Raw genomic sequence first — 144,179 nt, 5'->3', positions numbered from 1 at the left:
ATGGTGAAGGTGATGCCTGCTACACGGCGAAGGCGATGCCTGCTACAGGGCGAAGGCGATGCTTGCTATACGGTGATGCTTGCTACAGGGCGAAGGCGATGCTTGCTACAGGGCGAAGGCGATGCTTGCTATATGGTGATGCTTGCTATACGGTGATGCTTGCTGAAGGTGATGCTTGCTATATGGTGATGCTTGCTATATGGTGATGCTTGCTATATGGTGATGCTTGCTATATGGTGACGCTTGCTATATGGTGATGCTTGCTATATGGTGATGCTTGCTATAAGGTGATGCTTGCTATATGGTGATGCTTGCTATATGGTGATGCTTACTACATGGTGATGCTTGCTACATGGTGATGCTTGCTACATGGTGAAGGTGGTGCTTGCTACTTGCTGAAGGTGATGCTTGCTACATGGTGAAGGTGATGCTTGCTACATGGTGAAGGTGATGCTTGCTACATGGCGAAGGTGATGCTTGCTACATGGTGAAGGTGATGCTTGCTACATGGCGAAGGTGATGCTTGCTACATGGCGAAGGTGATGCTTGCTACATGGTGAAGGTGATGCTTGCTACATGGCGAAGGTGATGCTTGCTACATGGTGAAGGTGATGCTTGCTACATGGTGAAGGTGATGCTTGCTACATGGTGAAGGTGATGCTTGCTACATGGTGAAGGCGATGCTTGCTACATGGTGAAGGCGATGCTTGCTACATGGTGAAGGTGATGCTTGCTACATGGTGAAGGTGGTGCTTGCTACATGGTGAAGGTGGTGCTTGCTACATGGTGAAGGTGGTGCTTGCTACATGGTGAAGGTGGTGCTTGCTACATGGTGAAGGTGGTGCTTGCTACATGGTGAAGGTGGTGCTTGCTACATGGTGAAGGTGGTGCTTGCTACATGGTGAAGGTGGTGCTTGCTACATAGTGAAAGTGGTGCTTGCTACATGGTGAAGGTGGTGCTTGCTACATGCTGAAGGTGGTGCTTGCTACATGGTTAAGGTGGTGCTTGCTACATGGTGAAGGTAGTGCGTGCTACATGGTGAAGGTGGTGCTTGCTACATGGTGAAGGTGGTGCTTGCTACATGGTGAAGGTGGTGCTTTCTACATGGTGAAGGTGGTGCTTGCTACATGGTGAAGGTGGTGCTTGCTACATGGTGAAGGTGATGCTTGCTACATGGTGAAGGTGATGCTTGCTACATGGTGAAGGTGATGCTTGCTACATGGTGAAGGTGATGCTTGCTACATGGTGAAGGTGATGCTTGCTACATGGTGAAGGTGATGCTTGCTACATGGTGAAGGTGATGCTTGCTACATGGTGAAGGTGATGCTTGCTACATGGTGAAGGTGATGCTTGCTACATGGCGAAGGTGATGCTTGCTACATGGTGAAGGTGATGCTTGCTACATGGCGAAGGTGATGCTTGCTACATGGCGAAGGTGATGCTTGCTACATGGCGAAGGTGATGCTTGCTACATGGTGAAGGTGATGCTTGCTACATGGTGAAGGTGATGCTTGCTACATGGTGAAGGTGATGCTTGCTACATGGTGAAGGTGATGCTTGCTACATGGTGAAGGTGATGCTTGCTACATGGTGAAGGTGATGCTTGCTACATGGTGAAGGTGATGCTTGCTATGGTGAAGGTGATGCTTGCTATGGTGAAGGTGATGCTTGCTATGGTGAAGGTGATGCTTGCTATGGTGGAGGTGATGCTTGCTATGGTGGAGGTGATGCTTGCTATGGTGAAGGTGATGCTTGCTATGGTGAAGGTGATGCTTGCTATGGTGGAGGTGATGCTTGCTGTGCTGGAGGTGATGCTTGCTATGGTGAAGGTGATGCTTGCTATGGTGAAGGTGATGCTTGCTATGGTGAAGGTGATGCTTGCTATGGTGAAGGTGATGCTTGCTATGGTGAAGGTGATGCTTGCTATGGTGGAGGTGATGCTTGCTATGGTGAAGGTGATGCTTGCTATGGTGAAGGTGATGCTTGCTATGGTGAAGGTGATGCATGCTATGGTGAAGGTGATGCTTGCTATGGTGAAGGTGATGCTTGCTATGGTGAAGGTGATGCTTGCTATGGTGAAGGTGATGCTTGGTATGGTGAAGGTGATGCTTGCTATGGTGAAGGTGATGCTTGGTATGGTGAAGGTGATGCTTGGTATGGTGAAGGTGATGCTTGCTATGGTGAAGGTGATGCTTGCTATGGTGAAGGTGATGCTTGCTATGGTGAAGGTGATGCTTGCTATGGTGAAGGTGATGCTTGCTATGGTGAAGGTGATGCATGCTATGGTGAAGGTGATGCTTGCTATGGTGAAGGTGATGCTTGCTATGGTGAAGGTGATGCTTGCTATGGTGAAGGTGATGCTTGCTATGGTGAAGGTGATGCCTGCTATGGTGAAGGTGATGCTTGCTATGGTGAAGGTGATGCTTGCTATGGTGGAGGTGATGCTTGCTATGGTGGAGGTGATGCTTGCTATGGTGGAGGTGGTGCTTGCTATGGTGGAGGTGATGCTTGCTATGGTGAAGGCGATGCTTGCTACATGGTGAAGGCGATGCTTGCTACATGGTGAAGGCGATGCTTGCTACATGGTGAAGGCGATGCTTGCTACATGGTGAAGGCGATGCTTGCTACATGGTGAAGGTGATGCTTGCTACATGGTGAAGGTGATGCTTGCTACATGGTGAAGGTGGTGCTTGCTACATGGTGAAGGTGATGCTTGCTACATGGTGAAGGCGATGCCTGCTACATGGTGAAGGCGATGCTTGCTACATGGTGAAGGCGATGCTTGCTACATGGTGAAGGCGATGCTTGCTACATGGTGAAGGCGATGCTTGCTACATGGTGAAGGCGATGCTTGCTACATGGTGAAGGTGATGCTTGCTACATGGTGAAGGTGATGCTTGCTACATGGTGAAGGTGGTGCTTGCTACATGGTGAAGGTGGTGCTTGCTACATGGTGAAGGTGGTGCTTGCTACATGGTGAAGCTGGTGCTTGCTACATGGTGAAGGTGGTGCTTGCTACATGGTGAAGGTGGTGCTTGCTACATGGTGAAAGTGGTGCTTGCTACATGGTGAAGGTGGTGCTTGCTACATGGTGAAGGTGGTGCTTGCTACATGGTGAAGGTGGTGCTTGCTACATGGTGAAGGTGGTGCTTGCTACATGGTGAAGGTAGTGCGTGCTACATGGTGAAGGTGGTGCTTGCTACATGGTGAAGGTAGTGCGTGCTACATGGTGAAGGTGATGCTTGCTACATGGTGAAGGTGATGCTTGCTACATGGTGAAGGTGATGCTTGCTACATGGTGAAGGTGATGCTTGCTACATGGTGAAGGTGATGCCTGCTACATGGTGAAGGTGATGCCTGCTACATGGTGAAGGTGATGCCTGCTACATGGTGAAGGTGATGCCTGCTACACGGCGAAGGCGATGCCTGCTACAGGGCGAAGGCAATGCCTGCTACAGGGCGAAGGCGATGCCTGCTACAGGGCGAAGGCGATGCTTGCTATATAGTGATGCTTGCTACAGGGCGAAGGCGATGCTTGCTACAGGGCGAAGGCGATGCTTGCTATATGGTGATGCTTGCTATACGGTGATGCTTGCTGAAGGTGATGCTTGCTATATGGTGATGCTTGCTATATGGTGATGCTTGCTATATGGTGATGCTTGCTATATGGTGATGCTTGCTACATGGTGATGCTTGCTACATGGTGAAGGTGGTGCTTGCTACTTGGTGAAGGTGGTGCTTGCTACATGGTGAAGGTGGTGCTTGCTACATGGTGAAGGTGGTGCTTGCTACATGGTGAAGGTGGTGCTTGCTACATGGTGAAGGTGGTGCTTGCTACATGGTGAAGGTGGTGCTTGCTACATGGTGAAGGTGGTGCTTGCTACATGGTGAAGGTGGTGCTTGCTACATGGTGAAGGTGATGCTTGCTACATGGTGAAGGTGATGCTTGCTACATGGTGAAGGTGATGCTTGGTACAGGTGAAGGTGATGCTTGCTACATGGTGAAGGTGATGCTTGCTACATGGTGAAGGTGATGCTTGCTACATGGTGAAGGTGATGCTTGCTACATGGTGAAGGTGATGCTTGCTACATGGTGAAGGTGATGCTTGCTACATGGCGAAGGTGATGCTTGCTACATGGTGAAGGTGATGCTTGCTACATGGCGAAGGTGATGCTTGCTACATGGCGAAGGTGATGCTTGCTACATGGTGAAGGTGATGCTTGCTACATGGCGAAGGTGATGCTTGCTACATGGTGAAGGTGATGCTTGCTACATGGTGAAGGTGATGCTTGCTACATGGTGAAGGTGATGCTTGCTACATGGTGAAGGTGATGCTTGCTACATGGTGAAGGTGATGCTTGCTACATGGTGAAGGTGATGCTTGCTACATGGTGAAGGTGATGCTTGCTACATGGTGAAGGTGATGCTTGCTACATGGTGAAGGTGATGCTTGCTACATGGTGAAGGTGATGCTTGCTACATGGTGAAGGTGATGCTTGCTACATGGTGAAGGTGATGCTTGCTACATGGTGAAGGTGATGCTTGCTACATGGTGAAGGTGATGCTTGCTACATGGTGAAGGTGATGCTTGCTACATGGTGAAGGTGATGCTTGCTACATGGTGAAGGTGATGCTTGCTACATGGTGAAGGTGATGCTTGCTACATGGTGAAGGTGGTGCTTGCTACATGGTGAAGGTGATGCTTGCTACATGGTGAAGGCGATGCTTGCTACATGGTGAAGGCGATGCTTGCTACATGGTGAAGGCGATGCATGCTACATGGTGAAGGCGATGCTTGCTACATGGTGAAGGCGATGCTTGCTACATGGTGAAGGCGATGCTTGCTACATGGAGAAGGCGATGCTTGCTACATGGTGAAGGCGATGCTTGCTACATGGTGAAGGCGATGCTTGCTACATGGTGAAGGCGATGCTTGCTACATGGTGAAGGCGAAGCTTGCTACATGGTGAAGGCGATGCTTGCTACATGGTGAAGGTGATGCTTGCTACATGGTGAAGGTGGTGCTTGCTACATGGTGAAGGTGATGCTTGCTACATGGTGAAGGTGGTGCTTGCTACATGGTGAAGGTGGTGCTTGCTACATGGTGAAGGTGGTGCTTGCTACATGGTGAAGGTGGTGCTTGCTACATGGTGAAGGTGGTGCTTGCTACATGGTGAAGGTGGTGCTTGCTACATGGTGAAGGTGGTGCTTGCTACATGGTGAAGGTGGTGCTTGCTTCATGGTGAAGGTAGTGCGTGCTACTTGGTGAAGGTGGTGCTTGCTACATGGTGAAGGTGATGCTTGCTACATGGTGAAGGTGATGCTTGCTACATGGTGAAGGTGATGCTTGCTACATGGTGAAGGTGATGCTTGCTACATGGTGAAGGTGATGCTTGCTACATGGTGAAGGTATTGCTTGCTACATGGTGAAGGTGATGCCTGCTACATGGAGAAGGTGATGCCTGCTACATGGTGAAGGTGATGCCTGCTACACGGCGAAGGCGATGCCTGCTACAGGGCGAAGGCAATGCCTGCTACAGGGCGAAGGCGATGCCTGCTACAGGGCGAAGGCGATGCTTGCTATACGGTGATGCTTGCTACAGGGCGAAGGCGATGCTTGCTACAGGGCGAAGGCGATGCTTGCTATATGGTGATGCTTGCTATACGGTGATGCTTGCTGAAGGTGATGCTTGCTATATGGTGATGCTTGCTATATGGTGATGCTTGCTATATGGTGACGCTTGCTATATGGTGATGCTTGCTATATGGTGATGCTTGCTATATGGTGATGCTTGCTATATGGTGATGCTTACTACATGGTGATGCTTGCTACATGGTGATGCTTGCTACATGGTGAAGGTGGTGCTTGCTACTTGGTGAAGGTGGTGCATGCTACATGGTGAAGGTGGTGCTTGCTACATGGTGAAGGTGGTGCTTGCTACATGGTGAAGGTGGTGCTTGCTACATGGTGAAGGTGATGCTTGCTACATGGTGAAGGTGATGCTTGCTACATGGTGAAGGTGATGCTTGCTACATGGTGAAGGTGATGCTTGCTACATGGTGAAGGTGATGCTTGCTACATGGTGAAGGTGATGCTTGCTACATGGTGAAGGTGATGCTTGCTACATGGTGAAGGTGATGCTTGCTACATGGTGAAGGTGATGCTTGCTACATGGTGAAGGTGGTGCTTGCTACACGGTGAAGGTGGTGCTTGCTACATGGTGAAGGTGGTGCTTGCTACATGGTGAAGGTGGTGCTTGCTACATGGTGAAGGTGATGCTTGCTACATGGTGAAGGTGATGCTTGCTACATGGTGAAGGTGATGCTTGCTACATGGTGAAGGTGATGCTTGCTACATGGTGAAGGCGATGCTTGCTACATGGTGAAGGCAATGGAGTGCATATTGCAACCGCGCTAAAACGACGCAGGACAAGAAATTAAAGCACAGGACAAGACGCGGAAGGCGATGCTTGCTACATGGTGAAGGCGATGCTTGCTACATGGTGAAGGCGATGCTTGCTACATGGTGAAGGCGATGCTTGCTACATGGTGAAGGCGATGCTTGCTACATGGTGAAGGCGATGCTTGCTACATGGTGAAGGCGATGCTTGCTACATGGTGAAGGCGATGCTTGCTACATGGTGAAGGCGATGCTTGCTACATGGTGAAGGCGATGCTTGCTACATGGTGAAGGCGATGCTTGCTACATGGTGAAGGCGATGCTTGCTACATGGTGAAGGCGATGCTTGCTACATGGTGAAGGCGATGCTTGCTACATGGTGAAGGCGATGCATGCTACATGGTGAAGGCGATGCTTGCTACATGGTGAAGGCGATGCTTGCTACATGGTGAAGGCGATGCTTGCTACATGGTGAAGGCGATGCTTGCTACATGGTGAAGGCGATGCTTGCTACATGGTGAAGGCGATGCTTGCTACATGGTGAAGGCGATGCTTGCTACATGGTGAAGGTGATGCTTGCTACATGGTGAAGGGGATGCTTGCTACATGGTGAAGGTGATGCTTGCTACATGGTGAAGGCGATGCTTGCTACATGGTGAAGGCGATGCTTGCTACATGGTGAAGGCGATGCTTGCTACATGGTGAAGGCGATGCTTGCTACATGGTGAAGGCGATGCTTGCTACATGGTGAAGGCGATGCTTGCTACATGGTGAAGGCGATGCTTGCTACATGGTGAAGGCGATGCTTGCTACATTGTGAAGGCGATGCTTGCTACATGGCGAAGGCGATGCTTGCTACATGGCGAAGGTGGTGCTTGCTACATGGCGAAGGTGGTGCTTGCTGCATGGCGAAGGTGGTGCTTGCTACATGGTGAAGGTGGTGCTTGCTACATGGTGAAGGTGATGCTTGCTACATGGTGAAGGTGATGCTTGCTACATGGTGAAGGTGATGCTTGCTACATGGTGAAGGTGATGCTTGCTACATGGTGAAGGTGATGCTTGCTACATGGTGAAGGTGATGCTTGCTACATGGTGAAGGTGATGCTTGCTACATGGTGAAGGTGATGCTTGCTACATGGTGAAGGTGATGCTTGCTACATGGTGAAGGCGATGCTTGCTATATGGTGAAGGCGATGCTTGCTACATGGTGAAGGCGATGCTTGCTACATGGTGAAGGCGATGCTTGCTACATGGTGAAGGCGATGCTTGCTACATGGTGAAGGCGATGCTTGCTACATGGTGAAGGCGATGCTTGCTACATGGTGAAGGCGATGCTTGCTACATGGTGAAGGCGATGCTTGCTACGTGGTGAAGGCGATGCTTGCTACGTGGTGAAGGCGATGCTTGCTACATGGTGAAGGCGATGCTTGCTACATGCTGAAGGCGACGCTTGCTACATGGTGAAGGCGATGCTTGCTACATGGTGAAGGCGATGCTTGCTACATGGTGAAGGCGATGCTTGCTACATGGTGAAGGCGATGCTTGCTACATGGTGAAGGCGATGCTTGCTACATGGTGAAGGTGAAGCTTGCTACATGGTGAAGGTGATGCTTGCTACATGGTGAAGGTGATGCTTGCTACATGGTGAAGGTGATGCTTGCTACATGGTGAATTTGGTGCTTGCTACATGGTGAAGGTGGTGCTTGCTACATGGTGGTGCTTGCTACATGGTGGTGCTTGCTACATGGTGGTGCTTGCTACATGGTGGTGCTTGCTACATGGTGAAGGTGGTGCTTGCTACATGGTGAAGGTGATGCTTGCTACATGGTGAAGGTGATGCTTGCTACATGGTGAAGGTGATGCTTGCTACTTGGTGAAGGTGATGCTTGCTACATGGTGAAGGTGATGCTTGCTACATGGTGAAGGTGATGCTTTCTACATGGTGAAGGCGATGCTTGCTACATGGTGAAGGTGATGCTTGCTACATGGTGAAGGTGATGCTTGCTACATGGTGAAGGTGATGCTTGCTACATGGTGAAGGTGGTGCTTGCTACATGGTGAAGGTGATGCTTGCTACATGGTGAAGGTGATGCTTGCTACATGGTGAAGGCGATGCTTGCTACATGGTGAAGGCGATGCTTGCTACATGGTGAAGGCGATGCTTGCTACATGGTGAAGGCGATGCTTGCTACATGGTGAAGGCGATGCTTGCTACATGGTGAAGGCGATGCTTGCTACATGGTGAAGGCGATGCTTGCTACATGGTGAAGGCGATGCTTGCTACATGGTGAAGGCGATGCTTGCTACGTGGTGAAGGTGATGCTTGCTACATGGTGAAGGTGATGCTTGCTACATGGTGAAGGTGATGCTTGCTACATGGTGAAGGTGATGCTTGCTACATGGTGAAGGTGATGCTTGCTACATGGTGAAGGTGGTGCTTGCTACATGGTGAAGGTGGTGCTTGCTACATGGTGAAGGTGGTGTTTGCTACATGGTGAAGGTAATGCTTGCTACGTGGTGAAGGTGGTGCTTGCTACGTGGTGAAGGTGATGCTTGCTACATGGTGAAGGTGATGCTTGCTACATGGTGAAGGCGATGCTTGCTACATGGTGAAGGCGATGCTTGCTACATGGTGAAGGCGATGCTTGCTACATGGTGAAGGCGATGCTTGCTACATGGTGAAGGCGATGCTTGCTACATGGTGAAGGCGATGCTTGCTACATGGTGAAGGCGATGCTTGCTACATGGTGAAGGCGATGCTTGCTACATGGTGAAGGCGATGCTTGCTACATGGTGAAGGCGTTGCTTGCTACATGGTGAAGGCGATGCTTGCTACATGGTGAAGGCGATGCTTGCTACATGGTGAAGGCGATGCTTGCTACATGGTGAAGGTGATGCTTGCTACATGGTGAAGGTGATGCTTGCTACATGGTGAAGGTGATGCTTGCTACATGGTGAAGGTGATGCTTGCTACATGGTGAAGGTGGTGCTTGCTACATGATGAAGGTGATGCTTGCTACATGGTGAAGGTGGTGCTTGCTACATGGTGAAGGTGGTGCTTCCTACTTGGTGAAGGTGGTGCTTGCTACATGGTGAAGGTGGTGCTTCCTACATGGTGAAGGTGGTGCTTGCTACATGGTGAAGGTGGTGCTTGCTACATGGTGAAGGTGGTGCTTGCTACATGGTGAAGGTGGTGCTTGCTACATGGTGAAGGTGGTGCTTGCTACATGGTGAAGGTGGTGCTTGCTACATGGTGAAGGTGGTGCTTGCTACATGGTGAAGGTGGTGCTTGCTACATGGTGAAGGTGGTTGTTGCTACATGGTGAAGGTGATGCTTGCTACATGGTGAAGGTGATGCTTGCTACACGGTGAAGGTGATGCTTGCTACAGGGTGAAGGTGATGCTTGCTGCATGGTGAAGGTGATGCTTGCTACATGGTGAAGGTGATGCTTGCTACATGGTGAAGGCGATGCTTGCTACATGGTGAAGGCGATGCTTGCTACATGGTGAAGGCGATGCTTGCTACATGGTGAAGGCGATGCTTGCTACATGGTGAAGGCGATGCTTGCTACATGGTGAAGGCGATGCTTGCTACATGGTGAAGGTGGTGCTTGCTACATGGTGAAGGTGGTGCTTGCTACATGGTGAAGGTGGTGCTTGCTACATGGTGAAGGTGGTGCTTGCTACATGGTGAAGGTGGTGCTTGCTACATGGTGAAGGTGGTGCTTGCTACATGGTGAAGGTGGTGCTTGCTACAAGGTGAAGGTGGTGCTTCCTACATGGTGAAGGTGGTGCTTGCTACATGGTGAAGGTGGTGCTTGCTACATGGTGAAGGTGGTGCTTGCTACATGGTGAAGGTGGTGCTTGCTACATGGTGAAGGTGGTGCTTGCTACATGGTGAAGGTGGTGCTTCCTACATGGTGAAGGTGGTGCTTGCTACATGGTGAAGGTGGTGCTTGCTACATGGTGAAGGTGGTGCTTGCTACATGGTGAAGGCGGTGCTTGCTACATGGTGAAGGTGGTGCTTGCTACATGGTGAAGGTGGTGCTTGCTACATGGTGAAGGTGGTGCTTGCTACATGGTGAAGGTGATGCTTGCTACATGGTGAAGGTGATGCTTGCTACACGGTGAAGGTGATGCTTGCTACACGGTGAAGGTGATGCTTGCTACACGGTGAAGGTGATGCTTGCTACACGGTGAAGGTGATGCTTGCTACATGGTGAAGGTGGTGCTTGCTACATGGTGAAGGTGGTGCTTGCTACATGGTGAAGGTGGTGCTTGCTACATGGTGAAGGTGGTGCTTGCTACATGGTGAAGGTGGTGCTTGCTACATGGTGAAGGTGGTGCTTGCTACATGGTGAAGGCGATGCTTGCTACATGATGAAGGCGATGCTTGCTACATGGTGAAGGTTGTGCTTGCTACATGGTGAAGGTGGTGCTTGCTACATGGTGAAGGTGGTGCTTGCTACATGGTGAAGGTGGTGCTTCCTACATGGTGAAGGTGGTGCTTGCTACATGGTGAAGGTGGTGCTTGCTACATGGTGAAGGTGGTGCTTGCTACATGGTGAAGGTGGTGCTTGCTACATGGTGAAGGTGGTGCTTGCTACATAGTGAAGGCGATGCTTGCTACATGGTGAAGGTGGTGCTTGCTACATGGTGAAGGTGGTGCTTGCTACATGGTGAAGGTGGTGCTTGCTACATGGTGAAGGTGGTGCTTCCTACATGGTGAAGGTGGTGCTTGCTACATGGTGAAGGTGGTGCTTGCTACATGGTGAAGGTGGTGCTTGCTACATGGTGAAGGTGGTGCTTGCTACATGGTGAAGGTGGTGCTTGCTACATGGTGAAGGTGGTGCTTGCTACATGGTAGAGGTGGTGCTTGCTACATGGTGAAGGTGGTGCTTGCTACATGGTGAAGGTGGTGCTTGCTACATGGTAGAGGTGGTGCTTGCTACATGGTGAAGGTGGTGCTTGCTACATGGTGAAGGTGGTGCTTGCTACATGGTGAAGGTGGTGCTTGCTACATGGTGAAGGTGATGCTTGCTACATGGTGAAGGTGATGCTTGCTACACGGTGAAGGTGATGCTTGCTACAGGGTGAAGGTGATGCTTGCTGCATGGTGAAGGTGATGCTTGCTACATGGTGAAGGTGATGCTTGCTACATGGTGAAGGCGATGCTTGCTACATGGTGAAGGCGATGCTTGCTACATGGTGAAGGCGATGCTTGCTACATGGTGAAGGCGATGCTTGCTACATGGTGAAGGCGATGCTTGCTACATGGTGAAGGCGATGCTTGCTACATGGTGAAGGCGATGCTTGCTACATGGTGAAGGCGGTGCTTGCTACATGGTGAAGGTGGTGCTTGCTACATGGTGAAGGTGGTGCTTGCTACATGGTGAAGGTGGTGCTTGCTACATGGTGAAGGTGGTGCTTGCTACATGGTGAAGGTGGTGCTTCCTACATGGTGAAGGTGGTGCTTGCTACATGGTGAAGGTGGTGCTTGCTACATGGTGAAGGTGGTGCTTGCTACATGGTGAAGGTGATGCTTGCTACATGGTGAAGGCGATGCTTGCTACATGGTGAAGGCGACGCTTGCTACATGGTGAAGGCGACGCTAGCTACATGGTGAAGGCGATGCTTGCTACATGGTGAAGGCGATGCTTGCTACATGGTGAACGCGATGCTTGCTACATGGTGAAGGCGATGCTTGCTACATGGTGAAGGCGATGCTTGCTACATGGTGAAGGTGAAGCTTGCTACATGGTGAAGGTGATGCTTGCTACATGGTGAAGGTGATGCTTGCTACATGGTGAAGGTGGTGCTTGCTACATGGTGGTGCTTGCTACATGGTGAAGGTGGTGCTTGCTACATGGTGGTGCTTGCTACATGGTGGTGCTTGCTACATGGTGAAGGTGATGCTTGCTACATGGTGAAGGTGATGCTTGCTACATGGTGAAGGTGATGCTTGCTACATGGTGAAGGTGATGCTTGCTACATGGTGAAGGTGATGCTTGCTACATGGTGAAGGTGATGCTTGCTACATGGTGAAGGTGATGCTTGCTACATGGTGAAGGTGATGCTTGCTACATGGTGAAGGTGGTGCTTGCTACATGGTGAAGGTGGTGCTTGCTACATGGTGAAGGTGGTGCTTGCTACATGGTGAAGGTGGTGCTTGCTACATGGTGAAGGTGATGCTTGCTACATGGTGAAGGTGATGCTTGCTACGTGGTGAAGGGGATGCTTGCTACATGGTGAAGGTGATGCTTGCTACATGGTGAAGGTGATGCTTGCTACATGGTGAAGGTGATGCTTGCTACATGGTGAAGGTGATGCTTGCTACATGGTGAAGGTGATGCTTGCTACATGGTGAAGGTGATGCTTGCTACATGGTGAAGGTGATGCTTGCTACATGGTGAAGGTTATGCTTGCTACATGGTGAAGGCGATGCTTGCTACATGGTGAAGGCGACGCTTGCCACATGGTGAAGGCGATGCTTGCTACATGGTGAAGGCGATGCTTGCTACATGGTGAAGGCGATGCTTGCTACATGGTGAAGGCGATGCTTGCTACATGGTGAAGGTGATGCTTGCTACATGGTGAAGGTGATGCTTGCTACATGGTGAAGGTGATGCTTGCTACATGGTGAAGGCGATGCTTGCTACATGGTGAAGGCGATGCTTGCTACATGGTGAAGGCGATGCTTGCTACGTGGTGAAGGCGATGCTTGCTACATGGTGAAGGCGACGCTTGCTACATGGTGAAGGCGACGCTAGCTACATGGTGAAGGCGATGCTTGCTACATGGTGAAGGCGATGCTTGCTACATGGTGAAGGCGATGCTTGCTACATGGTGAAGGCGATGCTTGCTACATGGTGAAGGCGATGCTTGCTACATGGTGAAGGTGAAGCTTGCTACATGGTGAAGGTGATGCTTGCTACATGGTGAAGGCGATGCTTGCTACATGGTGAAGGTGATGCTTGCTACATGGTGAAGGTGATGCTTGCTACATGGCGAAGGTGATGCTTGCTACATGGCGAAGGTGGTGCTTGCTACATGGTGAAGGTGGTGCTTGCTACATGGTGAAGGTGGTGCTTGCTACATGGTGAAGGTGATGCTTGCTACATGGTGAAGGTGATGCTTGCTACATGGTGAAGGTGGTGCTTGCTACATGGTGAAGGTGGTGCTTGCTACATGGTGAAGGTGATGCTTGCTACATGGTGAAGGTGATGCTTGCTACATGGTGAAGGTGATGCTTGCTACATGGTGAAGGTGATGCTTGCTACATGGTGAAGGCGATGCTTGCTACATGCTGAAGGCGACGCTTGCTACATGGTGAAGGCGATGCTTGCTACATGGTGAAGGCGATGCTTGCTACATGGTGAAGGCGATGCTTGCTACATGGTGAAGGCGATGCTTGCTACATGGTGAAGGCGATGCTTGCTACATGGTGAAGGCGATGCTTGCTACATGGTGAAGGTGAAGCTTGCTACATGGTGAAGGTGATGCTTGCTACATGGTGAAGGTGATGCTTGCTACATGGTGAAGGTGATGCTTGCTACATGGTGAAGGTGGTGCTTGCTACATGGTGGTGCTTGCTACATGGTGGTGCTTGCTACATGGTGGTGCTTGCTACATGGTGAAGGTGGTGCTTGCTACATGGTGAAGGTGATGCTTGCTGCATGTGAAGGTGATGCTTGCTACATGGTGAAGGTGATGCTTGCTACTTGGTGAAGGTGATGCTTGCTACATGGTGAAGGTGATGCTTGCTACATGGTGAAGGTGATGCTTTCTACATGGTGAAGGCGATGCTTGCTACATGGTGAAGGTGATGCTTGCTACATGGTGAAGGTGATGCTTGCTACATGGTGAAGGTGATGCTTGCTACATGGTGAAGGTGATGCTTGCTACATGGTGAAGGTGATGCTTGCTACATGGTGAAGGTGGTGCTTGCTACATGGTGAAGGTGGTGCTTGCTACATGGTGAAGGTGGTGCTTGCTACATGGTGAAGGTGATGCTTGCTACATGGTGAAGGTGATGCTTGCTACATGGTGAAGGTGATGCTTGCTACATGGTGAAGGTGATGCTTGCTACATGGTGAAGGTGATGCTTGCTACATGGTGAAGGCGATGCTTGCTACATGGTGAAGGCGATGCTTGCTACATGGTGAAGGCGATGCTTGCTACATGGTGAAGGCGATGCTTGCTACATGGTGAAGGCGATGCTTGCTACATGGTGAAGGCGATGCTTGCTACATGGTGAAGGCGATGCTTGCTACATGGTGAAGGCGATGCTTGCTACATGGTGAAGGCGATGCTTGCTACATGGTGAAGGCGATGCTTGCTACATGGTGAAGGTGATGCTTGCTACATGGTGAAGGTGATGCTTGCTACATGGTGAAGGTGATGCTTGCTACATGGTGAAGGTGGTGTTTGCTACATGGTGAAGGTGGTGCTTGCTACATGGTGAAGGTGGTGCTTGCTACATGGTGAAGGTAATGCTTGCTACATGGTGAAGGTGGTGCTTGCTACGTGGTGAAGGTGATGCTTGCTACATGGTGAAGGCGATGCTTGCTACATGGTGAAGGCGATGCTTGCTACATGGTGAAGGTGATGCTTGCTACATGGTGAAGGTGATGCTTGGTACATGGTGAAGGTGGTGCTTGCTACATGGTGAAGGTGGTGCTTGCTACATGGTGAAGGTGGTGCTTGCTACATGGTGAAGGTAATGCTTGCTACATGGTGAAGGTGGTGCTTGCTACGTGGTGAAGGTGATGCTTGCTACATGGTGAAGGTGATGCTTGCTACATGGTGAAGGCGATGCTTGCTACATGGTGAAGGCGATGCTTGCTACATGGTGAAGGTGATGCTTGCTACATGGTGAAGGTGATGCTTGCTACATGGTGAAGGTGATGCTTGCTACATGGTGAAGGTGATGCTTGCTACATGGTGAAGGCGATGCTTCCTACATGGTGAAGGCGATGCTTGCTACATGGTGAAGGCGATGCTTGCTACATGGTGAAGGCGATGCTTGCTACATGGTGAAGGCGATGCTTGCTACATGGTGAAGGCGATGCTTGCTACATGGTGAAGGCGATGCTTGCTACATGGTGAAGGTGATGCTTGCTACATGGCGAAGGTGATGCTTGCTACATGGCGAAGGTGGTGCTTGCTACATGGCGAAGGTGGTGCTTGCTACATGGTGAAGGTGGTGCTTGCTACATGGTGAAGGTGATGCTTGCTACATGGTGAAGGTGATGCTTGCTACATGGTGAAGGTGATGCTTGCTACATGGTGAAGGTGATGCTTGCTACATGGTGAAGGTGATGCTTGCTACATGGTGAAGGTGATGCTTGCTACATGGTGAAGGTGATGCTTGCTACATGGTGAAGGTGATGCTTGCTACATGGTGAAGGTGATGCTTGCTACATGGTGAAGGTGATGCTTGCTACATGGTGAAGGTGATGCTTGCTACATGGTGAAGGTGATGCTTGCTACATGGTGAAGGTGATGCTTGCTACATGGTGAAGGTGATGCTTGCTACATGGTGAAAGTGATGCTTGCTACATGGTGAAGGTGGTGCTTGCTACATGGTGAAGGTGGTGCTTGCTACATGGTGAAGGTGATGCTTGCTACATGGTGAAGGTGATGCTTGCTACATGGTGAAGGTGATGCTTGCTACATGGTGAAGGTGATGCTTGCTACATGGTGAAGGTGATGCTTGCTACATGGTGAAGGTGATGCTTGCTACATGGTGAAGGTGATGCTTGCTACATGGTGAAGGTGATGCTTGCTACATGGTGAAGGTGGTGCTTGCTACATGGTGAAGGTGATGCTTGCTACATGGTGAAGGTGATGCTTGCTACATGGTGAAGGTGATGCTTGCTACATGGTGAAGGTGATGCTTGCTACATGGTGAAGGTGATGCTTGCTACATGGTGAAGGTGGTGCTTGCTACATGGTGAAGGCGATGCTTGCTACATGGTGAAGGCGATGCTTGCTACATGGTGAAGGCGATGCTTGCTACATGGTGAAGGCGATGCTTGCTACGTGGTGAAGGCGATGCTTGCTACGTGGTGAAGGCGATGCTTGCTACGTGGTGAAGGCGATGCTTGCTACATGGTGAAGGCGAGGCTTGCTACATGCTGAAGGCGACGCTTGCTACATGGTGAAGGCGATGCTTGCTACATGGTGAAGGCGATGCTTGCTACATGGTGAAGGCGATGCTTGCTACATGGTGAAGGCGATGCTTGCTACATGGTGAAGGCGATGCTTGCTACATGGTGAAGGCGATGCTTGCTACATGGTGAAGGTGATGCTTGCTACATGGTGAAGGTGATGCTTGCTACATGGTGAAGGTGATGCTTGCTACATGGTGAAGGTGGTGCTTGCTACATGGTGGTGCTTGCTACATGGTGGTGCTTGCTACATGGTGGCGCTTGCTACATGGTGGTGCTTGCTACATGGTGGTGCTTGCTACATGGTGAAGGTGATGCTTGCTACTTGGTGAAGGTGATGCTTGCTACATGGTGAAGGTGATGCTTGCTACATGGTGAAGGTGATGCTTTCTACATGGTGAAGGCGATGCTTGCTACATGGTGAAGGTGATGCTTGCTACATGGTGAAGGTGATGCTTGCTACATGGTAAAGGTGATGCTTGCTACATGGTGAAGGTGATGCTTGCTACATGGTGAAGGTGGTGCTTGCTACATGGTGAAGGCGATGCTTGCTACATGGTGAAGGCGATGCTTGCTACATGGTGAAGGCGATGCTTGCTACATGGTGAAGGCGATGCTTGCTACATGGTGAAGGCGATGCTTGCTACATGGTGAAGGCGATGCTTGCTACATGGTGAAGGCGATGCTTGCTACGTGGTGAAGGCGATGCTTGCTACATGGTGAAGGCGATGCTTGCTACATGCTGAAGGCGACGCTTGCTACATGGTGAAGGCGATGCTTGCTACATGGTGAAGGCGATGCTTGCTACATGGTGAAGGCGATGCTTGCTACATGGTGAAGGCGATGCTTGCTACATGGTGAAGGCGATGCTTGCTACATGGTGAAGGCGATGCTTGCTACATGGTGAAAGTGAAGCTTGCTACATGGTGAAGGTGATGCTTGCTACATGGTGAAGGTGATGCTTGCTACATGGTGAAGGTGATGCTTGCTACATGGTGAAGGTGGTGCTTGCTACATGGTGAAGGTGGTGCTTGCTACATGGTGGTGCTTGCTACATGGTGGTGCTTGCTACATGGTGAAGGTGGTGCTTGCTACATGGTGAAGGTGGTGCTTGCTACATGGTGAAGGTGATGCTTGCTACATGGTGAAGGTGATGCTTGCTACATGGTGAAGGTGATGCTTGCTACTTGGTGAAGGTGATGCTTGCTACATGGTGAAGGTGATGCTTGCTACATGGTGAAGGTGATGCTTGCTACATGGTGAAGGTGATGCTTGCTACATGGTGAAGGCGATGCTTGCTACATGGTGAAGGCGATGCTTGCTACATGGTGAAGGCGATGCTTGCTACATGGTTAAGGCGATGCTTGCTACATGGTGAAGGCGATGCTTGCTACATGGTGAAGGCGATGCTTGCTACATGGTGAAGGCGATGCTTGCTACATGGTGAAGGCGATGCTTGCTACGTGGTGAAGGCGATGCTTGCTACATGGTGAAGGCGACGCTTGCTACATGGTGAAGGCGACGCTAGCTACATGGAGAAGGCGATGCTTGCTACATGGTGAAGGCGATGCTTGCTACATGGTGAAGGCGATGCTTGCTACATGGTGAAGGCGATGCTTGCTACATGGTGAAGGCGATGCTTGCTACATGGTGAAGGCGATGCTTGCTACATGGTGAAGGTGAAGCTTGCTACATGGTGAAGGTGATGCTTGCTACATGGTGAAGGTGATGCTTGCTACATGGTGAAGGTGGTGCTTGCTACATGGTGAAGGTGGTGCTTGCTACATGGTGGTGCTTGCTACATGGTGAAGGTGATGCTTGCTACATGGTGAAGGTGATGCTTGCTACATGGTGAAGGTGATGCTTGCTACATGGTGAAGGTGATGCTTGCTACATGGTGAAGGTGATGCTTGCTACATGGTGAAGGTGATGCTTGCTACATGGTGAAGGTGATGCTTTCTACATGGTGAAGGCGATGCTTGCTACATGGTGAAGGTGATGCTTGCTACATGGTGAAGGTGATGCTTGCTACATGGTGAAGGTGATGCTTGCTACATGGTGAAGGTGATGCTTGCTACATGGTGAAGGTGATGCTTGCTCCATGGTGAAGGTGATGCTTGCTACATGGTGAAGGTGGTGCTTGCTACATGGTGGTGCTTGCTACATGGTGGTGCTTGCTACATGGTGGTGCTTGCTACATGGTGGTGCTTGCTACATGGTGAAGGTGATGCTTGCTACTTGGTGAAGATGATGCTTGCTACATGGTGAAGGTGATGCTTGCTACATGGTGAAGGTGTCTTTCTACATGGTGAAGGCGATGCTTGCTACATGGTGAAGGTGATGCTTGCTACATGGTGAAGGTGACCCTTGCTACATGGTAAAGGTGATGCTTGCTACATGGTGAAGGTGATGCTTGCTACATGGTGAAGGTGGTGCTTGCTACATGGTGAAGGCGATGCTTGCTACATGGTGAAGGCGATGCTTGCTACATGGTGAAGGCGATGCTTGCTACATGGTGAAGGCGATGCTTGCTACATGGTGAAGGCGATGCTTGCTACATGGTGAAGGCGATGCTTGCTACATGGTGAAGGCGATGCTTGCTACGTGGTGAAGGCGATGCTTGCTACATGGTGAAGGCGATGCTTGCTACATGCTGAAGGCGACGCTTGCTACATGGTGAAGGCGATGCTTGCTACATGGTGAAGGCGATGCTTGCTACATGGTGAAGGCGATGCTTGCTACATGGTGAAGGCGATGCTTGCTACATGGTGAAGGCGATGCTTGCTACATGGTGAAGGCGATGCTTGCTACATGGTGAAAGTGAAGCTTGCTACATGGTGAAGGTGATGCTTGCTACATGGTGAAGGTGATGCTTGCTACATGGTGAAGGTGATGCTTGCTACATGGTGAAGGTGGTGCTTGCTACATGGTGAAGGTGGTGCTTGCTACATGGTGGTGCTTGCTACATGGTGGTGCTTGCTACATGGTGGTGCTTGCTACATGGTGAAGGTGGTGCTTGCTACATGGTGAAGGTGGTGCTTGCTACATGGTGAAGGTGATGCTTGCTACATGGTGAAGGTGATGCTTGCTACATGGTGAAGGTGATGCTTGCTACTTGGTGAAGGTGATGCTTGCTACATGGTGAAGGTGATGCTTGCTACATGGTGAAGGTGATGCTTGCTACATGGTGAAGGTGATGCTTGCTACATGGTGAAGGCGATGCTTGCTACATGGTGAAGGCGATGCTTGCTACATGGTGAAGGCGATGCTTGCTACATGGTTAAGGCGATGCTTGCTACATGGTGAAGGCGATGCTTGCTACATGGTGAAGGCGATGCTTGCTACATGGTGAAGGCGATGCTTGCTACGTGGTGAAGGCGATGCTTGCTACGTGGTGAAGGCGATGCTTGCTACATGGTGAAGGCGACGCTTGCTACATGGTGAAGGCGACGCTTGCTACATGGTGAAGGCGATGCTTGCTACATGGTGAAGGCGATGCTTGCTACATGGTGAAGGCGATGCTTGCTACATGGTGAAGGCGATGCTTGCTACATGGTGAAGGCGATGCTTGCTACATGGTGAAGGCGATGCTTGCTACATGGTGAAGGTGAAGCTTGCTACATGGTGAAGGTGATGCTTGCTACATGGTGAAGGTGATGCTTGCTACATGGTGAAGGTGGTGCTTGCTACATGGTGGTGCTTGCTACATGGTGGTGCTTGCTACATGGTGGTGCTTGCTACATGGTGAAGGTGATGCTTGCTACATGGTGAAGGTGATGCTTGCTACATGGTGAAGGTGATGCTTGCTACATGGTGAAGGTGATGCTTGCTACATGGTGAAGGTGATGCTTGCTACATGGTGAAGGTGATGCTTGCTACATGGTGAAGGTGATGCTTGCTACATGGTGAAGGTGATGCTTTCTACATGGTGAAGGCGATGCTTGCTACATGGTGAAGGTGATGCTTGCTACATGGTGAAGGTGATGCTTGCTACATGGTGAAGGTGATGCTTGCTACATGGTGAAGGTGATGCTTGCTACATGGTGAAGGTGATGCTTGCTACATGGTGAAGGTGGTGCTTGCTACATGGTGAAGGTGGTGCTTGCTGCATGGTGAAGGTGATGCTTGCTACATGGTGAAGGTGGTGCTTGCTACATGGTGAAGGTGGTGCTTGCTGCATGGTGAAGGTGGTGCTTGCTACATGGTGAAGGTGGTGCTTGCTACATGGTGAAGGTGGTGCTTGCTACATGGTGAAGGTGATGCTTGCTACATGGTGAAGGTGATGCTTGCTACATGGTGAAGTGATGCTTGCTACATGGTGAAGGTGATGCTTGCTACATGGTGAAGGTGATGCTTGCTACATGGTGAAGGTGATGCTTGCTACATGGTGAAGGTGATGCTTGCTACATGGTGAAGGTGATGCTTGCTACATGGTGAAGGCGATGCTTGCTACATGGTGAAGGCGATGCTTGCTACATGGTGAAGGCGATGCTTGCTACATGGTGAAGGCGATGCTTGCTACATGGTGAAGGCGATGCTTGCTACATGGTGAAGGCGATGCTTGCTACATGGTGAAGGCGATGCTTGCTACATGGTGAAGGCGATGCTTGCTACATGGTGAAGGTGATGCTTGCTACATGGTGAAGGCGATGCTTGCTACATGGTGAAGGCGATGCTTGCTACATGGTGAAGGCGATGCTTGCTACATGGTGAAGGCGATGCTTGCTACATGGTGAAGGCGATGCTTGCTACATGGTGAAGGCGATGCTTGCTACATGGTGAAAGTGAAGCTTGCTACATGGTAAAGGTGATGCTTGCTACATGGTGAAGGTGATGCTTGCTACATGGTGAAGGTGATGCTTGCTACATGGTGAAGGTGGTGCTTGCTACATGGTGAAGGTGGTGCTTGCTACATGGTGGTGCTTGCTACATGGTGGTGCTTGCTACATGGTGAAGGTGGTGCTTGCTACATGGTGAAGGTGGTGCTTGCTACATGGTGAAGGTGATGCTTGCTACATGGTGAAGGTGATGCTTGCTACATGGTGAAGGTGATGCTTTCTACATGGTGAAGGCGATGATTGCTACATGGTGAAGGTGATGCTTGCTACATGGTGAAGGTGATGCTTGCTACATGGTGAAGGTGATGCTTGCTACATGGTGAAGGTGATGCTTGCTACATGGTGAAGGTGATGCTTGCTACATGGTGAAGGTGATGCTTGCTACATGGTGAAGGTGGTGCTTGCTACATGGTGGTGCTTGCTACATGGTGGTGCTTGCTACATGGTGGTGCTTGCTACATGGTGGTGCTTGCTACATGGTGAAGGTGATGCTTTCTACATGGTGAAGGTGATGCTTTCTACATGGTGAAGGCGATGCTTGCTACATGGTGAAGGTGATGCTTGCTACATGGTGAAGGTGATGCTTGCTACATGGTGAAGGTGATGCTTGCTACATGGTGAAGGTGATGCTTGCTACATGGTGAAGGTGATGCTTGCTACATGGTGAAGGTGGTGCTTGCTACATGGTGAAGGTGGTGCTTGCTGCATGGTGAAGGTGATGCTTGCTACATGGTGAAGGTGGTGCTTGCTACATGGTGAAGGTGGTGCTTGCTGCATGGTGAAGGTGGTGCTTGCTACATGGTGAAGGTGGTGCTTGCTACATGGTGAAGGTGGTGCTTGCTACATGGTGAAGGTGATGCTTGCTACATGGTGAAGGTGATGCTTGCTACATGGTGAAGTGATGCTTGCTACATGGTGAAGGTGATGCTTGCTACATGGTGAAGGTGATGCTTGCTACATGGTGAAGGTGATGCTTGCTACATGGTGAAGGTGATGCTTGCTACATGGTGAAGGTGATGCTTGCTACATGGTGAAGGCGATGCTTGCTACATGGTGAAGGCGATGCTTGCTACATGGTGAAGGCGATGCTTGCTACATGGTGAAGGCGATGCTTGCTACATGGTGAAGGCGATGCTTGCTACATGGTGAAGGCGATGCTTGCTACATGGTGAAGGCGATGCTTGCTACATGGTGAAGGCGATGCTTGCTACATGGTGAAGGTGATGCTTGCTACATGGTGAAGGCGATGCTTGCTACATGGTGAAGGCGATGCTTGCTACATGGTGAAGGCGATGCTTGCTACATGGTGAAGGCGATGCTTGCTACATGGTGAAGGCGATGCTTGCTACATGGTGAAGGCGATGCTTGCTACATGGTGAAAGTGAAGCTTGCTACATGGTAAAGGTGATGCTTGCTACATGGTGAAGGTGATGCTTGCTACATGGTGAAGGTGATGCTTGCTACATGGTGAAGGTGGTGCTTGCTACATGGTGAAGGTGGTGCTTGCTACATGGTGGTGCTTGCTACATGGTGAAGGTGGTGCTTGCTACATGGTGAAGGTGGTGCTTGCTACATGGTGAAGGTGATGCTTGCTACATGGTGAAGGTGATGCTTGCTACATGGTGAAGGTGATGCTTTCTACATGGTGAAGGCGATGATTGCTACATGGTGAAGGTGATGCTTGCTACATGGTGAAGGTGATGCTTGCTACATGGTGAAGGTGATGCTTGCTACATGGTGAAGGTGATGCTTGCTACATGGTGAAGGTGATGCTTGCTACATGGTGAAGGTGATGCTTGCTACATGGTGAAGGTGGTGCTTGCTACATGGTGGTGCTTGCTACATGGTGGTGCTTGCTACATGGTGGTGCTTGCTACATGGTGGTGCTTGCTACATGGTGGTGCTTGCTACATGGTGAAGGTGATGCTTGCTACTTGGTGAAGGTGATGCTTGCTACATGGTGAAAGTGATGCTTGCTACATGGTGAAGGTGATGCTTTCTACATGGTGAAGGCGATGCTTGCTACATGGTGAAGGTGATGCTTGCTACATGGTGAAGGTGATGCTTGCTACATGGTAAAGGTGATGCTTGCTAGATGGTGAAGGTGATGCTTGCTACATGGTGAAGGCGATGCTTGCTACATGGTGAAGGCGATGCTTGCTACATGGTGAAGGCGATGCTTGCTACATGGTGAAGGCGATGCTTGCTACATGGTGAAGGCGATGCTTGCTACATGGTGAAGGCGATGCTTGCTACATGGTGAAGGCGATGCTTGCTACATGGTGAAGGCGATGCTTGCTACGTGGTGAAGGCGATGCTTGCTACATGGTGAAGGCGATGCTTGCTACATGCTGAAGGCGACGCTTGCTACATGGTGAAGGCGACGCTTGCTACATGGTGAAGGCGATGCTTGCTACATGGTGAAGGCGATGCTTGCTACATGGTGAAGGCGATGCTTGCTACATGGTGAAGGCGATGCTTGCTACATGGTGAAAGTGAAGCTTGCTACATGGTGAAGGTGATGCTTGCTACATGGTGAAGGTGATGCTTGCTACATGGTGAAGGTGATGCTTGCTACATGGTGAAGGTGGTGCTTGCTACATGGTGAAGGTGGTGCTTGCTACATGGTGGTGCTTGCTACATGGTGAAGGTGGTGCTTGCTACATGGTGAAGGTGGTGCTTGCTACATGGTGAAGGTGATGCTTGCTACATGGGGAAGGTGATGCTTGCTACATGGTGAAGGTGATGCTTGCTACTTGGTGAAGGTGATGCTTGCTACATGGTGAAGGTGATGCTTGCTACATGGTGAAGGTGATGCTTGCTACATGGTGAAGGCGATGCTTGCTACATGGTGAAGGCGATGCTTGCTACATGGTGAAGGCGATGCTTGCTACATGGTTAAGGCGATGCTTGCTACATGGTGAAGGCGATGCTTGCTACATGGTGAAGGCGATGCTTGCTACATGGTGAAGGCGATGCTTGCTACATGGTGAAGGCGATGCTTGCTACGTGGTGAAGGCGATGCTTGCTACATGGTGAAGGCGACGCTTGCTACATGGTGAAGGCGACGCTAGCTACATGGTGAAGGCGATGCTTGCTACATGGTGAAGGCGATGCTTGCTACATGGTGAAGGCGATGCTCGCTACATGGTGAAGGCGATGCTTGCTACATGGTGAAGGCGATGCTTGCTACATGGTGAAGGCGATGCTTGCTACATGGTGAAGGTGAAGCTTGCTACATGGTGAAGGTGATGCTTGCTACATGGTGAAGGTGATGCTTGCTACATGGTGAAGGTGGTGCTTGCTACATGGTGAAGGTGGTGCTTGCTACATGGTGAAGGTGGTGCTTGCTACATGGTGGTGCTTGCTACATGGTGGTGCTTGCTACATGGTGAAGGTGATGCTTGCTACATGGTGAAGGTGATGCTTGCTACATGGTGAAGGTGATGCTTGCTACATGGTGAAGGTGATGCTTGCTACATGGTGAAGGTGATGCTTGCTACATGGTGAAGGTGATGCTTGCTACATGGTGAAGGTGATGCTTTCTACATGGTGAAGGCGATGCTTGCTACATGGTGAAGGTGATGCTTGCTACATGGTGAAGGTGATGCTTGCTACATGGTGAAGGTGATGCTTGCTACATGGTGAAGGTGATGCTTGCTACATGGTGAAGGTGATGCTTGCTACATGGTGAAGGTGGTGCTTGATACATGGTGAAGGTGGTGCTTGCTGCATGGTGAAGGTGGTGCTTGCTACATGGTGAAGGTGGTGCTTGCTACATGGTGAAGGTGGTGCTTGCTACATGGTGAAGGTGATGCTTGCTACATGGTGAAGGTGATGCTTGCTACATGGTGAAGTGATGCTTGCTACATGGTGAAGGTGATGCTTGCTACATGGTGAAGGTGATGCTTGCTACATGGTGAAGGTGATGCTTGCTACATGGTGAAGGTGATGCTTGCTACATGGTGAAGGCGATGCTTGCTACATGGTGAAGGCGATGCTTGCTACATGGTGAAGGCGATGCTTGCTACATGGTGAAGGCGATGCTTGCTACATGGTGAAGGCGATGCTTGCTACATGGTGAAGGCGATGCTTGCTACATGGTGAAGGCGATGCTTGCTACATGGTGAAGGCGATGCTTGCTACATGGTGAAGGTGATGCTTGCTACATGGTGAAGGTGATGCTTGCTACATGGTGAAGGCGATGCTTGCTACATGGTGAAGGCGATGCTTGCTACATGGTGAAGGCGATGCTTGCTACATGGTGAAGGCGATGCTTGCTACATGGTGAAGGCGATGCTTGCTACATGGTGAAGGCGATGCTTGCTACATGGTGAAGGTGATGCTTGCTACATGGTGAAGGTGATGCTTGCTACATGGCGAAGGTGATGCTTGCTACATGGCGAAGGTGGTGCTTACTACATGGTGAAGGTGGTGCTTGCTACATGGTGAAGGTGGTGCTTGCTACATGGTGAAGGTGATGCTTACTACATGGTGAAGGTGATGCTTGCTACATGGTGAAGGTGATGCTTGCTACATGGTGAAGGTGATGCTTGCTACATGGTGAAGGTGATGCTTGCTACATGGTGAAGGTGATGCTTGCTACATGGTGAAGGTGATGCTTGCTACATGGTGAAGGTGATGCTTGCTACATGGTGAAGGTGATGCTTGCTACATGGTGAAGGAGATGCTTGCTACATGGTGAAGGTGATGCTTGCTACATGGTGAAGGTGATGCTTGCTACATGGTGAAGGTGATGCTTGCTACATGGTGAAAGTGATGCTTGCTACATGGTGAAGGTGGTGCTTGCTACATGGTGAAGGTGGTGCTTGCTACATGGTGAAGGTGATGCTTGCTACATGGTGAAGGTGATGCTTGCTACATGGTGAAGGTGATGTTTGCTACATGGTGAAGGTGATGCTTGCTACATGGTGAAGGTGGTGCTTGCTACATGGTGAAGGTGGTGCTTTCTACATGGTGGTGCTTGCTACATGGTGGTGCTTGCTACATGGTGGTGCTTGCTACATGGTGAAGGTGGTGCTTGCTACATGGTGAAGGTGATGCTTGCTACATGGTGAAGGTGATGCTTGCTACATGGTGAAGGTGATGCTTGCTACTTGGTGAAGGTGATGCTTGCTACATGGTGAAGGTGATGCTTGCTACATGGTGAAGGTGATGCTTTCTACATGGTGAAGGCGATGCTTGCTACATGGTGAAGGTGATGCTTGCTACATGGTGAAGGTGATGCTTGCTACATGGTGAAGGTGATGCTTGCTACATGGTGAAGGTGATGCTTGCTACATGGTGAAGGTGATGCTTGCTACATGGTGAAGGTGGTGCTTGCTACATGGTGAAGGTGGTGCTTGCTACATGGTGAAGGTGATGCTTGCTACATGGTGAAGGTGATGCTTGCTACATGGTGAAGGTGATGCTTGCTACATGGTGAAGGTGATGCTTGCTACATGGTGAAGGTGATGCTTGCTACATGGTGAAGGTGATGCTTGCTACATGGTGAAGGCGATGCTTGCTACATGGTGAAGGCGATGCTTGCTACATGGTGAAGGCGATGCTTGCTACATGGTGAAGGCGATGCTTGCTACATGGTGAAGGCGATGCTTGCTACATGGTGAAGGCGATGCTTGCTACATGGTGAAGGCGATGCTTGCTACATGGTGAAGGCGATGCTTGCTACATGGTGAAGGCTATGCTTGCTACATGGTGAAGGTGATGCTTGCTACATGGTGAAGGTGATGCTTGCTACATGGTGAAGGTGATGCTTGCTACATGGTGAAGGTGATGCTTGCTACATGGTGAAGGTGGTGCTTGCTACATGGTGAAGGTGGTGCTTGCTACATGGTGAAGGTGGTGCTTGCTACATGGTGAAGGTAATGCTTGCTACATGGTGAAGGTGGTGCTTGCTACGTGGTGAAGGTGATGCTTGCTACATGGTGAAGGCGATGCTTGCTACATGGTGAAGGCGATGCTTGCTACATGGTGAAGGTGATGCTTGCTACATGGTGAAGGTGATGCTTGCTACATGGTGAAGGTGATGCTTGCTACATGGTGAAGGTGATGCTTGGTACATGGTGAAGGTGGTGCTTGCTACATGGTGAAGGTGGTGCTTGCTACATGGTGAAGGTGGTGCTTGCTACATGGTGAAGGTGATGCTTTCTACATGGTGAAGGCGATGCTTGCTACATGGTGAAGGTGATGCTTGCTACATGGTGAAGGTGATGCTTGCTACATGGTGAAGGTGATGCTTGCTACATGGTGAAGGTGATGCTTGCTACATGGTGAAGGTGGTGCTTGCTACATGGTGAAGGTGGTGCTTGCTACATGGTGAAGGTGGTGCTTGCTACATGGTGAAGGTGATGCTTGCTACATGGTGAAGGTGATGCTTGCTACATGGTGAAGGTGATGCTTGCTACATGGTGAAGGTGATGCTTGCTACATGGTGAAGGTGATGCTTGCTACATGGTGAAGGTGATGCTTGCTACATGGTGAAGGCGATGCTTGCTACATGGTGAAGGCGATGCCTGCTACATGGTGAAGGCGATGCTTGCTACATGGTGAAGGCGATGCTTGCTACATGGTGAAGGCGATGCTTGCTACGTGGTGAAGGCGATGCTTGCTACATGGTGAAGGCGATGCTTGCTACATGCTGAAGGCGACGCTTGCTACATGGTGAAGGCGATGCTTGCTACGTGGTGAAGGCGATGCTTGCTACATGGTGAAGGCGATGCTTGCTACATGGTGAAGGCGATGCTTGCTACATGGTGAAGGCGATGCTTGCTACATGGTGAAGGCGATGCTTGCTACATGGTGAAGGTGAAGCTTGCTACATGGTGAAGGTGATGCTTGCTACATGGTGAAGGTGATGCTTGCTACATGGTGAAGGTGATGGTTGCTACATGGTGAAGGTGGTGCTTGCTACATGGTGGTGCTTGCTACATGGTGAAGGTGGTGCTTGCTACATGGTTAAGGCGATGCTTGCTACATGGTGAAGGCGATGCTTGCTACATGGTGAAGGCGATGCTTGCTACATGGTGAAGGCGATGCTTGCTACGTGGTGAAGGCGATGCTTGCTACATGGTGAAGGCGATGCTTGCTACATGGTGAAGGCGATGCTTGCTACATGGTGAAGGCGATGCTTGCTACATGGTGAAGGCGATGCTTGCTACATGGTGAAGGCGATGCTTGCTACATGGTGAAGGCGACGCTAGCTACATGGTGAAGGCGATGCTTGCTACATGGTGAAGGCGATGCTTGCTACATGGTGAAGGCGATGCTTGCTACATGGTGAAGGCGATGCTTGCTACATGGTGAAGGCGATGCTTGCTACATGGTGAAGGCGATGCTTGCTACATGGTGAAAGTGAAGCTTGCTACATGGTGAAGGTGATGCTTGCTACATGGTGAAGGTGATGCTTGCTACATGGTGAAGGTGGTGCTTGCTACATGGTGGTGCTTGCTACATGGTGGTGCTTGCTACATGGTGGTGCTTGCTACATGGTGGTGCTTGCTACATGGTGGTGCTTGCTACATGGTGAAGGTGATGCTTGCTACATGGTGAAGGTGATGCTTGCTACATGGTGAAGGTGATGCTTGCTACATGGTGAAGGTGATGCTTGCTACATGGTAAAGGTGATGCTTGCTACATGGTGAAGGTGGTGCTTGCTACATGGTGAAGGTGATGCTTGCTACATGGTGAAGGTGATGCTTTCTACATGGTGAAGGCGATGCTTGCTACATGGTGAAGGTGATGCTTGCTACATGGTGAAGGTGATGCTTGCTACATGGTGAAGGTGATGCTTGCTACATGGTGAAGGTGATGCTTGCTACATGGTGAAGGTGGTGCTTGCTACATGGTGAAGGTGGTGCTTGCTACATGGTGAAGGTGGTGCTTGCTACATGGTGAAGGTGGTGCTTGCTACATGGTGAAGGTGGTGCTTGCTACATGGTGAAGGTGATGCTTGCTACATGGTGAAGGTGATGCTTGCTACATGGTGAAGTGATGCTTGCTACATGGTGAAGGTGATGCTTGCTACATGGTGAAGGTGATGCTTGCTACATGGTGAAGGTGATGCTTGCTACATGGTGAAGGTGATGCTTGCTACATGGTGAAGGTGATGCTTGCTACATGGTGAAGGTGATGCTTGCTACATGGTGAAGGTGATGCTTGCTACATGGTGAAGGCGATGCTTGCTACATGGTGAAGGCGATGCTTGCTACATGGTGAAGGCGATGCTTGCTACATGGTGAAGGCGATGCTTGCTACATGGTGAAGGTGATGCTTGCTACATGGTGAAGGTGATGCTTGCTACATGGTGAAGGTGATGCTTGCTACATGGTGAAGGTGGTGCTTGCTACATGGTGGTGCTTGCTACATGGTGGTGCTTGCTACATGGTGGTGCTTGCTACATGGTGGTGCTTGCTACATGGTGGTGCTTGCTACATGGTGAAGGTGATGCTTGCTACTTGGTGAAGGTGATGCTTGCTACATGGTGAAGGTGATGCTTGCTACATGGTGAAGGTGATGCTTTCTACATGGTGAAGGCGATGCTTGCTACATGGTGAAGGTGATGCTTGCTACATGGTGAAGGTGATGCTTGCTACATGGTAAAGGTGATGCTTGCTACATGGTGAAGGTGATGCTTGCTACATGGTGAAGGTGGTGCTTGCTACATGGTGAAGGCGATGCTTGCTACATGGTGAAGGCGATGCTTGCTACATGGTGAAGGCGATGCTTGCTACATGGTGAAGGCGATGCTTGCTACATGGTGAAGGCGATGCTTGCTACATGGTGAAGGCGATGCTTGCTACATGGTGAAGGCGATGCTTGCTACGTGGTGAAGGCGATGCTTGCTACATGGTGAAGGCGATGCTTGCTACATGCTGAAGGCGACGCTTGCTACATGCTGAAGGCGACGCTTGCTACATGGTGAAGGTGATGCTTGCTACATGGTGAAGGTGATGCTTGCTACATGGTGAAGGTGATGCTTGCTACATGGTGAAGGTGGTGCTTGCTACATGGTGAAGGTGGTGCTTGCTACATGGTGGTGCTTGCTACATGGTGGTGCTTGCTACATGGTGAAGGTGGTGCTTGCTACATGGTGAAGGTGGTGCTTGCTACATGGTGAAGGTGATGCTTGCTACATGGTGAAGGTGATGCTTGCTACATGGTGAAGGTGATGCTTGCTACTTGGTGAAGGTGATGCTTGCTACATGGTGAAGGTGATGCTTGCTACATGGTGAAGGTGATGCTTGCTACATGGTGAAGGTGATGCTTGCTACATGGTGAAGGCGATGCTTGCTACATGGTGAAGGCGATGCTTGCTACATGGTGAAGGCGATGCTTGCTACATGGTTAAGGCGATGCTTGCTACATGGTGAAGGCGATGCTTGCTACATGGTGAAGGCGATGCTTGCTACATGGTGAAGGTGATGCTTGCTACATGGTGAAGGTGGTGCTTGCTACATGGTGAAGGTGGTGCTTGCTGCATGGTGAAGGTGGTGCTTGCTACATGGTGAAGGTGGTGCTTGCTACATGGTGAAGGTGGTGCTTGCTACATGGTGAAGGTGATGCTTGCTACATGGTGAAGGTGATGCTTGCTACATGGTGAAGTGATGCTTGCTACATGGTGAAGGTGATGCTTGCTACATGGTGAAGGTGATGCTTGCTACATGGTGAAGGTGATGCTTGCTACATGGTGAAGGTGATGCTTGCTACATGGTGAAGGTGATGCTTGCTACATGGTGAAGGCGATGCTTGCTACATGGTGAAGGCGATGCTTGCTACATGGTGAAGGCGATGCTTGCTACATGGTGAAGGCGATGCTTGCTACATGGTGAAGGCGATGCTTGCTACATGGTGAAGGCGATGCTTGCTACATGGTGAAGGCGATGCTTGCTACATGGTGAAGGCGATGCTTGCTACATGGTGAAGGCGATGCTTGCTACATGGTGAAGGTGATGCTTGCTACATGGTGAAGGCGATGCTTGCTACATGGTGAAGGCGATGCTTGCTACATGGTGAAGGCGATGCTTGCTACATGGTGAAGGCGATGCTTGCTACATGGTGAAGGCGATGCTTGCTACATGGTGAAGGCGATGCTTGCTACATGGTGAAGGTGATGCTTGCTACATGGTGAAGGTGATGCTTGCTACATGGCGAAGGTGATGCTTGCTACATGGCGAAGGTGGTGCTTGCTACATGGCGAAGGTGGTGCTTGCTACATGGTGAAGGTGATGCTTACTACATGGTGAAGGCGATGCTTGCTACATGGTGAAGGCGATGCTTGCTACATGGTGAAGGCGATGCTTGCTACATGGTGAAGGCGATGCTTGCTACATGGTGAAGGCGATGCTTGCTACGTGGTGAAGGCGATGCTTGCTACATGGTGAAGGCGATGCTTGCTACATGCTGAAGGCGACGCTTGCTACATGCTGAAGGCGACGCTTGCTACATGGTGAAGGCGATGCTTGCTACATGGTGAAGGCGATGCTTGCTACATGGTGAAGGCGATGCTTGCTACATGGTGAAGGCGATGCTTGCTACATGGTGAAGGCGATGCTTGCTACATGGTGAAGGTGGTGCTTGCTACATGGTGAAGGTGATGCTTGCTACATGGTGAAGGTGATGCTTGCTACATGGTGAAGGTGATGTTTGCTACATGGTGAAGGTGATGCTTGCTACATGGTGAAGGTGGTGCTTGCTACATGGTGAAGGTGGTGCTTGCTACATGGTGGTGCTTGCTACATGGTGGTGCTTGCTACATGGTGGTGCTTGCTACATGGTGAAGGTGGTGCTTGCTACATGGTGAAGGTGGTGCTTGCTACATGGTGAAGGTGATGCTTGCTACATGGTGAAGGTGATGCTTGCTACTTGGTGAAGGTGATGCTTGCTACATGGTGAAGGTGATGCTTGCTACATGGTGAAGGTGATGCTTTCTACATGGTGAAGGCGATGCTTGCTACATGGTGAAGGTGATGCTTGCTACATGGTGAAGGTGATGCTTGCTACATGGTGAAGGTGATGCTTGCTACATGGTGAAGGTGATGCTTGCTACATGGTGAAGGTGATGCTTGCTACATGGTGAAGGTGGTGCTTGCTACATGGTGAAGGTGGTGCTTGCTACATGGTGAAGGTGGTGCTTGCTACATGGTGAAGGTGATGCTTGCTACATGGTGAAGGTGATGCTTGCTACATGGTGAAGGTGATGCTTGCTACATGGTGAAGGTGATGCTTGCTACATGGTGAAGGTGATGCTTGCTACATGGTGAAGGCGATGCTTGCTACATGGTGAAGGCGATGCTTGCTACATGGTGAAGGCGATGCTTGCTACATGGTGAAGGCGATGCTTGCTACATGGTGAAGGCGATGCTTGCTACATGGTTAAGGCGATGCTTGCTACATGGTGAAGGCGATGCTTGCTACATGGTGAAGGCGATGCTTGCTACATGGTGAAGGCGATGCTTGCTACGTGGTGAAGGCGATGCTTGCTACATGGTGAAGGCGATGCTTGCTACATGCTGAAGGCGACGCTTGCTACATGCTGAAGGCGACGCTTGCTACATGGTGAAGGCGATGCTTGCTACATGGTGAAGGCGATGCTTGCTACATGGTGAAGGCGATGCTTGCTACATGGTGAAGGCGATGCTTGCTACATGGTGAAGGCGATGCTTGCTACATGGTGAAGGCGAGGCTTGCTACATGCTGAAGGCGACGCTTGCTACATGGTGAAGGCGATGCTTGCTACATGGTGAAGGCGATGCTTGCTACATGGTGAAGGCGATGCTTGCTACATGATGAAGGCGATGCTTGCTACATGGTGAAGGCGATGCTTGCTACATGGTGAAGGTGAAGCTTGCTACATGGTGGTGCTTGCTACATGGTGGTGCTTGCTACATGGTGAAGGTGGTGCTTGCTACATGGTGAAGGTGGTGCTTGCTACATGGTGAAGGTGATGCTTGCTACATGGTGAAGGTGATGCTTGCTACATGGTGAAGGTGATGCTTGCTACTTGGTGAAGGTGATGCTTGCTACATGGTGAAGGTGATGCTTGCTACATGGTGAAGGTGATGCTTGCTACATGGTGAAGGTGATGCTTGCTACATGGTGAAGGCGATGCTTGCTACATGGTGAAGGCGATGCTTGCTACATGGTGAAGGCGATGCTTGCTACATGGTTAAGGCGATGCTTGCTACATGGTGAAGGCGATGCTTGCTACATGGTGAAGGCGATGCTTGCTACATGGTGAAGGCGATGCTTGCTACATGGTGAAGGCGATGCTTGCTACGTGGTGAAGGTGATGCTTGCTACATGGTGAAGGCGACGCTTGCTACATGGTGAAGGCGACGCTAGCTGCATGGTGAAGGCGATGCTTGCTACATGGTGAAGGCGATGCTTGCTACATGGTGAAGGCGATGCTTGCTACATGGTGAAGGCGATGCTTGCTACATGGTGAAGGCGATGCTTGCTACATGGTGAAGGCGATGCTTGCTACATGGTGAAGGTGAAGCTTGCTACATGGTGAAGGTGATGCTTGCTACATGGTGAAGGTGATGCTTGCTACATGGTGAAGGTGGTGCTTGCTACATGGTGAAGGTGGTGCTTGCTACATGGTGAAGGTGGTGCTTGCTACATGGTGGTGCTTGCTACATGGTGGTGCTTGCTACATGGTGAAATTGATGCTTGCTACATGGTGAAGGTGATGCTTGCTACATGGTGAAGGTGATGCTTGCTACATGGTGAAGGTGATGCTTGCTACATGGTGAAGGTGATGCTTGCTACATGGTGAAGGTGATGCTTGCTACATGGTGAAGGTGATGCTTGCTACATGGTGAAGGTGATGCTTTCTACATGGTGAAGGCGATGCTTGCTACATGGTGAAGGTGATGCTTGCTACATGGTGAAGGTGATGCTTGCTACATGGTGAAGGTGATGCTTGCTACATGGTGAAGGTGATGCTTGCTACATGGTGAAGGTGATGCTTGCTACATGGTGAAGGTGGTGCTTGCTACATGGTGAAGGTGGTGCTTGCTGCATGGTGAAGGTGGTGCTTGCTACATGGTGAAGGTGGTGCTTGCTACATGGTGAAGGTGGTGCTTGCTACATGGTGAAGGTGATGCTTGCTACATGGTGAAGGTGATGCTTGCTACATGGTGAAGTGATGCTTGCTACATGGTGAAGGTGATGCTTGCTACATGGTGAAGGTGATGCTTGCTACATGGTGAAGGTGATGCTTGCTACATGGTGAAGGTGATGCTTGCTACATGGTGAAGGTGATGCTTGCTACATGGTGAAGGCGATGCTTGCTACATGGTGAAGGCGATGCTTGCTACATGGTGAAGGCGATGCTTGCTACATGGTGAAGGCGATGCTTGCTACATGGTGAAGGCGATGCTTGCTACATGGTGAAGGCGATGCTTGCTACATGGTGAAGGCGATGCTTGCTACATGGTGAAGGCGATGCTTGCTACATGGTGAAGGTGATGCTTGCTACATGGTGAAGGTGATGCTTGCTACATGGTGAAGGCGATGCTTGCTACATGGTGAAGGCGATGCTTGCTACATGGTGAAGGCGATGCTTGCTACATGGTGAAGGCGATGCTTGCTACATGGTGAAGGCGATGCTTGCTACATGGTGAAGGCGATGCTTGCTACATGGTGAAGGTGATGCTTGCTACATGGTGAAGGTGATGCTTGCTACATGGCGAAGGTGATGCTTGCTACATGGCGAAGGTGGTGCTTGCTACATGGTGAAGGTGGTGCTTGCTACATGGTGAAGGTGGTGCTTGCTACATGGTGAAGGTGATGCTTACTACATGGTGAAGGTGATGCTTGCTACATGGTGAAGGTGATGCTTGCTACATGGTGAAGGTGATGCTTGCTACATGGTGAAGGTGATGCTTGCTACATGGTGAAGGTGATGCTTGCTACATGGTGAAGGTGATGCTTGCTACATGGTGAAGGTGATGCTTGCTACATGGTGAAGGTGATGCTTGCTACATGGTGAAGGAGATGCTTGCTACATGGTGAAGGTGATGCTTGCTACATGGTGAAGGTGATGCTTGCTACATGGTGAAGGTGATGCTTGCTACATGGTGAAAGTGATGCTTGCTACATGGTGAAGGTGGTGCTTGCTACATGGTGAAGGTGGTGCTTGCTACATGGTGAAGGTGATGCTTGCTACATGGTGAAGGTGATGCTTGCTACATGGTGAAGGTGATGTTTGCTACATGGTGAAGGTGATGCTTGCTACATGGTGAAGGTGGTGCTTGCTACATGGTGAAGGTGGTGCTTGCTACATGGTGGTGCTTGCTACATGGTGGTGCTTGCTACATGGTGAAGGTGGTGCTTGCTACATGGTGAAGGTGGTGCTTGCTACATGGTGAAGGTGATGCTTGCTACATGGTGAAGGTGATGCTTGCTACTTGGTGAAGGTGATGCTTGCTACATGGTGAAGGTGATGCTTGCTACATGGTGAAGGTGATGCTTTCTACATGGTGAAGGCGATGCTTGCTACATGGTGAAGGTGATGCTTGCTACATGGTGAAGGTGATGCTTGCTACATGGTGAAGGTGATGCTTGCTACATGGTGAAGGTGATGCTTGCTACATGGTGAAGGTGATGCTTGCTACATGGTGAAGGTGGTGCTTGCTACATGGTGAAGGTGGTGCTTGCTACATGGTGAAGGTGGTGCTTGCTACATGGTGAAGGTGATGCTTGCTACATGGTGAAGGTGATGCTTGCTACATGGTGAAGGTGATGCTTGCTACATGGTGAAGGTGATGCTTGCTACATGGTGAAGGTGATGCTTGCTACATGGTGAAGGCGATGCTTGCTACATGGTGAAGGCGATGCTTGCTACATGGTGAAGGCGATGCTTGCTACATGGTGAAGGCGATGCTTGCTACATGGTGAAGGCGATGCTTGCTACATGGTTAAGGCGATGCTTGCTACATGGTGAAGGCGATGCTTGCTACATGGTGAAGGCGATGCTTGCTACATGGTGAAGGCGATGCTTGCTACGTGGTGAAGGCGATGCTTGCTACGTGGTGAAGGCGATGCTTGCTACATGGTGAAGGCGATGCTTGCTACATGGTGAAGGCGATGCTTGCTACATGGTGAAGGCGATGCTTGCTACATGGTGAAGGCGATGCTTGCTACATGGTGAAGGCGATGCTTGCTACGTGGTGAAGGCGATGCTTGCTACGTGGTGAAGGCGATGCTTGCTACATGGTGAAGGCGAGGCTTGCTACATGCTGAAGGCGACGCTTGCTACATGGTGAAGGCGATGCTTGCTACATGGTGAAGGCGATGCTTGCTACATGGTGAAGGCGATGCTTGCTACATGATGAAGGCGATGCTTGCTACATGGTGAAGGCGATGCTTGCTACATGGTGAAGGTGAAGCTTGCTACATGGTGAAGGTGATGCTTGCTACATGGTGAAGGTGATGCTTGCTACATGGTGAAGGTGATGCTTGCTACATGGTGGTGCTTGCTACATGGTGGTGCTTGCTACATGGTGGTGCTTGCTACATGGTGGTGCTTGCTACATGGTGGTGCTTGCTACATGGTGAAGGTGATGCTTGCTACTTGGTGAAGGTGATGCTTGCTACATGGTGAAGGTGATGCTTGCTACATGGTGAAGGTGATGCTTTCTACATGGTGAAGGCGATGCTTGCTACATGGTGAAGGTGATGCTTGCTACATGGTGAAGGTGATGCTTGCTACATGGTAAAGGTGATGCTTGCTACATGGTGAAGGTGATGCTTGCTACATGGTGAAGGTGGTGCTTGCTACATGGTGAAGGCGATGCTTGCTACATGGTGAAGGCGATGCTTGCTACATGGTGAAGGCGATGCTTGCTACATGGTGAAGGCGATGCTTGCTACATGGTGAAGGCGATGCTTGCTACATGGTGAAGGCGATGCTTGCTACATGGTGAAGGCGATGCTTGCTACGTGGTGAAGGCGATGCTTGCTACATGCTGAAGGCGATGCTTGCTACATGCTGAAGGCGACGCTTGCTACATGGTGAAGGCGATGCTTGCTACATGGTGAAGGCGATGCTTGCTACATGGTGAAGGCGATGCTTGCTACATGGTGAAGGCGATGCTTGCTACATGGTGAAGGCGATGCTTGCTACATGGTGAAGGCGATGCTTGCTACATGGTGAAGGTGATGCTTGCTACATGGTGAAGGTGATGCTTGCTACATGGTGAAGGTGATGCTTGCTACATGGTGAAGGTGGTGCTTGCTACATGGTGAAGGTGGTGCTTGCTACATGGTGGTGCTTGCTACATGGTGGTGCTTGCTACATGGTGAAGGTGGTGCTTGCTACATGGTGAAGGTGGTGCTTGCTACATGGTGAAGGTGATGCTTGCTACATGGTGAAGGTGATGCTTGCTACATGGTGAAGGTGATGCTTGCTACTTGGTGAAGGTGATGCTTGCTACATGGTGAAGGTGATGCTTGCTACATGGTGAAGGTGATGCTTGCTACATGGTGAAGGTGATGCTTGCTACATGGTGAAGGCGATGCTTGCTACATGGTGAAGGCGATGCTTGCTACATGGTGAAGGCGATGCTTGCTACATGGTTAAGGCGATGCTTGCTACATGGTGAAGGCGATGCTTGCTACATGGTGAAGGCGATGCTTGCTACATGGTGAAGGCGATGCTTGCTACATGGTGAAGGCGATGCTTGCTACGTGGTGAAGGCGATGCTTGCTACATGGTGAAGGCGACGCTTGCTACATGGTGAAGGCGACGCTAGCTGCATGGTGAAGGCGATGCTTGCTACATGGTGAAGGCGATGCTTGCTACATGGTGAAGGCGATGCTTGCTACATGGTGAAGGCGATGCTTGCTACATGGTGAAGGCGATGCTTGCTACATGGTGAAGGCGATGCTTGCTACATGGTGAAGGTGAAGCTTGCTACATGGTGAAGGTGATGCTTGCTACATGGTGAAGGTGATGCTTGCTACATGGTGAAGGTGGTGCTTGCTACATGGTGAAGGTGGTGCTTGCTACATGGTGAAGGTGGTGCTTGCTACATGGTGGTGCTTGCTACATGGTGGTGCTTGCTACATGGTGAAGGTGATGCTTGCTACATGGTGAAGGTGATGCTTGCTACATGGTGAAGGTGATGCTTGCTACATGGTGAAGGTGATGCTTGCTACATGGTGAAGGTGATGCTTGCTACATGGTGAAGGTGATGCTTTCTACATGGTGAAGGCGATGCTTGCTACATGGTGAAGGTGATGCTTGCTACATGGTGAAGGTGATGCTTGCTACATGGTGAAGGTGATGCTTGCTACATGGTGAAGGTGATGCTTGCTACATGGTGAAGGTGATGCTTGCTACATGGTGAAGGTGGTGCTTGCTACATGGTGAAGGTGGTGCTTGCTGCATGGTGAAGGTGGTGCTTGCTACATGGTGAAGGTGGTGCTTGCTACATGGTGAAGGTGGTGCTTGCTACATGGTGAAGGTGATGCTTGCTACATGGTGAAGGTGATGCTTGCTACATGGTGAAGTGATGCTTGCTACATGGTGAAGGTGATGCTTGCTACATGGTGAAGGTGATGCTTGCTACATGGTGAAGGTGATGCTTGCTACATGGTGAAGGTGATGCTTGCTACATGGTGAAGGTGATGCTTGCTACATGGTGAAGGCGATGCTTGCTACATGGTGAAGGCGATGCTTGCTACATGGTGAAGGCGATGCTTGCTACATGGTGAAGGCGATGCTTGCTACATGGTGAAGGCGATGCTTGCTACATGGTGAAGGCGATGCTTGCTACATGGTGAAGGCGATGCTTGCTACATGGTGAAGGCGATGCTTGCTACATGGTGAAGGTGATGCTTGCTACATGGTGAAGGTGATGCTTGCTACATGGTGAAGGCGATGCTTGCTACATGGTGAAGGCGATGCTTGCTACATGGTGAAGGCGATGCTTGCTACATGGTGAAGGCGATGCTTGCTACATGGTGAAGGCGATGCTTGCTACATGGTGAAGGCGATGCTTGCTACATGGTGAAGGTGATGCTTGCTACATGGTGAAGGTGATGCATGCTACATGGCGAAGGTGATGCTTGCTACATGGCGAAGGTGGTGCTTGCTACATGGTGAAGGTGGTGCTTGCTACATGGTGAAGGTGGTGCTTGCTACATGGTGAAGGTGATGCTTACTACATGGTGAAGGTGATGCTTGCTACATGGAGAAGGTGATGCTTGCTACATGGTGAAGGTGATGCTTGCTACATGGTGAAGGTGATGCTTGCTACATGGTGAAGGTGATGCTTGCTACATGGTGAAGGTGATGCTTGCTACATGGTGAAGGTGATGCTTGCTACATGGTGAAGGTGATGCTTGCTACATGGTGAAGGAGATGCTTGCTACATGGTGAAGGTGATGCTTGCTACATGGTGAAGGTGATGCTTGCTACATGGTGAAGGTGATGCTTGCTACATGGTGAAAGTGATGCTTGCTACATGGTGAAGGTGGTGCTTGCTACATGGTGAAGGTGGTGCTTGCTACATGGTGAAGGTGATGCTTGCTACATGGTGAAGGTGATGCTTGCTACATGGTGAAGGTGATGTTTGCTACATGGTGAAGGTGATGCTTGCTACATGGTGAAGGTGGTGCTTGCTACATGGTGAAGGTGGTGCTTGCTACATGGTGGTGCTTGCTACATGGTGGTGCTTGCTACATGGTGGTGCTTGCTACATGGTGAAGGTGGTGCTTGCTACATGGTGAAGGTGGTGCTTGCTACATGGTGAAGGTGATGCTTGCTACATGGTGAAGGTGATGCTTGCTACTTGGTGAAGGTGATGCTTGCTACATGGTGAAGGTGATGCTTGCTACATGGTGAAGGTGATGCTTTCTACATGGTGAAGGCGATGCTTGCTACATGGTGAAGGTGATGCTTGCTACATGGTGAAGGTGATGCTTGCTACATGGTGAAGGTGATGCTTGCTACATGGTGAAGGTGATGCTTGCTACATGGTGAAGGTGATGCTTGCTACATGGTGAAGGTGGTGCTTGCTACATGGTGAAGGTGGTGCTTGCTACATGGTGAAGGTGGTGCTTGCTACATGGTGAAGGTGATGCTTGCTACATGGTGAAGGTGATGCTTGCTACATGGTGAAGGTGATGCTTGCTACATGGTGAAGGTGATGCTTGCTACATGGTGAAGGTGATGCTTGCTACATGGTGAAGGCGATGCTTGCTACATGGTGAAGGCGATGCTTGCTACATGGTGAAGGCGATGCTTGCTACATGGTGAAGGCGATGCTTGCTACATGGTGAAGGCGATGCTTGCTACATGGTTAAGGCGATGCTTGCTACATGGTGAAGGCGATGCTTGCTACATGGTGAAGGCGATGCTTGCTACATGGTGAAGGCGATGCTTGCTACGTGGTGAAGGCGATGCTTGCTACGTGGTGAAGGCGATGCTTGCTACATGGTGAAGGCGACGCTTGCTACATGGTGAAGGCGACGCTTGCTACATGGTGAAGGCGATGCTTGCTACATGGTGAAGGCGATGCTTGCTACATGGTGAAGGCGATGCTTGATACATGGTGAAGGCGATGCTTGCTACATGGTGAAGGCGATGCTTGCTACATGGTGAAGGCGATGCTTGCTACATGGTGAAGGTGAAGCTTGCTACATGGTGAAGGTGATGCTTGCTACATGGTGAAGGTGATGCTTGCTACATGGTGAAGGTGGTGCTTGCTACATGGTGGTGCTTGCTACATGGTGGTGCTTGCTACATGGTGGTGCTTGCTACATGGTGAAGGTGATGCTTGCTACATGGTGAAGGTGATGCTTGCTACATGGTGAAGGTGATGCTTGCTACATGGTGAAGGTGATGCTTGCTACATGGTGAAGGTGATGCTTGCTACATGGTGAAGGTGATGCTTGCTACATGGTGAAGGTGATGCTTGCTACATGGTGAAGGTGATGCTTTCTACATGGTGAAGGCGATGCTTGCTACATGGTGAAGGTGATGCTTGCTACATGGTGAAGGTGATGCTTGCTACATGGTGAAGGTGATGCTTGCTACATGGTGAAGGTGATGCTTGCTACATGGTGAAGGTGATGCTTGCTACATGGTGAAGGTGGTGCTTGCTACATGGTGAAGGTGGTGCTTGCTGCATGGTGAAGGTGATGCTTGCTACATGGTGAAGGTGGTGCTTGCTACATGGTGAAGGTGGTGCTTGCTGCATGGTGAAGGTGGTGCTTGCTACATGGTGAAGGTGGTGCTTGCTACATGGTGAAGGTGGTGCTTGCTACATGGTGAAGGTGATGCTTGCTACATGGTGAAGGTGATGCTTGCTACATGGTGAAGTGATGCTTGCTACATGGTGAAGGTGATGCTTGCTACATGGTGAAGGTGATGCTTGCTACATGGTGAAGGTGATGCTTGCTACATGGTGAAGGTGATGCTTGCTACATGGTGAAGGTGATGCTTGCTACATGGTGAAGGCGATGCTTGCTACATGGTGAAGGCGATGCTTGCTACATGGTGAAGGCGATGCTTGCTACATGGTGAAGGCGATGCGTGCTACATGGTGAAGGCGATGCTTGCTACATGGTGAAGGCGATGCTTGCTACATGGTGAAGGCGATGCTTGCTACATGGTGAAGGCGATGCTTGCTACATGGTGAAGGTGATGCTTGCTACATGGTGAAGGCGATGCTTGCTACATGGTGAAGGCGATGCTTGCTACATGGTGAAGGCGATGCTTGCTACATGGTGAAGGCGATGCTTGCTACATGGTGAAGGCGATGCTTGCTACATGGTGAAAGTGAAGCTTGCTACATGGTAAAGGTGATGCTTGCTACATGGTGAAGGTGATGCTTGCTACATGGTGAAGGTGATGCTTGCTACATGGTGAAGGTGGTGCTTGCTACATGGTGAAGGTGGTGCTTGCTACATGGTGGTGCTTGCTACATGGTGGTGCTTGCTACATGGTGAAGGTGGTGCTTGCTACATGGTGAAGGTGGTGCTTGCTACATGGTGAAGGTGATGCTTGCTACATGGTGAAGGTGATGCTTGCTACATGGTGAAGGTGATGCTTTCTACATGGTGAAGGCGATGATTGCTACATGGTGAAGGTGATGCTTGCTACATGGTGAAGGTGATGCTTGCTACATGGTGAAGGTGATGCTTGCTACATGGTGAAGGTGATGCTTGCTACATGGTGAAGGTGATGCTTGCTACATGGTGAAGGTGATGCTTGCTACATGGTGAAGGTGGTGCTTGCTACATGGTGGTGCTTGCTACATGGTGGTGCTTGCTACATGGTGGTGCTTGCTACATGGTGGTGCTTGCTACATGGTGAAGGTGATGCTTGCTACATGGTGAAGGTGATGCTTTCTACATGGTGAAGGCGATGCTTGCTACATGGTGAAGGTGATGCTTGCTACATGGTGAAGGTGATGCTTGCTACATGGTGAAGGTGATGCTTGCTACATGGTGAAGGTGATGCTTGCTACATGGTGAAGGTGATGCTTGCTACATGGTGAAGGTGGTGCTTGCTACATGGTGAAGGTGGTGCTTGCTACATGGTGAAGGTGGTGCTTGCTACATGGTGAAGGTGATGCTTGCTACATGGTGAAGGTGATGCTTGCTACATGGTGAAGGTGATGCTTGCTACATGGTGAAGGTGATGCTTGCTACATGGTGAAGGTGATGCTTGCTACATGGTGAAGGCGATGCTTGCTACATGGTGAAGGCGATGCTTGCTACATGGTGAAGGCGATGCTTGCTACATGGTGAAGGCGATGCTTGCTACATGGTGAAGGCGATGCTTGCTACATGGTGAAGGCGATGCTTGCTACATGGTGAAGGCGATGCTTGCTACATGGTGAAGGCGATGCTTGCTACATGGTGAAGGCGATGCTTGCTACATGGTGAAGGCGATGCTTGCTACATGGTGAAGGTGATGCTTGCTACATGGTGAAGGTGATGCTTGCTACATGGTGAAGGTGATGCTTGCTACATGGTGAAGGTGGTGTTTGCTACATGGTGAAGGCGATGCTTGCTACATGGTGAAGGTGGTGCTTGCTACATGGTGAAGGTGATGCTTGCTACATGGTGAAGGTGGTGCTTGCTACGTGGTGAAGGTGATGCTTGCTACATGGTGAAGGCGATGCTTGCTACATGGTGAAGGCGATGCTTGCTACATGGTGAAGGTGATGCTTGCTACATGGTGAAGGTGATGCTTGCTACATGGTGAAGGTGGTGCTTGCTACATGGTGAAGGTGGTGCTTGCTACATGGTGAAGGTGGTGCTTGCTACATGGTGAAGGTAATGCTTGCTACATGGTGAAGGTGGTGCTTGCTACGTGGTGAAGGTGATGCTTGCTACATGGTGAAGGTGATGCTTGCTACATGGTGAAGGCGATGCTTGCTACATGGTGAAGGCGATGCTTGCTACATGGTGAAGGTGATGCTTGCTACATGGTGAAGGTGATGCTTGCTACATGGTGAAGGTGATGCTTGCTACATGGTGAAGGTGATGCTTGCTACATGGTGAAGGCGATGCTTCCTACATGGTGAAGGCGATGCTTGCTACATGGTGAAGGCGATGCTTGCTACATGGTGAAGGCGATGCTTGCTACATGGTGAAGGCGATGCTTGCTACATGGTGAAGGCGATGCTTGCTACATGGTGAAGGCGATGCTTGCTACATGGTGAAGGTGATGCTTGCTACATGGCGAAGGTGATGCTTGCTACATGGCGAAGGTGGTGCTTGCTACATGGCGAAGGTGGTGCTTGCTACATGGTGAAGGTGGTGCTTGCTACATGGTGAAGGTGATGCTTGCTACATGGTGAAGGTGATGCTTGCTACATGGTGAAGGTGATGCTTGCTACATGGTGAAGGTGATGCTTGCTACATGGTGAAGGTGATGCTTGCTACATGGTGAAGGTGATGCTTGCTACATGGTGAAGGTGATGCTTGCTACATGGTGAAGGTGATGCTTGCTACATGGTGAAGGTGATGCTTGCTACATGGTGAAGGTGATGCTTGCTACATGGTGAAGGTGATGCTTGCTACATGGTGAAGGTGATGCTTGCTACATGGTGAAGGTGATGCTTGCTACATGGTGAAAGTGATGCTTGCTACATGGTGAAGGTGGTGCTTGCTACATGGTGAAGGTGGTGCTTGCTACATGGTGAAGGTGATGCTTGCTACATGGTGAAGGTGATGCTTGCTACATGGTGAAGGTGATGCTTGCTACATGGTGAAGGTGATGCTTGCTACATGGTGAAGGTGATGCTTGCTACATGGTGAAGGTGATGCTTGCTACATGGTGAAGGTGATGCTTGCTACATGGTGAAGGTGATGCTTGCTACATGGTGAAGGTGGTGCTTGCTACATGGTGAAGGTGATGCTTGCTACATGGTGAAGGTGATGCTTGCTACATGGTGAAGGTGATGCTTGCTACATGGTGAAGGTGATGCTTGCTACATGGTGAAGGTGATGCTTGCTACATGGTGAAGGTGATGCTTGCTACATGGTGAAGGTGGTGCTTGCTACATGGTGAAGGTGGTGCTTGCTACATGGTGAAGGTGGTGCTTGCTACATGGTGAAGGTGGTGCTTGCTACATGGTGAAGGTGATGCTTGCTACATGGTGAAGGCGATGCTTGCTATATGGTGAAGGCGATGCTTGCTACATGGTGAAGGCGATGCTTGCTACATGGTGAAGGCGATGCTTGCTACATGGTGAAGGCGATGCTTGCTACATGGTGAAGGCGATGCTTGCTACATGGTGAAGGCGATGCTTGCTACATGGTGAAGGCGATGCTTGCTACGTGGTGAAGGCGATGCTTGCTACGTGGTGAAGGCGATGCTTGCTACGTGGTGAAGGCGATGCTTGCTACATGGTGAAGGCGAGGCTTGCTACATGCTGAAGGCGACGCTTGCTACATGGTGAAGGCGATGCTTGCTACATGGTGAAGGCGATGCTTGCTACATGGTGAAGGCGATGCTTGCTACATGGTGAAGGCGATGCTTGCTACATGGTGAAGGCGATGCTTGCTACATGGTGAAGGCGATGCTTGCTACATGGTGAAGGTGATGCTTGCTACATGGTGAAGGTGATGCTTGCTACATGGTGAAGGTGATGCTTGCTACATGGTGAAGGTGGTGCTTGCTACATGGTGGTGCTTGCTACATGGTGGTGCTTGCTACATGGTGGCGCTTGCTACATGGTGGTGCTTGCTACATGGTGGTGCTTGCTACATGGTGAAGGTGATGCTTGCTACTTGGTGAAGGTGATGCTTGCTACATGGTGAAGGTGATGCTTGCTACATGGTGAAGGTGATGCTTTCTACATGGTGAAGGCGATGCTTGCTACATGGTGAAGGTGATGCTTGCTACATGGTGAAGGTGATGCTTGCTACATGGTAAAGGTGATGCTTGCTACATGGTGAAGGTGATGCTTGCTACATGGTGAAGGTGGTGCTTGCTACATAGTGAAGGCGATGCTTGCTACATGGTGAAGGCGATGCTTGCTACATGGTGAAGGCGATGCTTGCTACATGGTGAAGGCGATGCTTGCTACATGGTGAAGGCGATGCTTGCTACATGGTGAAGGCGATGCTTGCTACATGGTGAAGGCGATGCTTGCTACGTGGTGAAGGCGATGCTTGCTACATGGTGAAGGCGATGCTTGCTACATGCTGAAGGCGACGCTTGCTACATGGTGAAGGCGATGCTTGCTACATGGTGAAGGCGATGCTTGCTACATGGTGAAGGCGATGCTTGCTACATGGTGAAGGCGATGCTTGCTACATGGTGAAGGCGATGCTTGCTACATGGTGAAGGCGATGCTTGCTACATGGTGAAGGCGATGCTTGCTACATGGTGAAGGCGATGCTTGCTACATGGTGAAGGCGATGCTTGCTACATGGTGAAGGCGATGCTTGCTACATGGTGAAGGTGAAGCTTGCTACATGGTGAAGGCGATGCTTGCTACATGGTGAAGGCGATGCTTGCTACGTGGTGAAGGCGATGCTTGCTACATGGTGAAGGCGACGCTTGCTACATGGTGAAGGCGACGCTAGCTACATGGTGAAGGCGATGCTTGCTACATGGTGAAGGCGATGCTTGCTACATGGTGAAGGCGATGCTTGCTACATGGTGAAGGCGATGCTTGCTACATGGTGAAGGCGATGCTTGCTACATGGTGAAGGCGATGCTTGCTACATGGTGAAGGTGAAGCTTGCTACATGGTGAAGGTGATGCTTGCTACATGGTGAAGGTGATGCTTGCTACATGGTGAAGGTGGTGCTTGCTACATGGTGAAGGTGGTGCTTGCTACATGGTGAAGGTGGTGCTTGCTACATGGTGAAGGCGATGCTTGCTACATGGTGAAGGTGAAGCTTGCTACATGGTGAAGGTGATGCTTGCTACATGGTGAAGGTGATGCTTGCTACATGGTGAAGGTGGTGCTTGCTACATGGTGAAGGTGGTGCTTGCTACATGGTGAAGGTGGTGCTTGCTACATGGTGGTGCTTGCTACATGGTGAAGGTGATGCTTGCTACATGGTGAAGGTGATGCTTGCTACATGGTGAAGGTGATGCTTGCTACATGGTGAAGGTGATGCTTGCTACATGGTGAAGGTGATGCTTGCTACATGGTGAAGGTGATGCTTGCTACATGGTGAAGGTGATGCTTTCTACATGGTGAAGGCGATGCTTGCTACATGGTGAAGGTGATGCTTGCTACATGGTGAAGGTGATGCTTGCTACATGGTGAAGGTGATGCTTGCTACATGGTGAAGGTGATGCTTGCTACATGGTGAAGGTGATGCTTGCTCCATGGTGAAGGTGATGCTTGCTACATGGTGAAGGTGGTGCTTGCTACATGGTGGTGCTTGCTACATGGTGGTGCTTGCTACATGGTGGTGCTTGCTACATGGTGGTGCTTGCTACATGGTGAAGGTGATGCTTGCTACTTGGTGAAGATGATGCTTGCTACATGGTGAAGGTGATGCTTGCTACATGGTGAAGGTGTCTTTCTACATGGTGAAGGCGATGCTTGCTACATGGTGAAGGTGATGCTTGCTACATGGTGAAGGTGACCCTTGCTACATGGTAAAGGTGATGCTTGCTACATGGTGAAGGTGATGCTTGCTACATGGTGAAGGTGGTGCTTGCTACATGGTGAAGGCGATGCTTGCTACATGGTGAAGGCGATGCTTGCTACATGGTGAAGGCGATGCTTGCTACATGGTGAAGGCGATGCTTGCTACATGGTGAAGGCGATGCTTGCTACATGGTGAAGGCGATGCTTGCTACGTGGTGAAGGCGATGCTTGCTACATGGTGAAGGCGATGCTTGCTACATGCTGAAGGCGACGCTTGCTACATGGTGAAGGCGATGCTTGCTACATGGTGAAGGCGATGCTTGCTACATGGTGAAGGCGATGCTTGCTACATGGTGAAGGCGATGCTTGCTACATGGTGAAGGCGATGCTTGCTACATGGTGAAGGCGATGCTTGCTACATGGTGAAAGTGAAGCTTGCTACATGGTGAAGGTGATGCTTGCTACATGGTGAAGGTGATGCTTGCTACATGGTGAAGGTGATGCTTGCTACATGGTGAAGGTGGTGCTTGCTACATGGTGAAGGTGGTGCTTGCTACATGGTGGTGCTTGCTACATGGTGGTGCTTGCTACATGGTGGTGCTTGCTACATGGTGAAGGTGGTGCTTGCTACATGGTGAAGGTGGTGCTTGCTACATGGTGAAGGTGATGCTTGCTACATGGTGAAGGTGATGCTTGCTACATGGTGAAGGTGATGCTTGCTACTTGGTGAAGGTGATGCTTGCTACATGGTGAAGGTGATGCTTGCTACATGGTGAAGGTGATGCTTGCTACATGGTGAAGGTGATGCTTGCTACATGGTGAAGGCGATGCTTGCTACATGGTGAAGGCGATGCTTGCTACATGGTGAAGGCGATGCTTGCTACATGGTTAAGGCGATGCTTGCTACATGGTGAAGGCGATGCTTGCTACATGGTGAAGGCGATGCTTGCTACATGGTGAAGGCGATGCTTGCTACGTGGTGAAGGCGATGCTTGCTACGTGGTGAAGGCGATGCTTGCTACATGGTGAAGGCGACGCTTGCTACATGGTGAAGGCGACGCTTGCTACATGGTGAAGGCGATGCTTGCTACATGGTGAAGGCGATGCTTGCTACATGGTGAAGGCGATGCTTGCTACATGGTGAAGGCGATGCTTGCTACATGGTGAAGGCGATGCTTGCTACATGGTGAAGGCGATGCTTGCTACATGGTGAAGGTGAAGCTTGCTACATGGTGAAGGTGATGCTTGCTACATGGTGAAGGTGATGCTTGCTACATGGTGAAGGTGGTGCTTGCTACATGGTGGTGCTTGCTACATGGTGGTGCTTGCTACATGGTGGTGCTTGCTACATGGTGAAGGTGATGCTTGCTACATGGTGAAGGTGATGCTTGCTACATGGTGAAGGTGATGCTTGCTACATGGTGAAGGTGATGCTTGCTACATGGTGAAGGTGATGCTTGCTACATGGTGAAGGTGATGCTTTCTACATGGTGAAGGCGATGCTTGCTACATGGTGAAGGTGATGCTTGCTACATGGTGAAGGTGATGCTTGCTACATGGTGAAGGTGATGCTTGCTACATGGTGAAGGTGATGCTTGCTACATGGTGAAGGTGATGCTTGCTACATGGTGAAGGTGGTGCTTGCTACATGGTGAAGGTGGTGCTTGATGCATGGTGAAGGTGACGCTTGCTACATGGTGAAGGTGGTGCTTGCTACATGGTGAAGGTGGTGCTTGCTGCATGGTGAAGGTGGTGCTTGCTACATGGTGAAGGCGGTGCTTGCTACATGGTGAAGGTGGTGCTTGCTACATGGTGAAGGTGATGCTTGCTACATGGTGAAGGTGATGCTTGCTACATGGTGAAGTGATGCTTGCTACATGGTGAAGGTGATGCTTGCTACATGGTGAAGGTGATGCTTGCTACATGGTGAAGGTGATGCTTGCTACATGGTGAAGGTGATGCTTGCTACATGGTGAAGGTGATGCTTGCTACATGGTGAAGGCGATGCTTGCTACATGGTGAAGGCGATGCTTGCTACATGGTGAAGGCGATGCTTGCTACATGGTGAAGGCGATGCTTGCTACATGGTGAAGGCGATGCTTGCTACATGGTGAAGGCGATGCTTGCTACATGGTGAAGGCGATGCTTGCTACATGGTGAAGGCGATGCTTGCTACATGGTGAAGGTGATGCTTGCTACATGGTGAAGGCGATGCTTGCTACATGGTGAAGGCGATGCTTGCTACATGGTGAAGGCGATGCTTGCTACATGGTGAAGGCGATGCTTGCTACATGGTGAAGGCGATGCTTGCTACATGGTGAAGGCGATGCTTGCTACATGGTGAAAGTGAAGCTTGCTACATGGTAAAGGTGATGCTTGCTACATGGTGAAGGTGATGCTTGCTACATGGTGAAGGTGATGCTTGCTACATGGTGAAGGTGGTGCTTGCTACATGGTGAAGGTGGTGCTTGCTACATGGTGGTGCTTGCTACATGGTGGTGCTTGCTACATGGTGAAGGTGGTGCTTGCTACATGGTGAAGGTGGTGCTTGCTACATGGTGAAGGTGATGCTTGCTACATGGTGAAGGTGATGCTTGCTACATGGTGAAGGTGATGCTTTCTACATGGTGAAGGCGATGATTGCTACATGGTGAAGGTGATGCTTGCTACATGGTGAAGGTGATGCTTGCTACATGGTGAAGGTGATGCTTGCTACATGGTGAAGGTGATGCTTGCTACATGGTGAAGGTGATGCTTGCTACATGGTGAAGGTGATGCTTGCTACATGGTGAAGGTGGTGCTTGCTACATGGTGGTGCTTGCTACATGGTGGTGCTTGCTACATGGTGGTGCTTGCTACATGGTGGTGCTTGCTACATGGTGAAGGTGATGCTTGCTACATGGTGAAGGTGATGCTTTCTACATGGTGAAGGCGATGCTTGCTACATGGTGAAGGTGATGCTTGCTACATGGTGAAGGTGATGCTTGCTACATGGTGAAGGTGATGCTTGCTACATGGTGAAGGTGATGCTTGCTACATGGTGAAGGTGATGCTTGCTACATGGTGAAGGTGGTGCTTGCTACATGGTGAAGGTGGTGCTTGCTGCATGGTGAAGGTGATGCTTGCTACATGGTGAAGGTGGTGCTTGCTACATGGTGAAGGTGGTGCTTGCTGCATGGTGAAGGTGGTGCTTGCTACATGGTGAAGGTGGTGCTTGCTACATGGTGAAGGTGGTGCTTGCTACATGGTGAAGGTGATGCTTGCTACATGGTGAAGGTGATGCTTGCTACATGGTGAAGTGATGCTTGCTACATGGTGAAGGTGATGCTTGCTACATGGTGAAGGTGATGCTTGCTACATGGTGAAGGTGATGCTTGCTACATGGTGAAGGTGATGCTTGCTACATGGTGAAGGTGATGCTTGCTACATGGTGAAGGCGATGCTTGCTACATGGTGAAGGCGATGCTTGCTACATGGTGAAGGCGATGCTTGCTACATGGTGAAGGCGATGCTTGCTACATGGTGAAGGCGATGCTTGCTACATGGTGAAGGCGATGCTTGCTACATGGTGAAGGCGATGCTTGCTACATGGTGAAGGCGATGCTTGCTACATGGTGAAGGTGATGCTTGCTACATGGTGAAGGCGATGCTTGCTACATGGTGAAGGCGATGCTTGCTACATGGTGAAGGCGATGCTTGCTACATGGTGAAGGCGATGCTTGCTACATGGTGAAGGCGATGCTTGCTACATGGTGAAGGCGATGCTTGCTACATGGTGAAAGTGAAGCTTGCTACATGGTAAAGGTGATGCTTGCTACATGGTGAAGGTGATGCTTGCTACATGGTGAAGGTGATGCTTGCTACATGGTGAAGGTGGTGCTTGCTACATGGTGAAGGTGGTGCTTGCTACATGGTGGTGCTTGCTACATGGTGAAGGTGGTGCTTGCTACATGGTGAAGGTGGTGCTTGCTACATGGTGAAGGTGATGCTTGCTACATGGTGAAGGTGATGCTTGCTACATGGTGAAGGTGATGCTTGCTACATGGTGAAGGTGATGCTTGCTACATGGTGAAGGTGATGCTTGCTACATGGTGAAGGTGATGCTTGCTACATGGTGAAGGTGGTGCTTGCTACATGGTGGTGCTTGCTACATGGTGGTGCTTGCTACATGGTGGTGCTTGCTACATGGTGGTGCTTGCTACATGGTGGTGCTTGCTACATGGTGAAGGTGATGCTTGCTACTTGGTGAAGGTGATGCTTGCTACATGGTGAAAGTGATGCTTGCTACATGGTGAAGGTGATGCTTTCTACATGGTGAAGGCGATGCTTGCTACATGGTGAAGGTGATGCTTGCTACATGGTGAAGGTGATGCTTGCTACATGGTAAAGGTGATGCTTGCTAGATGGTGAAGGTGATGCTTGCTACATGGTGAAGGTGGTGCTTGCTACATGGTGAAGGCGATGCTTGCTACATGGTGAAGGCGATGCTTGCTACATGGTGAAGGCGATGCTTGCTACATGGTGAAGGCGATGCTTGCTACATGGTGAAGGCGATGCTTGCTACATGGTGAAGGCGATGCTTGCTACATGGTGAAGGCGATGCTTGCTACGTGGTGAAGGCGATGCTTGCTACATGGTGAAGGCGATGCTTGCTACATGCTGAAGGCGACGCTTGCTACATGGTGAAGGCGATGCTTGCTACATGGTGAAGGCGATGCTTGCTACATGGTGAAGGCGATGCTTGCTACATGGTGAAGGCGATGCTTGCTACATGGTGAAGGCGATGCTTGCTACATGGTGAAAGTGAAGCTTGCTACATGGTGAAGGTGATGCTTGCTACATGGTGAAGGTGATGCTTGCTACATGGTGAAGGTGATGCTTGCTACATGGTGAAGGTGGTGCTTGCTACATGGTGAAGGTGGTGCTTGCTACATGGTGGTGCTTGCTACATGGTGGTGCTTGCTACATGGTGAAGGTGGTGCTTGCTACATGGTGAAGGTGGTGCTTGCTACATGGTGAAGGTGATGCTTGCTACATGGTGAAGGTGATGCTTGCTACATGGTGAAGGTGATGCTTTCTACATGGTGAAGGCGATGCTTGCTACATGGTGAAGGTGATGCTTGCTACATGGTGAAGGTGATGCTTGCTACATGGTGAAGGTGATGCTTGCTACATGGTGAAGGTGATGCTTGCTACATGGTGAAGGTGATGCTTGCTACATGGTGAAGGTGGTGCTTGATACATGGTGAAGGTGGTGCTTGCTGCATGGTGAAGGTGGTGCTTGCTACATGGTGAAGGTGGTGCTTGCTACATGGTGAAGGTGGTGCTTGCTACATGGTGAAGGTGATGCTTGCTACATGGTGAAGGTGATGCTTGCTACATGGTGAAGGTGATGCTTGCTACATGGTGAAGGTGATGCTTGCTACATGGTGAAGGTGATGCTTGCTACATGGTGAAGGTGATGCTTGCTACATGGTGAAGGTGATGCTTGCTACATGGTGAAGGCGATGCTTGCTACATGGTGAAGGCGATGCTTGCTACATGGTGAAGGCGATGCTTGCTACATGGTGAAGGCGATGCTTGCTACATGGTGAAGGCGATGCTTGCTACATGGTGAAGGCGATGCTTGCTACATGGTGAAGGCGATGCTTGCTACATGGTGAAGGCGATGCTTGCTACATGGTGAAGGTGATGCTTGCTACATGGTGAAGGTGATGCTTGCTACATGGTGAAGGCGATGCTTGCTACATGGTGAAGGCGATGCTTGCTACATGGTGAAGGCGATGCTTGCTACATGGTGAAGGCGATGCTTGCTACATGGTGAAGGCGATGCTTGCTACATGGTGAAGGTGATGCTTGCTACATGGTGAAGGTGATGCTTGCTACATGGCGAAGGTGATGCTTGCTACATGGCGAAGGTGGTGCTTACTACATGGTGAAGGTGGTGCTTGCTACATGGTGAAGGTGGTGCTTGCTACATGGTGAAGGTGATGCTTACTACATGGTGAAGGTGATGCTTGCTACATGGTGAAGGTGATGCTTGCTACATGGTGAAGGTGATGCTTGCTACATGGTGAAGGTGATGCTTGCTACATGGTGAAGGTGGTGCTTGCTACATGGTGAAGGTGATGCTTGCTACATGGTGAAGGTGATGCTTGCTACATGGTGAAGTGATGCTTGCTACATGGTGAAGGTGATGCTTGCTACATGGTGAAGGTGATGCTTGCTACATGGCGAAGGTGATGCTTGCTACATGGCGAAGGTGGTGCTTACTACATGGTGAAGGTGATGCTTGCTACATGGTGAAGGTGATGCTTGCTACATGGTGAAGTGATGCTTGCTACATGGTGAAGGTGATGCTTGCTACATGGTGAAGGTGATGCTTGCTACATGGCGAAGGTGATGCTTGCTACATGGCGAAGGTGGTGCTTACTACATGGTGAAGGTGGTGCTTGCTACATGGTGAAGGTGGTGCTTGCTACATGGTGAAGGTGATGCTTGCTACATGGTGAAGGTGGTGCTTGATACATGGTGAAGGTGGTGCTTGCTGCATGGTGAAGGTGGTGCTTGCTACATGGTGAAGGTGGTGCTTGCTACATGGTGAAGGTGGTGCTTGCTACATGGTGAAGGTGATGCTTGCTACATGGTGAAGGTGATGCTTGCTACATGGTGAAGTGATGCTTGCTACATGGTGAAGGTGATGCTTGCTACATGGTGAAGGTGATGCTTGCTACATGGTGAAGGTGATGCTTGCTACATGGTGAAGGTGATGCTTGCTACATGGTGAAGGTGATGCTTGCTACATGGTGAAGGCGATGCTTGCTACATGGTGAAGGCGATGCTTGCTACATGGTGAAGGCGATGCTTGCTACATGGTGAAGGCGATGCTTGCTACATGGTGAAGGCGATGCTTGCTACATGGTGAAGGCGATGCTTGCTACATGGTGAAGGCGATGCTTGCTACATGGTGAAGGCGATGCTTGCTACATGGTGAAGGTGATGCTTGCTACATGGTGAAGGTGATGCTTGCTACATGGTGAAGGCGATGCTTGCTACATGGTGAAGGCGATGCTTGCTACATGGTGAAGGCGACGCTTGCTACATGGTGAAGGCGATGCTTGCTACATGGTGAAGGCGATGCTTGCTACATGGTGAAGGCGATGCTTGCTACATGGTGAAGGTGATGCTTGCTACATGGTGAAGGTGATGCTTGCTACATGGCGAAGGTGATGCTTGCTACATGGCGAAGGTGGTGCTTACTACATGGTGAAGGTGGTGCTTGCTACATGGTGAAGGTGGTGCTTGCTACATGGTGAAGGTGATGCTTACTACATGGTGAAGGTGATGCTTGCTACATGGTGAAGGTGATGCTTGCTACATGGTGAAGGTGATGCTTGCTATATGGTGAAGGTGATGCTTGCTACATGGTGAAGGTGATGCTTGCTACATGGTGAAGGTGATGCTTGCTACATGGTGAAGGTGATGCTTGCTACATGGTGAAGGAGATGCTTGCTACATGGTGAAGGTGATGCTTGCTACATGGTGAAGGTGATGCTTGCTACATGGTGAAGGTGATGCTTGCTACATGGTGAAAGTGATGCTTGCTACATGGTGAAGGTGGTGCTTGCTACATGGTGAAGGTGGTGCTTGCTACATGGTGAAGGTGATGCTTGCTACATGGTGAAGGTGATGCTTGCTACATGGTGAAGGTGATGTTTGCTACATGGTGAAGGTGATGCTTGCTACATGGTGAAGGTGGTGCTTGCTACATGGTGAAGGTGGTGCTTTCTACATGGTGGTGCTTGCTACATGGTGGTGCTTGCTACATGGTGGTGCTTGCTACATGGTGAAGGTGGTGCTTGCTACATGGTGAAGGTGATGCTTGCTACATGGTGAAGGTGATGCTTGCTACATGGTGAAGGTGATGCTTGCTACTTGGTGAAGGTGATGCTTGCTACATGGTGAAGGTGATGCTTGCTACATGGTGAAGGTGATGCTTTCTACATGGTGAAGGCGATGCTTGCTACATGGTGAAGGTGATGCTTGCTACATGGTGAAGGTGATGCTTGCTACATGGTGAAGGTGATGCTTGCTACATGGTGAAGGTGATGCTTGCTACATGGTGAAGGTGATGCTTGCTACATGGTGAAGGTGGTGCTTGCTACATGGTGAAGGTGGTGCTTGCTACATGGTGAAGGTGATGCTTGCTACATGGTGAAGGTGATGCTTGCTACATGGTGAAGGTGATGCTTGCTACATGGTGAAGGTGATGCTTGCTACATGGTGAAGGTGATGCTTGCTACATGGTGAAGGTGATGCTTGCTACATGGTGAAGGCGATGCTTGCTACATGGTGAAGGCGATGCTTGCTACATGGTGAAGGCGATGCTTGCTACATGGTGAAGGCGATGCTTGCTACATGGTGAAGGCGATGCTTGCTACATGGTGAAGGCGATGCTTGCTACATGGTGAAGGCGATGCTTGCTACATGGTGAAGGCGATGCTTGCTACATGGTGAAGGCTATGCTTGCTACATGGTGAAGGTGATGCTTGCTACATGGTGAAGGTGATGCTTGCTACATGGTGAAGGTGATGCTTGCTACATGGTGAAGGTGATGCTTGCTACATGGTGAAGGTGGTGCTTGCTACATGGTGAAGGTGGTGCTTGCTACATGGTGAAGGTGGTGCTTGCTACATGGTGAAGGTAATGCTTGCTACGTGGTGAAGGTGGTGCTTGCTACGTGGTGAAGGTGATGCTTGCTACATGGTGAAGGCGATGCTTGCTACATGGTGAAGGCGATGCTTGCTACATGGTGAAGGTGATGCTTGCTACATGGTGAAGGTGATGCTTGCTACATGGTGAAGGTGATGCTTGCTACATGGTGAAGGTGATGCTTGGTACATGGTGAAGGTGGTGCTTGCTACATGGTGAAGGTGGTGCTTGCTACATGGTGAAGGTGGTGCTTGCTACATGGTGAAGGTGATGCTTTCTACATGGTGAAGGCGATGCTTGCTACATGGTGAAGGTGATGCTTGCTACATGGTGAAGGTGATGCTTGCTACATGGTGAAGGTGATGCTTGCTACATGGTGAAGGTGATGCTTGCTACATGGTGAAGGTGGTGCTTGCTACATGGTGAAGGTGGTGCTTGCTACATGGTGAAGGTGGTGCTTGCTACATGGTGAAGGTGATGCTTGCTACATGGTGAAGGTGATGCTTGCTACATGGTGAAGGTGATGCTTGCTACATGGTGAAGGTGATGCTTGCTACATGGTGAAGGTGATGCTTGCTACATGGTGAAGGTGATGCTTGCTACATGGTGAAGGCGATGCTTGCTACATGGTGAAGGCGATGCCTGCTACATGGTGAAGGCGATGCTTGCTACATGGTGAAGGCGATGCTTGCTACATGGTGAAGGCGATGCTTGCTACGTGGTGAAGGCGATGCTTGCTACATGGTGAAGGCGATGCTTGCTACATGCTGAAGGCGACGCTTGCTACATGGTGAAGGCGATGCTTGCTACGTGGTGAAGGCGATGCTTGCTACATGGTGAAGGCGATGCTTGCTACATGGTGAAGGCGATGCTTGCTACATGGTGAAGGCGATGCTTGCTACATGGTGAAGGTGAAGCTTGCTACATGGTGAAGGTGATGCTTGCTACATGGTGAAGGTGATGCTTGCTACATGGTGAAGGTGATGGTTGCTACATGGTGAAGGTGGTGCTTGCTACATGGTGGTGCTTGCTACATGGTGAAGGTGGTGCTTGCTACATGGTTAAGGCGATGCTTGCTACATGGTGAAGGCGATGCTTGCTACATGGTGAAGGCGATGCTTGCTACATGGTGAAGGCGATGCTTGCTACGTGGTGAAGGCGATGCTTGCTACATGGTGAAGGCGATGCTTGCTACATGGTGAAGGCGATGCTTGCTACATGGTGAAGGCGATGCTTGCTACATGGTGAAGGCGATGCTTGCTACATGGTGAAGGCGATGCTTGCTACATGGTGAAGGCGATGCTTGCTACATGGTGAAGGCGATGCTTGCTACATGGTGAAGGTGAAGCTTGCTACATGGTGAAGGTGATGCTTGCTACATGGTGAAGGTGATGCTTGCTACATGGTGAAGGTGATGCTTGCTACATGGTGAAGGCGATGCTTGCTACATGGTGAAGGCGATGCTTGCTACATGGTGAAGGCGATGCTTGCTACATGGTGAAGGCGATGCTTGCTACATGGTGAAGGCGATGCTTGCTACATGGTGAAGGCGATGCTTGCTACATGGTGAAGGCGATGCTTGCTACGTGGTGAAGGCGATGCTTGCTACGTGGTGAAGGCGACGCTTGCTACATGGTGAAGGCGACGCTTGCTACATGGTGAAGGCGACGCTAGCTACATGGTGAAGGCGATGCTTGCTACATGGTGAAGGCGATGCTTGCTACATGGTGAAGGCGATGCTTGCTACATGGTGAAGGCGATGCTTGCTACATGGTGAAGGCGATGCTTGCTACATGGTGAAGGCGATGCTTGCTACATGGTGAAAGTGAAGCTTGCTACATGGTGAAGGTGATGCTTGCTACATGGTGAAGGTGATGCTTGCTACATGGTGAAGGTGGTGCTTGCTACATGGTGGTGCTTGCTACATGGTGGTGCTTGCTACATGGTGGTGCTTGCTACATGGTGGTGCTTGCTACATGGTGAAGGTGGTGCTTGCTACATGGTGAAGGTGATGCTTGCTACATGGTGAAGGTGATGCTTGCTACATGGTGAAGGTGATGCTTGCTACATGGTGAAGGTGATGCTTGCTACATGGTAAAGGTGATGCTTGCTACATGGTGAAGGTGGTGCTTGCTACATGGTGAAGGTGATGCTTGCTACATGGTGAAGGTGATGCTTTCTACATGGTGAAGGCGATGCTTGCTACATGGTGAAGGTGATGCTTGCTACATGGTGAAGGTGATGCTTGCTACATGGTGAAGGTGATGCTTGCTACATGGTGAAGGTGATGCTTGCTACATGGTGAAGGTGGTGCTTGCTACATGGTGAAGGTGGTGCTTGCTACATGGTGAAGGTGGTGCTTGCTACATGGTGAAGGTGGTGCTTGCTACATGGTGAAGGTGGTGCTTGCTACATGGTGAAGGTGATGCTTGCTACATGGTGAAGGTGATGCTTGCTACATGGTGAAGTGATGCTTGCTACATGGTGAAGGTGATGCTTGCTACATGGTGAAGGTGATGCTTGCTACATGGTGAAGGTGATGCTTGCTACATGGTGAAGGTGATGCTTGCTACATGGTGAAGGTGATGCTTGCTACATGGTGAAGGTGATGCTTGCTACATGGTGAAGGTGATGCTTGCTACATGGTGAAGGCGATGCTTGCTACATGGTGAAGGCGATGCTTGCTACATGGTGAAGGCGATGCTTGCTACATGGTGAAGGCGATGCTTGCTACATGGTGAAGGTGATGCTTGCTACATGGTGAAGGTGATGCTTGCTACATGGTGAAGGTGATGCTTGCTACATGGTGAAGGTGGTGCTTGCTACATGGTGGTGCTTGCTACATGGTGGTGCTTGCTACATGGTGGTGCTTGCTACATGGTGGTGCTTGCTACATGGTGGTGCTTGCTACATGGTGAAGGTGATGCTTGCTACTTGGTGAAGGTGATGCTTGCTACATGGTGAAGGTGATGCTTGCTACATGGTGAAGGTGATGCTTTCTACATGGTGAAGGCGATGCTTGCTACATGGTGAAGGTGATGCTTGCTACATGGTGAAGGTGATGCTTGCTACATGGTAAAGGTGATGCTTGCTACATGGTGAAGGTGATGCTTGCTACATGGTGAAGGTGGTGCTTGCTACATGGTGAAGGCGATGCTTGCTACATGGTGAAGGCGATGCTTGCTACATGGTGAAGGCGATGCTTGCTACATGGTGAAGGCGATGCTTGCTACATGGTGAAGGCGATGCTTGCTACATGGTGAAGGCGATGCTTGCTACATGGTGAAGGCGATGCTTGCTACGTGGTGAAGGCGATGCTTGCTACATGGTGAAGGCGATGCTTGCTACATGCTGAAGGCGACGCTTGCTACATGCTGAAGGCGACGCTTGCTACATGGTGAAGGCGATGCTTGCTACATGGTGAAGGCGATGCTTGCTACATGGTGAAGGCGATGCTTGCTACATGGTGAAGGCGATGCTTGCTACATGGTGAAGGCGATGCTTGCTACATGGTGAAGGCGATGCTTGCTACATGGTGAAGGTGATGCTTGCTACATGGTGAAGGTGATGCTTGCTACATGGTGAAGGTGATGCTTGCTACATGGTGAAGGTGGTGCTTGCTACATGGTGAAGGTGGTGCTTGCTACATGGTGGTGCTTGCTACATGGTGGTGCTTGCTACATGGTGGTGCTTGCTACATGGTGAAGGTGGTGCTTGCTACATGGTGAAGGTGATGCTTGCTACATGGTGAAGGTGATGCTTGCTACATGGTGAAGGTGATGCTTGCTACTTGGTGAAGGTGATGCTTGCTACATGGTGAAGGTGATGCTTGCTACATGGTGAAGGTGATGCTTGCTACATGGTGAAGGTGATGCTTGCTACATGGTGAAGGCGATGCTTGCTACATGGTGAAGGCGATGCTTGCTACATGGTGAAGGCGATGCTTGCTACATGGTTAAGGCGATGCTTGCTACATGGTGAAGGCGATGCTTGCTACATGGTGAAGGCGATGCTTGCTACATGGTGAAGGCGATGCTTGCTACATGGTGAAGGTGATGCTTGCTACATGGTGAAGGTGGTGCTTGCTACATGGTGAAGGTGGTGCTTGCTGCATGGTGAAGGTGGTGCTTGCTACATGGTGAAGGTGGTGCTTGCTACATGGTGAAGGTGGTGCTTGCTACATGGTGAAGGTGATGCTTGCTACATGGTGAAGGTGATGCTTGCTACATGGTGAAGTGATGCTTGCTACATGGTGAAGGTGATGCTTGCTACATGGTGAAGGTGATGCTTGCTACATGGTGAAGGTGATGCTTGCTACATGGTGAAGGTGATGCTTGCTACATGGTGAAGGTGATGCTTGCTACATGGTGAAGGCGATGCTTGCTACATGGTGAAGGCGATGCTTGCTACATGGTGAAGGCGATGCTTGCTACATGGTGAAGGCGATGCTTGCTACATGGTGAAGGCGATGCTTGCTACATGGTGAAGGCGATGCTTGCTACATGGTGAAGGCGATGCTTGCTACATGGTGAAGGCGATGCTTGCTACATGGTGAAGGCGATGCTTGCTACATGGTGAAGGTGATGCTTGCTACATGGTGAAGGCGATGCTTGCTACATGGTGAAGGCGATGCTTGCTACATGGTGAAGGCGATGCTTGCTACATGGTGAAGGCGATGCTTGCTACATGGTGAAGGCGATGCTTGCTACATGGTGAAGGCGATGCTTGCTACATGGTGAAGGTGATGCTTGCTACATGGTGAAGGTGATGCTTGCTACATGGCGAAGGTGATGCTTGCTACATGGCGAAGGTGGTGCTTGCTACATGGCGAAGGTGGTGCTTGCTACATGGTGAAGGTGGTGCTTGCTACATGGTGAAGGTGATGCTTACTACATGGTGAAGGCGATGCTTGCTACATGGTGAAGGCGATGCTTGCTACATGGTGAAGGCGATGCTTGCTACATGGTGAAGGCGATGCTTGCTACATGGTGAAGGCGATGCTTGCTACGTGGTGAAGGCGATGCTTGCTACATGGTGAAGGCGATGCTTGCTACATGCTGAAGGCGACGCTTGCTACATGCTGAAGGCGACGCTTGCTACATGGTGAAGGCGATGCTTGCTACATGGTGAAGGCGATGCTTGCTACATGGTGAAGGCGATGCTTGCTACATGGTGAAGGCGATGCTTGCTACATGGTGAAGGCGATGCTTGCTACATGGTGAAGGTGGTGCTTGCTACATGGTGAAGGTGATGCTTGCTACATGGTGAAGGTGATGCTTGCTACATGGTGAAGGTGATGTTTGCTACATGGTGAAGGTGATGCTTGCTACATGGTGAAGGTGGTGCTTGCTACATGGTGAAGGTGGTGCTTGCTACATGGTGGTGCTTGCTACATGGTGGTGCTTGCTACATGGTGGTGCTTGCTACATGGTGGTGCTTGCTACATGGTGAAGGTGGTGCTTGCTACATGGTGAAGGTGATGCTTGCTACATGGTGAAGGTGATGCTTGCTACTTGGTGAAGGTGATGCTTGCTACATGGTGAAGGTGATGCTTGCTACATGGTGAAGGTGATGCTTTCTACATGGTGAAGGCGATGCTTGCTACATGGTGAAGGTGATGCTTGCTACATGGTGAAGGTGATGCTTGCTACATGGTGAAGGTGATGCTTGCTACATGGTGAAGGTGATGCTTGCTACATGGTGAAGGTGATGCTTGCTACATGGTGAAGGTGGTGCTTGCTACATGGTGAAGGTGGTGCTTGCTACATGGTGAAGGTGGTGCTTGCTACATGGTGAAGGTGATGCTTGCTACATGGTGAAGGTGATGCTTGCTACATGGTGAAGGTGATGCTTGCTACATGGTGAAGGTGATGCTTGCTACATGGTGAAGGTGATGCTTGCTACATGGTGAAGGCGATGCTTGCTACATGGTGAAGGCGATGCTTGCTACATGGTGAAGGCGATGCTTGCTACATGGTGAAGGCGATGCTTGCTACATGGTGAAGGCGATGCTTGCTACATGGTTAAGGCGATGCTTGCTACATGGTGAAGGCGATGCTTGCTACATGGTGAAGGCGATGCTTGCTACATGGTGAAGGCGATGCTTGCTACGTGGTGAAGGCGATGCTTGCTACATGGTGAAGGCGATGCTTGCTACATGCTGAAGGCGACGCTTGCTACATGCTGAAGGCGACGCTTGCTACATGGTGAAGGCGATGCTTGCTACATGGTGAAGGCGATGCTTGCTACATGGTGAAGGCGATGCTTGCTACATGGTGAAGGCGATGCTTGCTACATGGTGAAGGCGATGCTTGCTACATGGTGAAGGCGAGGCTTGCTACATGCTGAAGGCGACGCTTGCTACATGGTGAAGGCGATGCTTGCTACATGGTGAAGGCGATGCTTGCTACATGGTGAAGGCGATGCTTGCTACATGATGAAGGCGATGCTTGCTACATGGTGAAGGCGATGCTTGCTACATGGTGAAGGTGAAGCTTGCTACATGGTGGTGCTTGCTACATGGTGGTTCTTGCTACATGGTGAAGGTGGTGCTTGCTACATGGTGAAGGTGGTGCTTGCTACATGGTGAAGGTGATGCTTGCTACATGGTGAAGGTGATGCTTGCTACATGGTGAAGGTGATGCTTGCTACTTGGTGAAGGTGATGCTTGCTACATGGTGAAGGTGATGCTTGCTACATGGTGAAGGTGATGCTTGCTACATGGTGAAGGTGATGCTTGCTACATGGTGAAGGCGATGCTTGCTACATGGTGAAGGCGATGCTTGCTACATGGTGAAGGCGATGCTTGCTACATGGTTAAGGCGATGCTTGCTACATGGTGAAGGCGATGCTTGCTACATGGTGAAGGCGATGCTTGCTACATGGTGAAGGCGATGCTTGCTACGTGGTGAAGGCGATGCTTGCTACATGGTGAAGGCGACGCTTGCTACATGGTGAAGGCGACGCTAGCTGCATGGTGAAGGCGATGCTTGCTACATGGTGAAGGCGATGCTTGCTACATGGTGAAGGCGATGCTTGCTACATGGTGAAGGCGATGCTTGCTACATGGTGAAGGCGATGCTTGCTACATGGTGAAGGCGATGCTTGCTACATGGTGAAGGTGAAGCTTGCTACATGGTGAAGGTGATGCTTGCTACATGGTGAAGGTGATGCTTGCTACATGGTGAAGGTGGTGCTTGCTACATGGTGAAGGTGGTGCTTGCTACATGGTGAAGGTGGTGCTTGCTACATGGTGGTGCTTGCTACATGGTGGTGCTTGCTACATGGTGAAGGTGATGCTTGCTACATGGTGAAGGTGATGCTTGCTACATGGTGAAGGTGATGCTTGCTACATGGTGAAGGTGATGCTTGCTACATGGTGAAGGTGATGCTTGCTACATGGTGAAGGTGATGCTTGCTACATGGTGAAGGTGATGCTTGCTACATGGTGAAGGTGATGCTTTCTACATGGTGAAGGCGATGCTTGCTACATGGTGAAGGTGATGCTTGCTACATGGTGAAGGTGATGCTTGCTACATGGTGAAGGTGATGCTTGCTACATGGTGAAGGTGATGCTTGCTACATGGTGAAGGTGATGCTTGCTACATGGTGAAGGTGGTGCTTGCTACATGGTGAAGGTGGTGCTTGCTGCATGGTGAAGGTGGTGCTTGCTACATGGTGAAGGTGGTGCTTGCTACATGGTGAAGGTGGTGCTTGCTACATGGTGAAGGTGATGCTTGCTACATGGTGAAGGTGATGCTTGCTACATGGTGAAGTGATGCTTGCTACATGGTGAAGGTGATGCTTGCTACATGGTGAAGGTGATGCTTGCTACATGGTGAAGGTGATGCTTGCTACATGGTGAAGGTGATGCTTGCTACATGGTGAAGGTGATGCTTGCTACATGGTGAAGGCGATGCTTGCTACATGGTGAAGGCGATGCTTGCTACATGGTGAAGGCGATGCTTGCTACATGGTGAAGGCGATGCTTGCTACATGGTGAAGGCGATGCTTGCTACATGGTGAAGGCGATGCTTGCTACATGGTGAAGGCGATGCTTGCTACATGGTGAAGGCGATGCTTGCTACATGGTGAAGGTGATGCTTGCTACATGGTGAAGGTGATGCTTGCTACATGGTGAAGGCGATGCTTGCTACATGGTGAAGGCGATGCTTGCTACATGGTGAAGGCGATGCTTGCTACATGGTGAAGGCGATGCTTGCTACATGGTGAAGGCGATGCTTGCTACATGGTGAAGGCGATGCTTGCTACATGGTGAAGGTGATGCTTGCTACATGGTGAAGGTGATGCTTGCTACATGGCGAAGGTGATGCTTGCTACATGGCGAAGGTGGTGCTTGCTACATGGTGAAGGTGGTGCTTGCTACATGGTGAAGGTGGTGCTTGCTACATGGTGAAGGTGATGCTTACTACATGGTGAAGGTGATGCTTGCTACATGGTGAAGGTGATGCTTGCTACATGGTGAAGGTGATGCTTGCTACATGGTGAAGGTGATGCTTGCTACATGGTGAAGGTGATGCTTGCTACATGGTGAAGGTGATGCTTGCTACATGGTGAAGGTGATGCTTGCTACATGGTGAAGGTGATGCTTGCTACATGGTGAAGGAGATGCTTGCTACATGGTGAAGGTGATGCTTGCTACATGGTGAAGGTGATGCTTGCTACATGGTGAAGGCGATGCTTGCTACATGGTTAAGGCGATGCTTGCTACATGGTGAAGGCGATGCTTGCTACATGGTGAAGGCGATGCTTGCTACATGGTGAAGGCGATGCTTGCTACGTGGTGAAGGCGATGCTTGCTACATGGTGAAGGCGATGCTTGCTACATGCTGAAGGCGACGCTTGCTACATGCTGAAGGCGACGCTTGCTACATGGTGAAGGCGATGCTTGCTACATGGTGAAGGCGATGCTTGCTACATGGTGAAGGCGATGCTTGCTACATGGTGAAGGCGATGCTTGCTACATGGTGAAGGCGATGCTTGCTACATGGTGAAGGCGAGGCTTGCTACATGCTGAAGGCGACGCTTGCTACATGGTGAAGGCGATGCTTGCTACATGGTGAAGGCGATGCTTGCTACATGATGAAGGCGATGCTTGCTACATGGTGAAGGCGATGCTTGCTACATGGTGAAGGTGAAGCTTGCTACATGGTGGTGCTTGCTACATGGTGGTGCTTGCTACATGGTGAAGGTGGTGCTTGCTACATGGTGAAGGTGGTGCTTGCTACATGGTGAAGGTGATGCTTGCTACATGGTGAAGGTGATGCTTGCTACATGGTGAAGGTGATGCTTGCTACTTGGTGAAGGTGATGCTTGCTACATGGTGAAGGTGATGCTTGCTACATGGTGAAGGTGATGCTTGCTACATGGTGAAGGTGATGCTTGCTACATGGTGAAGGCGATGCTTGCTACATGGTGAAGGCGATGCTTGCTACATGGTGAAGGCGATGCTTGCTACATGGTTAAGGCGATGCTTGCTACATGGTGAAGGCGATGCTTGCTACATGGTGAAGGCGATGCTTGCTACATGGTGAAGGCGATGCTTGCTACGTGGTGAAGGCGATGCTTGCTACATGGTGAAGGCGACGCTTGCTACATGGTGAAGGCGACGCTAGCTGCATGGTGAAGGCGATGCTTGCTACATGGTGAAGGCGATGCTTGCTACATGGTGAAGGCGATGCTTGCTACATGGTGAAGGCGATGCTTGCTACATGGTGAAGGCGATGCTTGCTACATGGTGAAGGCGATGCTTGCTACATGGTGAAGGTGAAGCTTGCTACATGGTGAAGGTGATGCTTGCTACATGGTGAAGGTGATGCTTGCTACATGGTGAAGGTGGTGCTTGCTACATGGTGAAGGTGGTGCTTGCTACATGGTGAAGGTGGTGCTTGCTACATGGTGGTGCTTGCTACATGGTGGTGCTTGCTACATGGTGAAGGTGATGCTTGCTACATGGTGAAGGTGATGCTTGCTACATGGTGAAGGTGATGCTTGCTACATGGTGAAGGTGATGCTTGCTACATGGTGAAGGTGATGCTTGCTACATGGTGAAGGTGATGCTTGCTACATGGTGAAGGTGATGCTTGCTACATGGTGAAGGTGATGCTTTCTACATGGTGAAGGCGATGCTTGCTACATGGTGAAGGTGATGCTTGCTACATGGTGAAGGTGATGCTTGCTACATGGTGAAGGTGATGCTTGCTACATGGTGAAGGTGATGCTTGCTACATGGTGAAGGTGATGCTTGCTACATGGTGAAGGTGGTGCTTGCTACATGGTGAAGGTGGTGCTTGCTGCATGGTGAAGGTGGTGCTTGCTACATGGTGAAGGTGGTGCTTGCTACATGGTGAAGGTGGTGCTTGCTACATGGTGAAGGTGATGCTTGCTACATGGTGAAGGTGATGCTTGCTACATGGTGAAGTGATGCTTGCTACATGGTGAAGGTGATGCTTGCTACATGGTGAAGGTGATGCTTGCTACATGGTGAAGGTGATGCTTGCTACATGGTGAAGGTGATGCTTGCTACATGGTGAAGGTGATGCTTGCTACATGGTGAAGGCGATGCTTGCTACATGGTGAAGGCGATGCTTGCTACATGGTGAAGGCGATGCTTGCTACATGGTGAAGGCGATGCTTGCTACATGGTGAAGGCGATGCTTGCTACATGGTGAAGGCGATGCTTGCTACATGGTGAAGGCGATGCTTGCTACATGGTGAAGGCGATGCTTGCTACATGGTGAAGGTGATGCTTGCTACATGGTGAAGGTGATGCTTGCTACATGGTGAAGGCGATGCTTGCTACATGGTGAAGGCGATGCTTGCTACATGGTGAAGGCGATGCTTGCTACATGGTGAAGGCGATGCTTGCTACATGGTGAAGGCGATGCTTGCTACATGGTGAAGGCGATGCTTGCTACATGGTGAAGGTGATGCTTGCTACATGGTGAAGGTGATGCTTGCTACATGGCGAAGGTGATGCTTGCTACATGGCGAAGGTGGTGCTTGCTACATGGTGAAGGTGGTGCTTGCTACATGGTGAAGGTGGTGCTTGCTACATGGTGAAGGTGATGCTTACTACATGGTGAAGGTGATGCTTGCTACATGGTGAAGGTGATGCTTGCTACATGGTGAAGGTGATGCTTGCTACATGGTGAAGGTGATGCTTGCTACATGGTGAAGGTGATGCTTGCTACATGGTGAAGGTGATGCTTGCTACATGGTGAAGGTGATGCTTGCTACATGGTGAAGGTGATGCTTGCTACATGGTGAAGGAGATGCTTGCTACATGGTGAAGGTGATGCTTGCTACATGGTGAAGGTGATGCTTGCTACATGGTGAAGGTGATGCTTGCTACATGGTGAAAGTGATGCTTGCTACATGGTGAAGGTGGTGCTTGCTACATGGTGAAGGTGGTGCTTGCTACATGGTGAAGGTGATGCTTGCTACATGGTGAAGGTGATGCTTGCTACATGGTGAAGGTGATGTTTGCTACATGGTGAAGGTGATGCTTGCTACATGGTGAAGGTGGTGCTTGCTACATGGTGAAGGTGATGCTTGCTACATGGTGAAGGTGATGCTTGCTACTTGGTGAAGGTGATGCTTGCTACATGGTGAAGGTGATGCTTGCTACATGGTGAAGGTGATGCTTTCTACATGGTGAAGGCGATGCTTGCTACATGGTGAAGGTGATGCTTGCTACATGGTGAAGGTGATGCTTGCTACATGGTGAAGGTGATGCTTGCTACATGGTGAAGGTGATGCTTGCTACATGGTGAAGGTGATGCTTGCTACATGGTGAAGGTGGTGCTTGCTACATGGTGAAGGTGGTGCTTGCTACATGGTGAAGGTGGTGCTTGCTACATGGTGAAGGTGATGCTTGCTACATGGTGAAGGTGATGCTTGCTACATGGTGAAGGTGATGCTTGCTACATGGTGAAGGTGATGCTTGCTACATGGTGAAGGTGATGCTTGCTACATGGTGAAGGCGATGCTTGCTACATGGTGAAGGCGATGCTTGCTACATGGTGAAGGCGATGCTTGCTACATGGTGAAGGCGATGCTTGCTACATGGTGAAGGCGATGCTTGCTACATGGTTAAGGCGATGCTTGCTACATGGTGAAGGCGATGCTTGCTACATGGTGAAGGCGATGCTTGCTACATGGTGAAGGCGATGCTTGCTACGTGGTGAAGGCGATGCTTGCTACGTGGTGAAGGCGATGCTTGCTACATGGTGAAGGCGATGCTTGCTACATGGTGAAGACGATGCTTGCTACATGGTGAAGGCGATGCTTGCTACATGGTGAAGGCGATGCTTGCTACATGGTGAAGGCGATGCTTGCTACGTGGTGAAGGCGATGCTTGCTACGTGGTGAAGGCGATGCTTGCTACATGGTGAAGGCGAGGCTTGCTACATGCTGAAGGCGACGCTTGCTACATGGTGAAGGCGATGCTTGCTACATGGTGAAGGCGATGCTTGCTACATGGTGAAGGCGATGCTTGCTACATGATGAAGGCGATGCTTGCTACATGGTGAAGGCGATGCTTGCTACATGGTGAAGGTGAAGCTTGCTACATGGTGAAGGTGATGCTTGCTACATGGTGAAGGTGATGCTTGCTACATGGTGAAGGTGATGCTTGCTACATGGTGGTGCTTGCTACATGGTGGTGCTTGCTACATGGTGGTGCTTGCTACATGGTGGTGCTTGCTACATGGTGGTGCTTGCTACATGGTGAAGGTGATGCTTGCTACTTGGTGAAGGTGATGCTTGCTACATGGTGAAGGTGATGCTTGCTACATGGTGAAGGTGATGCTTTCTACATGGTGAAGGCGATGCTTGCTACATGGTGAAGGTGATGCTTGCTACATGGTGAAGGTGATGCTTGCTACATGGTAAAGGTGATGCTTGCTACATGGTGAAGGTGATGCTTGCTACATGGTGAAGGTGGTGCTTGCTACATGGTGAAGGCGATGCTTGCTACATGGTGAAGGCGATGCTTGCTACATGGTGAAGGCGATGCTTGCTACATGGTGAAGGCGATGCTTGCTACATGGTGAAGGCGATGCTTGCTACATGGTGAAGGCGATGCTTGCTACGTGGTGAAGGCGATGCTTGCTACATGGTGAAGGCGATGCTTGCTACATGCTGAAGGCGACGCTTGCTACATGGTGAAGGCGATGCTTGCTACATGGTGAAGGCGATGCTTGCTACATGGTGAAGGCGATGCTTGCTACATGGTGAAGGCGATGCTTGCTACATGGTGAAGGCGATGCTTGCTACATGGTGAAGGCGATGCTTGCTACATGGTGAAGGTGATGCTTGCTACATGGTGAAGGTGATGCTTGCTACATGGTGAAGGTGATGCTTGCTACATGGTGAAGGTGGTGCTTGCTACATGGTGAAGGTGGTGCTTGCTACATGGTGGTGCTTGCTACATGGTGGTGCTTGCTACATGGTGAAGGTGGTGCTTGCTACATGGTGAAGGTGGTGCTTGCTACATGGTGAAGGTGATGCTTGCTACATGGTGAAGGTGATGCTTGCTACATGGTGAAGGTGATGCTTGCTACTTGGTGAAGGTGATGCTTGCTACATGGTGAAGGTGATGCTTGCTACATGGTGAAGGTGATGCTTGCTACATGGTGAAGGTGATGCTTGCTACATGGTGAAGGCGATGCTTGCTACATGGTGAAGGCGATGCTTGCTACATGGTGAAGGCGATGCTTGCTACATGGTTAAGGCGATGCTTGCTACATGGTGAAGGCGATGCTTGCTACATGGTGAAGGCGATGCTTGCTACATGGTGAAGGCGATGCTTGCTACATGGTGAAGGCGATGCTTGCTACGTGGTGAAGGCGATGCTTGCTACATGGTGAAGGCGACGCTTGCTACATGGTGAAGGCGACGCTAGCTGCATGGTGAAGGCGATGCTTGCTACATGGTGAAGGCGATGCTTGCTACATGGTGAAGGCGATGCTTGCTACATGGTGAAGGCGATGCTTGCTACATGGTGAAGGCGATGCTTGCTACATGGTGAAGGCGATGCTTGCTACATGGTGAAGGTGAAGCTTGCTACATGGTGAAGGTGATGCTTGCTACATGGTGAAGGTGATGCTTGCTACATGGTGAAGGTGGTGCTTGCTACATGGTGAAGGTGGTGCTTGCTACATGGTGAAGGTGGTGCTTGCTACATGGTGGTGCTTGCTACATGGTGGTGCTTGCTACATGGTGAAGGTGATGCTTGCTACATGGTGAAGGTGATGCTTGCTACATGGTGAAGGTGATGCTTGCTACATGGTGAAGGTGATGCTTGCTACATGGTGAAGGTGATGCTTGCTACATGGTGAAGGTGATGCTTGCTACATGGTGAAGGTGATGCTTTCTACATGGTGAAGGCGATGCTTGCTACATGGTGAAGGTGATGCTTGCTACATGGTGAAGGTGATGCTTGCTACATGGTGAAGGTGATGCTTGCTACATGGTGAAGGTGATGCTTGCTACATGGTGAAGGTGATGCTTGCTACATGGTGAAGGTGGTGCTTGCTACATGGTGAAGGTGGTGCTTGCTGCATGGTGAAGGTGGTGCTTGCTACATGGTGAAGGTGGTGCTTGCTACATGGTGAAGGTGGTGCTTGCTACATGGTGAAGGTGATGCTTGCTACATGGTGAAGGTGATGCTTGCTACATGGTGAAGTGATGCTTGCTACATGGTGAAGGTGATGCTTGCTACATGGTGAAGGTGATGCTTGCTACATGGTGAAGGTGATGCTTGCTACATGGTGAAGGTGATGCTTGCTACATGGTGAAGGTGATGCTTGCTACATGGTGAAGGCGATGCTTGCTACATGGTGAAGGCGATGCTTGCTACATGGTGAAGGCGATGCTTGCTACATGGTGAAGGCGATGCTTGCTACATGGTGAAGGCGATGCTTGCTACATGGTGAAGGCGATGCTTGCTACATGGTGAAGGCGATGCTTGCTACATGGTGAAGGCGATGCTTGCTACATGGTGAAGGTGATGCTTGCTACATGGTGAAGGTGATGCTTGCTACATGGTGAAGGCGATGCTTGCTACATGGTGAAGGCGATGCTTGCTACATGGTGAAGGCGATGCTTGCTACATGGTGAAGGCGATGCTTGCTACATGGTGAAGGCGATGCTTGCTACATGGTGAAGGCGATGCTTGCTACATGGTGAAGGTGATGCTTGCTACATGGTGAAGGTGATTTTTGCTACATGGCGAAGGTGATGCTTGCTACATGGCGAAGGTGGTGCTTGCTACATGGTGAAGGTGGTGCTTGCTACATGGTGAAGGTGGTGCTTGCTACATGGTGAAGGTGATGCTTACTACATGGTGAAGGTGATGCTTGCTACATGGAGAAGGTGATGCTTGCTACATGGTGAAGGTGATGCTTGCTACATGGTGAAGGTGATGCTTGCTACATGGTGAAGGTGATGCTTGCTACATGGTGAAGGTGATGCTTGCTACATGGTGAAGGTGATGCTTGCTACATGGTGAAGGTGATGCTTGCTACATGGTGAAGGAGATGCTTGCTACATGGTGAAGGTGATGCTTGCTACATGGTGAAGGTGATGCTTGCTACATGGTGAAGGTGATGCTTGCTACATGGTGAAAGTGATGCTTGCTACATGGTGAAGGTGGTGCTTGCTACATGGTGAAGGTGGTGCTTGCTACATGGTGAAGGTGATGCTTGCTACATGGTGAAGGTGATGCTTGCTACATGGTGAAGGTGATGTTTGCTACATGGTGAAGGTGATGCTTGCTACATGGTGAAGGTGGTGCTTGCTACATGGTGAAGGTGGTGCTTGCTACATGGTGGTGCTTGCTACATGGTGGTGCTTGCTACATGGTGGTGCTTGCTACATGGTGAAGGTGGTGCTTGCTACATGGTGAAGGTGGTGCTTGCTACATGGTGAAGGTGATGCTTGCTACATGGTGAAGGTGATGCTTGCTACTTGGTGAAGGTGATGCTTGCTACATGGTGAAGGTGATGCTTGCTACATGGTGAAGGTGATGCTTTCTACATGGTGAAGGCGATGCTTGCTACATGGTGAAGGTGATGCTTGCTACATGGTGAAGGTGATGCTTGCTACATGGTGAAGGTGATGCTTGCTACATGGTGAAGGTGATGCTTGCTACATGGTGAAGGTGATGCTTGCTACATGGTGAAGGTGGTGCTTGCTACATGGTGAAGGTGGTGCTTGCTACATGGTGAAGGTGGTGCTTGCTACATGGTGAAGGTGATGCTTGCTACATGGTGAAGGTGATGCTTGCTACATGGTGAAGGTGATGCTTGCTACATGGTGAAGGTGATGCTTGCTACATGGTGAAGGCGATGCTTGCTACATGGTGAAGGCGATGCTTGCTACATGGTGAAGGCGATGCTTGCTACATGGTGAAGGCGATGCTTGCTACATGGTGAAGGCGATGCTTGCTACATGGTTAAGGCGATGCTTGCTACATGGTGAAGGCGATGCTTGCTACATGGTGAAGGCGATGCTTGCTACATGGTGAAGGCGATGCTTGCTACGTGGTGAAGGCGATGCTTGCTACGTGGTGAAGGCGATGCTTGCTACATGGTGAAGGCGACGCTTGCTACATGGTGAAGGCGACGCTTGCTACATGGTGAAGGCGATGCTTGCTACATGGTGAAGGCGATGCTTGCTACATGGTGAAGGCGATGCTTGCTACATGGTGAAGGCGATGCTTGCTACATGGTGAAGGCGATGCTTGCTACATGGTGAAGGCGATGCTTGCTACATGGTGAAGGTGAAGCTTGCTACATGGTGAAGGTGATGCTTGCTACATGGTGAAGGTGATGCTTGCTACATGGTGAAGGTGGTGCTTGCTACATGGTGGTGCTTGCTACATGGTGGTGCTTGCTACATGGTGGTGCTTGCTACATGGTGAAGGTGATGCTTGCTACATGGTGAAGGTGATGCTTGCTACATGGTGAAGGTGATGCTTGCTACATGGTGAAGGTGATGCTTGCTACATGGTGAAGGTGATGCTTGCTACATGGTGAAGGTGATGCTTGCTACATGGTGAAGGTGATGCTTGCTACATGGTGAAGGTGATGCTTTCTACATGGTGAAGGCGATGCTTGCTACATGGTGAAGGTGATGCTTGCTACATGGTGAAGGTGATGCTTGCTACATGGTGAAGGTGATGCTTGCTACATGGTGAAGGTGATGCTTGCTACATGGTGAAGGTGATGCTTGCTACATGGTGAAGGTGGTGCTTGCTACATGGTGAAGGTGGTGCTTGCTGCATGGTGAAGGTGATGCTTGCTACATGGTGAAGGTGGTGCTTGCTACATGGTGAAGGTGGTGCTTGCTGCATGGTGAAGGTGGTGCTTGCTACATGGTGAAGGTGGTGCTTGCTACATGGTGAAGGTGGTGCTTGCTACATGGTGAAGGTGATGCTTGCTACATGGTGAAGGTGATGCTTGCTACATGGTGAAGTGATGCTTGCTACATGGTGAAGGTGATGCTTGCTACATGGTGAAGGTGATGCTTGCTACATGGTGAAGGTGATGCTTGCTACATGGTGAAGGTGATGCTTGCTACATGGTGAAGGTGATGCTTGCTACATGGTGAAGGCGATGCTTGCTACATGGTGAAGGCGATGCTTGCTACATGGTGAAGGCGATGCTTGCTACATGGTGAAGGCGATGCTTGCTACATGGTGAAGGCGATGCTTGCTACATGGTGAAGGCGATGCTTGCTACATGGTGAAGGCGATGCTTGCTACATGGTGAAGGCGATGCTTGCTACATGGTGAAGGTGATGCTTGCTACATGGTGAAGGCGATGCTTGCTACATGGTGAAGGCGATGCTTGCTACATGGTGAAGGCGATGCTTGCTACATGGTGAAGGCGATGCTTGCTACATGGTGAAGGCGATGCTTGCTACATGGTGAAAGTGAAGCTTGCTACATGGTAAAGGTGATGCTTGCTACATGGTGAAGGTGATGCTTGCTACATGGTGAAGGTGATGCTTGCTACATGGTGAAGGTGGTGCTTGCTACATGGTGAAGGTGGTGCTTGCTACATGGTGGTGCTTGCTACATGGTGGTGCTTGCTACATGGTGAAGGTGGTGCTTGCTACATGGTGAAGGTGGTGCTTGCTACATGGTGAAGGTGATGCTTGCTACATGGTGAAGGTGATGCTTGCTACATGGTGAAGGTGATGCTTTCTACATGGTGAAGGCGATGATTGCTACATGGTGAAGGCGATGCTTGCTACATGGTGAAGGTGATGCTTGCTACATGGTGAAGGTGATGCTTGCTACATGGTGAAGGTGATGCTTGCTACATGGTGAAGGTGATGCTTGCTACATGGTGAAGGTGATGCTTGCTACATGGTGAAGGTGGTGCTTGCTACATGGTGGTGCTTGCTACATGGTGGTGCTTGCTACATGGTGGTGCTTGCTACATGGTGGTGCTTGCTACATGGTGAAGGTGATGCTTGCTACATGGTGAAGGTGATGCTTTCTACATGGTGAAGGCGATGCTTGCTACATGGTGAAGGTGATGCTTGCTACATGGTGAAGGTGATGCTTGCTACATGGTGAAGGTGATGCTTGCTACATGGTGAAGGTGATGCTTGCTACATGGTGAAGGTGATGCTTGCTACATGGTGAAGGTGGTGCTTGCTACATGGTGAAGGTGGTGCTTGCTGCATGGTGAAGGTGATGCTTGCTACATGGTGAAGGTGGTGCTTGCTACATGGTGAAGGTGGTGCTTGCTGCATGGTGAAGGTGGTGCTTGCTACATGGTGAAGGTGGTGCTTGCTACATGGTGAAGGTGGTGCTTGCTACATGGTGAAGGTGATGCTTGCTACATGGTGAAGGTGATGCTTGCTACATGGTGAAGTGATGCTTGCTACATGGTGAAGGTGATGCTTGCTACATGGTGAAGGTGATGCTTGCTACATGGTGAAGGTGATGCTTGCTACATGGTGAAGGTGATGCTTGCTACATGGTGAAGGTGATGCTTGCTACATGGTGAAGGCGATGCTTGCTACATGGTGAAGGCGATGCTTGCTACATGGTGAAGGCGATGCTTGCTACATGGTGAAGGCGATGCTTGCTACATGGTGAAGGCGATGCTTGCTACATGGTGAAGGCGATGCTTGCTACATGGTGAAGGCGATGCTTGCTACATGGTGAAGGTGATGCTTGCTACATGGTGAAGGCGATGCTTGCTACATGGTGAAGGCGATGCTTGCTACATGGTGAAGGCGATGCTTGCTACATGGTGAAGGCGATGCTTGCTACATGGTGAAGGCGATGCTTGCTACATGGTGAAGGCGATGCTTGCTACATGGTGAAAGTGAAGCTTGCTACATGGTAAAGGTGATGCTTGCTACATGGTGAAGGTGATGCTTGCTACATGGTGAAGGTGATGCTTGCTACATGGTGAAGGTGGTGCTTGCTACATGGTGAAGGTTGTGCTTGCTACATGGTGGTGCTTGCTACATGGTGGTGCTTGCTACATGGTGAAGGTGGTGCTTGCTACATGGTGAAGGTGGTGCTTGCTACATGGTGAAGGTGATGCTTGCTACATGGTGAAGGTGATGCTTGCTACATGGTGAAGGTGATGCTTTCTACATGGTGAAGGCGATGATTGCTACATGGTGAAGGTGATGCTTGCTACATGGTGAAGGTGATGCTTGCTACATGGTGAAGGTGATGCTTGCTACATGGTGAAGGTGATGCTTGCTACATGGTGAAGGTGATGCTTGCTACATGGTGAAGGTGATGCTTGCTACATGGTGAAGGTGGTGTTTGCTACATGGTGGTGCTTGCTACATGGTGGTGCTTGCTACATGGTGGTGCTTGCTACATGGTGGTGCTTGCTACATGGTGAAGGTGATGCTTGCTACTTGGTGAAGGTGATGCTTGCTACATGGTGAAAGTGATGCTTGCTACATGGTGAAGGTGATGCTTTCTACATGGTGAAGGCGATGCTTGCTACATGGTGAAGGTGATGCTTGCTACATGGTGAAGGTGATGCTTGCTACATGGTAAAGGTGATGCTTGCTAGATGGTGAAGGTGATGCTTGCTACATGGTGAAGGTGGTGCTTGCTACATGGTGAAGGCGATGCTTGCTACATGGTGAAGGCGATGCTTGCTACATGGTGAAGGCGATGCTTGCTACATGGTGAAGGCGATGCTTGCTACATGGTGAAGGCGATGCTTGCTACATGGTGAAGGCGATGCTTGCTACATGGTGAAGGCGATGCTTGCTACGTGGTGAAGGCGATGCTTGCTACATGGTGAAGGCGATGCTTGCTACATGCTGAAGGCGACGCTTGCTACATGGTGAAGGCGATGCTTGCTACATGGTGAAGGCGATGCTTGCTACATGGTGAAGGCGATGCTTGCTACATGGTGAAGGCGATGCTTGCTACATGGTGAAGGCGATGCTTGCTACATGGTGAAAGTGAAGCTTGCTACATGGTGAAGGTGATGCTTGCTACATGGTGAAGGTGATGCTTGCTACATGGTGAAGGTGATGCTTGCTACATGGTGAAGGTGGTGCTTGCTACATGGTGAAGGTGGTGCTTGCTACATGGTGGTGCTTGCTACATGGTGGTGCTTGCTACATGGTGAAGGTGGTGCTTGCTACATGGTGAAGGTGGTGCTTGCTACATGGTGAAGGTGATGCTTGCTACATGGGGAAGGTGATGCTTGCTACATGGTGAAGGTGATGCTTGCTACTTGGTGAAGGTGATGCTTGCTACATGGTGAAGGTGATGCTTGCTACATGGTGAAGGTGATGCTTGCTACATGGTGAAGGTGATGCTTGCTACATGGTGAAGGCGATGCTTGCTACATGGTGAAGGCGATGCTTGCTACATGGTGAAGGCGATGCTTGCTACATGGTTAAGGCGATGCTTGCTACATGGTGAAGGCGATGCTTGCTACATGGTGAAGGCGATGCTTGCTACATGGTGAAGGCGATGCTTGCTACATGGTGAAGGCGATGCTTGCTACGTGGTGAAGGCGATGCTTGCTACATGGTGAAGGCGACGCTTGCTACATGGTGAAGGCGACGCTAGCTACATGGTGAAGGCGATGCTTGCTACATGGTGAAGGCGATGCTTGCTACATGGTGAAGGCGATGCTCGCTACATGGTGAAGGCGATGCTTGCTACATGGTGAAGGCGATGCTTGCTACATGGTGAAGGCGATGCTTGCTACATGGTGAAGGTGAAGCTTGCTACATGGTGAAGGTGATGCTTGCTACATGGTGAAGGTGATGCTTGCTACATGGTGAAGGTGGTGCTTGCTACATGGTGAAGGTGGTGCTTGCTACATGGTGAAGGTGGTGCTTGCTACATGGTGGTGCTTGCTACATGGTGGTGCTTGCTACATGGTGAAGGTGATGCTTGCTACATGGTGAAGGTGATGCTTGCTACATGGTGAAGGTGATGCTTGCTACATGGTGAAGGTGATGCTTGCTACATGGTGAAGGTGATGCTTGCTACATGGTGAAGGTGATGCTTGCTACATGGTGGTGCTTGCTACATGGTGGTGCTTGCTACATGGTGAAGGTGGTGCTTGCTACATGGTGAAGGTGGTGCTTGCTACATGGTGAAGGCGATGCTTGCTACATGGTGAAGGCGATGCTTGCTACATGGTGAAGGCGATGCTTGCTACATGGTGAAGGCGATGCTTGCTACATGGTGAAGGCGATGCTTGCTACATGGTGAAAGTGAAGCTTGCTACATGGTAAAGGTGATGCTTGCTACATGGTGAAGGTGATGCTTGCTACATGGTGAAGGTGATGCTTGCTACATGGTGAAGGTGGTGCTTGCTACATGGTGAAGGTGGTGCTTGCTACATGGTGGTGCTTGCTACATGGTGGTGCTTGCTACATGGTGAAGGTGGTGCTTGCTACATGGTGAAGGTGGTGCTTGCTACATGGTGAAGGTGATGCTTGCTACATGGTGAAGGTGATGCTTGCTACATGGTGAAGGTGATGCTTTCTACATGGTGAAGGCGATGATTGCTACATGGTGAAGGTGATGCTTGCTACATGGTGAAGGTGATGCTTGCTACATGGTGAAGGTGATGCTTGCTACATGGTGAAGGTGATGCTTGCTACATGGTGAAGGTGATGCTTGCTACATGGTGAAGGTGATGCTTGCTACATGGTGAAGGTGGTGCTTGCTACATGGTGGTGCTTGCTACATGGTGGTGCTTGCTACATGGTGGTGCTTGCTACATGGTGGTGCTTGCTACATGGTGAAGGTGATGCTTGCTACATGGTGAAGGTGATGCTTTCTACATGGTGAAGGCGATGCTTGCTACATGGTGAAGGTGATGCTTGCTACATGGTGAAGGTGATGCTTGCTACATGGTGAAGGTGATGCTTGCTACATGGTGAAGGTGATGCTTGCTACATGGTGAAGGTGATGCTTTCTACATGGTGAAGGCGATGCTTGCTACATGGTGAAGGTGATGCTTGCTACATGGTGAAGGTGATGCTTGCTACATGGTGAAGGTGATGCTTGCTACATGGTGAAGGTGATGCTTGCTACATGGTGAAGGTGATGCTTGCTACATGGTGAAGGTGGTGCTTGCTACATGGTGAAGGTGGTGCTTGCTGCATGGTGAAGGTGATGCTTGCTACATGGTGAAGGTGGTGCTTGCTACATGGTGAAGGTGGTGCTTGCTGCATGGTGAAGGTGGTGCTTGCTACATGGTGAAGGTGGTGCTTGCTACATGGTGAAGGTGGTGCTTGCTACATGGTGAAGGTGATGCTTGCTACATGGTGAAGGTGATGCTTGCTACATGGTGAAGTGATGCTTGCTACATGGTGAAGGTGATGCTTGCTACATGGTGAAGGTGATGCTTGCTACATGGTGAAGGTGATGCTTGCTACATGGTGAAGGTGATGCTTGCTACATGGTGAAGGTGATGCTTGCTACATGGTGAAGGCGATGCTTGCTACATGGTGAAGGCGATGCTTGCTACATGGTGAAGGCGATGCTTGCTACATGGTGAAGGCGACGCTTGCTACATGGTGAAGGCGATGCTTGCTACATGGTGAAGGCGATGCTTGCTACATGGTGAAGGCGATGCTTGCTACATGGTGAAGGCGATGCTTGCTACATGGTGAAGGTGATGCTTGCTACATGGTGAAGGCGATGCTTGCTACATGGTGAAGGCGATGCTTGCTACATGGTGAAGGCGATGCTTGCTACATGGTGAAGGCGATGCTTGCTACATGGTGAAGGCGATGCTTGCTACATGGTGAAGGCGATGCTTGCTACATGGTGAAAGTGAAGCTTGCTACATGGTAAAGGTGATGCTTGCTACATGGTGAAGGTGATGCTTGCTACATGGTGAAGGTGATGCTTGCTACATGGTGAAGGTGGTGCTTGCTACATGGTGAAGGTGGTGCTTGCTACATGGTGGTGCTTGCTACATGGTGGTGCTTGCTACATGGTGAAGGTGGTGCTTGCTACATGGTGAAGGTGGTGCTTGCTACATGGTGAAGGTGATGCTTGCTACATGGTGAAGGTGATGCTTGCTACATGGTGAAGGTGATGCTTTCTACATGGTGAAGGCGATGATTGCTACATGGTGAAGGTGATGCTTGCTACATGGTGAAGGTGATGCTTGCTACATGGTGAAGGTGATGCTTGCTACATGGTGAAGGTGATGCTTGCTACATGGTGAAGGTGATGCTTGCTACATGGTGAAGGTGATGCTTGCTACATGGTGAAGGTGGTGCTTGCTACATGGTGGTGCTTGCTACATGGTGGTGCTTGCTACATGGTGGTGCTTGCTACATGGTGGTGCTTGCTACATGGTGGTGCTTGCTACATGGTGAAGGTGATGCTTGCTACTTGGTGAAGGTGATGCTTGCTACATGGTGAAAGTGATGCTTGCTACATGGTGAAGGTGATGCTTTCTACATGGTGAAGGCGATGCTTGCTACATGGTGAAGGTGATGCTTGCTACATGGTGAAGGTGATGCTTGCTACATGGTAAAGGTGATGCTTGCTAGATGGTGAAGGTGATGCTTGCTACATGGTGAAGGTGGTGCTTGCTACATGGTGGTGCTTGCTACATGGTGGTGCTTGCTACATGGTGGTGCTTGCTACATGGTGAAGGTGATGCTTGCTACTTGGTGAAGGTGATGCTTGCTACATGGTGAAAGTGATGCTTGCTACATGGTGAAGGTGATGCTTTCTACATGGTGAAGGCGATGCTTGCTACATGGTGAAGGTGATGCTTGCTACATGGTGAAGGTGATGCTTGCTACATGGTAAAGGTGATGCTTGCTAGATGGTGAAGGTGATGCTTGCTACATGGTGAAGGTGGTGCTTGCTACATGGTGAAGGCGATGCTTGCTACATGGTGAAGGCGATGCTTGCTACATGGTGAAGGCGATGCTTGCTACATGGTGAAGGCGATGCTTGCTACATGGTGAAGGCGATGCTTGCTACATGGTGAAGGCGATGCTTGCTACATGGTGAAGGCGATGCTTGCTACGTGGTGAAGGCGATGCTTGCTACATGGTGAAGGCGATGCTTGCTACATGCTGAAGGCGACGCTTGCTACATGGTGAAGGCGATGCTTGCTACATGGTGAAGGCGATGCTTGCTACATGGTGAAGGCGATGCTTGCTACATGGTGAAGGCGATGCTTGCTACATGGTGAAGGCGATGCTTGCTACATGGTGAAAGTGAAGCTTGCTACATGGTGAAGGTGATGCTTGCTACATGGTGAAGGTGATGCTTGCTACATGGTGAAGGTGATGCTTGCTACATGGTGAAGGTGGTGCTTGCTACATGGTGAAGGTGGTGCTTGCTACATGGTGGTGCTTGCTACATGGTGGTGCTTGCTACATGGTGAAGGTGGTGCTTGCTACATGGTGAAGGTGGTGCTTGCTACATGGTGAAGGTGATGCTTGCTACATGGGGAAGGTGATGCTTGCTACATGGTGAAGGTGATGCTTGCTACTTGGTGAAGGTGATGCTTGCTACATGGTGAAGGTGATGCTTGCTACATGGTGAAGGTGATGCTTGCTACATGGTGAAGGTGATGCTTGCTACATGGTGAAGGCGATGCTTGCTACATGGTGAAGGCGATGCTTGCTACATGGTGAAGGCGATGCTTGCTACATGGTTAAGGCGATGCTTGCTACATGGTGAAGGCGATGCTTGCTACATGGTGAAGGCGATGCTTGCTACATGGTGAAGGCGATGCTTGCTACATGGTGAAGGCGATGCTTGCTACGTGGTGAAGGCGATGCTTGCTACATGGTGAAGGCGACGCTTGCTACATGGTGAAGGCGACGCTAGCTACATGGTGAAGGCGATGCTTGCTACATGGTGAAGGCGATGCTTGCTACATGGTGAAGGCGATGCTCGCTACATGGTGAAGGCGATGCTTGCTACATGGTGAAGGCGATGCTTGCTACATGGTGAAGGCGATGCTTGCTACATGGTGAAGGTGAAGCTTGCTACATGGTGAAGGTGATGCTTGCTACATGGTGAAGGTGATGCTTGCTACATGGTGAAGGTGGTGCTTGCTACATGGTGAAGGTGGTGCTTGCTACATGGTGAAGGTGGTGCTTGCTACATGGTGGTGCTTGCTACATGGTGGTGCTTGCTACATGGTGAAGGTGATGCTTGCTACATGGTGAAGGTGATGCTTGCTACATGGTGAAGGTGATGCTTGCTACATGGTGAAGGTGATGCTTGCTACATGGTGAAGGTGATGCTTGCTACATGGTGAAGGTGATGCTTGCTACATGGTGAAGGTGATGCTTGCTACATGGTGAAGGTGATGCTTTCTACATGGTGAAGGCGATGCTTGCTACATGGTGAAGGTGATGCTTGCTACATGGTGAAGGTGATGCTTGCTACATGGTGAAGGTGATGCTTGCTACATGGTGAAGGTGATGCTTGCTACATGGTGAAGGTGATGCTTGCTACATGGTGAAGGTGGTGCTTGATACATGGTGAAGGTGGTGCTTGCTGCATGGTGAAGGTGGTGCTTGCTACATGGTGAAGGTGGTGCTTGCTACATGGTGAAGGTGGTGCTTGCTACATGGTGAAGGTGATGCTTGCTACATGGTGAAGGTGATGCTTGCTACATGGTGAAGTGATGCTTGCTACATGGTGAAGGTGATGCTTGCTACATGGTGAAGGTGATGCTTGCTACATGGTGAAGGTGATGCTTGCTACATGGTGAAGGTGATGCTTGCTACATGGTGAAGGTGATGCTTGCTACATGGTGAAGGCGATGCTTGCTACATGGTGAAGGCGATGCTTGCTACATGGTGAAGGCGATGCTTGCTACATGGTGAAGGCGATGCTTGCTACATGGTGAAGGCGATGCTTGCTACATGGTGAAGGCGATGCTTGCTACATGGTGAAGGCGATGCTTGCTACATGGTGAAGGCGATGCTTGCTACATGGTGAAGGTGATGCTTGCTACATGGTGAAGGTGATGCTTGCTACATGGTGAAGGCGATGCTTGCTACATGGTGAAGGCGATGCTTGCTACATGGTGAAGGCGATGCTTGCTACATGGTGAAGGCGATGCTTGCTACATGGTGAAGGCGATGCTTGCTACATGGTGAAGGCGATGCTTGCTACATGGTGAAGGTGATGCTTGCTACATGGTGAAGGTGATGCTTGCTACATGGCGAAGGTGATGCTTGCTACATGGCGAAGGTGGTGCTTACTACATGGTGAAGGTGGTGCTTGCTACATGGTGAAGGTGGTGCTTGCTACATGGTGAAGGTGATGCTTACTACATGGTGAAGGTGATGCTTGCTACATGGTGAAGGTGATGCTTGCTACATGGTGAAGGTGATGCTTGCTACATGGTGAAGGTGATGCTTGCTACATGGTGAAGGTGATGCTTGCTACATGGTGAAGGTGATGCTTGCTACATGGTGAAGGTGATGCTTGCTACATGGTGAAGGTGATGCTTGCTACATGGTGAAGGAGATGCTTGCTACATGGTGAAGGTGATGCTTGCTACATGGTGAAGGTGATGCTTGCTACATGGTGAAGGTGATGCTTGCTACATGGTGAAAGTGATGCTTGCTACATGGTGAAGGTGGTGCTTGCTACATGGTGAAGGTGGTGCTTGCTACATGGTGAAGGTGATGCTTGCTACATGGTGAAGGTGATGCTTGCTACATGGTGAAGGTGATGTTTGCTACATGGTGAAGGTGATGCTTGCTACATGGTGAAGGTGGTGCTTGCTACATGGTGAAGGTGGTGCTTTCTACATGGTGGTGCTTGCTACATGGTGGTGCTTGCTACATGGTGGTGCTTGCTACATGGTGAAGGTGGTGCTTGCTACATGGTGAAGGTGATGCTTGCTACATGGTGAAGGTGATGCTTGCTACATGGTGAAGGTGATGCTTGCTACTTGGTGAAGGTGATGCTTGCTACATGGTGAAGGTGATGCTTGCTACATGGTGAAGGTGATGCTTTCTACATGGTGAAGGCGATGCTTGCTACATGGTGAAGGTGATGCTTGCTACATGGTGAAGGTGATGCTTGCTACATGGTGAAGGTGATGCTTGCTACATGGTGAAGGTGATGCTTGCTACATGGTGAAGGTGGTGCTTGCTACATGGTGAAGGTGGTGCTTGCTACATGGTGAAGGTGATGCTTGCTACATGGTGAAGGTGATGCTTGCTACATGGTGAAGGTGATGCTTGCTACATGGTGAAGGTGATGCTTGCTACATGGTGAAGGTGATGCTTGCTACATGGTGAAGGTGATGCTTGCTACATGGTGAAGGCGATGCTTGCTACATGGTGAAGGCGATGCTTGCTACATGGTGAAGGCGATGCTTGCTACATGGTGAAGGCGATGCTTGCTACATGGTGAAGGCGATGCTTGCTACATGGTGAAGGCGATGCTTGCTACATGGTGAAGGCGATGCTTGCTACATGGTGAAGGCGATGCTTGCTACATGGTGAAGGCTATGCTTGCTACATGGTGAAGGTGATGCTTGCTACATGGTGAAGGTGATGCTTGCTACATGGTGAAGGTGATGCTTGCTACATGGTGAAGGTGATGCTTGCTACATGGTGAAGGTGGTGCTTGCTACATGGTGAAGGTGGTGCTTGCTACATGGTGAAGGTGGTGCTTGCTACATGGTGAAGGTAATGCTTGCTACATGGTGAAGGTGGTGCTTGCTACGTGGTGAAGGTGATGCTTGCTACATGGTGAAGGCGATGCTTGCTACATGGTGAAGGCGATGCTTGCTACATGGTGAAGGTGATGCTTGCTACATGGTGAAGGTGATGCTTGCTACATGGTGAAGGTGATGCTTGCTACATGGTGAAGGTGATGCTTGGTACATGGTGAAGGTGGTGCTTGCTACATGGTGAAGGTGGTGCTTGCTACATGGTGAAGGTGGTGCTTGCTACATGGTGAAGGTGATGCTTTCTACATGGTGAAGGCGATGCTTGCTACATGGTGAAGGTGATGCTTGCTACATGGTGAAGGTGATGCTTGCTACATGGTGAAGGTGATGCTTGCTACATGGTGAAGGTGATGCTTGCTACATGGTGAAGGTGGTGCTTGCTACATGGTGAAGGTGGTGCTTGCTACATGGTGAAGGTGGTGCTTGCTACATGGTGAAGGTGATGCTTGCTACATGGTGAAGGTGATGCTTGCTACATGGTGAAGGTGATGCTTGCTACATGGTGAAGGTGATGCTTGCTACATGGTGAAGGTGATGCTTGCTACATGGTGAAGGTGATGCTTGCTACATGGTGAAGGCGATGCTTGCTACATGGTGAAGGCGATGCCTGCTACATGGTGAAGGCGATGCTTGCTACATGGTGAAGGCGATGCTTGCTACATGGTGAAGGCGATGCTTGCTACGTGGTGAAGGCGATGCTTGCTACATGGTGAAGGCGATGCTTGCTACATGCTGAAGGCGACGCTTGCTACATGGTGAAGGCGATGCTTGCTACGTGGTGAAGGCGATGCTTGCTACATGGTGAAGGCGATGCTTGCTACATGGTGAAGGCGATGCTTGCTACATGGTGAAGGCGATGCTTGCTACATGGTGAAGGCGATGCTTGCTACATGGTGAAGGTGAAGCTTGCTACATGGTGAAGGTGATGCTTGCTACATGGTGAAGGTGATGCTTGCTACATGGTGAAGGTGATGGTTGCTACATGGTGAAGGTGGTGCTTGCTACATGGTGGTGCTTGCTACATGGTGAAGGTGGTGCTTGCTACATGGTTAAGGCGATGCTTGCTACATGGTGAAGGCGATGCTTGCTACATGGTGAAGGCGATGCTTGCTACATGGTGAAGGCGATGCTTGCTACGTGGTGAAGGCGATGCTTGCTACATGGTGAAGGCGATGCTTGCTACATGGTGAAGGCGATGCTTGCTACATGGTGAAGGCGATGCTTGCTACATGGTGAAGGCGATGCTTGCTACATGGTGAAGGCGATGCTTGCTACATGGTGAAGGCGATGCTTGCTACATGGTGAAGGTGAAGCTTGCTACATGGTGAAGGTGATGCTTGCTACATGGTGAAGGTGATGCTTGCTACATGGTGAAGGTGATGCTTGCTACATGGTGAAGGCGATGCTTGCTACATGGTGAAGGCGATGCTTGCTACATGGTGAAGGCGATGCTTGCTACATGGTGAAGGCGATGCTTGCTACATGGTGAAGGCGATGCTTGCTACATGGTGAAGGCGATGCTTGCTACATGGTGAAGGCGATGCTTGCTACGTGGTGAAGGCGATGCTTGCTACGTGGTGAAGGCGACGCTTGCTACATGGTGAAGGCGACGCTTGCTACATGGTGAAGGCGACGCTAGCTACATGGTGAAGGCGATGCTTGCTACATGGTGAAGGCGATGCTTGCTACATGGTGAAGGCGATGCTTGCTACATGGTGAAGGCGATGCTTGCTACATGGTGAAGGCGATGCTTGCTACATGGTGAAGGCGATGCTTGCTACATGGTGAAAGTGAAGCTTGCTACATGGTGAAGGTGATGCTTGCTACATGGTGAAGGTGATGCTTGCTACATGGTGAAGGTGGTGCTTGCTACATGGTGGTGCTTGCTACATGGTGGTGCTTGCTACATGGTGGTGCTTGCTACATGGTGGTGCTTGCTACATGGTGAAGGTGGTGCTTGCTACATGGTGAAGGTGATGCTTGCTACATGGTGAAGGTGATGCTTGCTACATGGTGAAGGTGATGCTTGCTACATGGTGAAGGTGATGCTTGCTACATGGTAAAGGTGATGCTTGCTACATGGTGAAGGTGGTGCTTGCTACATGGTGAAGGTGATGCTTGCTACATGGTGAAGGTGATGCTTTCTACATGGTGAAGGCGATGCTTGCTACATGGTGAAGGTGATGCTTGCTACATGGTGAAGGTGATGCTTGCTACATGGTGAAGGTGATGCTTGCTACATGGTGAAGGTGATGCTTGCTACATGGTGAAGGTGGTGCTTGCTACATGGTGAAGGTGGTGCTTGCTACATGGTGAAGGTGGTGCTTGCTACATGGTGAAGGTGGTGCTTGCTACATGGTGAAGGTGGTGCTTGCTACATGGTGAAGGTGATGCTTGCTACATGGTGAAGGTGATGCTTGCTACATGGTGAAGTGATGCTTGCTACATGGTGAAGGTGATGCTTGCTACATGGTGAAGGTGATGCTTGCTACATGGTGAAGGTGATGCTTGCTACATGGTGAAGGTGATGCTTGCTACATGGTGAAGGTGATGCTTGCTACATGGTGAAGGTGATGCTTGCTACATGGTGAAGGTGATGCTTGCTACATGGTGAAGGCGATGCTTGCTACATGGTGAAGGCGATGCTTGCTACATGGTGAAGGCGATGCTTGCTACATGGTGAAGGCGATGCTTGCTACATGGTGAAGGTGATGCTTGCTACATGGTGAAGGTGATGCTTGCTACATGGTGAAGGTGATGCTTGCTACATGGTGAAGGTGGTGCTTGCTACATGGTGGTGCTTGCTACATGGTGGTGCTTGCTACATGGTGGTGCTTGCTACATGGTGGTGCTTGCTACATGGTGGTGCTTGCTACATGGTGAAGGTGATGCTTGCTACTTGGTGAAGGTGATGCTTGCTACATGGTGAAGGTGATGCTTGCTACATGGTGAAGGTGATGCTTTCTACATGGTGAAGGCGATGCTTGCTACATGGTGAAGGTGATGCTTGCTACATGGTGAAGGTGATGCTTGCTACATGGTAAAGGTGATGCTTGCTACATGGTGAAGGTGATGCTTGCTACATGGTGAAGGTGGTGCTTGCTACATGGTGAAGGCGATGCTTGCTACATGGTGAAGGCGATGCTTGCTACATGGTGAAGGCGATGCTTGCTACATGGTGAAGGCGATGCTTGCTACATGGTGAAGGCGATGCTTGCTACATGGTGAAGGCGATGCTTGCTACATGGTGAAGGCAATGCTTGCTACGTGGTGAAGGCGATGCTTGCTACATGGTGAAGGCGATGCTTGCTACATGCTGAAGGCGACGCTTGCTACATGCTGAAGGCGACGCTTGCTACATGGTGAAGGCGATGCTTGCTACATGGTGAAGGCGATGCTTGCTACATGGTGAAGGCGATGCTTGCTACATGGTGAAGGCGATGCTTGCTACATGGTGAAGGCGATGCTTGCTACATGGTGAAGGCGATGCTTGCTACATGGTGAAGGTGATGCTTGCTACATGGTGAAGGTGATGCTTGCTACATGGTGAAGGTGATGCTTGCTACATGGTGAAGGTGGTGCTTGCTACATGGTGAAGGTGGTGCTTGCTACATGGTGGTGCTTGCTACATGGTGGTGCTTGCTACATGGTGAAGGTGGTGCTTGCTACATGGTGAAGGTGGTGCTTGCTACATGGTGAAGGTGATGCTTGCTACATGGTGAAGGTGATGCTTGCTACATGGTGAAGGTGATGCTTGCTACTTGGTGAAGGTGATGCTTGCTACATGGTGAAGGTGATGCTTGCTACATGGTGAAGGTGATGCTTGCTACATGGTGAAGGTGATGCTTGCTACATGGTGAAGGCGATGCTTGCTACATGGTGAAGGCGATGCTTGCTACATGGTGAAGGCGATGCTTGCTACATGGTTAAGGCGATGCTTGCTACATGGTGAAGGCGATGCTTGCTACATGGTGAAGGCGATGCTTGCTACATGGTGAAGGCGATGCTTGCTACATGGTGAAGGTGATGCTTGCTACATGGTGAAGGTGGTGCTTGCTACATGGTGAAGGTGGTGCTTGCTGCATGGTGAAGGTGGTGCTTGCTACATGGTGAAGGTGGTGCTTGCTACATGGTGAAGGTGGTGCTTGCTACATGGTGAAGGTGATGCTTGCTACATGGTGAAGGTGATGCTTGCTACATGGTGAAGTGATGCTTGCTACATGGTGAAGGTGATGCTTGCTACATGGTGAAGGTGATGCTTGCTACATGGTGAAGGTGATGCTTGCTACATGGTGAAGGTGATGCTTGCTACATGGTGAAGGTGATGCTTGCTACATGGTGAAGGCGATGCTTGCTACATGGTGAAGGCGATGCTTGCTACATGGTGAAGGCGATGCTTGCTACATGGTGAAGGCGATGCTTGCTACATGGTGAAGGCGATGCTTGCTACATGGTGAAGGCGATGCTTGCTACATGGTGAAGGCGATGCTTGCTACATGGTGAAGGCGATGCTTGCTACATGGTGAAGGCGATGCTTGCTACATGGTGAAGGTGATGCTTGCTACATGGTGAAGGCGATGCTTGCTACATGGTGAAGGCGATGCTTGCTACATGGTGAAGGCGATGCTTGCTACATGGTGAAGGCGATGCTTGCTACATGGTGAAGGCGATGCTTGCTACATGGTGAAGGCGATGCTTGCTACATGGTGAAGGTGATGCTTGCTACATGGTGAAGGTGATGCTTGCTACATGGCGAAGGTGATGCTTGCTACATGGCGAAGGTGGTGCTTGCTACATGGCGAAGGTGGTGCTTGCTACATGGTGAAGGTGGTGCTTGCTACATGGTGAAGGTGATGCTTACTACATGGTGAAGGCGATGCTTGCTACATGGTGAAGGCGATGCTTGCTACATGGTGAAGGCGATGCTTGCTACATGGTGAAGGCGATGCTTGCTACATGGTGAAGGCGATGCTTGCTACGTGGTGAAGGCGATGCTTGCTACATGGTGAAGGCGATGCTTGCTACATGGTGAAGGCGATGCTTGCTACATGGTTAAGGCGATGCTTGCTACATGGTGAAGGCGATGCTTGCTACATGGTGAAGGCGATGCTTGCTACATGGTGAAGGCGATGCTTGCTACGTGGTGAAGGCGATGCTTGCTACATGGTGAAGGCGATGCTTGCTACATGCTGAAGGCGACGCTTGCTACATGCTGAAGGCGACGCTTGCTACATGGTGAAGGCGATGCTTGCTACATGGTGAAGGCGATGCTTGCTACATGGTGAAGGCGATGCTTGCTACATGGTGAAGGCGATGCTTGCTACATGGTGAAGGCGATGCTTGCTACATGGTGAAGGCGAGGCTTGCTACATGCTGAAGGCGACGCTTGCTACATGGTGAAGGCGATGCTTGCTACATGGTGAAGGCGATGCTTGCTACATGGTGAAGGCGATGCTTGCTACATGATGAAGGCGATGCTTGCTACATGGTGAAGGCGATGCTTGCTACATGGTGAAGGTGAAGCTTGCTACATGGTGGTGCTTGCTACATGGTGGTGCTTGCTACATGGTGAAGGTGGTGCTTGCTACATGGTGAAGGTGGTGCTTGCTACATGGTGAAGGTGATGCTTGCTACATGGTGAAGGTGATGCTTGCTACATGGTGAAGGTGATGCTTGCTACTTGGTGAAGGTGATGCTTGCTACATGGTGAAGGTGATGCTTGCTACATGGTGAAGGTGATGCTTGCTACATGGTGAAGGTGATGCTTGCTACATGGTGAAGGCGATGCTTGCTACATGGTGAAGGCGATGCTTGCTACATGGTGAAGGCGATGCTTGCTACATGGTGAAGGCGATGCTTGCTACATGGTGAAGGCGATGCTTGCTACATGGTGAAGGCGATGCTTGCTACATGGTGAAGGCGATGCTTGCTACATGGTGAAGGCGATGCTTGCTACATGGTGAAGGTGAAGCTTGCTACATGGTGAAGGTGATGCTTGCTACATGGTGAAGGTGATGCTTGCTACATGGTGAAGGTGGTGCTTGCTACATGGTGAAGGTGGTGCTTGCTACATGGTGAAGGTGGTGCTTGCTACATGGTGGTGCTTGCTACATGGTGGTGCTTGCTACATGGTGAAGGTGATGCTTGCTACATGGTGAAGGTGATGCTTGCTACATGGTGAAGGTGATGCTTGCTACATGGTGAAGGTGATGCTTGCTACATGGTGAAGGTGATGCTTGCTACATGGTGAAGGTGATGCTTGCTACATGGTGAAGGTGATGCTTGCTACATGGTGAAGGTGATGCTTTCTACATGGTGAAGGCGATGCTTGCTACATGGTGAAGGTGATGCTTGCTACATGGTGAAGGTGATGCTTGCTACATGGTGAAGGTGATGCTTGCTACATGGTGAAGGTGATGCTTGCTACATGGTGAAGGTGATGCTTGCTACATGGTGAAGGTGGTGCTTGCTACATGGTGAAGGTGGTGCTTGCTGCATGGTGAAGGTGGTGCTTGCTACATGGTGAAGGTGGTGCTTGCTACATGGTGAAGGTGGTGCTTGCTACATGGTGAAGGTGATGCTTGCTACATGGTGAAGGTGATGCTTGCTACATGGTGAAGTGATGCTTGCTACATGGTGAAGGTGATGCTTGCTACATGGTGAAGGTGATGCTTGCTACATGGTGAAGGTGATGCTTGCTACATGGTGAAGGTGATGCTTGCTACATGGTGAAGGCGATGCTTGCTACATGGTGAAGGCGATGCTTGCTACATGGTGAAGGCGATGCTTGCTACATGGTGAAGGCGATGCTTGCTACATGGTGAAGGCGATGCTTGCTACATGGTGAAGGCGATGCTTGCTACATGGTGAAGGCGATGCTTGCTACATGGTGAAGGCGATGCTTGCTACATGGTGAAGGTGATGCTTGCTACATGGTGAAGGTGATGCTTGCTACATGGTGAAGGCGATGCTTGCTACATGGTGAAGGCGATGCTTGCTACATGGTGAAGGCGATGCTTGCTACATGGTGAAGGCGATGCTTGCTACATGGTGAAGGCGATGCTTGCTACATGGTGAAGGCGATGCTTGCTACATGGTGAAGGTGATGCTTGCTACATGGTGAAGGTGATGCTTGCTACATGGCGAAGGTGATGCTTGCTACATGGCGAAGGTGGTGCTTGCTACATGGTGAAGGTGGTGCTTGCTACATGGTGAAGGTGGTGCTTGCTACATGGTGAAGGTGATGCTTACTACATGGTGAAGGTGATGCTTGCTACATGGTGAAGGTGATGCTTGCTACATGGTGAAGGTGATGCTTGCTACATGGTGAAGGTGATGCTTGCTACATGGTGAAGGTGATGCTTGCTACATGGTGAAGGTGATGCTTGCTACATGGTGAAGGTGATGCTTGCTACATGGTGAAGGTGATGCTTGCTACATGGTGAAGGAGATGCTTGCTACATGGTGAAGGTGATGCTTGCTACATGGTGAAGGTGATGCTTGCTACATGGTGAAGGTGATGCTTGCTACATGGTGAAAGTGATGCTTGCTACATGGTGAAGGTGGTGCTTGCTACATGGTGAAGGTGGTGCTTGCTACATGGTGAAGGTGATGCTTGCTACATGGTGAAGGTGATGCTTGCTACATGGTGAAGGTGATGTTTGCTACATGGTGAAGGTGATGCTTGCTACATGGTGAAGGTGGTGCTTGCTACATGGTGAAGGTGGTGCTTGCTACATGGTGGTGCTTGCTACATGGTGGTGCTTGCTACATGGTGGTGCTTGCTACATGGTGGTGCTTGCTACATGGTGAAGGTGGTGCTTGCTACATGGTGAAGGTGGTGCTTGCTACATGGTGAAGGTGATGCTTGCTACATGGTGAAGGTGATGCTTGCTACTTGGTGAAGGTGATGCTTGCTACATGGTGAAGGTGATGCTTGCTACATGGTGAAGGTGATGCTTTCTACATGATGAAGGCGATGCTTGCTACATGGTGAAGGTGATGCTTGCTACATGGTGAAGGTGATGCTTGCTACATGGTGAAGGTGATGCTTGCTACATGGTGAAGGTGATGCTTGCTACATGGTGAAGGTGATGCTTGCTACATGGTGAAGGTGGTGCTTGCTACATGGTGAAGGTGGTGCTTGCTACATGGTGAAGGTGGTGCTTGCTACATGGTGAAGGTGATGCTTGCTACATGGTGAAGGTGATGCTTGCTACATGGTGAAGGTGATGCTTGCTACATGGTGAAGGTGATGCTTGCTACATGGTGAAGGTGATGCTTGCTACATGGTGAAGGCGATGCTTGCTACATGGTGAAGGCGATGCTTGCTACATGGTGAAGGCGATGCTTGCTACATGGTGAAGGCGATGCTTGCTACGTGGTGAAGGCGATGCTTGCTACATGGTTAAGGCGATGCTTGCTACATGGTGAAGGCGATGCTTGCTACATGGTGAAGGCGATGCTTGCTACATGGTGAAGGCGATGCTTGCTACGTGGTGAAGGCGATGCTTGCTACGTGGTGAAGGCGATGCTTGCTACATGGTGAAGGCGATGCTTGCTACATGGTGAAGGCGATGCTTGCTACATGGTGAAGGCGATGCTTGCTACATGGTGAAGGCGATGCTTGCTACATGGTGAAGGCGATGCTTGCTACGTGGTGAAGGCGATGCTTGCTACGTGGTGAAGGCGATGCTTGCTACATGGTGAAGGCGAGGCTTGCTACATGCTGAAGGCGACGCTTGCTACATGGTGAAGGCGATGCTTGCTACATGGTGAAGGCGATGCTTGCTACATGGTGAAGGCGATGCTTGCTACATGATGAAGGCGATGCTTGCTACATGGTGAAGGCGATGCTTGCTACATGGTGAAGGTGAAGCTTGCTACATGGTGAAGGTGATGCTTGCTACATGGTGAAGGTGATGCTTGCTACATGGTGAAGGTGATGCTTGCTACATGGTGGTGCTTGCTACATGGTGGTGCTTGCTACATGGTGGTGCTTGCTACATGGTGGTGCTTGCTACATGGTGGTGCTTGCTACATGGTGAAGGTGATGCTTGCTACTTGGTGAAGGTGATGCTTGCTACATGGTGAAGGTGATGCTTGCTACATGGTGAAGGTGATGCTTTCTACATGGTGAAGGCGATGCTTGCTACATGGTGAAGGTGATGCTTGCTACATGGTGAAGGTGATGCTTGCTACATGGTAAAGGTGATGCTTGCTACATGGTGAAGGTGATGCTTGCTACATGGTGAAGGTGGTGCTTGCTACATGGTGAAGGCGATGCTTGCTACATGGTGAAGGCGATGCTTGCTACATGGTGAAGGCGATGCTTGCTACATGGTGAAGGCGATGCTTGCTACATGGTGAAGGCGATGCTTGCTACATGGTGAAGGCGATGCTTGCTACATGGTGAAGGCGATGCTTGCTACGTGGTGAAGGCGATGCTTGCTACATGGTGAAGGCGATGCTTGCTACATGCTGAAGGCGACGCTTGCTACATGGTGAAGGCGATGCTTGCTACATGGTGAAGGCGATGCTTGCTACATGGTGAAGGCGATGCTTGCTACATGGTGAAGGCGATGCTTGCTACATGGTGAAGGCGATGCTTGCTACATGGTGAAGGCGATGCTTGCTACATGGTGAAGGTGATGCTTGCTACATGGTGAAGGTGATGCTTGCTACATGGTGAAGGTGATGCTTGCTACATGGTGAAGGTGGTGCTTGCTACATGGTGAAGGTGGTGCTTGCTACATGGTGGTGCTTGCTACATGGTGGTGCTTGCTACATGGTGAAGGTGGTGCTTGCTACATGGTGAAGGTGGTGCTTGCTACATGGTGAAGGTGATGCTTGCTACATGGTGAAGGTGATGCTTGCTACATGGTGAAGGTGATGCTTGCTACTTGGTGAAGGTGATGCTTGCTACATGGTGAAGGTGATGCTTGCTACATGGTGAAGGTGATGCTTGCTACATGGTGAAGGCGATGCTTGCTACATGGTGAAGGCGATGCTTGCTACATGGTGAAGGCGATGCTTGCTACATGGTGAAGGCGATGCTTGCTACATGGTTAAGGCGATGCTTGCTACATGGTGAAGGCGATGCTTGCTACATGGTGAAGGCGATGCTTGCTACATGGTGAAGGCGATGCTTGCTACGTGGTGAAGGCGACGCTTGCTACATGGTGAAGGCGACGCTTGCTACATGGTGAAGGCGACGCTAGCTGCATGGTGAAGGCGATGCTTGCTACATGGTGAAGGCGATGCTTGCTACATGGTGAAGGCGATGCTTGCTACATGGTGAAGGCGATGCTTGCTACATGGTGAAGGCGATGCTTGCTACATGGTGAAGGCGATGCTTGCTACATGGTGAAGGTGAAGCTTGCTACATGGTGAAGGTGATGCTTGCTACATGGTGAAGGTGATGCTTGCTACATGGTGAAGGTGGTGCTTGCTACATGGTGAAGGTGGTGCTTGCTACATGGTGAAGGTGGTGCTTGCTACATGGTGGTGCTTGCTACATGGTGGTGCTTGCTACATGGTGAAGGTGATGCTTGCTACATGGTGAAGGTGATGCTTGCTACATGGTGAAGGTGATGCTTGCTACATGGTGAAGGTGATGCTTGCTACATGGTGAAGGTGATGCTTGCTACATGGTGAAGGTGATGCTTGCTACATGGTGAAGGTGATGCTTGCTACATGGTGAAGGTGATGCTTTCTACATGGTGAAGGCGATGCTTGCTACATGGTGAAGGTGATGCTTGCTACATGGTGAAGGTGATGCTTGCTACATGGTGAAGGTGATGCTTGCTACATGGTGAAGGTGATGCTTGCTACATGGTGAAGGTGATGCTTGCTACATGGTGAAGGTGGTGCTTGCTACATGGTGAAGGTGGTGCTTGCTGCATGGTGAAGGTGGTGCTTGCTACATGGTGAAGGTGGTGCTTGCTACATGGTGAAGGTGGTGCTTGCTACATGGTGAAGGTGATGCTTGCTACATGGTGAAGGTGATGCTTGCTACATGGTGAAGTGATGCTTGCTACATGGTGAAGGTGATGCTTGCTACATGGTGAAGGTGATGCTTGCTACATGGTGAAGGTGATGCTTGCTACATGGTGAAGGTGATGCTTGCTACATGGTGAAGGTGATGCTTGCTACATGGTGAAGGCGATGCTTGCTACATGGTGAAGGCGATGCTTGCTACATGGTGAAGGCGATGCTTGCTACATGGTGAAGGCGATGCTTGCTACATGGTGAAGGCGATGCTTGCTACATGGTGAAGGCGATGCTTGCTACATGGTGAAGGCGATGCTTGCTACATGGTGAAGGCGATGCTTGCTACATGGTGAAGGTGATGCTTGCTACATGGTGAAGGTGATGCTTGCTACATGGTGAAGGCGATGCTTGCTACATGGTGAAGGCGATGCTTGCTACATGGTGAAGGCGATGCTTGCTACATGGTGAAGGCGATGCTTGCTACATGGTGAAGGCGATGCTTGCTACATGGTGAAGGCGATGCTTGCTACATGGTGAAGGTGATGCTTGCTACATGGTGAAGGTGATGCTTGCTACATGGCGAAGGTGATGCTTGCTACATGGCGAAGGTGGTGCTTGCTACATGGTGAAGGTGGTGCTTGCTACATGGTGAAGGTGGTGCTTGCTACATGGTGAAGGTGATGCTTACTACATGGTGAAGGTGATGCTTGCTACATGGTGAAGGTGATGCTTGCTACATGGTGAAGGTGATGCTTGCTACATGGTGAAGGTGATGCTTGCTACATGGTGAAGGTGATGCTTGCTACATGGTGAAGGTGATGCTTGCTACATGGTGAAGGTGATGCTTGCTACATGGTGAAGGTGATGCTTGCTACATGGTGAAGGAGATGCTTGCTACATGGTGAAGGTGATGCTTGCTACATGGTGAAGGTGATGCTTGCTACATGGTGAAGGTGATGCTTGCTACATGGTGAAAGTGATGCTTGCTACATGGTGAAGGTGGTGCTTGCTACATGGTGAAGGTGGTGCTTGCTACATGGTGAAGGTGATGCTTGCTACATGGTGAAGGTGATGCTTGCTACATGGTGAAGGTGATGTTTGCTACATGGTGAAGGTGATGCTTGCTACATGGTGAAGTTGGTGCTTGCTACATGGTGAAGGTGGTGCTTGCTACATGGTGGTGCTTGCTACATGGTGGTGCTTGCTACATGGTGGTGCTTGCTACATGGTGAAGGTGGTGCTTGCTACATGGTGAAGGTGGTGCTTGCTACATGGTGAAGGTGATGCTGCTTGCTACATGGTGAAGGTGATGCTTGCTACTTGGTGAAGGTGATGCTTGCTACATGGTGAAGGTGATGCTTGCTACATGGTGAAGGTGATGCTTTCTACATGGTGAAGGCGATGCTTGCTACATGGTGAAGGTGATGCTTGCTACATGGTGAAGGTGATGCTTGCTACATGGTGAAGGTGATGCTTGCTACATGGTGAAGGTGATGCTTGCTACATGGTGAAGGTGATGCTTGCTACATGGTGAAGGTGGTGCTTGCTACATGGTGAAGGTGGTGCTTGCTACATGGTGAAGGTGGTGCTTGCTACATGGTGAAGGTGATGCTTGCTACATGGTGAAGGTGATGCTTGCTACATGGTGAAGGTGATGCTTGCTACATGGTGAAGGTGATGCTTGCTACATGGTGAAGGTGATGCTTGCTACATGGTGAAGGCGATGCTTGCTACATGGTGAAGGCGATGCTTGCTACATGGTGAAGGCGATGCTTGCTACATGGTGAAGGCGATGCTTGCTACATGGTGAAGGCGATGCTTGCTACATGGTGAAGGCGATGCTTGCTACATGGTTAAGGCGATGCTTGCTACATGGTGAAGGCGATGCTTGCTACATGGTGAAGGCGATGCTTGCTACATGGTGAAGGCGATGCTTGCTACGTGGTGAAGGCGATGCTTGCTACGTGGTGAAGGCGATGCTTGCTACATGGTGAAGGCGATGCTTGCTACATGGTGAAGGCGATGCTTGCTACATGGTGAAGGCGATGCTTGCTACATGGTGAAGGCGATGCTTGCTACATGGTGAAGGCGATGCTTGCTACGTGGTGAAGGCGATGCTTGCTACGTGGTGAAGGCGATGCTTGCTACATGGTGAAGGCGAGGCTTGCTACATGCTGAAGGCGACGCTTGCTACATGGTGAAGGCGATGCTTGCTACATGGTGAAGGCGATGCTTGCTACATGGTGAAGGCGATGCTTGCTACATGATGAAGGCGATGCTTGCTACATGGTGAAGGCGATGCTTGCTACATGGTGAAGGTGAAGCTTGCTACATGGTGAAGGTGATGCTTGCTACATGGTGAAGGTGATGCTTGCTACATGGTGAAGGTGATGCTTGCTACATGGTGAAGGTGGTGCTTGCTACATGGTGGTGCTTGCTACATGGTGGTGCTTGCTACATGGTGGTGCTTGCTACATGGTGAAGGTGATGCTTGCTACTTGGTGAAGGTGATGCTTGCTACATGGTGAAGGTGATGCTTGCTACATGGTGAAGGTGATGCTTTCTACATGGTGAAGGCGATGCTTGCTACATGGTGAAGGTGATGCTTGCTACATGGTGAAGGTGATGCTTGCTACATGGTAAAGGTGATGCTTGCTACATGGTAAAGGTGATGCTTGCTACATGGTGAAGGTGATGCTTGCTACATGGTGAAGGTGGTGCTTGCTACATGGTGAAGGCGATGCTTGCTACATGGTGAAGGCGATGCTTGCTACATGGTGAAGGCGATGCTTGCTACATGGTGAAGGCGATGCTTGCTACATGGTGAAGGCGATGCTTGCTACATGGTGAAGGCGATGCTTGCTACATGGTGAAGGCGATGCTTGCTACGTGGTGAAGGCGATGCTTGCTACATGGTGAAGGCGATGCTTGCTACATGCTGAAGGCGACGCTTGCTACATGGTGAAGGCGATGCTTGCTACATGGTGAAGGCGATGCTTGCTACATGGTGAAGGCGATGCTTGCTACATGGTGAAGGCGATGCTTGCTACATGGTGAAGGCGATGCTTGCTACATGGTGAAAGTGAAGCTTGCTACATGGTGAAGGTGATGCTTGCTACATGGTGAAGGTGATGCTTGCTACATGGTGAAGGTGATGCTTGCTACATGGTGAAGGTGGTGCTTGCTACATGGTGAAGGTGGTGCTTGCTACATGGTGGTGCTTGCTACATGGTGGTGCTTGCTACATGGTGAAGGTGGTGCTTGCTACATGGTGAAGGTGGTGCTTGCTACATGGTGAAGGTGATGCTTGCTACATGGTGAAGGTGATGCTTGCTACATGGTGAAGGTGATGCTTGCTACTTGGTGAAGGTGATGCTTGCTACATGGTGAAGGTGATGCTTGCTACATGGTGAAGGTGATGCTTGCTACATGGTGAAGGTGATGCTTGCTACATGGTGAAGGCGATGCTTGCTACATGGTGAAGGCGATGCTTGCTACATGGTGAAGGCGATGCTTGCTACATGGTTAAGGCGATGCTTGCTACATGGTGAAGGCGATGCTTGCTACATGGTGAAGGCGATGCTTGCTACATGGTGAAGGCGATGCTTGCTACATGGTGAAGGCGATGCTTGCTACGTGGTGAAGGCGATGCTTGCTACATGGTGAAGGCGACGCTTGCTACATGGTGAAGGCGACGCTAGCTACATGGTGAAGGCGATGCTTGCTACATGGTGAAGGCGATGCTTGCTACATGGTGAAGGCGATGCTTGCTACATGGTGAAGGCGATGCTTGCTACATGGTGAAGGCGATGCTTGCTACATGGTGAAGGCGATGCTTGCTACATGGTGAAGGTTATGCTTGCTACATGGTGAAGGTGATGCTTGCTACATGGTGAAGGTGGTGCTTGCTACATGGTGGTGCTTGCTACATGGTGGTGCTTGCTACATGGTGAAGGTGATGCTTGCTACATGGTGAAGGTGATGCTTGCTACATGGTGAAGGTGATGCTTGCTACATGGTGAAGGTGATGCTTGCTACATGGTGAAGGTGATGCTTGCTACATGGTGAAGGTGATGCTTGCTACATGGTGAAGGTGATGCTTGCTACATGGTGAAGGTGATGCTTGCTACATGGTGAAGGTGATGCTTGCTACATGGTGAAGGTGATGCTTTCTACATGGTGAAGGCGATGCTTGCTACATGGTGAAGGTGATGCTTGCTACATGGTGAAGGTGATGCTTGCTACATGGTGAAGGTGATGCTTGCTACATGGTGAAGGTGATGCTTGCTACATGGTGAAGGTGATGCTTGCTACATGGTGAAGGTGGTGCTTGCTACATGGTGGTGCTTGCTACATGGTGGTGCTTGCTACATGGTGGTGCTTGCTACATGGTGGTGCTTGCTACATGGTGGTGCTTGCTACATGGTGAAGGTGATGCTTGCTACTTGGTGAAGGTGATGCTTGCTACATGGTGAAGGTGATGCTTGCTACATGGTGAAGGTGATGCTTTCTACATGGTGAAGGCGATGCTTGCTACATGGTGAAGGTGATGCTTGCTACATGGTGAAGGTGATGCTTGCTACATGGTAAAGGTGATGCTTGCTACATGGTGAAGGTGATGCTTGCTACATGGTGAAGGTGGTGCTTGCTACATGGTGAAGGCGATGCTTGCTACATGGTGAAGGCGATGCTTGCTACATGGTGAAGGCGATGCTTGCTACATGGTGAAGGCGATGCTTGCTACATGGTGAAGGCGATGCTTGCTACGTGGTGAAGGCGATGCTTGCTACATGGTGAAGGCGATGCTTGCTACATGCTGAAGGCGACGCTTGCTACATGGTGAAGGCGATGCTTGCTACATGGTGAAGGCGATGCTTGCTACATGGTGAAGGCGATGCTTGCTACATGGTGAAGGCGATGCTTGCTACATGGTGAAGGCGATGCTTGCTACATGGTGAAGGCGATGCTTGCTACATGGTGAAGGCGATGCTTGCTACGTGGTGAAGGCGATGCTTGCTACGTGGTGAAGGCGATGCTTGCTACATGGTGAAGGCGAGGCTTGCTACATGCTGAAGGCGACGCTTGCTACATGGTGAAGGCGATGCTTGCTACATGGTGAAGGCGATGCTTGCTACATGGTGAAGGCGATGCTTGCTACATGATGAAGGCGATGCTTGCTACATGGTGAAGGCGATGCTTGCTACATGGTGAAGGTGAAGCTTGCTACATGGTGAAGGTGATGCTTGCTACATGGTGAAGGTGATGCTTGCTACATGGTGAAGGTGATGCTTGCTACATGGTGAAGGTGGTGCTTGCTACATGGTGGTGCTTGCTACATGGTGGTGCTTGCTACATGGTGGTGCTTGCTACATGGTGAAGGTGATGCTTGCTACTTGGTGAAGGTGATGCTTGCTACATGGTGAAGGTGATGCTTGCTACATGGTGAAGGTGATGCTTTCTACATGGTGAAGGCGATGCTTGCTACATGGTGAAGGTGATGCTTGCTACATGGTGAAGGTGATGCTTGCTACATGGTAAAGGTGATGCTTGCTACATGGTAAAGGTGATGCTTGCTACATGGTGAAGGTGATGCTTGCTACATGGTGAAGGTGGTGCTTGCTACATGGTGAAGGCGATGCTTGCTACATGGTGAAGGCGATGCTTGCTACATGGTGAAGGCGATGCTTGCTACATGGTTAAGGCGATGCTTGCTACATGGTGAAGGCGATGCTTGCTACATGGTGAAGGCGATGCTTGCTACATGGTGAAGGCGATGCTTGCTACATGGTGAAGGCGATGCTTGCTACGTGGTGAAGGCGATGCTTGCTACATGGTGAAGGCGACGCTTGCTACATGGTGAAGGCGACGCTAGCTACATGGTGAAGGCGATGCTTGCTACATGGTGAAGGCGATGCTTGCTACATGGTGAAGGCGATGCTTGCTACATGGTGAAGGCGATGCTTGCTACATGGTGAAGGCGATGCTTGCTACATGGTGAAGGCGATGCTTGCTACATGGTGAAGGTTATGCTTGCTACATGGTGAAGGTGATGCTTGCTACATGGTGAAGGTGGTGCTTGCTACATGGTGGTGCTTGCTACATGGTGGTGCTTGCTACATGGTGAAGGTGATGCTTGCTACATGGTGAAGGTGATGCTTGCTACATGGTGAAGGTGATGCTTGCTACATGGTGAAGGTGATGCTTGCTACATGGTGAAGGTGATGCTTGCTACATGGTGAAGGTGATGCTTGCTACATGGTGAAGGTGATGCTTGCTACATGGTGAAGGTGATGCTTGCTACATGGTGAAGGTGATGCTTTCTACATGGTGAAGGCGATGCTTGCTACATGGTGAAGGTGATGCTTGCTACATGGTGAAGGTGATGCTTGCTACATGGTGAAGGTGATGCTTGCTACATGGTGAAGGTGATGCTTGCTACATGGTGAAGGTGATGCTTGCTACATGGTGAAGGTGGTGCTTGCTACATGGTGGTGCTTGCTACATGGTGGTGCTTGCTACATGGTGGTGCTTGCTACATGGTGGTGCTTGCTACATGGTGGTGCTTGCTACATGGTGAAGGTGATGCTTGCTACTTGGTGAAGGTGATGCTTGCTACATGGTGAAGGTGATGCTTGCTACATGGTGAAGGTGATGCTTTCTACATGGTGAAGGCGATGCTTGCTACATGGTGAAGGTGATGCTTGCTACATGGTGAAGGTGATGCTTGCTACATGGTAAAGGTGATGCTTGCTACATGGTGAAGGTGATGCTTGCTACATGGTGAAGGTGGTGCTTGCTACATGGTGAAGGCGATGCTTGCTACATGGTGAAGGCGATGCTTGCTACATGGTGAAGGCGATGCTTGCTACATGGTGAAGGCGATGCTTGCTACATGGTGAAGGCGATGCTTGCTACATGGTGAAGGCGATGCTTGCTACATGGTGAAGGCGATGCTTGCTACGTGGTGAAGGCGATGCTTGCTACATGGTGAAGGCGATGCTTGCTACATGCTGAAGGCGACGCTTGCTACATGGTGAAGGCGATGCTTGCTACATGGTGAAGGCGATGCTTGCTACATGGTGAAGGCGATGCTTGCTACATGGTGAAGGCGATGCTTGCTACATGGTGAAGGCGATGCTTGCTACATGGTGAAGGCGATGCTTGCTACATGGTGAAGGCGATGCTTGCTACGTGGTGAAGGCGATGCTTGCTACGTGGTGAAGGCGATGCTTGCTACATGGTGAAGGCGAGGCTTGCTACATGCTGAAGGCGACGCTTGCTACATGGTGAAGGCGATGCTTGCTACATGGTGAAGGCGATGCTTGCTACATGGTGAAGGCGATGCTTGCTACATGATGAAGGCGATGCTTGCTACATGGTGAAGGCGATGCTTGCTACATGGTGAAGGTGAAGCTTGCTACATGGTGAAGGTGATGCTTGCTACATGGTGAAGGTGATGCTTGCTACATGGTGAAGGTGATGCTTGCTACATGGTGAAGGTGGTGCTTGCTACATGGTGGTGCTTGCTACATGGTGGTGCTTGCTACATGGTGGTGCTTGCTACATGGTGAAGGTGATGCTTGCTACTTGGTGAAGGTGATGCTTGCTACATGGTGAAGGTGATGCTTGCTACATGGTGAAGGTGATGCTTTCTACATGGTGAAGGCGATGCTTGCTACATGGTGAAGGTGATGCTTGCTACATGGTGAAGGTGATGCTTGCTACATGGTAAAGGTGTTGCTTGCTACATGGTAAAGGTGATGCTTGCTACATGGTGAAGGTGATGCTTGCTACATGGTGAAGGTGGTGCTTGCTACATGGTGAAGGCGATGCTTGCTACATGGTGAAGGCGATGCTTGCTACATGGTGAAGGCGATGCTTGCTACATGGTGAAGGCGATGCTTGCTACATGGTGAAGGCGATGCTTGCTACATGGTGAAGGCGATGCTTGCTACATGGTGAAGGCGATGCTTGCTACGTGGTGAAGGCGATGCTTGCTACATGGTGAAGGCGATGCTTGCTACATGCTGAAGGCGACGCTTGCTACATGGTGAAGGCGATGCTTGCTACATGGTGAAGGCGATGCTTGCTACATGGTGAAGGCGATGCTTGCTACATGGTGAAGGCGATGCTTGCTACATGGTGAAGGCGATGCTTGCTACATGGTGAAAGTGAAGCTTGCTACATGGTGAAGGTGATGCTTGCTACATGGTGAAGGTGATGCTTGCTACATGGTGAAGGTGATGCTTGCTACATGGTGAAGGTGGTGCTTGCTACATGGTGAAGGTGGTGCTTGCTACATGGTGGTGCTTGCTACATGGTGGTGCTTGCTACATGGTGAAGGTGGTGCTTGCTACATGGTGAAGGTGGTGCTTGCTACATGGTGAAGGTGATGCTTGCTACATGGTGAAGGTGATGCTTGCTACATGGTGAAGGTGATGCTTGCTACTTGGTGAAGGTGATGCTTGCTACATGGTGAAGGTGATGCTTGCTACATGGTGAAGGTGATGCTTGCTACATGGTGAAGGTGATGCTTGCTACATGGTGAAGGCGATGCTTGCTACATGGTGAAGGCGATGCTTGCTACATGGTGAAGGCGATGCTTGCTACATGGTTAAGGCGATGCTTGCTACATGGTGAAGGCGATGCTTGCTACATGGTGAAGGCGATGCTTGCTACATGGTGAAGGCGATGCTTGCTACATGGTGAAGGCGATGCTTGCTACGTGGTGAAGGCGATGCTTGCTACATGGTGAAGGCGACGCTTGCTACATGGTGAAGGCGACGCTAGCTACATGGTGAAGGCGATGCTTGCTACATGGTGAAGGCGATGCTTGCTACATGGTGAAGGCGATGCTTGCTACATGGTGAAGGCGATGCTTGCTACATGGTGAAGGCGATGCTTGCTACATGGTGAAGGCGATGCTTGCTACATGGTGAAGGTTATGCTTGCTACATGGTGAAGGTGATGCTTGCTACATGGTGAAGGTGGTGCTTGCTACATGGTGGTGCTTGCTACATGGTGGTGCTTGCTACATGGTGAAGGCGATGCTTGCTACATGGTGAAGGCGATGCTTGCTACATGCTGAAGGCGACGCTTGCTACATGGTGAAGGCGATGCTTGCTACATGGTGAAGGCGATGCTTGCTACATGGTGAAGGCGATGCTTGCTACATGGTGAAGGCGATGCTTGCTACATGGTGAAGGTGATGCTTGCTACATGGTGAAAGTGAAGCTTGCTACATGGTGAAGGTGATGCTTGCTACATGGTGAAGGTGATGCTTGCTACATGGTGAAGGTGATGCTTGCTACATGGTGAAGGTGGTGCTTGCTACATGGTGAAGGTGGTGCTTGCTACATGGTGAAGGTGATGCTTGCTACATGGTGAAGGTGATGCTTGCTACATGGTGAAGGTGATGCTTGCTACTTGGTGAAGGTGATGCTTGCTACATGGTGAAGGTGATGCTTGCTACATGGTGAAGGTGATGCTTGCTACATGGTGAAGGTGATGCTTGCTACATGGTGAAGGCGATGCTTGCTACATGGTGAAGGCGATGCTTGCTACATGGTGAAGGCGATGCTTGCTACATGGTTAAGGCGATGCTTGCTACATGGTGAAGGCGATGCTTGCTACATGGTGAAGGCGATGCTTGCTACATGGTGAAGGCGATGCTTGCTACATGGTGAAGGCGATGCTTGCTACGTGGTGAAGGCGATGCTTGCTACATGGTGAAGGCGACGCTTGCTACATGGTGAAGGCGACGCTAGCTACATGGTGAAGGCGATGCTTGCTACATGGTGAAGGCGATGCTTGCTACATGGTGAAGGCGATGCTTGCTACATGGTGAAGGCGATGCTTGCTACATGGTGAAGGCGATGCTTGCTACATGGTGAAGGCGATGCTTGCTACATGGTGAAGGTGATGCTTGCTACATGGTGAAGGTGATGCTTGCTACATGGTGAAGGTGGTGCTTGCTACATGGTGGTGCTTGCTACATGGTGGTGCTTGCTACATGGTGAAGGTGATGCTTGCTACATGGTGAAGGTGATGCTTGCTACATGGTGAAGGTGATGCTTGCTACATGGTGAAGGTGATGCTTGCTACATGGTGAAGGTGATGCTTGCTACATGGTGAAGGTGATGCTTGCTACATGGTGAAGGTGATGCTTGCTACATGGTGAAGGTGATGCTTTCTACATGGTGAAGGCGATGCTTGCTACATGGTGAAGGTGATGCTTGCTACATGGTGAAGGTGATGCTTGCTACATGGTGAAGGTGATGCTTGCTACATGGTGAAGGTGATGCTTGCTACATGGTGAAGGTGATGCTTGCTACATGGTGAAGGTGGTGCTTGCTACATGGTGGTGCTTGCTACATGGTGGTGCTTGCTACATGGTGGTGCTTGCTACATGGTGGTGCTTGCTACATGGTGGTGCTTGCTACATGGTGAAGGTGATGCTTGCTACTTGGTGAAGGTGATGCTTGCTACATGGTGAAGGTGATGCTTGCTACATGGTGAAGGTGATGCTTTCTACATGGTGAAGGCGATACTTGCTACATGGTGAAGGTGATGCTTGCTACATGGTGAAGGTGATGCTTGCTACATGGTAAAGGTGATGCTTGCTACATGGTGAAGGTGATTGTTGCTACATGGTGAAGGTGGTGCTTGCTACATGGTGAAGGCGATGCTTGCTACATGGTGAAGGCGATGCTTGCTACATGGTGAAGGCGATGCTTGCTACATGGTGAAGGCGATGCTTGCTACATGGTGAAGGCGATGCTTGCTACATGGTGAAGGCGATGCTTGCTACATGGTGAAGGCGATGCTTGCTACGTGGTGAAGGCGATGCTTGCTACATGGTGAAGGCGATGCTTGCTACATGCTGAAGGCGACGCTTGCTACATGGTGAAGGCGATGCTTGCTACATGGTGAAGGCGATGCTTGCTACATGGTGAAGGCGATGCTTGCTACATGGTGAAGGCGATGCTTGCTACATGGTGAAGGCGATGCTTGCTACATGGTGAAAGTGAAGCTTGCTACATGGTGAAGTTGATGCTTGCTACATGGTGAAGGTGATGCTTGCTACATGGTGAAGGTGATGCTTGCTACATGGTGAAGGTGGTGCTTGCTACATGGTGAAGGTGGTGCTTGCTACATGGTGGTGCTTGCTACATGGTGGTGCTTGCTACATGGTGAAGGTGGTGCTTGCTACATGGTGAAGGTGGTGCTTGCTACATGGTGAAGGTGATGCTTGCTACATGGTGAAGGTGATGCTTGCTACATGGTGAAGGTGATGCTTGCTACTTGGTGAAGGTGATGCTTGCTACATGGTGAAGGTGATGCTTGCTACATGGTGAAGGTGATGCTTGCTACATGGTGAAGGTGATGCTTGCTACATGGTGAAGGCGATGCTTGCTACATGGTGAAGGCGATGCTTGCTACATGGTGAAGGCGATGCTTGCTACATGGTTAAGGCGATGCTTGCTACATGGTGAAGGCGATGCTTGCTACATGGTGAAGGCGATGCTTGCTACATGGTGAAGGCGATGCTTGCTACATGGTGAAGGCGATGCTTGCTACGTGGTGAAGGCGATGCTTGCTACATGGTGAAGGCGACGCTTGCTACATGGTGAAGGCGACGCTAGCTACATGGTGAAGGCGATGCTTGCTACATGGTGAAGGCGATGCTTGCTACATGGTGAAGGCGATGCTTGCTACATGGTGAAGGCGATGCTTGCTACATGGTGAAGGCGATGCTTGCTACATGGTGAAGGCGATGCTTGCTACATGGTGAAGGTGAAGCTTGCTACATGGTGAAGGTGATGCTTGCTACATGGTGAAGGTGATGCTTGCTACATGGTGAAGGTGGTGCTTGCTACATGGTGAAGGTGGTGCTTGCTACATGGTGAAGGTGGTGCTTGCTACATGGTGGTGCTTGCTACATGGTGGTGCTTGCTACATGGTGAAGGTGATGCTTGCTACATGGTGAAGGTGATGCTTGCTACATGGTGAAGGTGATGCTTGCTACATGGTGAAGGTGATGCTTGCTACATGGTGAAGGTGATGCTTTCTACATGGTGAAGGCGATGCTTGCTACATGGTGAAGGTGATGCTTGCTACATGGTGAAGGTGATGCTTGCTACATGGTGAAGGTGATGCTTGCTACATGGTGAAGGTGATGCTTGCTACATGGTGAAGGTGATGCTTGCTACATGGTGAAGGTGATGCTTGCTACATGGTGAAGGCGATGCTTGCTACATGGTGAAGGTGATGCTTGCTACATGGTGAAGGTGATGCTTGCTACATGGTGAAGGTGATGCTTTCTACATGGTGAAGGCGATGCTTGCTACATGGTGAAGGTGGTGCTTGCTACATGGTGAAGGTGATGCTTGCTACATGGTGAAGGTGATGCTTGCTACATGGTGAAGGTGATGCTTGCTACATGGTGAAGGTGATGCTTGCTACATGGTGAAGGTGATGCTTTCTACATGGTGAAGGCGATGCTTGCTACATGGTGAAGGTGATGCTTGCTACATGGTGAAGGTGATGCTTGCTACATGGTGAAGGTGATGCTTGCTACATGGTGAAGGCGATGCTTGCTACATGGTGAAGGGGATGCTTGCTACATGGTGAAGGTGATGCTTGCTACATGGTGAAGGCGATGCTTGCTACATGGTGAAGGCGATGCTTGCTACATGGTGAAGGCGATGCTTGCTACATGGTGAAGGCGATGCTTGCTACATGGTGAAGGCGATGCTTGCTACATGGTGAAGGCGATGCTTGCTACATGGTGAAGGTGATGCTTGCTACATGGTGAAGGCGATGCTTGCTACATGGTGAAGGCGATGCTTGCTACATGGTGAAGGCGATGCTTGCTACATGGTGAAGGCGATGCTTGCTACATGGTGAAGGCGATGCTTGCTACATGGTGAAGGCGATGCTTGCTACGTGGTGAAGGCGATGCTTGCTACATGGTGAAGGCGATGCTTGCTACATGCTGAAGGCGACGCTTGCTACATGGTGAAGGCGATGCTTGCTACATGGTGAAGGCGATGCTTGCTACATGGTGAAGGCGATGCTTGCTACATGGTGAAGGCGATGCTTGCTACATGGTGAAGGCGATGCTTGCTACATGGTGAAGGCGATGCTTGCTACATGGTGAAAGTGAAGCTTGCTACATGGTGAAGGTGATGCTTGCTACATGGTGAAGGTGATGCTTGCTACATGGTGAAGGTGATGCTTGCTAAATGGTGAAGGTGGTGCTTGCTACATGGTGAAGGTGGTGCTTGCTACATGGTGGTGCTTGCTACATGGTGGTGCTTGCTACATGGTGAGGGTGGTGCTTGCTACATGGTGAAGGTGATGCTTGCTACATGGTGAAGGTGATGCTTGCTACATGGTGAAGGTGATGCTTGCTACTTGGTGAAGGTGATGCTTGCTACATGGTGAAGGTGATGCTTGCTACATGGTGAAGGTGATGCTTGCTACATGGTGAAGGTGATGCTTGCTACATGGTGAAGGCGATGCTTGCTACATGGTGAAGGCGATGCTTGCTACATGGTGAAGGCGATGCTTGCTACATGGTTAAGGCGATGCTTGCTACATGGTGAAGGCGATGCTTGCTACATGGTGAAGGCGATGCTTGCTACATGGTGAAGGCGATGCTTGCTACATGGTGAAGGCGATGCTTGCTACGTGGTGAAGGCGATGCTTGCTACATGGTGAAGGCGACGCTTGCTACATGGTGAAGGCGACGCTAGCTACATGGTGAAGGCGATGCTTGCTACATGGTGAAGGCGATGCTTGCTACATGGTGAAGGCGATGCTTGCTACATGGTGAAGGCGATGCTTGCTACATGGTGAAGGCGATGCTTGCTACATGGTGAAGGCGATGCTTGCTACATGGTGAAGGTGATGCTTGCTACATGGTGAAGGTGATGCTTGCTACATGGTGAAGGTGGTGCTTGCTACATGGTGGTGCTTGCTACATGGTGAAGGTGATGCTTGCTACATGGTGAAGGTGATGCTTGCTACATGGTGAAGGTGATGCTTGCTACATGGTGAAGGTGATGCTTGCTACATGGTGAAGGTGATGCTTGCTACATGGTGAAGGTGATGCTTGCTACATGGTGAAGGTGATGCTTGCTACATGGTGAAGGTGATGCTTGCTACATGGTGAAGGTGATGCTTTCTACATGGTGAAGGCGATGCTTGCTACATGGTGAAGGTGATGCTTGCTACATGGTGAAGGTGATGCTTGCTACATGGTGAAGGTGATGCTTGCTACATGGTGAAGGTGATGCTTGCTACATGGTGAAGGTGATGCTTGCTACATGGTGAAGGTGGTGCTTGCTACATGGTGGTGCTTGCTACATGGTGGTGCTTGCTACATGGTGGTGCTTGCTACATGGTGGTGCTTGCTACATGGTGAAGGTGATGCTTGCTACTTGGTGAAGGTGATGCTTGCTACATGGTGAAGGTGATGCTTGCTACATGGTGAAGGTGATGCTTTCTACATGGTGAAGGCGATGCTTGCTACATGGTGAAGGTGATGCTTGCTACATGGTGAAGGTGATGCTTGCTACATGGTAAAGGTGATGCTTGCTACATGGTGAAGGTGATGCTTGCTACATGGTGAAGGTGGTGCTTGCTACATGGTGAAGGCGATGCTTGCTACATGGTGAAGGCGATGCTTGCTACATGGTGAAGGCGATGCTTGCTACATGGTGAAGGCGATGCTTGCTACATGGTGAAGGCGATGCTTGCTACATGGTGAAGGCGATGCTTGCTACATGGTGAAGGCGATGCTTGCTACGTGGTGAAGGCGATGCTTGCTACGTGGTGAAGGCGATGCTTGCTACATGGTGAAGGCGATGCTTGCTACATGCTGAAGGCGACGCTTGCTACATGGTGAAGGCGATGCTTGCTACATGGTGAAGGCGATGCTTGCTACATGGTGAAGGCGATGCTTGCTACATGGTGAAGGCGATGCTTGCTACATGGTGAAGGCGATGCTTGCTACATGGTGAAGGCGATGCTTGCTACATGGTGAAAGTGAAGCTTGCTACATGGTGAAGGTGATGCTTGCTACATGGTGAAGGTGATGCTTGCTACATGGTGAAGGTGGTGCTTGCTACATGGTGAAGGTGGTGCTTGCTACATGGTGGTGCTTGCTACATGGTGGTGCTTGCTACATGGTGAAGGTGGTGCTTGCTACATGGTGAAGGTGGTGCTTGCTACATGGTGAAGGTGATGCTTGCTACATGGTGAAGGTGATGCTTGCTACATGGTGAAGGTGATGCTTGCTACTTGGTGAAGGTGATGCTTGCTACATGGTGAAGGTGATGCTTGCTACATGGTGAAGGTGATGCTTGCTACATGGTGAAGGTGATGCTTGCTACATGGTGAAGGCGATGCTTGCTACATGGTGAAGGCGATGCTTGCTACATGGTGAAGGCGATGCTTGCTACATGGTTAAGGCGATGCTTGCTACATGGTGAAGGCGATGCTTGCTACATGGTGAAGGCGATGCTTGCTACATGGTGAAGGCGATGCTTGCTACATGGTGAAGGCGATGCTTGCTACGTGGTGAAGGCGATGCTTGCTACATGGTGAAGGCGACGCTTGCTACATGGTGAAGGCGACGCTAGCTACATGGTGAAGGCGATGCTTGCTACATGGTGAAGGCGATGCTTGCTACATGGTGAAGGCGATGCTTGCTACATGGTGAAGGCGATGCTTGCTACATGGTGAAGGCGATGCTTGCTACATGGTGAAGGTGAAGCTTGCTACATGGTGAAGGTGATGCTTGCTACATGGTGAAGGTGATGCTTGCTACATGGTGAAGGTGGTGCTTGCTACATGGTGAAGGTGGTGCTTGCTTCATGGTGAAGGTGGTGCTTGCTACATGGTGGTGCTTGCTACATGGTGGTGCTTGCTACATGGTGAAGGTGATGCTTGCTATATGGTGAAGGTGATGCTTGCTACATGGTGAAGGTGATGCTTGCTACATGGTGAAGGTGATGCTTGCTACATGGTGAAGGTGATGCTTGCTACATGGTGAAGGTGATGCTTGCTACATGGTGAAGGTGATGCTTTCTACATGGTGAAGGCGATGCTTGCTACATGGTGAAGGTGATGCTTGCTACATGGTGAAGGTGATGCTTGCTACATGGTGAAGGTGATGCTTGCTACATGGTGAAGGTGATGCTTGCTACATGGTGAAGGTGATGCTTGCTACATGGTGAAGGTGGTGCTTGCTACATGGTGAAGGTGGTGCTTGCTGCATGGTGAAGGTGGTGCTTGCTACATGGTGAAGGTGGTGCTTGCTACATGGTGAAGGTGGTGCTTGCTACATGGTGAAGGTGATGCTTGCTACATGGTGAAGGTGATGCTTGCTACATGGTGAAGTGATGCTTGCTACATGGTGAAGGTGATGCTTGCTACATGGTGAAGGTGATGCTTGCTACATGGTGAAGGTGATGCTTGCTACATGGTGAAGGTGATGCTTGCTACATGGTGAAGGCGATGCTTGCTACATGGTGAAGGCGATGCTTGCTACATGGTGAAGGCGATGCTTGCTACATGGTGAAGGCGATGCTTGCTACATGGTGAAGGCGATGCTTGCTACATGGTGAAGGCGATGCTTGCTACATGGTGAAGGCGATGCTTGCTACATGGTGAAGGCGATGCTTGCTACATGGTAAAGGTGATGCTTGCTACATGGTGAAGGTGATGCTTGCTACATGGTGAAGGCGATGCTTGCTACATGGTGAAGGCGATGCTTGCTACATGGTGAAGGCGATGCTTGCTACATGGTGAAGGCGATGCTTGCTACATGGTGAAGGCGATGCTTGCTACATGGTGAAGGCGATGCTTGCTACATGGTGAAGGCGATGCTTGCTACATGGTGAAGGTGATGCTTGCTACATGGTGAAGGTGATGCTTGCTACATGGCGAAGGTGATGCTTGCTACATGGCGAAGGTGGTGCTTGCTACATGGTGAAGGTGGTGCTTGCTACATGGTGAAGGTGGTGCTTGCTACATGGTGAAGGTGGTGCTTGCTACATGGTGAAGGTGATGCTTACTACATGGTGAAGGTGATGCTTGCTACATGGTGAAGGTGATGCTTGCTACATGGTGAAGGTGATGCTTGCTACATGGTGAAGGTGATGCTTGCTACATGGTGAAGGTGATGCTTGCTACATGGTGAAGGTGATGCTTGCTACATGGTGAAGGTGATGCTTGCTACATGGTGAAGGTGATGCTTGCTACATGGTGAAGGAGATGCTTGCTACATGGTGAAGGTGATGCTTGCTACATGGTGAAGGTGATGCTTGCTACATGGTGAAGGTGATGCTTGCTACATGGTGAAAGTGATGCTTGCTACATGGTGAAGGTGGTGCTTGCTACATGGTGAAGGTGGTGCTTGCTACATGGTGAAGGTGATGCTTGCTACATGGTGAAGGTGATGCTTGCTACATGGTGAAGGTGATGTTTGCTACATGGTGAAGGTGGTGCTTGCTACATGGTGAAGGTGGTGCTTGCTACATGGTGGTGCTTGCTACATGGTGGTGCTTGCTACATGGTGGTGCTTGCTACATGGTGAAGGTGGTGCTTGCTACATGGTGAAGGTGGTGCTTGCTACATGGTGAAGGTGATGCTTGCTACATGGTGAAGGTGATGCTTGCTACATGGTGAAGGTGATGCTTGCTACTTGGTGAAGGTGATGCTTGCTACATGGTGAAGGTGATGCTTTCTACATGGTGAAGGTGATGCTTTCTACATGGTGAAGGCGATGCTTGCTACATGGTGAAGGTGATGCTTGCTACATGGTGAAGGTGATGCTTGCTACATGGTGAAGGTGATGCTTGCTACATGGTGAAGGTGATGCTTGCTACATGGTGAAGGTGATGCTTGCTACATGGTGAAGGTGGTGCTTGCTACATGGTGAAGGTGGTGCTTGCTACATGGTGAAGGTGGTGCTTGCTACATGGTGAAGGTGATGCTGGCTACATGGTGAAGGTGATGCTTGCTACATGGTGAAGGTGATGCTTGCTACATGGTGAAGGTGATGCTTGCTACATGGTGAAGGTGATGCTTGCTACATGGTGAAGGCGATGCTTGCTACATGGTGAAGGCGATGCTTGCTACATGGTGAAGGCGATGCTTGCTACATGGTGAAGGCGATGCTTGCTACATGGTGAAGGCGATGCTTGCTACATGGTGAAGGCGATGCTTGCTACATGGTGAAGGCTATGCTTGCTACATGGTGAAGGTGATGCTTGCTACATGGTGAAGGTGATGCTTGCTACATGGTGAAGGTGATGCTTGCTACATGGTGAAGGTGATGCTTGCTACATGGTGAAGGTGGTGCTTGCTACATGGTGAAGGTGGTGCTTGCTACATGGTGAAGGTAATGCTTGCTACATGGTGAAGGTGGTGCTTGCTACGTGGTGAAGGTGATGCTTGCTACATGGTGAAGGCGATGCTTGCTACATGGTGAAGGCGATGCTTGCTACATGGTGAAGGTGATGCTTGCTACATGGTGAAGGTGATGCTTGCTACATGGTGAAGGTGATGCTTGCTACATGGTGAAGGTGATGCTTGCTACATGGTAAAGGTGATGCTTGCTACATGGTGAAGGTGATGCTTGCTACATGGTGAAGGTGGTGCTTGCTACATGGTGAAGGCGATGCTTGCTACATGGTGAAGGCGATGCTTGCTACATGGTGAAGGCGATGCTTGCTACATGGTGAAGGCGATGCTTGCTACATGGTGAAGGCGATGCTTGCTACATGGTGAAGGCGATGCTTGCTACGTGGTGAAGGCGATGCTTGCTACATGGTGAAGGCGATGCTTGCTACATGCTGAAGGCGACGCTTGCTACATGGTGAAGGCGATGCTTGCTACATGGTGAAGGCGATGCTTGCTACATGGTGAAGGCGATGCTTGCTACATGGTGAAGGCGATGCTTGCTACATGGTGAAGGCGATGCTTGCTACATGGTGAAGGCGATGCTTGCTACATGGTGAAAGTGAAGCTTGCTACATGGTGAAGTTGATGCTTGCTACATGGTGAAGGTGATGCTTGCTACATGGTGAAGGTGATGCTTGCTACATGGTGAAGGTGGTGCTTGCTACATGGTGAAGGTGGTGCTTGCTACATGGTGGTGCTTGCTACATGGTGGTGCTTGCTACATGGTGAAGGTGGTGCTTGCTACATGGTGAAGGTGGTGCTTGCTACATGGTGAAGGTGATGCTTGCTACATGGTGAAGGTGATGCTTGCTACATGGTGAAGGTGATGCTTGCTACTTGGTGAAGGTGATGCTTGCTACATGGTGAAGGTGATGCTTGCTACATGGTGAAGGTGATGCTTGCTACATGGTGAAGGTGATGCTTGCTACATGGTGAAGGCGATGCTTGCTACATGGTGAAGGCGATGCTTGCTACATGGTGAAGGCGATGCTTGCTACATGGTTAAGGCGATGCTTGCTACATGGTGAAGGCGATGCTTGCTACATGGTGAAGGCGATGCTTGCTACATGGTGAAGGCGATGCTTGCTACATGGTGAAGGCGATGCTTGCTACGTGGTGAAGGCGATGCTTGCTACATGGTGAAGGCGACGCTTGCTACATGGTGAAGGCGACGCTAGCTACATGGTGAAGGCGATGCTTGCTACATGGTGAAGGCGATGCTTGCTACATGGTGAAGGCGATGCTTGCTACATGGTGAAGGCGATGCTTGCTACATGGTGAAGGCGATGCTTGCTACATGGTGAAGGCGATGCTTGCTACATGGTGAAGGTGAAGCTTGCTACATGGTGAAGGTGATGCTTGCTACATGGTGAAGGTGATGCTTGCTACATGGTGAAGGTGGTGCTTGCTACATGGTGAAGGTGGTGCTTGCTACATGGTGAAGGTGGTGCTTGCTACATGGTGGTGCTTGCTACATGGTGGTGCTTGCTACATGGTGAAGGTGATGCTTGCTACATGGTGAAGGTGATGCTTGCTACATGGTGAAGGTGATGCTTGCTACATGGTGAAGGTGATGCTTGCTACATGGTGAAGGTGATGCTTTCTACATGGTGAAGGCGATGCTTGCTACATGGTGAAGGTGATGCTTGCTACATGGTGAAGGTGATGCTTGCTACATGGTGAAGGTGATGCTTGCTACATGGTGAAGGTGATGCTTGCTACATGGTGAAGGTGATGCTTGCTACATGGTGAAGGTGATGCTTGCTACATGGTGAAGGCGATGCTTGCTACATGGTGAAGGTGATGCTTGCTACATGGTGAAGGTGATGCTTGCTACATGGTGAAGGTGATGCTTTCTACATGGTGAAGGCGATGCTTGCTACATGGTGAAGGTGGTGCTTGCTACATGGTGAAGGTGATGCTTGCTACATGGTGAAGGTGATGCTTGCTACATGGTGAAGGTGATGCTTGCTACATGGTGAAGGTGATGCTTGCTACATGGTGAAGGTGATGCTTTCTACATGGTGAAGGCGATGCTTGCTACATGGTGAAGGTGATGCTTGCTACATGGTGAAGGTGATGCTTGCTACATGGTGAAGGTGATGCTTGCTACATGGTGAAGGCGATGCTTGCTACATGGTGAAGGGGATGCTTGCTACATGGTGAAGGTGATGCTTGCTACATGGTGAAGGCGATGCTTGCTACATGGTGAAGGCGATGCTTGCTACATGGTGAAGGCGATGCTTGCTACATGGTGAAGGCGATGCTTGCTACATGGTGAAGGCGATGCTTGCTACATGGTGAAGGCGATGCTTGCTACATGGTGAAGGTGATGCTTGCTACATGGTGAAGGCGATGCTTGCTACATGGTGAAGGCGATGCTTGCTACATGGTGAAGGCGATGCTTGCTACATGGTGAAGGCGATGCTTGCTACATGGTGAAGGCGATGCTTGCTACATGGTGAAGGCGATGCTTGCTACGTGGTGAAGGCGATGCTTGCTACATGGTGAAGGCGATGCTTGCTACATGCTGAAGGCGACGCTTGCTACATGGTGAAGGCGATGCTTGCTACATGGTGAAGGCGATGCTTGCTACATGGTGAAGGCGATGCTTGCTACATGGTGAAGGCGATGCTTGCTACATGGTGAAGGCGATGCTTGCTACATGGTGAAGGCGATGCTTGCTACATGGTGAAAGTGAAGCTTGCTACATGGTGAAGGTGATGCTTGCTACATGGTGAAGGTGATGCTTGCTAAATGGTGAAGGTGGTGCTTGCTACATGGTGAAGGTGGTGCTTGCTACATGGTGGTGCTTGCTACATGGTGGTGCTTGCTACATGGTGAGGGTGGTGCTTGCTACATGGTGAAGGTGATGCTTGCTACATGGTGAAGGTGATGCTTGCTACATGGTGAAGGTGATGCTTGCTACTTGGTGAAGGTGATGCTTGCTACATGGTGAAGGTGATGCTTGCTACATGGTGAAGGTGATGCTTGCTACATGGTGAAGGTGATGCTTGCTACATGGTGAAGGCGATGCTTGCTACATGGTGAAGGCGATGCTTGCTACATGGTGAAGGCGATGCTTGCTACATGGTTAAGGCGATGCTTGCTACATGGTGAAGGCGATGCTTGCTACATGGTGAAGGCGATGCTTGCTACATGGTGAAGGCGATGCTTGCTACATGGTGAAGGCGATGCTTGCTACGTGGTGAAGGCGATGCTTGCTACATGGTGAAGGCGACGCTTGCTACATGGTGAAGGCGACGCTAGCTACATGGTGAAGGCGATGCTTGCTACATGGTGAAGGCGATGCTTGCTACATGGTGAAGGCGATGCTTGCTACATGGTGAAGGCGATGCTTGCTACATGGTGAAGGCGATGCTTGCTACATGGTGAAGGCGATGCTTGCTACATGGTGAAGGTGATGCTTGCTACATGGTGAAGGTGATGCTTGCTACATGGTGAAGGTGGTGCTTGCTACATGGTGGTGCTTGCTACATGGTGAAGGTGATGCTTGCTACATGGTGAAGGTGATGCTTGCTACATGGTGAAGGTGATGCTTGCTACATGGTGAAGGTGATGCTTGCTACATGGTGAAGGTGATGCTTGCTACATGGTGAAGGTGATGCTTGCTACATGGTGAAGGTGATGCTTGCTACATGGTGAAGGTGATGCTTGCTACATGGTGAAGGTGATGCTTTCTACATGGTGAAGGCGATGCTTGCTACATGGTGAAGGTGATGCTTGCTACATGGTGAAGGTGATGCTTGCTACATGGTGAAGGTGATGCTTGCTACATGGTGAAGGTGATGCTTGCTACATGGTGAAGGTGATGCTTGCTACATGGTGAAGGTGGTGCTTGCTACATGGTGGTGCTTGCTACATGGTGGTGCTTGCTACATGGTGGTGCTTGCTACATGGTGGTGCTTGCTACATGGTGAAGGTGATGCTTGCTACTTGGTGAAGGTGATGCTTGCTACATGGTGAAGGTGATGCTTGCTACATGGTGAAGGTGATGCTTTCTACATGGTGAAGGCGATGCTTGCTACATGGTGAAGGTGATGCTTGCTACATGGTGAAGGTGATGCTTGCTACATGGTAAAGGTGATGCTTGCTACATGGTGAAGGTGATGCTTGCTACATGGTGAAGGTGGTGCTTGCTACATGGTGAAGGCGATGCTTGCTACATGGTGAAGGCGATGCTTGCTACATGGTGAAGGCGATGCTTGCTACATGGTGAAGGCGATGCTTGCTACATGGTGAAGGCGATGCTTGCTACATGGTGAAGGCGATGCTTGCTACATGGTGAAGGCGATGCTTGCTACGTGGTGAAGGCGATGCTTGCTACGTGGTGAAGGCGATGCTTGCTACATGGTGAAGGCGATGCTTGCTACATGCTGAAGGCGACGCTTGCTACATGGTGAAGGCGATGCTTGCTACATGGTGAAGGCGATGCTTGCTACATGGTGAAGGCGATGCTTGCTACATGGTGAAGGCGATGCTTGCTACATGGTGAAGGCGATGCTTGCTACATGGTGAAGGCGATGCTTGCTACATGGTGAAAGTGAAGCTTGCTACATGGTGAAGGTGATGCTTGCTACATGGTGAAGGTGATGCTTGCTACATGGTGAAGGTGGTGCTTGCTACATGGTGAAGGTGGTGCTTGCTACATGGTGGTGCTTGCTACATGGTGGTGCTTGCTACATGGTGAAGGTGGTGCTTGCTACATGGTGAAGGTGGTGCTTGCTACATGGTGAAGGTGATGCTTGCTACATGGTGAAGGTGATGCTTGCTACATGGTGAAGGTGATGCTTGCTACTTGGTGAAGGTGATGCTTGCTACATGGTGAAGGTGATGCTTGCTACATGGTGAAGGTGATGCTTGCTACATGGTGAAGGTGATGCTTGCTACATGGTGAAGGCGATGCTTGCTACATGGTGAAGGCGATGCTTGCTACATGGTGAAGGCGATGCTTGCTACATGGTTAAGGCGATGCTTGCTACATGGTGAAGGCGATGCTTGCTACATGGTGAAGGCGATGCTTGCTACATGGTGAAGGCGATGCTTGCTACATGGTGAAGGCGATGCTTGCTACGTGGTGAAGGCGATGCTTGCTACATGGTGAAGGCGACGCTTGCTACATGGTGAAGGCGACGCTAGCTACATGGTGAAGGCGATGCTTGCTACATGGTGAAGGCGATGCTTGCTACATGGTGAAGGCGATGCTTGCTACATGGTGAAGGCGATGCTTGCTACATGGTGAAGGCGATGCTTGCTACATGGTGAAGGTGAAGCTTGCTACATGGTGAAGGTGATGCTTGCTACATGGTGAAGGTGATGCTTGCTACATGGTGAAGGTGGTGCTTGCTACATGGTGAAGGTGGTGCTTGCTTCATGGTGAAGGTGGTGCTTGCTACATGGTGGTGCTTGCTACATGGTGGTGCTTGCTACATGGTGAAGGTGATGCTTGCTATATGGTGAAGGTGATGCTTGCTACATGGTGAAGGTGATGCTTGCTACATGGTGAAGGTGATGCTTGCTACATGGTGAAGGTGATGCTTGCTACATGGTGAAGGTGATGCTTGCTACATGGTGAAGGTGATGCTTTCTACATGGTGAAGGCGATGCTTGCTACATGGTGAAGGTGATGCTTGCTACATGGTGAAGGTGATGCTTGCTACATGGTGAAGGTGATGCTTGCTACATGGTGAAGGTGATGCTTGCTACATGGTGAAGGTGATGCTTGCTACATGGTGAAGGTGGTGCTTGCTACATGGTGAAGGTGGTGCTTGCTGCATGGTGAAGGTGGTGCTTGCTACATGGTGAAGGTGGTGCTTGCTACATGGTGAAGGTGGTGCTTGCTACATGGTGAAGGTGATGCTTGCTACATGGTGAAGGTGATGCTTGCTACATGGTGAAGTGATGCTTGCTACATGGTGAAGGTGATGCTTGCTACATGGTGAAGGTGATGCTTGCTACATGGTGAAGGTGATGCTTGCTACATGGTGAAGGTGATGCTTGCTACATGGTGAAGGCGATGCTTGCTACATGGTGAAGGCGATGCTTGCTACATGGTGAAGGCGATGCTTGCTACATGGTGAAGGCGATGCTTGCTACATGGTGAAGGCGATGCTTGCTACATGGTGAAGGCGATGCTTGCTACATGGTGAAGGCGATGCTTGCTACATGGTGAAGGCGATGCTTGCTACATGGTAAAGGTGATGCTTGCTACATGGTGAAGGTGATGCTTGCTACATGGTGAAGGCGATGCTTGCTACATGGTGAAGGCGATGCTTGCTACATGGTGAAGGCGATGCTTGCTACATGGTGAAGGCGATGCTTGCTACATGGTGAAGGCGATGCTTGCTACATGGTGAAGGCGATGCTTGCTACATGGTGAAGGCGATGCTTGCTACATGGTGAAGGTGATGCTTGCTACATGGTGAAGGTGATGCTTGCTACATGGCGAAGGTGATGCTTGCTACATGGCGAAGGTGGTGCTTGCTACATGGTGAAGGTGGTGCTTGCTACATGGTGAAGGTGGTGCTTGCTACATGGTGAAGGTGGTACTTGCTACATGGTGAAGGTGATGCTTACTACATGGTGAAGGTGATGCTTGCTACATGGTGAAGGTGATGCTTGCTACATGGTGAAGGTGATGCTTGCTACATGGTGAAGGTGATGCTTGCTACATGGTGAAGGTGATGCTTGCTACATGGTGAAGGTGATGCTTGCTACATGGTGAAGGTGATGCTTGCTACATGGTGAAGGTGATGCTTGCTACATGGTGAAGGAGATGCTTGCTACATGGTGAAGGTGATGCTTGCTACATGGTGAAGGTGATGCTTGCTACATGGTGAAGGTGATGCTTGCTACATGGTGAAAGTGATGCTTGCTACATGGTGAAGGTGGTGCTTGCTACATGGTGAAGGTGGTGCTTGCTACATGGTGAAGGTGATGCTTGCTACATGGTGAAGGTGATGCTTGCTACATGGTGAAGGTGATGTTTGCTACATGGTGAAGGTGGTGCTTGCTACATGGTGAAGGTGGTGCTTGCTACATGGTGGTGCTTGCTACATGGTGGTGCTTGCTACATGGTGGTGCTTGCTACATGGTGAAGGTGGTGCTTGCTACATGGTGAAGGTGGTGCTTGCTACATGGTGAAGGTGATGCTTGCTACATGGTGAAGGTGATGCTTGCTACATGGTGAAGGTGATGCTTGCTACTTGGTGAAGGTGATGCTTGCTACATGGTGAAGGTGATGCTTTCTACATGGTGAAGGTGATGCTTTCTACATGGTGAAGGCGATGCTTGCTACATGGTGAAGGTGATGCTTGCTACATGGTGAAGGTGATGCTTGCTACATGGTGAAGGTGATGCTTGCTACATGGTGAAGGTGATGCTTGCTACATGGTGAAGGTGATGCTTGCTACATGGTGAAGGTGGTGCTTGCTACATGGTCAAGGTGGTGCTTGCTACATGGTGAAGGTGGTGCTTGCTACATGGTGAAGGTGATGCTGGCTACATGGTGAAGGTGATGCTTGCTACATGGTGAAGGTGATGCTTGCTACATGGTGAAGGTGATGCTTGCTACATGGTGAAGGTGATGCTTGCTACATGGTGAAGGCGATGCTTGCTACATGGTGAAGGCGATGCTTGCTACATGGTGAAGGCGATGCTTGCTACATGGTGAAGGCGATGCTTGCTACATGGTGAAGGCGATGCTTGCTACATGGTGAAGGCGATGCTTGCTACATGGTGAAGGCTATGCTTGCTACATGGTGAAGGTGATGCTTGCTACATGGTGAAGGTGATGCTTGCTACATGGTGAAGGTGATGCTTGCTACATGGTGAAGGTGATGCTTGCTACATGGTGAAGGTGGTGCTTGCTACATGGTGAAGGTGGTGCTTGCTACATGGTGAAGGTAATGCTTGCTACATGGTGAAGGTGGTGCTTGCTACGTGGTGAAGGTGATGCTTGCTACATGGTGAAGGCGATGCTTGCTACATGGTGAAGGCGATGCTTGCTACATGGTGAAGGTGATGCTTGCTACATGGTGAAGGTGATGCTTGCTACATGGTGAAGGTGATGCTTGCTACATGGTGAAGGTGATGCTTGGTACATGGTGAAGGTGGTGCTTGCTACATGGTGAAGGTGGTGCTTGCTACATGGTGAAGGTGGTGCTTGCTACATGGTGAAGGTGATGCTTTCTACATGGTGAAGGCGATGCTTGCTACATGGTGAAGGTGATGCTTGCTACATGGTGAAGGTGATGCTTGCTACATGGTGAAGGTGATGCTTGCTACATGGTGAAGGTGGTGCTTGCTACATGGTGAAGGTGGTGCTTGCTACATGGTGAAGGTGGTGCTTGCTACATGGTGAAGGTGATGCTTGCTACATGGTGAAGGTGATGCTTGCTACATGGTGAAGGTGATGCTTGCTACATGGTGAAGGTGATGCTTGCTACATGGTGAAGGTGATGCTTGCTACATGGTGAAGGCGATGCTTGCTACATGGTGAAGGCGATGCTTGCTACATGGTGAAGGCGATGCTTGCTACATGGTGAAGGCGATGCTTGCTACATGGTGAAGGCGATGCTTGCTACATGGTGAAGGCGATGCTTGCTACGTGGTGAAGGCGATGCTTGCTACATGGTGAAGGCGATGCTTGCTACATGCTGAAGGCGACGCTTGCTACATGGTGAAGGCGATGCTTGCTACGTGGTGAAGGCGATGCTTGCTACATGGTGAAGGCGATGCTTGCTACATGGTGAAGGCGATGCTTGCTACATGGTGAAGGCGATGCTTGCTACATGGTGAAGGCGATGCTTGCTACATGGTGAAGGTGAAGCTTGCTACATGGTGAAGGTGATGCTTGCTACATGGTGAAGGTGATGCTTGCTACATGGTGAAGGTGATGGTTGCTACATGGTGAAGGTGGTGCTTGCTACATGGTGAAGGTGGTGCTTGCTACATGGTGGTGCTTGCTACATGGTGAAGGTGGTGCTTGCTACATGGTTAAGGCGATGCTTGCTACATGGTGAAGGCGATGCTTGCTACATGGTGAAGGCGATGCTTGCTACATGGTGAAGGCGATGCTTGCTACGTGGTGAAGGCGATGCTTGCTACATGGTGAAGGCGATGCTTGCTACATGGTGAAGGCGACGCTTGCTACATGGTGAAGGCGATGCTTGCTACATGGTGAAGGCGATGCTTGCTACATGGTGAAGGCGATGCTTGCTACATGGTGAAGGCGATGCTTGCTACATGGTGAAGGCGATGCTTGCTACATGGTGAAGGTGAAGCTTGCTACATGGTGAAGGTGATGCTTGCTACATGGTGAAGGTGATGCTTGCTACATGGTGAAGGTGATGCTTGCTACATGGTGAAGGCGATGCTTGCTACATGGTGAAGGCGATGCTTGCTACATGGTGAAGGCGATGCTTGCTACATGGTTAAGGCGATGCTTGCTACATGGTGAAGGCGATGCTTGCTACATGGTGAAGGCGATGCTTGCTACATGGTGAAGGCGATGCTTGCTACATGGTGAAGGCGATGCTTGCTACGTGGTGAAGGCGATGCTTGCTACATGGTGAAGGCGACGCTTGCTACATGGTGAAGGCGACGCTAGCTACATGGTGAAGGCGATGCTTGCTACATGGTGAAGGCTATGCTTGCTACATGGTGAAGGCTATGCTTGCTACATGGTGAAGGTGATGCTTGCTACATGGTGAAGGTGATGCTTGCTACATGGTGAAGGTGATGCTTGCTACATGGTGAAGGTGATGCTTGCTACATGGTGAAGGTGGTGCTTGCTACATGGTGAAGGTGGTGCTTGCTACATGGTGAAGGTGGTGCTTGCTACATGGTGAAGGTAATGCTTGCTACATGGTGAAGGTGGTGCTTGCTACGTGGTGAAGGTGATGCTTGCTACATGGTGAAGGCGATGCTTGCTACATGGTGAAGGCGATGCTTGCTACATGGTGAAGGTGATGCTTGCTACATGGTGAAGGTGATGCTTGCTACATGGTGAAGGTGATGCTTGCTACATGGTGAAGGTGATGCTTGGTACATGGTGAAGGTGGTGCTTGCTACATGGTGAAGGTGGTGCTTGCTACATGGTGAAGGTGGTGCTTGCTACATGGTGAAGGTGATGCTTTCTACATGGTGAAGGCGATGCTTGCTACATGGTGAAGGTGATGCTTGCTACATGGTGAAGGTGATGCTTGCTACATGGTGAAGGTGATGCTTGCTACATGGTGAAGGTGATGCTTGCTACATGGTGAAGGTGGTGCTTGCTACATGGTGAAGGTGGTGCTTGCTACATGGTGAAGGTGGTGCTTGCTACATGGTGAAGGTGATGCTTGCTACATGGTGAAGGTGATGCTTGCTACATGGTGAAGGTGATGCTTGCTACATGGTGAAGGTGATGCTTGCTACATGGTGAAGGTGATGCTTGCTACATGGTGAAGGTGATGCTTGCTACATGGTGAAGGCGATGCTTGCTACATGGTGAAGGCGATGCTTGCTACATGGTGAAGGCGATGCTTGCTACATGGTGAAGGCGATGCTTGCTACATGGTGAAGGCGATGCTTGCTACATGGTGAAGGCGATGCTTGCTACGTGGTGAAGGCGATGCTTGCTACATGGTGAAGGCGATGCTTGCTACATGCTGAAGGCGACGCTTGCTACATGGTGAAGGCGATGCTTGCTACGTGGTGAAGGCGATGCTTGCTACATGGTGAAGGCGATGCTTGCTACATGGTGAAGGCGATGCTTGCTACATGGTGAAGGCGATGCTTGCTACATGGTGAAGGCGATGCTTGCTACATGGTGAAGGTGAAGCTTGCTACATGGTGAAGGTGATGCTTGCTACATGGTGAAGGTGATGCTTGCTACATGGTGAAGGTGATGGTTGCTACATGGTGAAGGTGGTGCTTGCTACATGGTGAAGGTGGTGCTTGCTACATGGTGGTGCTTGCTACATGGTGAAGGTGGTGCTTGCTACATGGTTAAGGCGATGCTTGCTACATGGTGAAGGCGATGCTTGCTACATGGTGAAGGCGATGCTTGCTACATGGTGAAGGCGATGCTTGCTACGTGGTGAAGGCGATGCTTGCTACATGGTGAAGGCGATGCTTGCTACATGGTGAAGGCGACGCTTGCTACATGGTGAAGGCGATGCTTGCTACATGGTGAAGGCGATGCTTGCTACATGGTGAAGGCGATGCTTGCTACATGGTGAAGGCGATGCTTGCTACATGGTGAAGGCGATGCTTGCTACATGGTGAAGGTGAAGCTTGCTACATGGTGAAGGTGATGCTTGCTACATGGTGAAGGTGATGCTTGCTACATGGTGAAGGTGATGCTTGCTACATGGTGAAGGCGATGCTTGCTACATGGTGAAGGCGATGCTTGCTACATGGTTAAGGCGATGCTTGCTACATGGTGAAGGCGATGCTTGCTACATGGTGAAGGCGATGCTTGCTACATGGTGAAGGCGATGCTTGCTACGTGGTGAAGGCGATGCTTGCTACGTGGTGAAGGCGATGCTTGCTACATGGTGAAGGCGACGCTTGCTACATGGTGAAGGCGACGCTAGCTACATGGTGAAGGCGATGCTTGCTACATGGTGAAGGCGATGCTTGCTACATGGTGAAGGCGATGCTTGCTACATGGTGAAGGCGATGCTTGCTACATGGTGAAGGCGATGCTTGCTACATGGTGAAGGCGATGCTTGCTACATGGTGAAGGTGAAGCTTGCTACATGGTGAAGGTGATGCTTGCTACATGGTGAAGGTGATGCTTGCTACATGGTGAAGGTGGTGCTTGCTACATGGTGGTGCTTGCTACATGGTGGTGCTTGCTACATGGTGGTGCTTGCTACATGGTGGTGCTTGCTACATGGTGAAGGTGGTGCTTGCTACATGGTGAAGGTGATGCTTGCTACATGGTGAAGGTGATGCTTGCTACATGGTGAAGGTGATGCTTGCTACATGGTGAAGGTGATGCTTGCTACATGGTGAAGGTGATGCTTGCTACATGGTGAAGGCGATGCTTGCTACATGGTGAAGGCGATGCTTGCTACATGGTGAAGGCGATGCTTGCTACATGGTTAAGGCGATGCTTGCTACATGGTGAAGGCGATGCTTGCTACATGGTGAAGGCGATGCTTGCTACATGGTGAAGGCGATGCTTGCTACATGGTGAAGGCGATGCTTGCTACGTGGTGAAGGCGATGCTTGCTACATGGTGAAGGCGACGCTTGCTACATGGTGAAGGCGACGCTAGCTACATGGTGAAGGCGATGCTTGCTACATGGTGAAGGCGATGCTTGCTACATGGTGAAGGCGATGCTTGCTACATGGTGAAGGCGATGCTTGCTACATGGTGAAGGCGATGCTTGCTACATGGTGAAGGCGATGCTTGCTACATGGTGAAGGTGATGCTTGCTACATGGTGAAGGTGGTGCTTGCTACATGGTGGTGCTTGCTACATGGTGGTGCTTGCTACATGGTGAAGGTGATGCTTGCTACATGGTGAAGGTGATGCTTGCTACATGGTGAAGGTGATGCTTGCTACATGGTGAAGGTGATGCTTGCTACATGGTGAAGGTGATGCTTGCTACATGGTGAAGGTGATGCTTGCTACATGGTGAAGGTGATGCTTGCTACATGGTGAAGGTGATGCTTTCTACATGGTGAAGGCGATGCTTGCTACATGGTGAAGGTGATGCTTGCTACATGGTGAAGGTGATGCTTGCTACATGGTGAAGGTGATGCTTGCTACATGGTGAAGGTGATGCTTGCTACATGGTGAAGGTGATGCTTGCTACATGGTGAAGGTGGTGCTTGCTACATGGTGGTGCTTGCTACATGGTGGTGCTTGCTACATGGTGGTGCTTGCTACATGGTGGTGCTTGCTACATGGTGGTGCTTGCTACATGGTGAAGGTGATGCTTGCTACTTGGTGAAGGTGATGCTTGCTACATGGTGAAGGTGATGCTTGCTACATGGTGAAGGTGATGCTTTCTACATGGTGAAGGCGATACTTGCTACATGGTGAAGGTGATGCTTGCTACATGGTGAAGGTGATGCTTGCTACATGGTAAAGGTGATGCTTGCTACATGGTGAAGGTGATGCTTGCTACATGGTGAAGGTGGTGCTTGCTACATGGTGAAGGCGATGCTTGCTACATGGTGAAGGCGATGCTTGCTACATGGTGAAGGCGATGCTTGCTACATGGTGAAGGCGATGCTTGCTACATGGTGAAGGCGATGCTTGCTACATGGTGAAGGCGATGCTTGCTACATGGTGAAGGCGATGCTTGCTACGTGGTGAAGGCGATGCTTGCTACATGGTGAAGGCGATGCTTGCTACATGCTGAAGGCGACGCTTGCTACATGGTGAAGGCGATGCTTGCTACATGGTGAAGGCGATGCTTGCTACATGGTGAAGGCGATGCTTGCTACATGGTGAAGGCGATGCTTGCTACATGGTGAAGGCGATGCTTGCTACATGGTGAAGGCGATGCTTGCTACATGGTGAAAGTGAAGCTTGCTACATGGTGAAGTTGATGCTTGCTACATGGTGAAGGTGATGCTTGCTACATGGTGAAGGTGATGCTTGCTACATGGTGAAGGTGGTGCTTGCTACATGGTGAAGGTGGTGCTTGCTACATGGTGGTGCTTGCTACATGGTGGTGCTTGCTACATGGTGAAGGTGGTGCTTGCTACATGGTGAAGGTGGTGCTTGCTACATGGTGAAGGTGATGCTTGCTACATGGTGAAGGTGATGCTTGCTACATGGTGAAGGTGATGCTTGCTACTTGGTGAAGGTGATGCTTGCTACATGGTGAAGGTGATGCTTGCTACATGGTGAAGGTGATGCTTGCTACATGGTGAAGGTGATGCTTGCTACATGGTGAAGGCGATGCTTGCTACATGGTGAAGGCGATGCTTGCTACATGGTGAAGGCGATGCTTGCTACATGGTTAAGGCGATGCTTGCTACATGGTGAAGGCGATGCTTGCTACATGGTGAAGGCGATGCTTGCTACATGGTGAAGGCGATGCTTGCTACATGGTGAAGGCGATGCTTGCTACGTGGTGAAGGCGATGCTTGCTACATGGTGAAGGCGACGCTTGCTACATGGTGAAGGCGACGCTAGCTACATGGTGAAGGCGATGCTTGCTACATGGTGAAGGCGATGCTTGCTACATGGTGAAGGCGATGCTTGCTACATGGTGAAGGCGATGCTTGCTACATGGTGAAGGCGATGCTTGCTACATGGTGAAGGCGATGCTTGCTACATGGTGAAGGTGAAGCTTGCTACATGGTGAAGGTGATGCTTGCTACATGGTGAAGGTGATGCTTGCTACATGGTGAAGGTGGTGCTTGCTACATGGTGAAGGTGGTGCTTGCTACATGGTGAAGGTGGTGCTTGCTACATGGTGGTGCTTGCTACATGGTGGTGCTTGCTACATGGTGAAGGTGATGCTTGCTACATGGTGAAGGTGATGCTTGCTACATGGTGAAGGTGATGCTTGCTACATGGTGAAGGTGATGCTTGCTACATGGTGAAGGTGATGCTTTCTACATGGTGAAGGCGATGCTTGCTACATGGTGAAGGTGATGCTTGCTACATGGTGAAGGTGATGCTTGCTACATGGTGAAGGTGATGCTTGCTACATGGTGAAGGTGATGCTTGCTACATGGTGAAGGTGATGCTTGCTACATGGTGAAGGTGATGCTTGCTACATGGTGAAGGCGATGCTTGCTACATGGTGAAGGTGATGCTTGCTACATGGTGAAGGTGATGCTTGCTACATGGTGAAGGTGATGCTTTCTACATGGTGAAGGCGATGCTTGCTACATGGTGAAGGTGGTGCTTGCTACATGGTGAAGGTGATGCTTGCTACATGGTGAAGGTGATGCTTGCTACATGGTGAAGGTGATGCTTGCTACATGGTGAAGGTGATGCTTGCTACATGGTGAAGGTGATGCTTTCTACATGGTGAAGGCGATGCTTGCTACATGGTGAAGGTGATGCTTGCTACATGGTGAAGGTGATGCTTGCTACATGGTGAAGGTGATGCTTGCTACATGGTGAAGGCGATGCTTGCTACATGGTGAAGGGGATGCTTGCTACATGGTGAAGGTGATGCTTGCTACATGGTGAAGGCGATGCTTGCTACATGGTGAAGGCGATGCTTGCTACATGGTGAAGGCGATGCTTGCTACATGGTGAAGGCGATGCTTGCTACATGGTGAAGGCGATGCTTGCTACATGGTGAAGGCGATGCTTGCTACATGGTGAAGGTGATGCTTGCTACATGGTGAAGGCGATGCTTGCTACATGGTGAAGGCGATGCTTGCTACATGGTGAAGGCGATGCTTGCTACATGGTGAAGGCGATGCTTGCTACATGGTGAAGGCGATGCTTGCTACATGGTGAAGGCGATGCTTGCTACGTGGTGAAGGCGATGCTTGCTACATGGTGAAGGCGATGCTTCCTACATGCTGAAGGCGACGCTTGCTACATGGTGAAGGCGATGCTTGCTACATGGTGAAGGCGATGCTTGCTACATGGTGAAGGCGATGCTTGCTACATGGTGAAGGCGATGCTTGCTACATGGTGAAGGCGATGCTTGCTACATGGTGAAGGCGATGCTTGCTACATGGTGAAAGTGAAGCTTGCTACATGGTGAAGGTGATGCTTGCTACATGGTGAAGGTGATGCTTACTACATGGTGAAGGTGATGCTTGCTAAATGGTGAAGGTGGTGCTTGCTACATGGTGAAGGTGGTGCTTGCTACATGGTGGTGCTTGCTACATGGTGGTGCTTGCTACATGGTGAGGGTGGTGCTTGCTACATGGTGAAGGTGATGCTTGCTACATGGTGAAGGTGATGCTTGCTACATGGTGAAGGTGATGCTTGCTACTTGGTGAAGGTGATGCTTGCTACATGGTGAAGGTGATGCTTGCTACATGGTGAAGGTGATGCTTGCTACATGGTGAAGGTGATGCTTGCTACATGGTGAAGGCGATGCTTGCTACATGGTGAAGGCGATGCTTGCTACATGGTGAAGGCGATGCTTGCTACATGGTTAAGGCGATGCTTGCTACATGGTGAAGGCGATGCTTGCTACATGGTGAAGGCGATGCTTGCTACATGGTGAAGGCGATGCTTGCTACATGGTGAAGGCGATGCTTGCTACGTGGTGAAGGCGATGCTTGCTACATGGTGAAGGCGACGCTTGCTACATGGTGAAGGCGACGCTAGCTACATGGTGAAGGCGATGCTTGCTACATGGTGAAGGCGATGCTTGCTACATGGTGAAGGCGATGCTTGCTACATGGTGAAGGCGATGCTTGCTACATGGTGAAGGCGATGCTTGCTACATGGTGAAGGTGATGCTTGCTACATGGTGAAGGTGATGCTTGCTACATGGTGAAGGTGATGCTTGCTACATGGTGAAGGTGATGCTTGCTACATGGTGAAGGTGATGCTTGCTACATGGTGAAGGTGATGCTTTCTACATGGTGAAGGCGATGCTTGCTACATGGTGAAGGTGATGCTTGCTACATGGTGAAGGTGATGCTTGCTACATGGTGAAGGTGATGCTTGCTACATGGTGAAGGTGATGCTTGCTACATGGTGAAGGTGATGCTTGCTACATGGTGAAGGTGGTGCTTGCTACATGGTGGTGCTTGCTACATGGTGGTGCTTGCTACATGGTGGTGCTTGCTACATGGTGGTGCTTGCTACATGGTGGTGCTTGCTACATGGTGAAGGTGATGCTTGCTACTTGGTGAAGGTGATGCTTGCTACATGGTGAAGGTGATGCTTGCTACATGGTGAAGGTGATGCTTTCTACATGGTGAAGGCGATGCTTGCTACATGGTGAAGGTGATGCTTGCTACATGGTGAAGGTGATGCTTGCTACATGGTAAAGGTGATGCTTGCTACATGGTGAAGGTGATGCTTGCTACATGGTGAAGGTGGTGCTTGCTACATGGTGAAGGCGATGCTTGCTACATGGTGAAGGCGATGCTTGCTACATGGTGAAGGCGATGCTTGCTACATGGTGAAGGCGATGCTTGCTACATGGTGAAGGCGATGCTTGCTACATGGTGAAGGCGATGCTTGCTACATGGTGAAGGCGATGCTTGCTACGTGGTGAAGGCGATGCTTGCTACGTGGTGAAGGCGATGCTTGCTACATGGTGAAGGCGATGCTTGCTACATGCTGAAGGCGACGCTTGCTACATGGTGAAGGCGATGCTTGCTACATGGTGAAGGCGATGCTTGCTACATGGTGAAGGCGATGCTTGCTACATGGTGAAGGCGATGCTTGCTACATGGTGAAGGCGATGCTTGCTACATGGTGAAGGCGATGCTTGCTACATGGTGAAAGTGAAGCTTGCTACATGGTGAAGGTGATGCTTGCTACATGGTGAAGGTGATGCTTGCTACATGGTGAAGGTGGTGCTTGCTACATGGTGAAGGTGGTGCTTGCTACATGGTGGTGCTTGCTACATGGTGGTGCTTGCTACATGGTGAAGGTGGTGCTTGCTACATGGTGAAGGTGGTGCTTGCTACATGGTGAAGGTGATGCTTGCTACATGGTGAAGGTGATGCTTGCTACATGGTGAAGGTGATGCTTGCTACTTGGTGAAGGTGATGCTTGCTACATGGTGAAGGTGATGCTTGCTACATGGTGAAGGTGATGCTTGCTACATGGTGAAGGTGATGCTTGCTACATGGTGAAGGCGATGCTTGCTACATGGTGAAGGCGATGCTTGCTACATGGTGAAGGCGATGCTTGCTACATGGTTAAGGCGATGCTTGCTACATGGTGAAGGCGATGCTTGCTACATGGTGAAGGCGATGCTTGCTACATGGTGAAGGCGATGCTTGCTACATGGTGAAGGCGATGCTTGCTACGTGGTGAAGGCGATGCTTGCTACATGGTGAAGGCGACGCTTGCTACATGGTGAAGGCGACGCTAGCTACATGGTGAAGGCGATGCTTGCTACATGGTGAAGGCGATGCTTGCTACATGGTGAAGGCGATGCTTGCTACATGGTGAAGGCGATGCTTGCTACATGGTGAAGGCGATGCTTGCTACATGGTGAAGGTGAAGCTTGCTACATGGTGAAGGTGATGCTTGCTACATGGTGAAGGTGATGCTTGCTACATGGTGAAGGTGGTGCTTGCTACATGGTGAAGGTGGTGCTTGCTTCATGGTGAAGGTGGTGCTTGCTACATGGTGGTGCTTGCTACATGGTGGTGCTTGCTACATGGTGGAGGTGATGCTTGCTATATGGTGAAGGTGATGCTTGCTACATGGTGAAGGTGATGCTTGCTACATGGTGAAGGTGATGCTTGCTACATGGTGAAGGTGATGCTTGCTACATGGTGAAGGTGATGCTTGCTACATGGTGAAGGTGATGCTTTCTACATGGTGAAGGCGATGCTTGCTACATGGTGAAGGTGATGCTTGCTACATGGTGAAGGTGATGCTTGCTACATGGTGAAGGTGATGCTTGCTACATGGTGAAGGTGATGCTTGCTACATGGTGAAGGTGATGCTTGCTACATGGTGAAGGTGGTGCTTGCTACATGGTGAAGGTGGTGCTTGCTGCATGGTGAAGGTGGTGCTTGCTACATGGTGAAGGTGGTGCTTGCTACATGGTGAAGGTGGTGCTTGCTACATGGTGAAGGTGATGCTTGCTACATGGTGAAGGTGATGCTTGCTACATGGTGAAGTGATGCTTGCTACATGGTGAAGGTGATGCTTGCTACATGGTGAAGGTGATGCTTGCTACATGGTGAAGGTGATGCTTGCTACATGGTGAAGGTGATGCTTGCTACATGGTGAAGGCGATGCTTGCTACATGGTGAAGGCGATGCTTGCTACATGGTGAAGGCGATGCTTGCTACATGGTGAAGGCGATGCTTGCTACATGGTGAAGGCGATGCTTGCTACATGGTGAAGGTGAAGCTTGCTACATGGTGAAGGCGATGCTTGCTACATGGTGAAGGTGATGCTTGCTACATGGTGAAGGTGGTGCTTGCTACATGGTGAAGGTGGTGCTTGCTTCATGGTGAAGGTGGTGCTTGCTACATGGTGAAGGTGGTGCTTGCTTCATGGTGAAGGTGGTGCTTGCTACATGGTGGTGCTTGCTACATGGTGGTGCTTGCTACATGGTGAAGGTGATGCTTGCTACATGGTGAAGGTGATGCTTGCTACATGGTGAAGGTGATGCTTGCTACATGGTGAAGGTGATGCTTGCTACATGGTGAAGGTGATGCTTGCTACATGGTGAAGGCGATGCTTGCTACATGGTGAAGGTGATGCTTTCTACATGGTGAAGGCGATGCTTGCTACATGGTGAAGGTGATGCTTGCTACATGGTGAAGGTGATGCTTGCTACATGGTGAAGGTGATGCTTGCTACATGGTGAAGGTGATGCTTGCTACATGGTGAAGGTGATGCTTGCTACATGGTGAAGGTGGTGCTTGCTACATGGTGAAGGTGGTGCTTGCTGCATGGTGAAGGTGGTGCTTGCTACATGGTGAAGGTGGTGCTTGCTACATGGTGAAGGTGGTGCTTGCTACATGGTGAAGGTGATGCTTGCTACATGGTGAAGGTGATGCTTGCTACATGGTGAAGTGATGCTTGCTACATGGTGAAGGTGATGCTTGCTACATGGTGAAGGTGATGCTTGCTACATGGTGAAGGCGATGCTTGCTACATGGTGAAGGCGATGCTTGCTACATGGTGAAGGCGATGCTTGCTACATGGTGAAGGCGATGCTTGCTACATGGTGAAGGCGATGCTTGCTACATGGTGAAGGCGATGCTTGCTACATGGTGAAGGCGATGCTTGCTACATGGTAAAGGTGATGCTTGCTACATGGTGAAGGTGATGCTTGCTACATGGTGAAGGCGATGCTTGCTACATGGTGAAGGCGATGCTTGCTACATGGTGAAGGCGATGCTTGCTACATGGTGAAGGCGATGCTTGCTACATGGTGAAGGCGATGCTTGCTACATGGTGAAGGCGATGCTTGCTACATGGTGAAGGCGATGCTTGCTACATGGTGAAGGTGATGCTTGCTACATGGTGAAGGTGATGCTTGCTACATGGCGAAGGTGATGCTTGCTACATGGCGAAGGTGGTGCTTGCTACATGGTGAAGGTGGTGCTTGCTACATGGTGAAGGTGGTGCTTGCTACATGGTGAAGGTGGTGCTTGCTACATGGTGAAGGTGATGCTTACTACATGGTGAAGGTGATGCTTGCTACATGGTGAAGGTGATGCTTGCTACATGGTGAAGGTGATGCTTGCTACATGGTGAAGGTGGTGCTTGCTACATGGTGAAGGTGGTGCTTGCTACATGGTGGTGCTTGCTACATGGTGGTGCTTGCTACATGGTGAAGGTGGTGCTTGCTACATGGTGAAGGTGGTGCTTGCTACATGGTGAAGGTGATGCTTGCTACATGGTGAAGGTGATGCTTGCTACATGGTGAAGGTGATGCTTGCTACTTGGTGAAGGTGATGCTTGCTACATGGTGAAGGTGATGCTTGCTACATGGTGAAGGTGATGCTTGCTACATGGTGAAGGTGATGCTTGCTACATGGTGAAGGCGATGCTTGCTACATGGTGAAGGCGATGCTTCCTACATGGTGAAGGCGATGCTTGCTACATGGTTAAGGCGATGCTTGCTACATGGTGAAGGCGATGCTTGCTACATGGTGAAGGCGATGCTTGCTACATGGTGAAGGCGATGCTTGCTACATGGTGAAGGCGATGCTTGCTACGTGGTGAAGGCGATGCTTGCTACATGGTGAAGGCGACGCTTGCTACATGGTGAAGGCGACGCTAGCTACATGGTGAAGGCGATGCTTGCTACATGGTGAAGGCGATGCTTGCTACATGGTGAAGGCGATGCTTGCTACATGGTGAAGGCGATGCTTGCTACATGGTGAAGGCGATGCTTGCTACATGGTGAAGGTGAAGCTTGCTACATGGTGAAGGTGATGCTTGCTACATGGTGAAGGTGATGCTTGCTACATGGTGAAGGTGGTGCTTGCTACATGGTGAAGGTGGTGCTTGCTTCATGGTGAAGGTGGTGCTTGCTACATGGTGGTGCTTGCTACATGGTGGTGCTTGCTACATGGTGAAGGTGATGCTTGCTATATGGTGAAGGTGATGCTTGCTACATGGTGAAGGTGATGCTTGCTACATGGTGAAGGTGATGCTTGCTACATGGTGAAGGTGATGCTTGCTACATGGTGAAGGTGATGCTTGCTACATGGTGAAGGTGATGCTTTCTACATGGTGAAGGCGATGCTTGCTACATGGTGAAGGTGATGCTTGCTACATGGTGAAGGTGATGCTTGCTACATGGTGAAGGTGATGCTTGCTACATGGTGAAGGTGATGCTTGCTACATGGTGAAGGTGATGCTTGCTACATGGTGAAGGTGGTGCTTGCTACATGGTGAAGGTGGTGCTTGCTGCATGGTGAAGGTGGTGCTTGCTACATGGTGAAGGTGGTGCTTGCTACATGGTGAAGGTGGTGCTTGCTACATGGTGAAGGTGATGCTTGCTACATGGTGAAGGTGATGCTTGCTACATGGTGAAGTGATGCTTGCTACATGGTGAAGGTGATGCTTGCTACATGGTGAAGGTGATGCTTGCTACATGGTGAAGGTGATGCTTGCTACATGGTGAAGGTGATGCTTGCTACATGGTGAAGGCGATGCTTGCTACATGGTGAAGGCGATGCTTGCTACATGGTGAAGGCGATGCTTGCTACATGGTGAAGGCGATGCTTGCTACATGGTGAAGGCGATGCTTGCTACATGGTGAAGGCGATGCTTGCTACATGGTGAAGGCGATGCTTGCTACATGGTAAAGGTGATGCTTGCTACATGGTGAAGGTGATGCTTGCTACAGGGTGAAGGCGATGCTTGCTACATGGTGAAGGCGATGCTTGCTACATGGTGAAGGCGATGCTTGCTACATGGTGAAGGCGATGCTTGCTACATGGTGAAGGCGATGCTTGCTACATGGTGAAGGCGATGCTTGCTACATGGTGAAGGCGATGCTTGCTACATGGTGAAGGTGATGCTTGCTACATGGTGAAGGTGATGCTTGCTACATGGCGAAGGTGATGCTTGCTACATGGCGAAGGTGGTGCTTGCTACATGGTGAAGGTGGTGCTTGCTACATGGTGAAGGTGGTGCTTGCTACATGGTGAAGGTGGTGCTTGCTACATGGTGAAGGTGATGCTTACTACATGGTGAAGGTGATGCTTGCTACATGGTGAAGGTGATGCTTGCTACATGGTGAAGGTGATGCTTGCTACATGGTGAAGGTGATGCTTGCTACATGGTGAAGGTGATGCTTGCTACATGGTGAAGGTGATGCTTGCTACATGGTGAAGGTGATGCTTGCTACATGGTGAAGGTGATGCTTGCTACATGGTGAAGGAGATGCTTGCTACATGGTGAAGGTGATGCTTGCTACATGGTGAAGGTGATGCTTGCTACATGGTGAAGGTGATGCTTGCTACATGGTGAAAGTGATGCTTGCTACATGGTGAAGGTGGTGCTTGCTACATGGTGAAGGTGGTGCTTGCTACATGGTGAAGGTGATGCTTGCTACATGGTGAAGGTGATGCTTGCTACATGGTGAAGGTGATGTTTGCTACATGGTGAAGGTGGTGCTTGCTACATGGTGAAGGTGGTGCTTGCTACATGGTGGTGCTTGCTACATGGTGGTGCTTGCTACATGGTGGTGCTTGCTACATGGTGAAGGTGGTGCTTGCTACATGGTGAAGGTGGTGCTTGCTACATGGTGAAGGTGATGCTTGCTACATGGTGAAGGTGATGCTTGCTACATGGTGAAGGTGATGCTTGCTACTTGGTGAAGGTGATGCTTGCTACATGGTGAAGGTGATGCTTTCTACATGGTGAAGGTGATGCTTTCTACATGGTGAAGGCGATGCTTGCTACATGGTGAAGGTGATGCTTGCTACATGGTGAAGGTGATGCTTGCTACATGGTGAAGGTGATGCTTGCTACATGGTGAAGGTGATGCTTGCTACATGGTGAAGGTGATGCTTGCTACATGGTGAAGGTGGTGCTTGCTACATGGTGAAGGTGGTGCTTGCTACATGGTGAAGGTGGTGCTTGCTACATGGTGAAGGTGATGCTGGCTACATGGTGAAGGTGATGCTTGCTACATGGTGAAGGTGATGCTTGCTACATGGTGAAGGTGATGCTTGCTACATGGTGAAGGTGATGCTTGCTACATGGTGAAGGCGATGCTTGCTACATGGTGAAGGCGATGCTTGCTACATGGTGAAGGCGATGCTTGCTACATGGTGAAGGCGATGCTTGCTACATGGTGAAGGCGATGCTTGCTACATGGTGAAGGCGATGCTTGCTACATGGTGAAGGCTATGCTTGCTACATGGTGAAGGTGATGCTTGCTACATGGTGAAGGTGATGCTTGCTACATGGTGAAGGTGATGCTTGCTACATGGTGAAGGTGATGCTTGCTACATGGTGAAGGTGGTGCTTGCTACATGGTGAAGGTGGTGCTTGCTACATGGTGAAGGTAATGCTTGCTACATGGTGAAGGTGGTGCTTGCTACGTGGTGAAGGTGATGCTTGCTACATGGTGAAGGCGATGCTTGCTACATGGTGAAGGCGATGCTTGCTACATGGTGAAGGTGATGCTTGCTACATGGTGAAGGTGATGCTTGCTACATGGTGAAGGTGATGCTTGCTACATGGTGAAGGTGATGCTTGGTACATGGTGAAGGTGGTGCTTGCTACATGGTGAAGGTGGTGCTTGCTACATGGTGAAGGTGGTGCTTGCTACATGGTGAAGGTGATGCTTTCTACATGGTGAAGGCGATGCTTGCTACATGGTGAAGGTGATGCTTGCTACATGGTGAAGGTGATGCTTGCTACATGGTGAAGGTGATGCTTGCTACATGGTGAAGGTGGTGCTTGCTACATGGTGAAGGTGGTGCTTGCTACATGGTGAAGGTGGTGCTTGCTACATGGTGAAGGTGATGCTTGCTACATGGTGAAGGTGATGCTTGCTACATGGTGAAGGTGATGCTTGCTACATGGTGAAGGTGATGCTTGCTACATGGTGAAGGTGATGCTTGCTACATGGTGAAGGCGATGCTTGCTACATGGTGAAGGCGATGCTTGCTACATGGTGAAGGCGATGCTTGCTACATGGTGAAGGCGATGCTTGCTACATGGTGAAGGCGATGCTTGCTACATGGTGAAGGCGATGCTTGCTACGTGGTGAAGGCGATGCTTGCTACATGGTGAAGGCGATGCTTGCTGCATGCTGAAGGCGACGCTTGCTACATGGTGAAGGCGATGCTTGCTACGTGGTGAAGGCGATGCTTGCTACATGGTGAAGGCGATGCTTGCTACATGGTGAAGGCGATGCTTGCTACATGGTGAAGGCGATGCTTGCTACATGGTGAAGGCGATGCTTGCTACATGGTGAAGGTGAAGCTTGCTACATGGTGAAGGTGATGCTTGCTACATGGTGAAGGTGATGCTTGCTACATGGTGAAGGTGATGGTTGCTACATGGTGAAGGTGGTGCTTGCTACATGGTGAAGGTGGTGCTTGCTACATGGTGGTGCTTGCTACATGGTGAAGGTGGTGCTTGCTACATGGTTAAGGCGATGCTTGCTACATGGTGAAGGCGATGCTTGCTACATGGTGAAGGCGATGCTTGCTACATGGTGAAGGCGATGCTTGCTACGTGGTGAAGGCGATGCTTGCTACATGGTGAAGGCGATGCTTGCTACATGGTGAAGGCGACGCTTGCTACATGGTGAAGGCGATGCTTGCTACATGGTGAAGGCGATGCTTGCTACATGGTGAAGGCGATGCTTGCTACATGGTGAAGGCGATGCTTGCTACATGGTGAAGGCGATGCTTGCTACATGGTGAAGGTGAAGCTTGCTACATGGTGAAGGTGATGCTTGCTACATGGTGAAGGTGATGCTTGCTACATGGTGAAGGTGATGCTTGCTACATGGTGAAGGCGATGCTTGCTACATGGTGAAGGCGATGCTTGCTACATGGTGAAGGCGATGCTTGCTACATGGTTAAGGCGATGCTTGCTACATGGTGAAGGCGATGCTTGCTACATGGTGAAGGCGATGCTTGCTACATGGTGAAGGCGATGCTTGCTACATGGTGAAGGCGATGCTTGCTACGTGGTGAAGGCGATGCTTGCTACATGGTGAAGGCGACGCTTGCTACATGGTGAAGGCGACGCTAGCTACATGGTGAAGGCGATGCTTGCTACATGGTGAAGGCTATGCTTGCTACATGGTGAAGGCTATGCTTGCTACATGGTGAAGGTGATGCTTGCTACATGGTGAAGGTGATGCTTGCTACATGGTGAAGGTGATGCTTGCTACATGGTGAAGGTGATGCTTGCTACATGGTGAAGGTGGTGCTTGCTACATGGTGAAGGTGGTGCTTGCTACATGGTGAAGGTGGTGCTTGCTACATGGTGAAGGTAATGCTTGCTACATGGTGAAGGTGGTGCTTGCTACGTGGTGAAGGTGATGCTTGCTACATGGTGAAGGCGATGCTTGCTACATGGTGAAGGCGATGCTTGCTACATGGTGAAGGTGATGCTTGCTACATGGTGAAGGTGATGCTTGCTACATGGTGAAGGTGATGCTTGCTACATGGTGAAGGTGATGCTTGGTACATGGTGAAGGTGGTGCTTGCTACATGGTGAAGGTGGTGCTTGCTACATGGTGAAGGTGGTGCTTGCTACATGGTGAAGGTGATGCTTTCTACATGGTGAAGGCGATGCTTGCTACATGGTGAAGGTGATGCTTGCTACATGGTGAAGGTGATGCTTGCTACATGGTGAAGGTGATGCTTGCTACATGGTGAAGGTGATGCTTGCTACATGGTGAAGGTGGTGCTTGCTACATGGTGAAGGTGGTGCTTGCTACATGGTGAAGGTGGTGCTTGCTACATGGTGAAGGTGATGCTTGCTACATGGTGAAGGTGATGCTTGCTACATGGTGAAGGTGATGCTTGCTACATGGTGAAGGTGATGCTTGCTACATGGTGAAGGTGATGCTTGCTACATGGTGAAGGTGATGCTTGCTACATGGTGAAGGCGATGCTTGCTACATGGTGAAGGCGATGCTTGCTACATGGTGAAGGCGATGCTTGCTACATGGTGAAGGCGATGCTTGCTACATGGTGAAGGCGATGCTTGCTACATGGTGAAGGCGATGCTTGCTACGTGGTGAAGGCGATGCTTGCTACATGGTGAAGGCGATGCTTGCTACATGCTGAAGGCGACGCTTGCTACATGGTGAAGGCGATGCTTGCTACGTGGTGAAGGCGATGCTTGCTACATGGTGAAGGCGATGCTTGCTACATGGTGAAGGCGATGCTTGCTACATGGTGAAGGCGATGCTTGCTACATGGTGAAGGCGATGCTTGCTACATGGTGAAGGTGAAGCTTGCTACATGGTGAAGGTGATGCTTGCTACATGGTGAAGGTGATGCTTGCTACATGGTGAAGGTGATGGTTGCTACATGGTGAAGGTGGTGCTTGCTACATGGTGAAGGTGGTGCTTGCTACATGGTGGTGCTTGCTACATGGTGAAGGTGGTGCTTGCTACATGGTTAAGGCGATGCTTGCTACATGGTGAAGGCGATGCTTGCTACATGGTGAAGGCGATGCTTGCTACATGGTGAAGGCGATGCTTGCTACGTGGTGAAGGCGATGCTTGCTACATGGTGAAGGCGATGCTTGCTACATGGTGAAGGCGACGCTTGCTACATGGTGAAGGCGATGCTTGCTACATGGTGAAGGCGATGCTTGCTACATGGTGAAGGCGATGCTTGCTACATGGTGAAGGCGATGCTTGCTACATGGTGAAGGCGATGCTTGCTACATGGTGAAGGTGAAGCTTGCTACATGGTGAAGGTGATGCTTGCTACATGGTGAAGGTGATGCTTGCTACATGGTGAAGGTGATGCTTGCTACATGGTGAAGGCGATGCTTGCTACATGGTGAAGGCGATGCTTGCTACATGGTGAAGGCGATGCTTGCTACATGGTTAAGGCGATGCTTGCTACATGGTGAAGGCGATGCTTGCTACATGGTGAAGGCGATGCTTGCTACATGGTGAAGGCGATGCTTGCTACGTGGTGAAGGCGATGCTTGCTACGTGGTGAAGGCGATGCTTGCTACATGGTGAAGGCGACGCTTGCTACATGGTGAAGGCGACGCTAGCTACATGGTGAAGGCGATGCTTGCTACATGGTGAAGGCGATGCTTGCTACATGGTGAAGGCGATGCTTGCTACATGGTGAAGGCGATGCTTGCTACATGGTGAAGGCGATGCTTGCTACATGGTGAAGGCGATGCTTGCTACATGGTGAAGGTGAAGCTTGCTACATGGTGAAGGTGATGCTTGCTACATGGTGAAGGTGATGCTTGCTACATGGTGAAGGTGGTGCTTGCTACATGGTGGTGCTTGCTACATGGTGGTGCTTGCTACATGGTGGTGCTTGCTACATGGTGGTGCTTGCTACATGGTGAAGGTGGTGCTTGCTACATGGTGAAGGTGATGCTTGCTACATGGTGAAGGTGATGCTTGCTACATGGTGAAGGTGATGCTTGCTACATGGTAAAGGTGATGCTTGCTACATGGTGAAGGTGATGCTTGCTACATGGTGAAGGTGATGCTTTCTACATGGTGAAGGCGATGCTTGCTACATGGTGAAGGCGATGCTTGCTACATGGTGAAGGCGATGCTTGCTACATGGTGAAGGTGATGCTTGCTACATGGTGAAGGTGATGCTTGCTACATGGTGAAGGTGATGCTTGCTACATGGTGAAGGTGGTGCTTGCTACATGGTGAAGGTGGTGCTTGCTACATGGTGAAGGTGGTGCTTGCTACATGGTGAAGGTGGTGCTTGCTACATGGTGAAGGTGGTGCTTGCTACATGGTGAAGGTGATGCTTGCTACATGGTGAAGGTGATGCTTGCTACATGGTGAAGTGATGCTTGCTACATGGTGAAGGTGATGCTTGCTACATGGTGAAGGTGATGCTTGCTACATGGTGAAGGTGATGCTTGCTACATGGTGAAGGTGATGCTTGCTACATGGTGAAGGTGATGCTTGCTACATGGTGAAGGTGATGCTTGCTACATGGTGAAGGCGATGCTTGCTACATGGTGAAGGCGATGCTTGCTACATGGTGAAGGCGATGCTTGCTACATGGTGAAGGCGATGCTTGCTACATGGTGAAGGCGATGCTTGCTACATGGTGAAGGCGATGCTTGCTACATGGTGAAGGCGATGCTTGCTACATGGTGAAGGCGATGCTTGCTACATGGTGAAGGCGATGCTTGCTACATGGTGAAGGTGATGCTTGCTACATGGTGAAGGTGATGCTTGCTACATGGCGAAGGTGATGCTTGCTACATGGCGAAGGTGGTGCTTGCTACATGGTGAAGGTGGTGCTTGCTACATGGTGAAGGTGGTGCTTGCTACATGGTGAAGGTGATGCTTACTACATGGTGAAGGTGATGCTTGCTACATGGTGAAGGTGATGCTTGCTACATGGTGAAGGTGATGCTTGCTACATGGTGAAGGTGATGCTTGCTACATGGTGAAGGTGATGCTTGCTACATGGTGAAGGTGATGCTTGCTACATGGTGAAGGTGATGCTTGCTACATGGTGAAGGTGATGCTTGCTACATGGTGAAGGTGGTGCTTGCTACATGGTGAAGGTGGTGCTTGCTACATGGTGAAGGTGGTGCTTGCTACATGGTGAAGGTGATGCTTGCTACATGGTGAAGGTGATGCTTGCTACATGGTGAAGGTGATGCTTGCTACATGGTGAAGGTGATGCTTGCTACATGGTGAAGGCGATGCTTGCTACGTGGTGAAGGCGATGCTTGCTACGTGGTGAAGGCGATGCTTGCTACATGGTGAAGGCGACGCTTGCTACATGGTGAAGGCGACGCTAGCTACATGGTGAAGGCGATGCTTGCTACATGGTGAAGGCGATGCTTGCTACATGGTGAAGGCGATGCTTGCTACATGGTGAAGGCGATGCTTGCTACATGGTGAAGGCGATGCTTGCTACATGGTGAAGGCGATGCTTGCTACATGGTGAAGGTGAAGCTTGCTACATGGTGAAGGTGATGCTTGCTACATGGTGAAGGTGGTGCTTGCTACATGGTGGTGCTTGCTACATGGTGGTGCTTGCTACATGGTGGTGCTTGCTACATGGTGGTGCTTGCTACATGGTGGTGCTTGCTACATGGTGAAGGTGGTGCTTGCTACATGGTGAAGGTGATGCTTGCTACATGGTGAAGGTGATGCTTGCTACATGGTGAAGGTGATGCTTGCTACATGGTGAAGGTGATGCTTGCTACATGGTAAAGGTGATGCTTGCTACATGGTGAAGGTGATGCTTGCTACATGGTGAAGGTGATGCTTGCTACATGGTGAAGGTGATGCTTTCTACATGGTGAAGGCGATGCTTGCTACATGGTGAAGGTGATGCTTGCTACATGGTGAAGGTGATGCTTGCTACATGGTGAAGGTGATGCTTGCTACATGGTGAAGGTGATGCTTGCTACATGGTGAAGGTGATGCTTGCTACATGGTGAAGGTGGTGCTTGCTACATGGTGAAGGTGGTGCTTGCTACATGGTGAAGGTGGTGCTTGCTACATGGTGAAGGTGGTGCTTGCTACATGGTGAAGGTGGTGCTTGCTACATGGTGAAGGTGATGCTTGCTACATGGTGAAGGTGATGCTTGCTACATGGTGAAGTGATGCTTGCTACATGGTGAAGGTGATGCTTGCTACATGGTGAAGGTGATGCTTGCTACATGGTGAAGGTGATGCTTGCTACATGGTGAAGGTGATGCTTGCTACATGGTGAAGGTGATGCTTGCTACATGGTGAAGGTGATGCTTGCTACATGGTGAAGGTGATGCTTGCTACATGGTGAAGGCGATGCTTGCTACATGGTGAAGGCGATGCTTGCTACATGGTGAAGGCGATGCTTGCTACATGGTGAAGGCGATGCTTGCTACATGGTGAAGGCGATGCTTGCTACATGGTGAAGGCGATGCTTGCTACATGGTGAAGGCGATGCTTGCTACAT

The sequence above is a fragment of the Amblyomma mixtum genome, unplaced genomic scaffold, assembly GCF_055824585.1.
Source record: "Amblyomma mixtum isolate Tamu unplaced genomic scaffold, ASM5582458v1 scaffold_14, whole genome shotgun sequence".
Taxonomy (NCBI): Eukaryota; Metazoa; Arthropoda; class Arachnida; order Ixodida; family Ixodidae; genus Amblyomma; species Amblyomma mixtum.
This window is presented reverse-complemented; position numbering follows the sequence as displayed.